Below are 144,179 nucleotides of genomic sequence, written 5' to 3'. Positions count from 1 at the left end.
TAGGCAAACGTACAAAATCAAATACTTTTTTCCCTCACTGTAGATGTTGAATTGACATCTGTGCCCAGTGGGAAGGCACATTTGACCAGGAAAAGCTCCTTTAGTTGGATTTAGAGGCCTGAAACCATGATAGAAATCATATTGAACCCAATCCAGGGCATGAGTTCGTACACGACATGGGACAAGAAGTATTACAGGGTAACACTTGATAAATTCTGCCCTGGATAGTGTAAATGAAATCTGACTTTATTCTGGGTCTGTTTATCAAAACAGAGATGATACAATAATCTGGATCATAAAAATCTGTGGATTACAGAAGTAATCATCACGTTGGACGAGATTACAATTTCTCAGACCGGTAAGTCAGGTCTGTTGTAATGTAGCTACCATATAAAGCTGATGGCGGCAGGTAGCTTAGTGGTTAAGAGCGTTGTGCCAGTAACCGAAAGGTCGCTGGTTCTAATCCCCGAGCCGACTAGGTGAAAAATCTGTCGATGTGACCTTGAGCAAGGCACTTAACCCTAATTGCTCCTGTAAGTCGCTCTGGATAAGAGCGTCTGCTAAATGACTAAAATGTAAATGTAAATGTCAACGATGATCCTGTGATTGTGAGTGCAGTCAGATAATGAAATCTACTGTAACACTCCACTGTTAGAATTCAGTTTGACCCCTTACCTCATCGCTCCACTGGACTCTCTTTGATCTATCATTTACTAGGCATTATTCTTGGTCAGATTTTATAACAGTATGAAAATGAAAAACGCTACAAAAGCGCAATCATATTACAAAGACATCTTAGGGTTTGATTCTCGTTTGATGAGTATTTCTAGCATTTGCAATCAAGTTTCAGAATCATCCAAATAAATTTAGCTCATAAAACGCAGATTAATCTCACAGCATGATGAACACATCGGAATATAATCTATTCACTGGAATCTTTGATTGGAAATAGCTTCAACAGAATCCTTCTATGGCCGAATGTCCCCTGCAGCTAAAACCGAGGAATAGGGTCTACCAGATGATTGAATGTCCACTCAGTGGGGGGGTCCTTTTGTCTTCCCAAACCCCGATCATATCATCTCTATTTCATTTTATCTTCAATACAACATACTGTATGCTAGAGTTAAACCATTGGAGTGGAAATTACATAATTTCAGTTCAATTATACTGTCATTCCTGTATTATTATTGCATATTCAGGCAATCAATGTTTCCATGGTGACTTTACAGCAAAGGAACGCTGCACAGCAGGTATATCCTGAACAATTTAAGATTTTGTATTTATTTTAAGATGTGATTCATTTTCACTATGTGTTGCAATAGTAAAAATCTTGAGGTGCATTATAAACAGCAGCATGTTCCGAATATTACAGCAAAATGCCAGTGTGATATCAGGAATAGTTGATAGTTCTTTAATACTAGAAAGGCTGATAGCGTCATATTGACTCAAAACAAATTTAAATGTCCAATTATGCTAACATTTTCAAAGTCATGTCCCCCGTCCTTGACTTTTCCTAAATAAGAAAAAAAGCTTTTACTGTGTTCCAACACACAAGCTTTTGTTTCGTAGTTGTAACAAAGGCCCCATGAATAACATTTATTTTACACTTGACATTTTGTGTTTTTAGTGGTTTTTCATTTTTACATCTAGCCTACAGTAACATAAACTAATAAAAATGTTATTATGTTCTTTCAAATAAAAATGTTTTTGTATTCTAATGTTACCTAATACCTTCATAAACACAACCAACTGATAATTTTTCCAATTGCATATATTCTATCTATTTATTAGACTGTTAGAATGCTGACTTCGAAAATATGTGTCATTGGCACGTAGGGGGGTCCAATGAGGCCAGGCTTTTCTAGTGTTAATGGTACTATAAACTCCCTGTGGTCCGTGACCGCTATATACAACCACAGTAACGTTGATTCTCTCTGAGGAAGAAAGATGCAACACATGCCTCAAATATACTTACTAATACTTACTGTACAGTTTTGCCTATTCTACTGAGGTCGTTTAGCCAGACTTGTTGTTCAGAATGCATGCTGAAAAAACTATAAAACCCTATCACTGGATACATCTGCATGCTGCTGAAATGTTTTATGCTTGGTGCTTCAAGCCTATGGTGCTCATTCTCAAAGAAAGCCCACATGCCATCTCTTCTAGCTCGTCAAATCAACACAGCCCAAACTATTTGATTGTTAACTCTGTCAATCCATTATGTCTGAAAAAAAACAGCATATCATGGTCCTTCACCCCAAACAGACAATCAGATTGCATCAACAGTGTTCCAGGAATTGTTTGCGCTCCATGTGAATTCCTGATTGGATCAAACAGTCCTCCTGCGATAGATTGGAGCCACCAAACCTTATTTTACAAACAAATCAGAATTATGATAGCTTCAGTTTGGAAAGAAAGCATGATCGTCAAATGTACATTTTACATCCTTAGCAGCACAGTATTGATTAATATTAATCAGTATAGCTTCAATTTGGAAGGAAAGCATGATCGTCAAATGTATATTTTACATCCTTAGCAGCACAGTATTGATTAATATTAAAGTATGAATATATATTTGTATTTAATGTCCAGGTAAATTGTTCGGTTTGGGTAACACTGTATTTGAAGAGCTAGCCAAGAAGCTACGTGTCCCAATTAAAGCCGAAGAAGGTCGTTAAAAAGTTGTAAGGATAAGGATAACAGTAAGCTCGCTTCAGTTTAATACGCCTACAATCCTAAGACCAAAAGTGCATATTTGTTCATTTCTTCTACCAGCTAATTGATCATTTTGCTTTCTTTTCTCTCCATGTTTTTATTCTGATCTTCCCCGAGCCATGCAGAGACTCGTGTCGCGTCCCAAATGGAACCCTATTACCTATATAGTGCACTATTGTTTTTACCAGAGCCCTATGGGCATTAGTGCACTAAAAGGGAATAGGGTGCCATTTGGAATGCATACCCTGTGTGGTGTGGTGCTACGATAGCTGGCATTAGTTAATCTCTCTCTCCGAGGTGATGTCTTCGACGGCGAGAGGCTCAGCCGGAAGGAGGTCCAAGATAACAGACACGCAAAACAGGAAACACTACACAGAATGAACCAACGCAGAGAGAGAGAGAGAGAGATGGACATGAGAGATTGAGAGAAGGAAAGGAGAGAAAGAAAGAAAGAAAGAAAGAAAGAAAGAAAGAAAGAAAGAAAGAAAGAAAGAAAGAAAGAAAGAAAGAAAGAAAGAAAGAAAGAAAGAAAGAAAGAAAGAAAGAAAGAAAGAAAGAAAGAAAGAAAGAGATGGAGAGGGATCACTCTGTGATAGGTTCTCAGCAGGATAAACATTAATCAAGCAGTTCTGCCCTGAAACTAAACATTTTGATTTGAGGAGAGAGTGGGGGTTTGGTAAGGAGAGAGAAGAGGGGACTGATGAGGGGGGAGAGAGAAAGGGATGTGGAGAGGGAGAGAGAGGGAAGGGGTAAAGAGATGGAGAGACAGACATTAGAAGAAAAAAAATATATATATATATAGAGAGAGAGAGAGACAGTAAGAGAGATACTGTATACAGAAAAAATAATGAAAGAGAGGGTAACGAATAGCAGAGTGAGAGAGGAAAAGAGAGTGGAATAGAGCGAGAGAGAGTGGCGTCCTGCTGATGGAGTGTTCCCCTGGCCGTTTGGAGCGAGCCCAGATAAACAGAGCAGCCCAGGGCATGCTGGGTAGTAGTGGAGAGAGAGAGAGAGAGAGAGAGAGAGAGAGAGAGAGTGAGAGAGACAGAGAGAGAGAGAGAGAGAGAGAGAGAGAGAGAGAGAGAGAGAGAGAGAGAGAGAGAGAGAGAGAGAGAGAGAGAGAGAGAGAGAGAGAGAGAGAGAGAGAGAGAGAGAGAGAGAGAGAGAGAGACAGAGACAGAGACAGAGACAGAGACAGAGACAGAGACAGAGAGAGAGAAAGAGAGAAAAAGAGAGAGAAAAAGAGAGAGAGGCTGTGTTATAGTAGAACATCTCCTCCTGTCCTCAAGTGGGGCTTACCATATTTGCATCTTAGTCGCATTCGCTTTGAAGATTCAAAGGTTCCTCTCCCTCTCCTCTCTTTGCATAGCCTGCCCTGGACATTTTGGGGCTGTTGCTGTTGCGTTCTCCACCCTTAAGGCACTCTGAGAGAGTCTGTTCACTATAGTATGGTGTAGGTGTGTGCATGCGTGCATGTAAGGGTTAATGTGTGTCTATTGGTGAATGTGTACACGTATCCATACAAACACGTCTTTACATGTTTGTGTATGCGTTTGTGTATGCTGAGCAATAAATCACCATCATCAATGACTGGAAACACAACACATGAACGATACTTCAGCAGAAAATCAATTTTCAATGGTTCCCTCTGCAGGTTACACCTGCAAAAAACATTTACTGCACATTGTAGCCATATTTATGTTGGCTATGTTGGTTTATTTACCATATACAGACATTGATGATGACACAGATTTAGATGAATCAAAGATAAGTATTTGACGTCTCATCCTGTCAATACAATGCCAAATCTCTAGAGTAAACTTGAGTAAAAAGCGAAAAAATTATAAAACTACTTTTTTTTCAATAAGGTCAAATCAAAGCAGTAAAATGAGGAATGGTTGCCCCCATGCAGAAAATGTGCACATTTTATGTGCACAAGTTAATTATGCCACTTCAGAGAAAGCTTGTGAAAGGATAAGGAAAACTGCATAAATTTAGCTGTAATCCAGGCTGGCAGAACTCATTTGCAAGGATAGTCTTATCTGAGCACTGCAGCTTTCTCACAAAATTAACCTTGGATATTTGGGCCCAATTCAGCCAGCGTTTGATTCTCTCTCTCTCTCTCTCTCTCTCTCTCTCTCTCTCTCTCTCTCTCTCTCTCTCTCTCTCTCTCTCTCTCTCGCTCTCGCTCTCGCTCTCTTTCTCTCTATCGCGCGCGCATGCTTGCTCTCTCTCACCCTTGCTCTCTCGCTCTCTCTCACCCTTGCTCTCTCTCGTGCTTGCTCTCTCTCTCTCTCTCTCTCGCTCTCTTTCTCTCTCTCTTGTGCGCGCTTGCTCTCTCTGTCTCTCTCAGAGGCTCTATATATTACACAGTGAATAAAGCAGGCTGTAGAAAGTTTATCACTGCAATGTTTGACTAAATAAATAAACAAGCAAAAGCACAGCTCTTCTTGAAACATGTATGTGTCAGAACTACTCCCTATGTTCCTCCCAGGGAACAGTTAGGCAGGGGAGCAGGCCCATTGTCTTGCTGTTCATTAGGTTTAATCTGTTTACTGTCTGTGTGGCACACTAATCTTGAGAACTCTGCTGCTTTGGATCCAACATTAAACGACAGAGCCAATTCACACTGCTTTATTTCTATACTAGGAAGGACAGACAGAACATGCATGCCTATATGGACCAAATATGGGTCCACCTTGGGGTACACTTTGAGGATTCTTGTCAGGAAAGTCTTTAAGATGCTTTGATGGATCTCTGTATGTCTTCAAGTTCCTATAGTATGTGAATACTGTGCCAAAACTCTCTGAACTGATGGTTATCAGTCAGTTCCATGGTAGAATGTTTACTTAAAATATGGCAGCCTCTTCAGAACTGCATCTGCCAATCAGCTATCCTTAGAATGCTCTATCATGTCTGTCCTTTTGATAGGATACTGAAGGGGAAGACAGGAAGAAGTGACCTTTGACGTATATCACTTTTTTAAAACCTTGATGTGTCCATGCGTCATTACAGTTTTTCTTGATTACTTGAGCACATTTGTCCAAACAGAATTCACTTTTTCAAAACAATTAACACACAGCCCCAAACTGAAACACGTTGGCCAAAATGACACATTTCATTTGCAAAATGCATTAAGACTCTCAAAACATTAAATACATGACACGAAATCAACTACCTCCTTAAAAACAGACAACTTGTTATCTAATTAAACGTTATTTCAATCAATCGTTACACAATGGCCCAATAAAGACTAACTACATCTATCAATATACCCTAACATGGTTAACCCTCTTTTATATGTCTGTGCCATTTGTTGATACTATAATTATAGTATGCACCACCATAAAAGGTAAGTAAACATATTATCACAGCATAAGCCGTGCAGAAAGAATGTCACTCAAGAGCATGAATATCCAAAAACAAAACGGGTTATTTGACCTTTTTCCATTTTAACTGAGAGCTGAACTATCTTCCTCTATGGGCCCCTCTACCTCTCCTTTGTCCTTGCCCTTGGCCTCTTTTTTTTCTTTTTTCTTTTCTTTTTTTTTTTCTTACTTTTTTTGGGGGGGATGGATCAGCTTAATATTGCAGATAGATTGTATCTTCTATCAATGTAATTGTCTGCATCACTTCCAATCCCCCATGTTTTTTATATATATACTCCCCTTTATTACTTTTCAACCCCGCCATCCTTTCCCTACTTGGAGTAAATTAGTGAACAACAATGCCCAGGCCTCTACATCCGGTCTATACTTACTATCTACACCTTATGGACACAGTTAATTTTACAATAATTATATTATATATATATATATATATATATATATATATATATATATATATATATATATATATATATATATATATATATATATACTGTATATTGCTCCTGAACTTCTTCTACTCTCAACCTCTCCGATCATTTTCATGATGTCCATCCGGTTTGCTTCTATATGCCATATCTTTCTAACTGTGCTCTTTCCCAAAAGCTCCCAACATACAACCTATATACTTATTATGGACACAGTATGCTTACATTATTAGCTATCTTTGTTATTATTTGTTGTTATTTGTTATTAGTCCCATCCTTCAACTCTATTCAATACCTCCCATCTATCTCTTAACACCTTCCATATAGGATTTCTATTTGCCATATACAGTGGGGGAAAAAAGTATTTAGTCAGCCACCAATTGTGCAAGTTCTCCCACTTAAAAAGATGAGAGAGGCTTGTAATTTTCATCATAGGTACACATCAACTATGACAGATAAATTGAGAAACAAAAATCCAGAAAATCACATTGTAGGATTTTTTATGAATTTATTTGCAAATTATGGTGGAAAATAAGTATTTGGTCACCTACAAACAAGCAAGATTTCTGGCTCTCACAGACCTGTAACTTCTTCTTTAAGAGGCTCCTCTGTCCTCCACTCGTTACCTCCCGAGTGGCGCAGTGGTCTAAGGCACTGCATCGCAGTGCTAGCTGTGCCACTAGAGATCCTGGTTTGAATCCAGGCTCTGTCGTAGCCGGCCGCGACCAGGAGACCCATGGGGCGGCGCACAATTGGCCCAGTGTCGTCCAGGGTAGGGGAGGGAATGGCCGGCAGGGATGTAGCTCAGTTGATAGTTTGCAACGCCAGGGTTGTGGGTTCGATTCCCATGAGGGGCCAGTATGAAGAATTAAAAAAATTATGTATGCACTCACTAACTGTAAGTCGCTCTGGATAAGAGTGTCTGCTAAATGACTAAAATGTAAAATGTTACCTGTATTAATGGCACATGTTTGAACTTGTTATCAGTATAAAAGACACCTGTCCACAACCTCAAACAGTCACACTCCAAACTCCACTATGGCCAAGACCAAAGAGCTGTCAAAGGACACCAGAAACAAAATTGTAGACCTGCACCAGGCTGGGAAGACTGAATCTGCAATAGGTAAGCAGCTTGGTTTGAAGAAATCAACTGTGGGAGCAATTATTAGGAAATGGAAGACATACAAGACCACTGATAATCTCCCTCGATCTGGGGCTCCACGCAAGATCTCACCCCGTGGGGTCAAAATGATCACAAGAACGGTGAGCAAAAATCCCAAAACCACACGGGGGGGACCTAGTGAATGACCTGCAGAGAGCTGGGACCAAAGTAACAAAGCCTACCATCAGTAACACACTACGCCACCAGGGACTCAAATCCTGCAGTGCCAGACGTGTCCCCCTGCTTAAGCCAGGCCCGTCTGAAGTTTGCTAGAGTGCATTTGGATGATCCAGAAGAGGATTGGGAGAATGTCATATGGTCAGATGAAACCAAAATATAACTTTTTGGTAAAAACTCAACTCGTCGTGTTTGGAGGACAAAGAATGCTGAGTTGCATCCAAAGAACACCATACCTACTGTGAAGCAAGTGGGTGGAAACATCATGCTTTGGGGCTGTTTTTCTGCAAAGAGACCAGGACGACTGATCCGTGTAAAGGAAAGAATGAATGGGGCCATGTATCGTGAGATTTTGAGTGAAAACCTCCTTCCATCAGCAAGGGCATTGAAGATGAAACGTGGCTGGGTCTTTCAGCATGACAATGATCCCAAACACACCGCCCGGGCAACGAAGGAGTGGCTTCGTAAGAAGCATTTCAAGGTCCTGGAGTGGCCTAGCCAGTCTCCAGATCTCAACCCCATAGAAAATCTTTGGAGGGAGTTGAAAGTCTGTGTTGCCCAGCGACAGCCCAGCGACAGCCCCAAAACATCACTGCTCTAGAGGAGATCTGCATGGAGGAATGGGCCAAAATACCAGCAACAGAGTGTGAAAACCTTGTGAAGACTTACAGAAAACGTTTGACCTGTGTCATTGCCAACAAAGGGTATATAACAAAGTATTGAGAAACTTTTGTTATTGACCAAATACTTATTTTCCACCATAATTTGCAAATAAATTCATAAAAAATCCTACAATGTGATTTTCTGTATATTTTTTCTCATTTTGTCTGTCATTGTTGACGTGTACCTATGATGAAAATTACAGGCCTCTCTCATCTTTTTAAGTGGGAGAACTTGCACAATTGGTGGCTGACTAAATACTTTTTTTCCCCACTGTATATATTGTCAAAGAATTGTGGATCATCATTATTTGGTCCGTGAAGGTTAATGAGCCATATCTGTTAATGGTCCAATAACATATTTAAAATAATCCATCTACCTTGCGTATCTATTTGGACAATTTGCACATTCGGATCGAAATTACTATTAATTAATATCATCACCCCTTTTGAATTTCTTTGCCCATGGGAGAAGTATATTTCCCCCCCCCCCCATTCTTTTTTCCACGCTACTTCAACTCAAATTGTTGAATGAGTTTCCTGTATACAATAGATATTATATTCCTTCTCTTTGTGCCATGCAAATATTGTTCTTCTTTTGTTATTATCAGCTAAGCCATTACAATTATAACTGGCTATACTTATTTCACCATACACCATAATGAGATACAAGTTTCAAGTCTATTTATCATTATATATGTTTGTAAATTTACCAATAAAAAATACAGTAATGATTGAGTGTCCATATAGCTGTACCGTGATATTTGCATTGCTACGGAGTAACCCTTCAATTGTTCTCCACTAATTCCCCCGCTAAAGCCCCTCCCCATCCCAAGTTGAGCCGTCATCCCAGTGATCAGCATCCCACCCACGTCCCTCTGGATCCCTAAGGCCCCGAGAGGCCAGGTCCCATCCATCGAAAACAGCACACAGTGCCACCCACAAAACAGAAGCAGATTAACTGCCAAAAGCATTTCCAATGCTTTCACCTCTATATATATATATATATATATATAACTATTTTAAAAAAAATATGCATATCCTATTTTCCATCATTATCAATTAATATGCGTAATAATGTCGGCATTTTACGCGTAGGATTCTAACATATAACCCGGATTGCCATTGTATTACATTTAATTCATTGACAAGCAATTATTATCCTAGCAAATAATTCCCGTGGTCCATCCCATACCCCCCTCCCCCCAACATCCCCCCACAACCAATGCCAGACAAGCACACACGCACATACTCACATACTCCAACACACTCAACCCCCCTCCTCCACAATCCACCATAAAATCAGATACTCAACGGCTGTTATATCCCAGAGCCCAACTCGAGAAATAACCTGTTTTACGAGTGCACATACAGTTAAAGCTGATTGAGAAAGCATGCAGATTGAGCAGAAATTGATAACAATGTGAGATTTGATTAATCTACTTAATCTATGTCAAGTCCTAGGTGATGGAGATCAGATCCACCCTCTTCACCTGAGACACAAACACTCTGATCACCTGTTGTAACCATTTTCCCAAGCATCTCCGTGCGGTCAGACCTTTGATTATTTTGTGCCACCTGGGCCACAATGATAAACCCCCTCTCTGATTGTCCGAGTGTGACCCCCTCCCCATGGGTTACTGCAGCCAGTGTTGCCAGCACTGCCACTACCTGGGTGGGCGTACCTCACCGGAATCCCCACCGGCTAGGTAAAAGGTCGTCAAGGTTCTCATTAGCAGCTTTGAGAATTTCCTTGTATATTATGCTCTCCCATCAGGGGGCTCTGGCTTTGTAGGACCAACCCTGCCAGGCAGGCTCAGAATTTTGAGGGGGCGGTGCTGCTCAAGTAGGTCTCTGACCGCATTTATTTCTCTGTTTAGGCTGCATACTCACAGCAGGTCCATAAAAGAGATGGGAACTTCTCTTTGGTGTATGGGTTGCTCAGGTGGGTGTCCAGGTTATAGGGTTAGGGATCTTTCCATCATGATAGGACAATGAAAAATTAGATTAGATGTATACTATATTAAAAAATTTATATCCCTCATCTACACAAAATTGAAAGCTCTCTCTCACTACCCCTGCTCATAGACCCCCGGTCGGCTCTGGGATATGCAACCATTTCCCATCTCACTCACTTAACGCCGCACCTTTTCAAACACAAAAATGCACACCACATGGTTGACTGCGGAAGAAATGGGTCGAGCGTGCAAACGCACCCGCATCCACATCTGCCGCAAGGGGGAAAGGACGCCAGAGAGAACACAGGACCAACCACAACAACCATCCGCCAAAACAACAACCTCCCGCCAAAAAAGCCATGTTCTAATTATTTGTATTTAAAGATGTATTATTCTGCTTGTTATGTCGTTTTATCCTTTTATAAAATACTATACTTACTATAAATGTTATTTAATATTACAATCCCTATCATTGCTAGTATCAGGTGCTCCAATATTCGACTCCTCTATTACAACTTTTAGAATAGCCATGGAGTAGTCTTTGTGTCTCTGAACATTTGGTTGTCAATATATAGTTTATCCACCACGAGTGCAACACATTTCCCTTTTAATCTGTTTTCCTTGAAGATTGGATACAGAACTTTGCGCCTTTCTACAATCTCCCTCGGGAACTGATCATTCATGCCTATTTTTGTGCCAGCAAGTCTTTTTCCTAGGCTTTTCACCATAGCTTTATCTTTAAAAAAAGCAAATTTGGCAACGATTGGGCGCTCATATATCTGTCCTCTTTTTCCGAAACGGTGTACACGTTCGAGTTGGATTTTATCGACAGCCTCGAGTGGGATTTGTAGCGCTGTATGCAGGAAGTCCTTCATAATATTCTCTGTTATTTCTCCCTCCTTTTCCTGAATACCCATAAGTACTAGATTTTCCCTCATCGATCTAGTTTGGATGTCTAGTAAGGCTTCTCTCTGAAGGTTGTTCTCCTTTTTTAGTTCCCTAACGTCCGTTTCCATTTTAGAGACTGTCACTTTTAATTTTTTGGTTTCTTTCTCCATTACCAAAGCTTTTTCGTCACTCGTTTGAAGACTCGCTTTCAACTCTTTTACGTCTTTACTGACCCATTATAGTATGCCCAATTTGTCATTTATCGACTTCAACAGGTCGCTTTCCACACTTACCATACCCAGTGGTGAAAAGCATATATCATCTGTATCAGTCGATGAGTCGCGTTTCCTTTTGGGGATCGGCTCTCCACGCTTATCTTCAGTCATGTTTGGGTGTTGCGTGTTGTTGTAATATTTGTTGATATATTTCTCTAGCCTTATGATCTGTTTTGTGTTATTATCCAGATTGAATTATATTAACTGCGAATATATGAAATACTAATATTTAGTCTAACTTACTGATTTGGAATATTATGTTTTTATCTTGAGGTGTTTTGTACCGCTTTCTATTCAATACGTCATCTTGTCATTAGGTAATGTTGCAAAGGACCCTGGGAGAACCCATTCATTCCTTTAGCTCAGTGCAAGGGACCCTGGGAGAACCCAGCTCTACCCTTTAGCTCAGTGCGGATGTTGCCTGTAATCCATGGCTTCTGGTTGGGGTATGTACATACGGTCACTGTGGGGACAATGTCGTCGATGCACTTATTGATGAAGCCAGTGACTGATGTGGTCACTGGTGCTACCTGCTTTAGTTTTTGCTTGTAAGCAGGAATCAGGAGGATAGAATTATGGTCAGATTTGCCAAATGGAGGGCGAGGGAGAGCTTTGTACGTGTCTCTGTGTGTGGAGTTAAGGTGGTCTAGAGTTTTTTTTCCCTCTGGTTGCACATTTAACATGCTGGTAGAAATGAGGTAAAACGGATGTAAGTTTCCCTGCATTAAAGTCCCCTGCCACTAGGAGCGCCGCCTCTGGATGAGTGTTTTCCTGTTTGCTTATGGCATTATACAGCTCATTGAGTGCGGACTTAGTGCCAGCATCGGTTTGTGGTGGTAAATAGACAGCTACGAAAAATATAGATGAAAACTCTCTTGGTAAATAGTGTGGTCTACAACTTGTCATGAGATACTCTACCTCAGCTGAGCAAAACCTTGAGACTTCCTTAATATTAGATTTCGTGCACCAGCTGTTGTTTACAAATATACACAGACCGCCACACCCTTGTCTTACCGGAGGTAGCTGTTCTATTTTGCCGATGCAGCGTATATCCCGCCAGCTGTACGTTATCCATGTCGTCGTTCAGCCACGACTCGGTGAAACATAAGATATTACAGTGGTATGATATTCTTGATCGGAGCTCATCCATTTTATTATCCAATGATTGTACATTGGCTAATAGGACTGATGGTAGAGGTAGATTACCCACTCGCCGTCTGATCCTTACAAGGCACCCCGACCTACGTCCCAGATATCACTGTCTCTTCTTCATGCAAATGACAGGGATTTTGGGCCTTGTCAGATGTCTGAAGTAAATCCTTTGCGTCCGACTCGTTAAATAAAAAAATATTCGTCCAGTATGAGGTGAGTAATCGCTGTACTGATATCCAGAATCTCCTTTGGCGCCATTCTCATCGACGGGGCTGTAGTGGAGCAGGTTGAGAGCTTCAAGTTCCTTCGTGTCCACATCACCAACAAACGATCATGTTCCAAACACACCAATTCAGTTGTGAAGTGGGCACGACAAAGCCTATTCCCACTCAGGAGACTGAAAAGATTTGGCAGGGGTCCCCAGATCCTCAAAAAGTTATACAGCTGCACCATCGAGGGCATCCTGACTGGTTGCATCACCGCCTGGTATGGCAACTGCTCAGCCTCCGACTGGAAGGCACTACAGAGGGTAGTGCGTATGGCCCAGTACATCACTGGGGCCAAGCTTCCTGCCATCCAGGACCTCTATACCAGGCTGTGTCAGAGGAAGGCCCTAAAAATTACCAAAGACTCCAGCCACCCTAGTCATGAACTGTTATCTCTGCTACCGCACGGCAAGCAGTACCGGAGCGCCAAGTCTAGGTCCAAAAGGCTTATTAACAGCTTCTACCCCCAAGCCATAAGACTCCTGAACAGCTAATGAAATGGCTAACCGGACTATTTGCATTGCCCCCCTCTTTTTACGCTGCTGCTACTCTCTGTTTATTATCTATGCATAGTCACTTTACCTCTACCCACATGTAAATTTTACCTCAATTACCTCGACTAACCTGTGCCCCCGCACATTGACTCTGTACCAGTACCCCCTGTATATAGCCTCGCTACTGTTATTTTACTGGCGCTTTTTAATTATTTGTTACTTTTCTATCTTTCTTCTTTTTTAATTTTTACTTATATATTTTTTTACTTAACACTTATTCTTTTTAAAACTGCATTGTTGGCTAAGGGCTTGTAAACAAGCATTTCACTGAATACCTGTTGTATTCGGCACATGTGACAAATACAATTTGATTTCATTTGATTTAAAGTTTGATTTGATTTAGTCCTATTCTTTAACTTTGGAGAAGAGAATCCAACATATCAATTATTAATTTGTAGACAAACCGGAATTAAAGTCAGACTAAGTCAGTGGCACAATATCTCCTTCAAATGTTGTTATTTGGTTGCGTTGACAACCAAACACAATTCAATATCACTTTTGCAATACAATAAATAGCCTATTAAGTTGTCGACAAGTTAAAGTAAAGTTAACAAATTATATGTTGGATTCACGTCTCCAACTAAACCAAAAATAAAACTTAAAGAATAGGATTAAGCCAGTGGCTCAGATGAAACTGTCCAAGCATTAGATACATTTCCTTTAAATTTTGATATTTGGTTGCATTGTCAACATAACACAATGCAATATGACTTTTGTAATACATTAAATAGCCTAAAGTTAAGGCTATCTTACAAACTCCTGTAATAGTTTTTATTCAACCTTAAAATGAGTAACTCATCCATGGCCACATTTTGAGGTTACTGTATCTATAAAAGTCCTATTATGTAATCATAGAAAGTGTGAATTTTCAAGATAGCATGCAAAGGTCGCAGGTCTGTGGAGATCTTCACAATATAAATATCTGTGCAAAATCTTGAACAGCATTGATCACTTGCACTATGTACTTTTAATGTAATCTCCACTACAATCCAGGTCATTTGGTTGTGCTATTAGATGAAGCACAGTGATAACACATTAAGTTGTCGTATAAATACAAAATATATGACATTGTATTCCCATTTGAACTTTGCTATGCTTTTAAATGGTTGAAAGTATAGTGATAACACATTGGGAATTCAACAAACTTCTGGCTGTCTTTTTGTGTGGGTGAATAAAGGTTGAAATCTCATTGATCAACGTCTCAACCAAAAATTACCCACATTGCCACTTTGAAATTATGTGTTGTGCCAGTGGGAACATACTGCTAGTTATTTTGCCATTAATTTACAGTTTGTACGATTAACTGTCATGATTAATTTCTGTCACTATACATGTATGTCCCCTATGACACTTAACAAGAGAATACTACTCCAGATGATCTGGGAGCAAGTCACAAGTCACCGAGCAAGAGAAGCTCATTTCTAACCCCGACTCCCCCAGTTCCATCATCACGCATGAATGCAAGCACACACACACACACACCTCCATCCTCCTCTGATATCACTCAGCAACTCTGCATCTCTGTCATCACCTAGAAACTGATCGCCGTGACAACCTCACCTGTCCCCATCTGTAACTCTAATGTTCCAGTCAGGTGATGGGATGGCGGCCATTAATCAGAACCTTCTGCCAGGCCGCTAATGGGACCCATCCCATAATGTATGTTTATAATGTATGCATATCCCTCTCTGATGAATTCAGGACGGCTGGAAACATATGCTAATCATTTCCCTGTCCGTGAGGCATGAGTCTTCAAAGTCGCTACTCGCTAGTCCCCCCAAATCTAAAATTAAGATGTTATTTTTCTTCTTATTTTTTTATTTTATTTTAAGAGGAGGGATTGAGGCATTGGAGCTGCTAAAGTGGCTCATGATCTGAAAACCTAAACTTTCCTTTGAAGTCTTCTTAGTCGTGTATGCTTGTGTGAGTGTGTGTGTGTATGTCTGTGTGTGTGCGTATCACTCTTAATATCATCATACTTTTATATTCTTTATAGACGTTTGTTTTTTTAACTATTGTGTGTGCTAACTATAGAACTGTGGATGGATTCTACTACCTTACAAATGATATGGGTACAGTGCGCACATAAGAATGGATTTGTTGTATAATAACATAAATATCTTATCACCCACACAAATTTTGCAACTCACCCACCCAACCCAACCATATCAGTCCATGCTCACATCCCACCTGTACCAGTAACCTACGGCTTACTGGAGTGCCTGGAATTCCTTTAATTCAAATTCCCTCTTTTCTCGCCTCTGTGTTACAGTCATCCAAACAGTCTGCTTGATGGATCGAAGTTAATTAGTTTAAACTGCTCACAAAAATATCACCCATCCATCCCAATGCTATTACACAGAAATACTACCCAACCACCTCAATAATATTACACAGAAACGCCACCCAACCACCCAATACTATTACACAGAAACACCACCCAACCACCCCTACATTGGTACACAGAAATACTACCCAACCACCCCTGCATTGGTACACAGAAACACCACCCAACCACCCCTACATTGGTACACAGAAACACCTCCCAACCACCTCAATACCATTACACAGAAATACCACCCAACCACCCAATGCTATTACACAGAAATACTACCCAACACCTCAACACTATTACACAGAAACACCACCCAACCACCCCTACATTGGTACACAGAAATACTACACAACCACCCCTACATTGGTACACAGAAATACCACCCAAGCACCCCAACACTATTACACAGAAATACCACCAAACCACCCCAACACTGGAGCTGAAACCACTGAATGGTTCCTCTAGTGAAGTTGATGGACGTCAACGGAGGACATGTCATTATCTCCAAGCATTGTGTTATTAGCCACCCAATGAGCTGTTCATATGAACAATATGAAGCTGCTGAATGTCATGCCTAAAAGTGCAATAGACTTAGCAATTAAAGCAGTAGTTCATGTATCGTATGTGATTTTTCTGACAAGACAATAGACTATACAGTCATTTCAGTTACATTTCGCTATATAATGCAAAGGCAGAAAATATGACAAAAACAAAATGTACAAAAACGACTTCTGTCTCAGGCATTATCACAAATCGTCTTGTGACACAAGAAAGCTAACTCCACAAACGATCACACCTATCTTTTCTCTATCTTCTATTGTGCATACTAACGACATGCATACTAACGACATGACAGCGAGACTGGGAGGTAGACGACAGTTCCTTGCAATTTCTTTCTACTTGGACTGAAATGAGGTGGAAGGGAACTGCAAGACAATTAACTGGTGTGTTTTATCAGGCCTGGTGCAGTCTGGAAGAGGTAGGGAGGCTCAGTCCTGGTAGGGAGGCTCAGTCCTGGTCAGGCCTGGTGCAGTCTGGAAGAGGTAGGGAGGCTCAGTCCTGGTCAGGCCTGGTGCAGTCTGGAAGAGGTAGGGAGGCTCAGTCCTGGTCAGGCCTGGTGCAGTCTGGAAGAGGTAGGGAGGCTCAGTCCTGGTCAGGCCTGGTGCAGTCTGGAAGAAGTGTGGGAGGCTCAGTCCTGGTCAGGCCTGGTGCAGTCTGCAAGAGGTAGGGAGGCTCAGTCCTGGTCAGGCCTGGTGCAGTCTGGAAGAGGTAGGGAGGCTCAGTCCTGGTCAGGCCTGGTGCAGTCTGGAAGAGGTAGGCTCAGTCCTGGTAGGGAGGCTCAGTCCTGGTCAGGCCTGGTGCAGTCTGGAAGAGGTAGGCTCAGTCCTGGTAGGGAGGCTCAGTCCTGGTAGGGAGGCTCAGTCCTGGTCAGGCCTGGTGCAGTCTGGAAGAGGTAGGCTCAGTCCTGGTAGGGAGGCTCAGTCCTGGTAGGGAGGCTCAGTCCTGGTAGGGAGGCTCAGTCCTGGTCAGGCCTGGTGCAGTCTGGAAGAGGTAGGCTCAGTCCTGGTAGGGAGGCTCAGCCACTGTGTGCATGTTTGCTCCAAAAAACAAGGGTGTGCCTCTCTCTGTCTTGTGCCCCCCCCCCCCTCTCTTCCTCCTCATTCCCTCATCTCTGTCGTGGTGTGCTGTCATCCCTGGAAGCTGGGCTTCACAGAGCTCGGCAGGACTTTTCCAGGCGAAAGGCTGTATGTGTCTCAGATTAAAAGAGTGGAAGTATGTGGCAAGCAGAGAGAGCTTTGTAGATATTGTAATTAGGTGACAACTTATTCTTCTCCTGCCTCCATGCCTTCCCTTCAGCAGAGTAAATTAGAGAGCGGGGAGTGGGAAGAGAGAGGGAGGAGTAGGAAGAGAGAGGGAGGAGTAGGAAGAGAGAGGGAGGAGTAGGAAGAGAGAGGGAGGAGTAGGAAGAGAGAGGGAGGAGCAGGAAGAGAGAGGGAGGAGTAGGAAGAGAGAGGGAGGAGTAGGAAGAGAGAGGGAGGAGTAGGAAGAGAGCGGGAGGAGTAGGAAGAGAGAGGGAGGAGTAGGAAGAGAGAGGGAGGAGCAGGAAGAGAGAGGGAGGAGTAGGAAGAGAGAGGGAGGAGCAGGAAGAGAGAGGGAGGAGTAGGAAGAGAGAGGGAGGAGCAGGAAGAGAGAGGGAGGAGTAGGAAGAGAGAGGGAGGAGTAGGAAGAGAGAGGGAGGAGTAGGAAGAGAAAGGGAGGAGTAGGAAGAGAGAGGGAGGAGTAGGAAGAGAGAGGGAGGAGTAGGAAGAGAGCGGGAGGAGTAGGAAGAGAGAGGGAGGAGTAGGAAGAGAGAGGGAGGAGTAGGAAGAGAGAGGGAGGAGTAGGAAGAGAGCCGGAGGAGTAGGAAGAGAGAGGGAGGAGTAGGAAGAGAGAGGGAGGAGTAGGAAGAGAGCGGGAGGAGTAGGAAGAGAGAGGGAGGAGTAGGAAGAGAGAGGGAGGAGCAGGAAGAGAGAGGGAGGAGTAGGAAGAGAGAGGGAGGAGCAGGAAGAGAGAGGGAGGAGTAGGAAGAGAGAGGGAGGAGCAGGAAGAGAGAGGGAGGAGTAGGAAGAGAGAGGGAGGAGTAGGAAGAGAGAGGGAGGAGTAGGAAGAGAAAGGGAGGAGTAGGAAGAGAGCGGGAGGAGTAGGAAGAGAGAGGGAGGAGTAGGAAGAGAGAGGGATGAGTAGGAAGAGAAAGGGAGGAGTAGGAAGAGAGAGGGAGGAGCAGGAAGAGAGAGGGATGAGTAGGAAGAGAGAGGGAGGAGCAGGAAGAGAGAGGGAGGAGCAGGAAGAGAGAGGGAGAAGTAGGAAGAGAGCGGGAGGAGTAGGAAGAGAGAGGGAGGAGCAGGAAGAGAGAGGGAGGAGTAGGAAGAGAGAGGGAGGAGTAGGAAGAGAGAGGGAGGAGTGGGAAGAGAGAAAGGAGTAGGAAGAGAGAGGGAGGAGTAGGAAGAGAGAGGGAGGAGTGGGAAGAGAGAAAGGAGTAGGAAGGGGTGGTCAGGGTGAGAAGCATGGTCCTTACTAGTTAACACAGTCATAATTATGTCTAAACACCTGCCTATTTCTACAATTTCTCTGACCCTAACCTTAACCCTAACCTTAACAACACTGCTAACCTTATGTCTAACCCTAACCTTAAATTAAGACCAACATTTTTTGTTTTCTTGAATTTTTACAATATAGCCCATTTTGACTTTGTGGCTGTGTTAACTAGTGACAACCGAGAAGCATGGCTGGAATTATGTCCATTTTAATCAACAGGAATACTGAGCAAGTGTTTAAATGTCCTCTAAATTCTTGACCTTAATCCTCCCTCCCAAAAAAAAAATGGCCTTACCTGACAGCTCTAGATGTATTGGGATTCTAAACAATAAAGACCAATACCATTTTACCCTCACAGAAAATGAAACCAGAATTGACTGTCTGTTTTCACACCTGATCAATTTGTCAATACACTGAATTCAATCAGGTTTATTGATTTTCTATATAAGTGAACTTTAAAGTGAGAAAAAGGCTGACAATCAACTCTTGCCATGACTCATGACCCCAAAACCACAGGTTAATTTAAATATGTCACACCTCCCCACCTCCACATACAACAGACAACACATTAATTCTAATGAACAATATGATGACATTAGCGCTTGTGCTAATGCACTTAAAAGCCATGACTATACAATGATTTTAATTTTGAATGCAAGTCCCATACAGAATCTGTGTGTTTGTGCGTGTGCACGCCTGCGTTTGTGCGTGTGAATGTGGTCAGATTAATTCCAAAATGAAGCTGAACCCCCAAGACACAAAGACTCCCCTAATTAATCACTACTAACGAGGTAGGAGGCTCTGGAAATACCAAGTGAATCAAAATGGATTAATTGCGGAAAGTAATTTTGAAAGGATTTTTAGCTCCCTTGGTCACAACAGGCGCCATTCCCTTCTGCAATCAAATCAAAGGCCAGTTTGGAAAATCAAACCCAACGAATGTTTGGGAATTATCGTTGCTTTTGACAAGACAGTGATGAATTGAATCCATTACTGGTTGATTAAAGAAATTTACATAGTTTGCCCAAAGAAGGACCTCCTCTTTTCCTCCTGCCTCTGGGGAAGTGTTGCTGTTGTTTATCAGTACTGCATGCATTTCTACACCACACACACACACACACACCAAATACACACATACACACACAGACCGTTATGGATGATCCAGGTACAATGCAGCAAAGGTGCTCCCACCCCAAGAAGCTTATTTCAGCAGAAAGCCTTGTGGGGAGAGTTTAACAGAATGAGCACAGAGCATGGTGGATAATTGTGTGTGTGTGTGTGTGTGTGTGCGTGCGTGTGTGTGTGTGTGTGTGTGTGTGTGTGTGCGTGCGTGTGTGTGTGTGTGTGTGTGTGCGCGCGCGTGCGTGTGTGTGTGTGTTTAGCAGCATAAGCACAAGGCAGCATGGTGAATATGATGTCAACCCGGGGCTTCTGATAGATCAATCTGACCATCCTAGATAAATCTGGTCCCTTATAATCTCCAACAGGAGAAGAGCAGTGGTCCGGCCGGCTCACACTCAGCCAGTCTGGAGTACTGTATATGGTGACTGACAGTATTCCATCCAGAGCCTAAAATATTCAAGTGCATATATATTGTTTATAAATGAGTCACATAATAGATTTGTATAGATTTGTTCAATCATAATATTAATTCCAGTTTTACTGTCTCATTAATTGCAATATTTAAGCAATAACGCTCAAGTGTTATATGGCCAATATACCACGGCTAAGGGCTGTTCTTATGCACGAGTGCCTGGACACAGCCCTTAGCCGTGGTATATTTGACATATACCACAAACCCCTGAGGTGCCTTATTGCTATTATAAACTGGTTACCAACGTAATTAGAAGAGTAAAAATAAATGTTTTGTCATACCCGTGTGTCACGCCCTAACACTGGGGACTCTTATTTGTTGAGTCAGGGTGTGATTTTCTATGTTGTATTTTCTATGTTTAGATCTATTATGTGTATTTCTATGTTGGCCGGGGTGGTTCCCAATCAGAGGCAGCTGTAGCTCGTTGTCTCTGATTGGAGACCATACTTAGGCAGCCTATTGGCACTAGTGGGTTGTGGGATCTTGTTCCGTGTTAGGTATGTTGTTTGTGTACCTTGGACTTCACGTTTCGTTTGTTGTTTTGTCGTTGGTTATTCTGTTCAAATAAACATGTATGCATATCACGCTGCGCCTTGGTCTGACCCGTTCATCAACAAACGTGACACTGTGGTATACGGTCTGATATACCACGGCTTTCAGCCAATCAGCATTCAGGTTTCGAACCACCCAGTTTATAATACATAACATGCAATAGGATGATTGTCTTCCTGCCGACTTTATTGTCCCATTACTTTGCCCATTTGGTTCTAACAGTTGAGCATACAACAAAATCACTGGAGACGATATTACTACTACAATGACCCTGGTCAAGGTGACTGGTGACATCACAGGGGTGCCTGTAGTTTTGTCCGGCTTATCTCCTTAGTGGTCACTTCTCTGTAGAAGAAGCTATTTGAGCCCATGCAGCCCCCACAGGGAGAAGTCTTCCTTTCCACAGCATGGCACACACACACACAAACACACACACACACACACACACACACTGTGCCACACATGGCACGGTACTGACTGATTCCTTTCATGCTGGCGGGCACAACCAGGGGGAGAAACAGCAGCATGCAGAGAAACTCTGATTACCCTAGCTACCACTCTGCCATAATCCCTTTTCTCTGATCTCCACTGATTTTGGTTAAAACATTTTTTTTTTTTACTTTCTAGAGGAAGGGAGGAATTATTCAAATCCAAACTGCTCAGTGAAAGTCTGTTCTCCACCTGCAGGCATGTTGGGGAGAGGGGGGAGAAGAGGGAGGGAGATAAATTGAACGAAAGTGTTGAAATAGCCTCTCTTTGTTTCTCTCCCCTGATATTTAGTCAGTTTTCCCCACTTCTCCTCTTCTACCAGTGGACAACATAGCCGCTTGAGGTCACATCTTCTCTAACCCAGCTCAGTAATTTACTCTGGGGCGCACAGTGTTCGCTGATCTCCTAAATCGGGGCACTAGAGCTGAGACCTGTGGCCACCCAAGCCTCAAGCCCTCCCTGGGTCTGGTCTGAGTAATAGCTGATATCCCCCAGATAGGCGGTGTGGTTTGCATTTCATTTCTAGCAGGATCATAACTCAACCGGGGCATAGGAACTAGCTATGTCATCTGAGATAAGGGCTGAGCAGAGGAGAGTGGCTGCTAAACATGCAGGTAATATGCCTTTCTGTGAGGCAGGAGGAGGAAGGAGGAGGAAGGATGAGGGATATCTCTCTTTTTCTGTTTAGTAGAAGCATTAAAAACCATAAGGAAATTCTCCTCTCTCCTCTCTCCTTCTTAAAACAAGATATTAAGATGAAACAAATATATATAATGATGGGATAATATTAGCCTTAAGAAACACATCCACACACACCTGCACACGCACACACACACACACACACACACACACACACACACACACACACACACACACACACACACACACACACACACACACACACACACACACACATAAACACAATACCACATCAGTCCTTCCCTCATTTAATCTCACCAAAAGTAGGTGAACCTGGTGTCAGTAATCTAGACTGGGCTGGGAGCGATGGGCGGCATGGTATTGTGGTTGAGTGACTGTGGTAGTCAGCAGTTAGATTGGGCAGTGCTGCTGGAGAGATCAGGGCGCAACATGGCTCGCAGGGCTTTCATCCCGGGCTGACTTTGTGCCCTGTGCAAGCCTGAGGAATCACACACACACACACACACAAACACACACACGACTGCCAGCCTGAGGAATCATGGAATCATGGACTGGGAACAGATCAGTCAACAAGAAAAAACACCACAACGAGAAAAAAAAGAGGAAAAAACAACCACGTCCGTCCCCTTTGTTAATGTGCAGCTTTTTGGACACTGCCAATTAACTGGGGCAGGAAGCAAGCCGGGACCAGAGCCAGAGGGAACTGACCAGAACAGAGACTTATATATACACTGCTCAAAAAAATTAAGGGAACACTAAAATAACACATCCTAGATCTGAATGAATGAAATAATCTTATGAAAATCTTTTTTCTTTACATAGTTGAATGTGCTGACAACAAAATCACACAAAAATTATCAATGGAAATCAAATTTATCAACCCATGGAGGTCTGTTATTTGGAGTCACCCTCAAAATTAAAGTGGAAAACCACACTACAGGCTGATCCAACTTTGATGTAATGTCCTTAAAACAAGTCAAAATGAGGCTCAGTAGTGTGTGTGGCCTCCACGTGCCTGTATGACCTCCCTACAATGCCTGGGCATGCTCCTGATGAGGTGGCGGATGGTCTCCTGAGGGATCTCCTCCCAGACCTGGACTAAAGCATCCGCCAACTCCTGGACAGTCTGTGGTGCAATGTGGCGTTCGTGGATGGAGCGAGACATGATGTCCCAGATGTGCTCAATTGGATTCAGGTCTGGGGAACGGGCGGGCCAGTCCATAGCATCAATGCCTTCCTCTTACAGGAACTGCTGACACACTCCAGCCACATGAGGTCTAGCATTGTCTTGCATTAGGAGGAACCCAGGGCCAACCGCACCAGCATATGGTCTCACAAGGGGTCTGAGGATCTCATCTCGGTACCTAATGGCAGTCAGGCTACCTCTGGCGAGCACATGGAGGGCTGTGCGGCCCCCCAAAGAAATGCCACCCCACACCATGACTGACCCACCGCCAAACCGGTCATGCTGGAGGATGTTGCAGGCAGCAGAACGTTCTCCACGGCGTCTCCAGACTCTGTCACGTCTGTCACATGTGCTCAGTGTGAATCTGCTTTAATCTGTGAAGAGCACAGGGCGCCAGTGGCGAATTTGCCAATCTTGGTGTTCTCTGGCAAATGCCAAACGTCCTGCACAGTGTTGGGCTGTAAGCACAACCCCCACCTGTGGATGTCGGGCCCTCATACCACCCTCATGGAGTCTGTTTCTGACCGTTTGAGCAGACACATGCACATTTGTGGCCTGCTGGAGGTCATTTTGCAGGGCTCTGGCAGTGCTCCTCCTGCTCCTCCTTGCACAAAGGCGGAGGTAGCAGTCCTGCTGCTGGGTTGTTGCCCTCCTACGGCCTCCTCCACGTCTCCTGATGTACTGGCCTGTCTCCTGGTAGCGCCTCCATGCTCTGGACACTACGCTGACAGACACAGCAAACCTTCTAACCACAGCTCGCATTGATGTGCTATCCTGGATGAGCTGCACTACCTGAGCCACTTGTGTGGGTTGTAGACTCTGTCTCATGCTACCACTAGAGTGAAAGCACCGCCAGCATTCAAAAGTGACCAAAACATCAGCCAGGAAGCATAGGAACTGAGAAGTGGTCTGTGGTCACCACCTGCAAAACCAGTCCTTTATTGGAGGTGTCTTGCTAATTGCCAATAATTTCCACCTGTTGTCTATTCCATTTGCACAACAGCATGTGAAATGTATTGTCAATCAGTGTTGCTTCCTAAGTGGACAGTTTGATTTCACAGAAGTGTGATTGACTTGGAGTTACATTGTGTTGTTTAAGTGTTCCCTTTATTTTTTTGAGCAGTGTATATGGCTTCGGTCCAGATGTATTATAGGAGAAAATGCCTTGAACTGAAACAGTGATTGCCAATAGCCTAGATAAGAATGTATTTGACTATTAAAAAGTGTTTCTTTCTAATATTGAATTGTATTCATATAATTGCAGTTGCATTACATTTCAAGGGTCCTTCAGAGAACTATACGGTGAGAGATGAGTAAATACTGACATTTATTTCCCATGATATGTGCCCATAGAAACATATTGAACTCTTTCAAAAGAATTGAAAGTAGTAAGTGTTACAGTTCTGTGTTCTTGTGAGGTTTATCTATCTGTTGTTGTTAAGAGTTGGTTTGCTCTGCTATGGCGCGCTGATGTGAGCCCCTCTGCTGTTGGTGTTGTCTCATCACTGCCCTCTGCAGGAAAGCAGGGAGTGGTGCCTTCACCTCCATGGATCTCAGGAGTAACAGACTCACACGCGCTCATGCAAGCACACACAAACACACATGCACACGCATCAGGTGCCCGCACACACACACACACACATTTACCCTTCTAGCTGACAGAGTTAGATGCATGTCCTCTACAGGGTGTTTGCGTGTGGATGAGTGGACAGCAGCTCATATACACTAATTAAATCACCTGCATTAGCATCCTATCAGCTGACTGGCCTGGCAGAGATGAATAAAGCAATCAACACACACTGAACTCAACCGACCCACCTGACTACACACACACACACGGATGAATGTTCACACAGACACACACACACACTCCCCTCTTTGAAACTCTCCCTCCTTCGAGGGACGGCAATTAATCAACCCAACACACCCCAGTTTGCTGTTCCCCGTCTCTCTAAATGTGGTAAATAACCCAGTCGCTCCGCTCTCTCCACAACGCAGGGAGACATTTCGTCAAACAAATATGATCAAAACAAAGCTAATGACGTGTAGATTGTTGATGATGTATTCTGTAGCGAGCGGTCGCAGTGTGCTGTCTGTCTGAGGGTAATCACTGACATGGGTAAGACATAATGAAGAGGAAATTCATATGAACGTTAGGCGCATTGAACATTACGCAGAGCAACTTTGACGTTCAGAGAGTGATTGGTCTGGATGTGGAAGGTGTCATAATGTAAATGTTTTATTTTTATGGTACAGCATGCTCCCTGACTGTCTGAATAGCATGTCTGCAAATCAGTCTAGTTTCTTGATGTTTATGACAAATCTAAAGTGAGGAACGTCAATGTCTTTGAATGAATAGTCTATGAATAGCAAAGATATAATACGTCTATGACATCGCTCTTCTGACCCACAAAGACCAAATACAATAGAGTCAAATAGCAGAGCTACTGTAAGAAAAGTGGAGGGGGTGGTGGAGGTCATGGTAGGGTGAAGCTTGGCCAGCCTCCCCACAGTAGGCTCACCTCTTTGGGGCTTGTCTCCCTCTGCTAGAGCCCCTCCACCCTGGTCCCTAGCTCAGCAGTGGGTGGTGCAGAGCACCAGACAGCTTCTTTGTATAGAGCGCTAGGCTAGTCCAGAGCTAAAACCCCTGCTATTCTGAGTAGCGTAGCGCGCTAGCTAGGCTAGTCCACATACAGCTAGAGCTCTGGTAGAGCCCTGCCAAGCCAGCGCATTACCAGCCCTAATCCCACAAACTGAAGCAGAGGATCTTACATCTGAGAACAATGGCTCTCCTTCCCAAATCTGACAGAGGCACAGGCACAGCAGACACAGATTTGTGGAGACAGCATAGGGGTTGGCAGGGAGTGAGGGTTTGTGGGGAGGATTGGAGGGGTAAGGGATGGAGGGGAGGGAGAGGGAGCTAGCTACTGATAGACACAAACTGTGTTACGAGAGTTGGGAAAATCCACGGTGAACAACTGAACAACTACAGTAGCAGATGTCTCTATGTTATTACAAGGGAAGAACCCGTGTAGCTCAGTTGCTAGAGCATGGCGCTTGCAACGCCAGGGTTGTGGGTTCGATTTCCACGGGGGGCCAGTATGAAAAATGTATGCACTAACTAACTGTAAGTCACTCTGGATAAGAGCGTCTGCTAAATGACGTAAATGTAAGAGGTTCTTTGTCTAGTCAAATACAATGGGCCCAGTTGACTGATGATACAACACTATTAGAACACCTGAATCCATGAGACATACTCCAACGGAGTGCTTGAACAGCCTAATGAAATGACTAGACATATAAACCAGACATAGTGTGGAGTGGACTAATGCTTGATAATTTTTGTATCTGTTTTGGCATAGTCTATTGTAACATACTTAGCAAAACCTAGTAGCTGGCCAGGAAGCATGTGAGATTTTGTTCTGGGTGCCGAGATTAGTCTTAATAAGATGAACTAGCTACCAGCTATTTTGAAGATTGGCGATAGATACCTGTATTCAAGGAGTACAAAAATGTGATGTTCAGACTAAAGCCCAAGCATGCAGATTTCCTTTTTTCAAACGTGTGTATCATATCCTCCCTCTCTCTTATTTCACAGAACATGTGGAACAGAAATGTATGATGTGTGGCGTGCCAGGGACCTAATTTGCCGTGGTACAGATATCTGGCAGAAGCTATACTTGTTTTGATATTGTTTGAGGGGTTGGAGGAAACATGCGTTTTATGCACGCACGCACACACACACACACACACACTCCACACATTCTCTGCAGTGCGCGCAACAGTTGGATTTTCCCCTCCAGGAGCTGACTGAACAAAAAGAACATTCAATATGTAATTACCTTCCTTCTCTCCATACACACGGCAGCCAGTCACGCTGTTGTAGAGAATTCAATATGCACCCATGACACTTCCTAGTGTAATGCCATGGAAATAAATGTTTGTTTTGCTACTGTGTGTGTGGAGGAGGGGAGGAGTGGAGGAGGGAGAAAACCACCTGCATTGTTAATCATGAGACGTGGGTCGTCCGTTGAACGCTAGCCAAACGCGAGACTGCATGGCTGGCTGGTTGGTGCGGGGAGATGTGATGTCGCCTCTTGTAGAGAGCCGCCGCCGAGAAGTTGGAGTTTCTTTAATACCAAACTTTTCCCTGCAGACGTTTCAATGCAGTATTTTTTAATGGTTGCATGAGCGAACTTCACTCACAATATTTTGTATTCTTATTAACTGCTTGGGTGCAATTTATTGTCCTCTGAGGCGATGGAGGTGGTTGGGAGAGGGGGACTCTGGTCGGAGCTGATAAGCCGCTGCTCACAAGCAGGCCCGCTGGAGGGACCAGATTTTCCAGGAAGACAATGTCCACTTGGTCAGACACACACACACAGGCGAGTGTGAGCGCGAGCACATACACACACACACACACACACACACACACACACACACACACACCAAATTGTTCAGACAAATACACACACATACACACACATCATATAGGCACTAGACTGACGACTCACACTAAATTCTTCCGGTGCTCTGTCGTTCGTCACACACTTTAGTCTGAGACTGGCATCATTGAAGTTGTTTGTGGTGAAGAGGGTCTCTAACCAATCAGCATATCAAAGCCAATGACACATTTTCAAACTGCAGATGTACCCGCGTGTGTTCTGGCTCTGGCCCAACCCATCGGTTTCTGGACCAATCAGACGGCCCCGTATGTATTGGCATTCGGTGAAGGGCCGGGGAGGTACTCAGATCCAGACTCATTGCGGAGAAGAAACGAACGTCCGTGGGCGTGGCTTCTGGGTAGCCAGGCAACATAGGCACTGCATAGCACTACACACACAAACACACACACACTCATGGCTCTACCCAACACACAGACAGACTCCCATTTCCAGCCTCACACACTACATCCACACATGATAACACACATACCTATGTACTGTAATTCCCCTCTATGACTAACTGAGTAATGATGATTATTCTACACTGCACGTGAACAACATCACAACGAAAGTTGGAAACAATAAAAAGTAATGATATTCCCTTCCTTCTAGTTGCTGTGTGTTGGTGTTTATGTCTGGGAGACTGGGGAAGGAAACGGCAGTGTAGCGATAAGGGGAGAAAAACGATGGTGGTGCAGCGATGAGCTGGGCTGGGTTCCACAGTGCAGACAGAAGCACAGCAGAGACGTGCGTCTATAAAGTAAAAGAAGCACCTTTCTGTGGGGAAATGACAGCCAATCCATCAGGGGAAATGGAGCCTCTGTCTCTGGCACCAAGGAGAGCAGCCCCCAAGCTTTATAAATAGTTGCGCATTTTTAAAGGAAATTGGAAGTTGTCAGACATATGCCATCCGCTTAGCTTTTTTTTTAGGATCTCTCCTTCTAGGCTTGTTGACGTGCGGCTCGGGGGAACATGATTGAAACATCACAGAATACCAAGTAGCAGGGGTTTGAAAGGCTAACCTGCAAGGTGCTGAATCTCCTTATAGCAGGAAGATGAGTGTATTCATGGTCCAATGCCACCATGTCAAGGAGCAAGTGGCACTCGAGTCGGGCTGGAAAATAGAGTTTACTGCATTGTCGTGTCTCCCTTTTCAGAACTTTATCTTCTTTGCATTATGGTGAAGTGTGTGTGTGTGTGTGTGTGTGTGTGTGTGTGTGTGTGTGTGTGTGTGTGTGTGTGTGTGCGCCTGCTACGTACATGTGTGTGTCTGTCACAATGTGCTACAACATGTGCTACAACTACATGCAGTGATTAATTAGTCTAAAAACGCATTCCATTCTGAATTCCATCTTGCCTTTAGGTTACTGAAAACCAATGGTCAATGAGAACGTAAATTCGGGAAGGACTCCCAATGTTGAACTTCAAAGAGGCAGTGTCTAATTCAGATGATAGTGTCGGTCGGAGAGGTTGATTAAAGTTGACTATCGCTGCACATGGAAATGGCAGGTGGTCTGTATGAGTATGAGGCCTTCATGCTGAGAGAGGAGATGAGAGGGGAGGGGAGGTATAGCCAGAGGGCTCATACAGAATGTCCTGTATCCTCCCTCCCTTCCTTCCCTTTCATCTTTCATGTAGTGGAACAAGCCACAGACACAGAGACATGGAACATCCTACAGACAGAAAGTAATTTACATTCAGAATCATAGTAGAACAACCTATTGTACACTCTCTGGGTATTCAGTGTCTCATTGGCCCATGTGGACTGGGCATCTGCAAGACACAAAAACCACAAATAAATAATTGTAAATCATACTATGAATGTAAATTGCATTGAATCATCTGTGAGAGTGAGATCACCATTATCATTATACTTTTTTTTTTATTAGATTCCATTTTTATTTCATCACATTCACAGGGTCACAGATGTAGTTGCAGTGTACAGTGAAATACTTAAGTTTCGAGCTCCAACACTGCAGGTGTGAATGAAACAATGATGTCCAAAGGGGGAGCAGCAGGAAGACAGGGGGAGCAGGTAGCTGACTAGTGGTGGTGGAGTTGCCATTCCAGGCTGTGATGCAGCCCGACAGTTTGCTCTTGATGGTGCTCCTGTAGTACACTGTGAGGGCCTTCGGGGACAGGCCAAATTTCTTCAGCCTCCTGAGGTTAAAGCGTTGCTGTCGTGCATTTCTCACCACGGTGTCCGTGTGGTTTGACCATTTCAGCTCTTCGGAGATGTGTACGCTGAGGAACTTGACGTTTTTTACTGTCTCCGGGGCGGACCGTTGATGAGGATGGGGGCGTGCCCAGCCTGGTTCCTTCTGAAGTCCACAATCAGCTCCTTTGTTTTGCTGACATTGAGGGAAAGGTTGTTTACCTGGCACCACACCGTCAGAGTGCCTACCTCTTCCCTGTAGGCTGTCTCGTTGTTGTTGGTAATCAGCCCTACTACTATCGTGTCGTCAGCGAACTTGATGATAGAGTTGGAACTGTTTGACTTTTCTACTTACAAACTTACAATAATTGCAAAAAGCCAGAGAGACCCCATATAATTGAGCCAGTGCGCATCAATCGCATCAATAGCTTAGATTTGCTCCTGCCCAAGGTGAAAATAACCTGTAATAATACTTGAAATGACAATTAATCTGTCTCGGTCCGCAGTGTGGAGAGGAACATTAAGATAACGCTTGATAACATCTCCTGTCGCCTCTCACATTGAGTCACTGTGTTGGTATTATTATTATTTTTATTTTTTTTACATTTCTTTACAGTTCTAAGCTACGGAGGTGGGGAGAGAGAGAGAGAGAGAGAGAGAGAGAGAGAGAGAGAGAGAGAGAGAGAGAGAGAGAGAGAGAGAGAGAGAGAGAGAGAGAGAGAGAGAGAAGCGAAAAGGCAAAGAGAGTCTCAAGGAGGAAAGATAAATGGTACACACCATGTTGTCGCATGATCTGCAAAGTATGAATGGATAAATATTTCAATTTAAATGCAAAACGTTGAGGTGGTAGTGGGGGGGTTATCAACTGCTGCATTTCAGTTACAGTGGGGAGAACAAGTATTTGATACACTGCCGATTTTGCAGGTTTTCCAGCTTACAAAGCATGTAGAGGTCTGTAATTTTTATCATAGGTACACTTCAACTGTGAGAGACGGAATCTAAAACAAAAATCCAGAAAATCACATTGTATGATTTTTAAGTAATTAATCTGCATTTTATTGCATGACATAAGTATTTGATCACCTACCAACCAGTAAGAATTCCGGCTCTCACAGACCTGTTAGTTTTTCTTTAAGAAGCCCTCCTGTTCTCCACTCATTACCTGTATTAACTGCACCTGTTTGAACTCGTTATCTGTATAAAAGACAACTGTCCACACACTCAATCAAACAGACTCCAACCTCTCCACAATGGCCAAGACCAGAGAGCTGTGTAAGGACATCAGGGATAAAATTGTAGACCTGCACAAGGCTGGGATGGGCTACAGGACAATAGGCAAGCAGCTTGGTGAGAAGGCAACAACTGTTGGCGCAATTATTAGAAAATTGAAGAAGTTCAAGATGACAGTCAATCACCCTTGGTCTGGGGCTCCATGCAAGATCTCACCTCGTGGGGCATCAATGATCATGAGGAAGGTGAGGGATCAGCCCAGAACTACACGGCAGGACCTGGTCAATGACCTGAAGAGAGCTGGGACCACAGTCTCAAAGAAAACCATTAGTAACACACTACACCGTCATGGATTAAAATCCTGCAGCGCACGCAAGGTCCCCCTGCTCAAGCCAGCGCATGTCCAGGCCCGTCTGAAGTTTGCCAATGACCATCTGGATGATCCAGAGGAGGAATGGGAGAAGGTCATGTGGTCTGATGAGACAAAAATAGAGCTTTTTGGTCTAAACTCCACTCGCCGTGTTTGGAGGAAGAAGAAGGATGAGTACAACCCCAAGAACACCATCCCAACCGTGAAGCATGGAGGTGGAAACATCATTCTTTGGGGATGCTTTTCTGCAAAGGGGACAGGACGACTGCACCGTATTGAGGGGAGGATGGATGAGGCCATGTATCGCGAGATCTTGGCCAACAACCTCCTTCCCTCAGTAAGAGCATTGAAGATGGGTCGTGGCTGGGTCTTCCAGCATGACAACGACCCGAAACACACAGCCAGGGCAACTAAGGAGTGGCTCCGTAAGAAGCATCTCAAGGTCCTGGAGTGGCCTAGCCAGTCTCCAGACCTGAACCCAATTGAAGCTCAATTGAGTTTCCTCATTGGGTTAGCAAGAGAGTCTTTTGACTGTCGACTGGTTTGTAAACTAGCTAGCTAGTAAATAAACTATCATAACATAAACTGGCTAACAAGCTAGCTAGATAGCGAAAATGGGTGCAACAAGATAACGTTAGCAGGTTAGCTAACGATAGCAGCAGGCCACTGTTGTTTGATATGCACTACAATAAAATCAAATGACAGACATCATAACGACACAAAATATAATTAACTACATACTATTTATTCAACGGTGAAATTAAATTACTATTGTCCGTCTTACCAGAATACGAGTTATGTTTTTCCTTGCAATCGTTTTAGGTTATACAGGTCTTGTTTATCATCAAACAAACTGACATGCGCAGTGCGTTTCAGTTGATGACGTAACTGTCTTCTTCTCAGATGAGGTTTAACGGCGGTTGGCATCCAATAAATGTTGCATTACCGCCACCTACTAGACTGGAGTATTTTTGTTTTGTTTGTTTATTTCACCTTTATTTAACCAGGTAAGCCAGTTGAGAACAAGTTCTCATTTACAACTGCGACCTGGCCAAGATAAAGCAAAGCAGTGCGATAAAAACAACAACACAGAGTTACATATGGGGTAAAAAAAACATAAGGTCATAAAATACAACAGAAAATATATATACAGTGTGTGCAAATGTAGCAAGTAATGGAGGTAAGGCAATAACAGGCTATAGTGCAAAATAATTACATTTTTAATTTTTTAAGAGAACTGGAATTTTTTTATTTTATAACTCCCTTATACTTTGAAAAAACCCTACCATCTAACACTAAACTAACTATTTGTCACACCCTGGCTCTGGGACTCATTATGTTGAGCCAGGGTGTGTTCATTCTATGTGTGTATTTCTATGTTGGTAATTCTGTTGTGTTGATTTCTATGTTTTGCCTGAGTGACTCCCAATCAGAGGCAACGAGTGTCAGCTGTTGGCTGGTTGTCTCTGATTGGGAACCATATTTAAACTGTATGTTTTTCCCTTTGGGTTTGTGGGTTTTTGTTCCGTGTTCGGTCATTGATACCGTTGGACGTCACGAGTCGTTTCTTGTTTTGTATTGAGTTTAAACTTTAACTAATTAAAGTATGTTTGTTCATCACGCTGCGCCTTGGTCTACTCCTTACCTCGATCGTGACACTATTAAATTTTTTTTATATAAAACCACCCTACTCCACTATTTAAATGTATTTAGTCCTACTTCAGGCCAACAGCCTGAAAGGATGGGACACCACCACTTAACACACCTTGTAACTCTTCTGATGTCAAGTCTCGCACACCCAAATACCTCTCTGCAGCTGCCACCACAACCTCAATGTTCTGTGACTTACGTGCCATCCCTGCAGTACAGTTGATAACCATTGCTATAAATGCTAAAAATCCAATCTTACTGAAACATATATCACTTGTTGGCTTATCCCTCTGTACGGGTACAGATCTACCACTCCTCTCAGGATCCCTCCCCCTTGACCCATCTTCCTCTACTTTCTTCACTGCCTCAGCATATGACAACTTCTGCACTACTCTAACCCTGGAAACCTCAACCTGCCTCTCTCGCACCGGACATTTCTGATCCCCAGCCCCATGTGCACCCCTACAATTAACACATATCAATACTTTCCCCCAATGCTACATATTCCTTTGTCTCATGCCCTTCTGCACACTTCTCACATTTAGGAACATCCCTCCCACATTTTACATTTTACATTTTAGTCATTTAGCAGACGCTCTTATCCAGAGCGACTTACAGTTAGTGAGTGCATACATTATTTTTTTATACTGGCCCCCCGTGGGTATCGAACCCACAACCCTGGCGTTGCAAACGCCATGATCTACTAACTGAGCTGCATCCCTGCCGGCCATTCCCTCCCCTACCCTGGACGACGCTGGGCCAATTGTGCGCCTACACACTGCTGCCACATGCCCATAAACCTGCTTTTCTGATGTATCAAATACTTATGTCATGCAATAAAATGCAAATGAATTACTTAAAAATCATACAATGTGATTTTCTGGAATTTTGTTTTAGATTCAGTCTCTCACAGTTGAAGTGTTCCTATGATAAAAATTACAGACCTCTACATGCTTTGTAAGTAGGAAAACCTGCAAAATCGGTAGTGTATCAAATTCTTGTTTTCCCCACTGTACATGCTACTGGAGGATTCATAAATAACAATTCACTGTAATTATTCCTCTTCAAATTAGGTTTTAAACCTTCTGTGGCATGCAGCGTCTTTATAGTAATGTTTTTATTTCCTAAACCCTGTGTTATTCTTGTTCTTAATGTAATTGATTCTGTCCTTTGGCTCATCGAGTTGACAGATATCTGGAGCGGGACACTTTCTCAAGATCCCAGCAGGAACACACTCAGATGTAAGGGGCCTGTGTGTGTGTGTGTGTTTCCTTCTAGAGGCCTGTGGACCCCTCTCCTCCACTCCTAAATCACCCTCTACACTCTGCCCAACACCTCATCTTCCAACCTGGTTTATCAACATCAACCACCTCTAGCCTCCACCATTTCTGCTTTCTGATGGGGTATGTGATGTTTATGCAGTTTGTCCTTTCTAAGAGAGAGAGAGCGAGATGTAGCCTACAGAGTGCTGACTTGGTGAGAATCCTTGTAATGGTAAAGTATTTTATTATAGTTTGACTGACTTATGAGGGAGGTACTGCGGAATGGCTTGCTGCATGGGGTCACAGTCAGGATTCAATAAGACATGCTTTACGACTCCTCTCCATAGCCGTAAATATATGTTCAAATATAACATGCTAGCCTTTGTCAGAGCCATTTATCTCTATATGGCTCAGACCTTTGTATTTCCTTCTCTAGGCCTACATATAGTGCCTACAATTCCAGTTACCTCTCCTCATCCAAAAGTCAACGCTTCCATATGATTCCTTTCTAGGACTGAATATAGAGCCTACAATTCAACTTACACTCATCCGTTTAAACAAAGCTTCCAGAACATCAGTGCTTCCATATGATTCCTTCTCTAGGCCTACATACACTGAATGTATAAAACATTAGGAACATCTTCCTAATATTGAGTTGCCCCCCCTTCTTTAACCTGTCTCCTCCCCTTCATCTACACTGATTGAAGATGATTTAACAAGTGACATCAATAAGGGATCATAGCTTTCACCTGGTCAGTCTATGTCATGGAAATAATTTTATGACATTTAATCCATAGAAGGTCCTTTGGAGGAAGGATTGTTGACATTTATTTGACATTTCTATCTTAAAGCATAATTGAGAAATAATTGATTGAAGTTGGAACATTTGGGAAATATTGGCCTTCCTCAGGCCTCCTTTAAGACTCCATAATGTTTCATCTGTAATATGAAGCTTTACCGCTTGCTCCGTAATAGGAGTATTTTTATTTTTATTTTTTACTTTGACTAGTTTAGTGTGAATCCTTTTCACTTCTTTCTCAGTCAACAAATGCACATATGATGTATGAGTGAAACAAAACAGTGTGGAAATAAGGAGAAAGGTGACGATGTTGATGACAATGATGATGACGCTGATGGTTATGATGATATCCCAGAAGTGTTTTGATGCCAGGCAATAGATACAAATCTAGGGCTTTAGAGGCACGATACAGTGCCATTTGTCATCGGCGGGCAAGGACAGTCATAATCATCCTATCCGCTCACCTCCCCCATCAGTCTTCCCCTCGCCCTGTATCAGGATCAATCTAGGCTCATTTATTTTAATCATTTCCTGTTTGCTAAACTGCCAAAGTCAAAGGAGGACAATAGAAACAAACATGTCTGCAAACAAGCCAAAACAGGCTTTTTTTAGCCTGTGTTTGCTATTCAGACGACAACCTTTTCGAGAATATAGCTTAGGTTGAACTAAGACATGAATTAATGTAATGTTGTTGCTATTGGCATTTCTGACATAGAGTTAAATGATATGGGATTTTAAATTAATGTAACTATTACAGTGTGTGTGGTTGTGATAACTTGTCAAAAATGTCATGTTTAAATAGAAATGATATAACCAATGTTTTTTTTTTTATTAAACAGCTCGCCACCCGCAGAAAGGAAATACCTTTTTAATGTAATGTATATTTGATATTAATCACTCAACTCAACATGCATAACATCATTATCTTTCAACATAGACCTAGGCAGCATCACAAATGGCACCCTGTTCCCGATGTACTGCATTACTTTTGACCAGGGCCCACAGCGTTTTGGTCAAAAGTAGTGCAGTATAGGGAATAGGCTGCCATTTGGGAAAGCAGACCTAGCCTACCGGTAGTCTGTGAAATTATGTGATAGCCTATATTCCAGTCTGTCTGTGAAATTATGCGATAGGCCTGTATCTCAAGTGATTTATTCTTCAACATCCCTCATCAGTTGACAGTAAGAGAGACACTCAAGTGGAGCGAATGAGAGCGTGAGAGATAAGGCAATCACCAGCTGACCCTATTGACTCCCACATCTCCCTGTGGTGGCGACAGGTGGTGCAAACACAGAAGGCCAGTAATAATGGCATGCCAGGACCTGCTCTTTAAGTAGATTGCCAAAAGCAATTAAAGTGAAGATCAAATCCAAAGTACACTCAACAAAAATATAAAGGCAACATGTAAAGTGTTGGTCCCATGTTTCATGAGCTGAAATAAAAGATCCCAGAAATGTTCCATACTCATAAATAGCGTATTTCTCTAAAATGTTGTGCACAAATTTGTTTACATCCCTGTTAGTGAACATTTCTCCTTTGCCAAGATAATCCATCCACGTGACAGGTGTGGCATATCAAGAAGCTGATTAAACAGCATGATCATTACACAGGTGCACCTTGTGCTGGAGACAATAAAAGGCCACTCTAAACTGTGCAGTTTTGTCACACAACACAATGCCACAGATGTCTCAAGTTTTGAAGAACTGCAACATTTACCTGGAGCTAACTCTGCAAATAGCACTGCTGGGTGATTTAAAAAGTCATAGTCAATCAATTAATAATATAATAACACTCTTAGCAAAATAAAATCATATTTAATATGTAGATTCTATGAGAATAGAAAGGTTCAGAACTTTTGTGAAACATCACAGTGCAGTTGAAAAATATATGGCAAATAGAAATCAAAACTGGATGGTGTTCAGAGATAGATGGGAAGGGTTGAGCGGAGCTGAAGGATGGGACTAAAAACAAACAAAATATTATTATTGTAAACTATACTGTGTCCGTAAAATGTACAGTTGAAGTCGGAAGTTTACATACACCTTAGCCAAATACATTTAAACTCAGTTTTTCACAATTCCTGACATTTCATCCTAGTAAAAATTCCCTGTCTTAGGTCAGTTAGGATCACCACTTTATTTTAAGAATGTGAAATGTCAGAATAATAGTAGAGAGAATGATTTATTCCAGCTTTTATTTATTTCATCACATTCCCAGTAGGTCAGAAGTTGACATACACTCAATTAGTATTTGGTAGCATTGCTGTCACGGATTCAGCCGAGGCTGCCCCTCCTCCTTGCTCGGGCAGGCTTCGGCGTTCGTCGTCACCGGAGTACTAGCTGCTACCGATCCATGTATCTATGTTCGACTTGTTTTGTCTTTATTGGTCACACCTGTTTCCCATTATGTAGTTATGTCTTCCCTATTTAACCCTCTGTCTCACACTGTGTGTTGTGCGTGTTTGTTCATGTTTCGGTTGTCGTTAGTGTGCGGGTTTGTTCCCTCCCTGCGTGGAGGTTGTTGTTCATTATTTTACCTTCGAGTAAAGTACGCCTTTTGATTAGCTCTGTGTCCTGCGCCTGACTTCGCCTACCGCATTACACTGACGCCTTGACAATTGCCTTTAAATTGTTTAACATGGGTCAAACGTTTCGGGTAGCCTTCCACAAGCTTCCCACAATAAGTTGGGTGAATTTTGGCCCATTCCTCCTGACAGAGCTGGTGTAACTGAGTCAGGTTTTTAGGCCTCCTTGCTCGCACATGCTTTTTTAGTTCTTCCCACACATTTTCTATAGGATTGAGGTCAGGGCTTTGTGATGGCCACTCCAATACCTTTACATTTACGTCATTTAGCAGACGCTCTTATCCAGAGCGACTTACAAATTGGTGCATTCACCTTATAGCCAGTGGGATAACCACTTTACAATGTTTTTTTTTTTTTTTTTTTTTTTGGGGGGTAGGGGGATAGAAGGATTACTTTATCCTATCCCAGGTATTCCTTAAAGAGGTGGGGTTTCAAGTGTCTCCGGAAGATGGTGAGTGACTCCGCTGTCCTGGCGTCGTGAGGGAGCTTGTTCCACCATTGGGGGTGCCAGAGCAGCGACCAGTTTTGACTAGGCTGGGCGGGAACTGTGCTTCCGCAGAGGTAGGGGGCCAGCAGGCCAGAGGTGGATGAACGCAATGCCCTCGTTTGGGTGTAGGGACTGATCAGAGCCTGAAGGTGCGGAGGTGCCGTTCCCCTCACAGCTCCGTAGGCAAGCACCATGGTCTTGTAGCAGATGCGAGCTTCAAGTGGAAGCCAGTGGAGTGTGCGGAGGAGCGGGGTGACGTGAGAGAACTTGGGGAAGGTTGAACACCAGACGGGCTGCGGCATTCTGGATGAGTTGTAGGGGTTTAATGGCACAGGCAGGAGCCCAGCCAACAGCGAGTTGCAGTAATCCAGACGGGGAGATGACAAGTGCCTGGATTAGGACCTGTGCCGCTTCCTGTGAAGGCAGGGTCGTACTCTCCGAATGTTGTAGAGCATGAACCTACAGGATCGGGTCACCGCCTTGATGTTAGCGGAGAAGCGACAGGGTGTTGTCCAGGGTCACGCCAAGGCTCTTCGCACTCGGGAAGGGGGGACACAATGGAGTTGTCAACCGTGATGGCGAGATCATGGAGCGGGCAGTCCTTCCCCGGGAGGAAGAGCAGCTCCGTCTTGCCGAGGATTCAGCTTGAGGTGGTGATCCGTCATCCACACTGATATGTCTGCCAGACAGGCAGAGATGCGATTCGCCACCTGGTTATCAGAAGGGGGAAAGGAGAAGATTAGTTGTGTGTCGTCTGCGTAGCAATGATAGGAGAGGCCATGTGAGGATATGACAGAGCCAAGTGACTTGGTGTATAGCGAGAATAGGAGAAGGCCTAGAACTGAGCCCTGGGGGACACCAGTGGTGAGAGCACGTGGTGTGGAGACAGATTCTCGCCACGCCACTTGCTAGGAGCGACCTGTCAGGTAGGACGCAATCCAAGAGTGAGCTGTGCCGGAGATGCCCAACTCGGAGAGGGTGGAGAGGAGGATCTGATGGTTCACAGTTACAAAAGCAGCAGACAGGTCTAGAAGGACAAGAGCAGAGGAGAGAGAGTTAGCTTTAGCAGTGTGTTGAGCCTCCGTGACACAGAGAAGAGCAGTCTCAGTTGAATGACCAGTCTTGAAATACCTTGACTTTGTTGTCCTTAAGCCATTTTACCACAACTTTGGAAGTATGCTTGGGGTCATTGTCCATTTGGAAGACCCATTTGCGACCAAGCTTTAACTTCCTGACTGATGTCTTGAGATGTTGCTTCAATATATCCACATAATTTTCCTTCCTCATGATGCCATCTATTTTGTGAAGTGCACCAGTCCCTCCTGCAGCAAAGCACCCCCAAAGCATGATGCTGCTACCTCCGTGCTTCACGGTTGGGATGGTGTTTTTCGCCTTGCAAGCAACACCCTTTTTCCTCCAAACATAACAATGGTCATTATGGCCAAACAGTTCTATTTTTGTTTCAACAGACCAGAGGACATTTCTCCAAAAAGTACGATCTTTGTCCCCATGTGCAGTTGCAAACCGTAGGATGGGTTTTTTATGGCGGTTTTGGAGCAGTGGCTTCTTCCTTGCTGAGCGGCCTTTGAGGTTATGTCGATATAGGACTCGTTTTGCTGTGGATATAGATACTTTTGTACTTGTTTCCTCCAGCATCTTCACAAGTTCCTTTGCTGTTGTTCTGGGATTTATTTGCACTTTTTGCACCAAAGTACGTTCATCTCTAGGAGACAGAACGCGTCTCCTTCCTAAGTGGTATGACGGCTGCGTGGTCCCATGGTGTTTATACTTGCATACTATTGTTTGTACAGATGAACGTGGAACCTTCAGGCGTTTGGAAATTGCTCCCAAGGATGAACCAGACTTGTGGAGGTCTACAATTTATTTTCTGAGGTCTTGGCTGATTTATTTTGATTTTCCCATGATGTCAAGCAAAGAGGCACTGAGTTTGAAGGTAGGCCTTGAAATACATCCACAGGTACACCTCCAATTGACTCAAATGATGTCAATTAGCCTATCAGAAGCTTCTAAAGCCATGACATAATTTTCTGGAATTTTCCAAGCTGTTTAAAGGCACAGTCAACTTAGTGTATGTAAACTTCTGACCAACTGGAATTGTGATACAGTGAATTATAAGTGAAATAATCTGTCTGTAAACAATTGTTGGAAAAATGACATGTGTCATGCACAAAGTAGATGTCCTAACCGACTTGCCAAAACTATAGTTTGTTAACAAGAAATTTGTGGAGTGGTTGAAAAACGAGTTTTAATGACTCCAACCTAAGTGTATGTAAACTTCCGACTTCAACTGTAGTATGTATAAAGCTGGAAGTAAAAGCCTAAGAGTTTTTGTCCATTAGTTTATTCCATATAGGGGAGGGATGGTAGGGTTAGGGGAAAATAATAAAGGAAAATATATAAAAAATATATATACAGTATTTGGCAGTACGTCCAACCGGCCTCACAACCGAAGACCACGTGTATGCCGTCGTGTGGGCGAGCGGTTTGTTGATGTCAACATTGTGAACAAAGTGCCCCATAGTGGCAGTGGGGTTATGGTAAGAGCAGGTATAAGCTACGGACAACGAACACAATTGGATTTGATCAATGGCAATTTGAATGCACAGAGATACCATGACGAGATCCTGAGGCCCATTGTTGTGCCATTCATCCGCCGCCATCACCTCATGTTTCAGCATGATAATGCATGGCCTCATGTCGCAAGGATCTGTACACAATTCCTGCAAGCTGAAAATATCCCAGTTCTTCCATGGCCTGCGTACTCACCCGTTGAGCATGTTTGGGATGCTGTGGATAGATGTGTCGACAGCGTGTTCCAGTTCCTGCCAATATCCAGCAACTTCTCACAGCCATTGAAGAGGAGCGGGGCAACATTCCACAGGCAACAATCAACAGCCTAATCAATTCTATACGAGGAGATGTGTCGCGCTGCATGTGGCAAATGGTGGTTACACCAGGTACTGACTGGTTTTCTAATCCACGCCCATACTTTTCTTTTAAGGGATCTGTGACCAGCAGATGCATATCTCTATTCCCAGTCATGTGAAATCCATAGATTAGGGCCTAATAAATTGATTTCAATTAACTGATTTCCTTATATGAACTGTAACTCAGTAAAATCTTTGAAATTGTGGCATGTTGTGTTTATATTTTTGTTCAGTATAATATGCATCTAACTCACCAGCACAGTCATATAGGGTCAATAATAAAAAAAAGAAAAGCATCTGGTACCTTCAGGAAGACTTGCTCAGAGAGGTGTTTCTCTACCTACTCACCATCAACTCAGAAATAATAATTCAGAAGTGAACATGTATGTCAGTTAATAAGGATAATGAAGATGAAGGGACATTTACATTTACATTTACGTCATTTAGCAGACGCTCTTATCCAGAGCGACTTACAAATTGGTGCATTCACCTTATAGCCAGTGGGATAACCACTTTACAACGTTTTATTATAATTTTTTATTATAATTTTTTTTTTTTTTTTTGGGGGGTGTTGTAGGGGGTAGAAGGATTACTTTATCCTATCCCAGGTATTCCTTAAAGAGGTGGGGTTTCACGTGTCTCCGCTGTCCTGGCGTCGTGAGGGAGCTTGTTCCACCATTGGGGTGCTAGAGCAGCGACCAGTTTTGACTGGGCTGAGCGGGAACTGTGCTTCCGCAGAGGTAGGGGGGCCAGCAGGCCAGAGGTGGATGAACGCAATGCCCTCGTTTGGGTGTAGGGACTGATCAGAGCCTGAAGGTACGGAGGTGCCGTTCCCCTCACAGCTCCGTAGGCAAGCACCATGGTCTTGTAGCAGATGCAAGCTTCAACTGGAAGCCAGTGGAGTGTGCGGAGGAGCGGGGTGACGTGAGAGAACTTGGGAAGGTTGAACACCAGACGGGCTGCGGCATTCTGGATGAGTTGTAGGGGTTTAATGGCACAGGCAGGGAGCCCAGCCAACAGCGAGTTGCAGTAATCCAGACGGGAGATGACAAGTGCCTGGATTAGGACCTGTGCCGCTTCCTGTGTAAGGCAGGGTCGTACTCTCCGAATGTTGTAGAGCATGAACCTACAGGATCGGGTCACCGCCTTGATGTTAGCGGAGAACGACAGAGTATTGTCCAGGGTCACGCCAAGGCTCTTTGCACTCTGGGAGGAGGACACAACGGAGTTGTCAACCGTGATGGCGAGATCATGGAACGGGCAGTCCTTCCCCGGGAGGAAGAGCAGCTCCGTCTTGCCGAGGTTCAGCTTGAGGTGGTGATCCGTCATCCACACTGATATGTCTGCCAGACATGCAGAGATGTGATTTGCCACCTGGTTATCAGAAGGGGAAAGGAGAAGATTTAGTTGTGTGTCGTCTGCGTAGCAATGATAGGAGAGGCCATGTGAGGATATGACAGAGCCAAGTGACTTGGTGTATAGCGAGAATAGGAGAGGGCCTAGAACTGAGCCCTGGGGGACACCAGTGGTGAGAGCACGTTCTCAGTGGTGGAGACAGATTCTCACCACGCCACTTGGTAGGAGCGACCTGTCAGGTAGGACGCAATCCAAGAGTGAGCCGCACCGGAGATGCCCAACTCGGAGAGGGTGGAGAGGAGGATCTGATGGTTCACAGTATCAAAAGCAGCAGACAGGTCTAGAAGGACAAGAGCAGAGGAGAGAGAGTTAGCTTTAGCAGTGCGGAGAGCCTCCGTGACACAGAGAAGAGCAGTCTCAGTTGAATGACCAGTCTTGAAACCTGACTGGTTTGGACATAATAATAATAATAATATGCCATTTAGCAGACGTTTTTATCCAAAGCGACTTACAGTCATGCGTGCATACATTTTTGTGTATGGGTGGTCCTGGGGATCAAACCCACTACCTTGGCGTTACAAGCGCCGTGCTCTACCAGCTGAGCTACAGAGGACCACATGAGAGTTGTAGTATTGTTTCCCCACAATATTCTGCTCAACCCAGATAAAGATGTGTTGGTATTTTTGTTCTATCAGATCTGGTTTTGACAGACAGAATTCTGGTGTCAATGTGAAATATGGACAGGACTCAGCACTTTGGCTTACAGGAACATCATTTGATCCTATCAAAGAAAATACTGCCTACAATGTTGAACATATTTTTTCATGACTATTGAGGGTCATGGGCTTATGTCATGTCGTTATCTGCGTGAAATACCATTTATTTGTGTTGTCTCATCATACTCCATCCTCGAGAATTTACACAAGCCTTCTTCGTCATCGGAGACACCGTTCGACGGTTACCATGGTTACAACATCACTTTGTGCTCAATGTCACCACTTCTTGAGACAAACGTTGTGCGCGTAACATGTTTTGAGGAGGCGTTCTTTGTGCCATTGTTCAATGAAGTAAAAACGAGAAAACGGATAAAGTGAGTGATATTTTCAATATAATGCATAATTGACAAAAGAAAGTAGCTTGCTTTTATGCAGAGAAGCCAAAAAAAACAAACATTTTATTTTCCGAAGATAATGGAATGAGTACTACTAGCGGGTCGAATCATGGCTAGCCGGCCAGCTAGTCTGACGGTTTACTGCTGTTTAGCTAGCTAGCTAGCCTATTCGTAAACAATAGAGTTATCTACTGAGCTAGCTAATGTTAGCTACATTGTTACTGGACGTGTAATTCCGCTATTGTTACAGTTGTAGGTAATAGCTATGTATTTGCATTATCTGTCAAAACGTGTGTTCTGTAAGCTAGCTAACGTTAGCTAGCTAGCATTGTCCCCATAATAATTGAATGGATAATGCTAGCCAGCTAGCTAGCTAGTTTAGCTAGCCATATCCCTGCAGGTCAAGCTGTGATGCCTGCATAGCAACATGTACTTTACTCTTGTCTCAACCACCACAGACACTATCATTGTGACTAGTTAGTTATGTGTATTGCTATGATTACCAACACCACAACACCTGCTTGCATAGGCTAGCCTATATTCATATTGTATTTCTGATACTGAGAATTGGCAATTATTGCAATATGGATTTTGATCAGTCGAAAATAACAAAGCAAGGCAATGGTAGCTGAAAATTTGCAGCAGAATAAAATTCATTGTTGATTTGATTTGTTGTGAGTTATTTGTAATCATGATTTATATGTGCAATGTTCAGTACATTAAATGGCGACCCAGGCCTGGCTTTAATGGTAATGGTGGTGGTACTTCTCTTCCATGGCACTGAATCTCCTCTGCTCCTCTCCTCTCCCCAGTGGACCGTGGGTCGAAGCGCAGGCAGGTGAAGCCTCTGGCTGCCTCTCTGCTGGATGCCTTAGATTATGACAGCTCAGATGACAGTGATTTCGAAGTGGGAGACGCAGATGCCTCAGGTAACCAACAGCAGTGGGGGTCCTCTTCCATCCACTCCCTGGAAATGTAAATTACACCCTTTCTTCCCCCACACACTCAGTTCATTCCTGTTATGTTGTGATGCACATCTTCTTCTGTCAGTTCAGATAGAACTGGAGAGGAGGAAGATGGAGCTCAGAATTAATTATTCAAACCAATCGTCATCCACCCTATCTGAAACACACACACTGAGGCCAGCAGCTGATAATGAGATTCTACAGTACTGTGAATCTCCTGGGCTCTGTGGTGTTGGAGTGTTGGACGCTGGACCTGTCAACTGAGACCTTGAAATCCAACAGCTCTTGTTAATCTTATTATTAATCTGCATTGCAGATTAGACTACATTACATAACGTTAGAGAGCTGAATTCAACTTTGTTATCACATATCAACATGATTTGTTCATAACAGTCCTTCAGGTCATGTTAATCTTTATTTAAAGTGTCTCAATACAAACAAATAACATCAAAAGAGAGCGAGATTAAGACAGCAGACATGCTTTCATTCATACTCCATGTTGAACACGCCTTCTGTCCTCTTCCCCCCTGTTCTAGGGTCAGAGGGTAGTGCCATTGGGAGTGATGAGGAGGAGGGGTCCAAGGAGGAGAGCGCTGCTGAGGACTCTGACAACGACAGCGACTCGGACAACATCGGCTCTGCAACGGACGGCATCAATGAGGAACAGACCAAGGAGCTGACAGGTGACGACACCCCCACCGAGGAGAAGGAGAAGACCAAGGAACAGCAGCCGTCCTCTGACACTGGCACCACTACCACTAAAGACCCTGCTCCATCAGGGGTGCCCAGGGGCCAACGGAGGAGAGAAGAGAAGGCTTCGGACACAGAGGCTGGGAGTGGAGGAAGCGGGAGTGGCACAGGTAGGCTATGTTTTCAAATGTTATTTTTTTATATTCATGTTTTGAAATGATAATAAACGTGAAAAATTAAAACCCTTGATCCAGGTAGTGGTAATGCGGAGGACGGCGGCTCAACAACGGCCGCCACACAGGAGCCCAAGAAGTGGAATCTGCGTCGTAACCGCCCCATGCTGGACTTCACCACCATGGAAGAGCTCAACGAGATGGACGACTACGACAGCGAAGATGACAACGACTGGAGGCCCGCCGCCGGCAAGAAGAAAGCCAAGACGGCGGCTGCCCAGAAAGGAGGAAGCGAGGGAGAGGAGGATGAGGAAGATGACGACAGAGGGAGCGGTAGTGATGAGGATGACAATGGTGGTGATGATGATGAAGCTGAGAACGAAGAAGGGTGCAGTAGCGACAGTGATAAAGAGGTGAAGAAACCCAAGAGGAAAGTGAAGAGCAGCAGTGTGTTTGACGAGGAGCTGACCAATGACAGCATGTCACAGGGAAAGAGCAACGAGGTAAACACAACTTGATGTCCTTGTCCTCTTTATCACTTTAATACTTTGTTGTTTGCAAACTGCCTCACGCCCTCAGCATGTAGGCGTATCATGTAGTCGTGAAAGTTGTTAGAGAAGTTTGTATAACTCTCTGATCCCTTCATTGGATCCAGTGTGGTAGCCAGCCCAGCACTATGTTACTATGTGCCACAGAGTTATCTTATAATCCAATGAGGAGATTGGATGGTATCAAGAGTGAGAGAACCACAGAGACTGTTAAGCTAATCGACTTAGCTTGGAGTCCATCAGTGTGAATGAGATTTAGCCTACTGCTGTCTATCAATTACGATCTGTGGCCAGATGAGAGGGGAGATTGTGAGAAGCTTTAGATTTAGGACTTGGAGGAACTTTGTTTGAAGAGGCCGGGGAACTTTATTTTTTGCGGTCCGGTTGCGTACAAACATATTAGAATCACACGTAACAGTGTATTACATTCAAACACGGAGATGAAGACATTTTAGAGACCTATACATTTCACCTAGTTAAAAACAGAACACGTGTACAACAGCCACAATATAGTGTATAAGAGTACATTGATATTGGTTTTACTGAAACTTTACTGTGTCTCCCACTTCCTGTCTACCCAGGAAGCCCTGCTGGAGCGTGCCCAGACGTGGAGCGCGGCGGCCCAGAGGATGGAACACATCCTGATCTGCTGTGTGTGTCTGGGAGACAACAGCGAGGACGCTGACGAGATCATCCAGTGTGACAACTGTGGTGTGACCGTACATGAAGGTAAGCACCACCAAGAGATATGTAGCTTATATAATAGTAGCCTTTTCTTATTCTAGTTCTATGGTAAGCACAGGTCAGAAACACAGCTGTTCAGAAGGGCTAGGACTACCTTGGTAGCTGTTCAGGTTTTTTTTGTCAAGGCAAAGATTTAAGGATGAGCAGGTGTTTAGGTGCCAGGCTGGGTTTTGGTAGCAAGTTCCATATACCCACAACCAGAATCAAACACAAAATAATCACCACTTCACCGTCCACCCCACACCTAAACATAAGCAGGGAAACCAGCAATACAAAAGGGCATTCTCCCCATATAGCCCTGGCCTGGGGAATCAACAGACTAACCCTCTTCCTCTTCATCTAAATTATGGGCTCATTGAGTCTCCCTCTGACAGGTTGGAAACAAATCAACGCTGGCCATGGACACCACTGGATCAATGTGACAGCGCTAATTTTCAATTACAGATGTTTTACTGATTTAAAGCACCTAGAAACGGAATGTATGCAGGCACACATGCAGGCACGCACACACACACACCATGGCCATTGGCAGCACTAAATCAGAGGGTAACCTTGAAACAGCCAGGGTCTTTCAAGTGCCCCCCCTCTCTCACTCACTCATTCACTCACACACACACTTATCTCTCCCTCCCTGTGTTAATATTGTGTTCCTCTGAGACATGTCTAATCTCCATGAGAAGATGGGACCATGATGAGTGGTGTGGTCAGGGACTGGAGAGACCAGGGCAGAACAGAGGGGACCATGCTGAGTGGTGTGGTCAGGGACTGGAGAGACCAGGGCAGAACAGAGGGGACCATGCTGAGTGGTGTGGTCAGGGACTGGAGAGACCAGGGCAGAACAGAGGGGACCATGCTGAGTGGTGTGGTCAGGGACTGGAGAGACCAGGGCAGAACAGAGGGGACCATGCTGAGTGGTGTGGTCAGGGACTGGAGAGACCAGAGCAGAACAGAGGGGACCATGCTGAGTGGTGTGGTCAGGGACTGGAGAGACCAGGGCAGAACAGAGGGGACCATGATGAGTGGTGTGGTCAGGGACTGGAGAGACCAGGGCAGAACAGAGGGGACCATGCTGAGTGGTGTGGTCAGGGACTGGAGAGACCAGGGCAGAACAGAGGGGACCATGATGAGTGGTGTGGTCAGGGACTGGAGAGACCAGGGCAGAACAGAGGGGACCATGCTGAGTGGTGTGGTCAGGGACTGGAGAGACCAGGGCAGAACAGAGGGGACCATGCTGAGTGGTGTGGTCAGGGACTGGAGAGACCAGGGCAGAACAGAGGGGACCATGCTGAGTGGTGTGGTCAGGGACTGGAGAGACCAGGGCAGAACAGGCAGAAGGAGCACTTTGAGGCCAGTTCTAATCTTTCTCTGCTCTCTGAAGAGGTTGGTTTGTCTTTTTACCAGGTAGAATAAGTTACCTTTCTCAGGCTATCTGGTCTTGTAAAACTTTTCAGGTAATTTACTGTGCCGGCTACTTCATAGGTTTAAAATAATTGTTGATATTTTTGATCAACAGCTGGAGTATTAATGTTCGTACCTATTATCTGTATTGTAGTAATGTATTAAAGGTGCCTGGTTAAACAATGCATATTCCTGTTCTACTATTCTACAGCGCCACAGAACAAGTTGTGCGCCATAAGAAAATGCAAAAACTACAAATGTTTTTGCTCGTACTAACATGCAGCATCTAATTATTTGGGTCCTCCTGTATTTATTTTGTCCATTTATTCCTAATGTCAATTACAGTTGGGAAAGAATGCATTACATTTACCAACCAGACTTTCTCCGGTTATTATTAAATTAATTTAATCGGAATGGCATGTACCAGGCCAGCGGCTTTCATTTTCTTTCTATTGCAATGTAAGATGAAGAGGATGCAAGTGTTGTAAGAGAGGGGAGAGAGAGAAAGGGGGTGGAAAGAGGGAGTGGGAGGACTGTAGAAAATGCACAATAAGACATGCATAGAAGTTGGAGGACTGTAGAAGAGCAAGAAAGCGACAAGTAGGAACTCTCTTTCTCCTTCATTTGCCTCGCCGTGGCATTTTCCCCTCCCGTGGTGGAGAGGGCCAGGCAGGTAGGAGTGTCGTGGCCACCCCCTCACTGAACAGACAGCTGTTCCATACTGAACACTGCCCCTCCCTCGCAAGCCATTTCTTAGACACACAGATACACACACAGCCCCTCCTCGTGAGCCAGATGCACCACAGTGCCAGGCGCCCTGAGGGAGAGGGGGGTTGATTGGTTCAGGAGAGGGTTGGCCCACATGGTTGCCTCCATGTCACAACTGCTCACCTGCAGCTCTGCGCAGCAGCTTGGAAACACACACACACACACACACACACACACACACACGTCAAGGCAGAACCTGTCAAATGCATGGGATGATGCTGGCATGAAATGGGAAACAGAGGAACAGCCAAGGCCTTTCTACAGATTCTGTGCCCAGTGCCCCACCCTGAGGAGAGGATATTGAGCTGCCGTTTTGGCAACTCAGGAGTTTCAACTGTAGTGGGAGGTGTAGAGGATGCTGGATGCTAAAGCTATGCATTGTTCTGTTAGCCTTTTTGGCTCCAACTAGCTCACGTATAGCTCATGGTTTTGGGGTCAAAAGGTGCTGGGTTATCCTCCATCCTCCTTTCTCTGGGCTGTAGAGGCACAGTGCTCTTTATGATGTCCCTGACTCACTATTCTGAGAAAATAAGAGAGTGAGGGTGGAGGGAGAACAAGGGATGGTAACAGGAAAGAGAGAGAGAAAACGAGGGAGGGATCGTGAGGAAGAGATGAGAGATGAGCTGTCATTATCTGCAGCTTGGTTGAGTCGTCCGACCGCCTCGTCTCTCTGCTTGACTCTAGAACTCTTTGTTCTCCTTTCCGGAGCACTGCACATTCCCTCGTTCAGACAGACACTCCTCCTTGGACCAGAGGGAAGGAACGATGGATGAAAGATGAAAGGAGAAGATGCAGGAAGTAAAGTGCAGAGAGAGAGAGAGAGAGAGATCAAAAGCCTTGGTGAGCACAGCAGAGGCTCAGAGAGCCAGTTGTCCATACAGACAGAGCCTGTATCTGTCACAGCCCTGGAACCTGCAGACTAGCTGCTTTTGATTAGCATGGGCTAGTGTGTGTTTGTGTGTGTGTGTGTGTGTGTTGAATGATCACAGACATCATTAACTGCATCGCCATTAAAGAAGCTCTGATGCTCTCTCTCCTCTCTCTCTCCTCTCTCTCTCTCTCTCTCTCTCTCTCTCTCTCTCTCTCTCTCTCTCTCTCTCTCTCTCTCTCTCTCTCTCTCTCTCTCTCTCTCTCTCTCTCTCTCTCTCTCTCTCTCTCTCTCTCTCTCTCTCTCTCTCTCTCTCTCTCTCTCTCTCTCTCTCTCTCTCTCTCTCTCTCTCTCTCTCTCTCTCTCTCTCTCGATCTGCTTCATGTCTTCTGGACTGAAGCCTAAATGCTCATTCTAGCCTTTCAGTAGTGAAGACAGTCACTTGTTGATTATTTTTATGTCCCTTCTTTACAATTTATTTTATTTTTCGTCTTGCAGTTTTACTGTTTCAGCAGTGTAATGGTATCCAGTGTCATTTTAAAGCAGTATGGCTGTTAAAATGCTCTCCCCTAATATAAGAACATTACATTGTCATTAATAGGCCTAGGCTGCGTCCCAAATGGCACCCTATTCCATACACAGGGCTCTGGTCAAAAGTAGTGCACTAATAAGGAATAGGGTGCCATTTGGGACACATCATTCTACCACCAATTAAATCCCTGTGCTATTGATTTCACTCGGCTCCCTAACGAGTTCTGGACCGTAAAGTTAATGATTTTCTCAAATGTGCTTAATTCATTTAGGCACCACTGTTTGGGCTTATTTGTTTAAATGCATATTCAGTAGAAAACAATATGTTTGGGAGGGACGCTTTAGTTGTTGCTGCAATGGATATCACATTTAGCAGTTGAAATTAATTGTTTTTTTTTCTCATTTAAAACACAAGCTTTTATTGCGTTTTACATCCTTGGGCTAACCACTGGCGGGTGGCGTGTACTGAGCCCTAGAAATCACAGCTAGAGTTTTTAAGAGTCCCTACAATGCCCATTTGTGACTAACTGGTCTGGCGTGTGACATACTGTAGTAGCAGCAGAAAGACAGTTGACTGACGCCCCAGTAGATGACAAAGGTTCACTCTGACAGTGTCCTTGGGGCCTTGTACTGTAAAACAGATACAGGACAAGGCACAAATCATATACTGTTTCCTTCTATCCCCCTTTACTGTAAGGGTGCTAGTGTAATGCTGCGTATTAAATGGCACCTAATTCCCTATACAGGGCCTTCGAAAACTATTCAGACCCCTTGACTTTTTCCACATTTTGTTACGTTACAGCCTTATTCTAAAATGGATTAAATAAAACAATTTGATCAGCAATCTACACACAATACCCCATAATGACAAAGCAAAAACAGGTTGTTAGACATTTTTGCAAATGTATTAAATACAAAAAACAGAAATACCTTATTTACGTAAGTATTCAGACCCTTTGCTATGAGACTCAAAGTTGAGCTCAGGTGCATCCTGTTTTCATTGATTATCCTTGAGATGTTTCTACAACTTGATTGGAGTCCACCTGTGGTAAATTAAATTGATTGGACATGATTTGGAAAGGCACACACCTGTCTATATAAGGTCCCACAGTTGACAGTGCATGTCAGAGCAAAAACCAAGCCATGAGGTCGAAGGAATTGTCCGTAGAGCTCCGAGACAGGATTGTGTCGAGGCGCAGATCTGGGGAAGGGTACGAAAACATTTCTGCAGCATTGAAGGTCCCGAAGAACACAGTGGCCTCCATAATTCTTAAATAGAAGAAGTTTGGAACCACCAAGACTCTTCCTAGAGCTGGCCGCCCAGACAAACTGAGCAATCGGGGGAGAAGGGCCTTGGTCAGGGAGGTGACCAAGAACCCGATGGTCACTCTGACAGAGCTCTAGAGTTCCTCTGTGGAGATGGGAAAACCTTTCGGAAGGACAACCATCTCTGCAGCACTCCACCAATCAGGCCTTTATGGTAGAGTTGCCAGACGGAAGCCTCTCCTCAGTAAAAGGCACATGACAGCCCACTTGGAGTTTGCCAAAAAGCACCTAAAGGACTCTGACTATGAGAAACAAGATTATTTTGTATGATGAAACCAAGATTGAACTCTTTCAAGGCTGACGTTTGGCAACTCAAACCTTCAGCTCTCTCCACAGATTTTCTATGGGATTAAGGTCTGGAGACTGGCTAGGCCACTCCAGGACCTTAATGTGCTTCTTCCTGAGCCACTCCTTTGTTGCCTTGGCCGTGTGTTTTGGGTCATTGTCATGCTGGAATACCCATCCACGACCCATTTTCAATGCCCTGGCTGAGGAAAGGAGGTTCTCACCCAAGATTTGACGGTACATGGCCCCATCCATCGTCCCTTTGATGCGGTGAAGTTGTCCTGTCCCCTTAGCAGAAAAACACCCCCAAAACATAATGTTTCCACCTCCATGTTTGACGGTGGGGATGGTGTTCTTGGGGTCATAGGCAGCATTCCTCCTCCTCCAAACACGGCGAGTTGAGTTGATGCCAAAGAGCTCGATTTTGGTCTCATCTGACCACAACACTTTCACCCAGTTCTCCTCTGAATCATTCAGATGTTCATTAGCAAACTTCAGACGGGCCTGTATATGTGCTTTCTTGAGCAGGGGGACCTTGCGGGCGCTGCAGGATTTCAGTCCTTCACGGCGTAGTGTGTTACCAATTGTTTTCTTGGTGACTATGGTCCCAGCTGCCTTGAGATCATTGACAATATCCTCCTGTGTAGTTCTGGGCTGATTCCTCACCGTTCTCATGATCATTGCAACTCCACGAGGTGAGATCTTGCATGGAGCCCCAGGCCGAGGGAGATTGACAGTTCTTTTGTGTTTCTTCCATTTGCGAATAATCGCACCAACTGTTGTCACCTTCTCACCAAGCTGCTTGGCGATGGTCTTGTAGCCCATTCCAGCCTTGTGTAGGGTCTACAATCTTGTCCCTGACATCCTTGGAGAGCTCTTTGGTCATGGCCATGGTGGAGAGTTTGGATTCTGATTGATTGATTGCTTCTGTGGACAGGTGTCTTTTATACAGGTAACAAGCTGAGATTAGGAGCACTCCCTTTAAGAGTGTGCTCCTAATCTCAGCTCGTTACCTGTATAAAAGACACCTGGGAGCCAGAAATCTTTCTGATTGAGAGGGGGTCAAATACTTATTTCCCTCATTAAAATGCAAATCAATTTATAACATTTTTGACATGCATTTTTCTGGATTTTTTTGTTGTTATTCTGTCTCTCACTTTTCAAATAAACCTACCATTAAAATTATAGACTGATAATTTCTTTGTCAGTGGGCAAACGTACAAAATCAGCAGGGGATCAAATATTTTTTTCCCTCACTGTAGTTTAGTCTGTTGCAGAACGGTAAAGAACCTACCCTTCGTACTGTTTGAAGTATAAGCCTAGTAGCCTAATCATAGTCATTTGTCAATACCTGCTCTTGTTGTTCCTCTGTCACACAGTCCTCTTAGTAGTGCCATTTGAAGGCAGCCTTGGTAAGGCGTTAGCAGTTTTAGATGAGGTTCATAAAATGCTTAGTGCTTAGCAGAAATATGGCCTCATCCATGGCAGTGAGGTGTCTTCTGTACATCCTCCGTATTATCATGTTATACACCAGGGTAATTATCACATCAATGTGGGTTAATGTGTTTTCCCTCATGCTGTTTCAACTAACTGCAAAAACCTTATTGCCACAAGGGCAGCTCCCGAAGCCCCTGAAATGCATTCAAAGCCCGCACCTTAATAAAAAGAATACAAAACGCCAGCCCCGCCACTTGATTTTCTATAATGAGGCTGGAGAAATGTGGCCTATCCACTCTCAAATTCCTAGTAAATATCACAGAGTGGGCCTTTAAGTGATCCACAACATATTAAGCTGGTATTGTGTTATATCCAGTGATTTCAGATGAATTAATGAATTAATGGGATCCATAGAGGAAAACAATGCATTGTGAAGCTGCTTATTGACAGTTCGTTTTCATTTTAGAAATAGCGTTGTAATCCATTGTCAGGCCTTTGTCAGACGAGAACATTGAATTATACCTATTATTGAATTACTCCACTCTTTCTCTCTCTCTTTCGCTCTCCCTCTCTCTCTGTCTTCCTTTCAAAACAGGTTTAGAAAATCGAATTGAAATGAAAATGAAAAAGCTATCAAGCCGTAGTAGCCTTGTGGTTTTTCTCCCCTTTATAAGAAGGAAATATTTATTCTATGGTATACTGGCCATGGGAATGATTGCATTGTTTTTAAAAAGGAGCAGACTAAAGTAATGTTTTGAGAGATTGTTCTCCATCTTATTATGGAGTTTTAATTTAGTGCCGCTGATTTAAAGGAAGACAGCTGGCAGTTGTTTTCTGCTCATTCCATCTGAAAACACACACACATCTGTCATGAAAAACGTCAATTACATAATGTGTAATTGGTGTTATTCAGTGAGATCTTTGTATTTGTATTTATTAGGGATCCCCATTAGATGCTGCCAAGGCAGCAGCTACTCTTCCTGGGGTCCAAACATAATAAAGCACTTACATTACATATAAAACGGTACATCATACAACATTATTACACCACTACATACAATTGAAGTCGGAAGTTTACATTCACCTTAGACAATGTCACGCCCTGACCAGGAGAGACTGTTATTCTCTAGGTAGTTTGGTCAGGGTGTGAAACTCTATGTTTTGTATTTCTATGTTTGGCCGGGTGTGGTTCCCAATCAGAGGCAGCTGTCGCTCGTTGTCTCTGATTGGGGATCATACTTAGGCAGCCAGTTTTCCTGCCTGGGTTGTGGGATTTTGTTTGTGTTTCAGTGTGTTTGGCTGGTTTGTATATAGCCTTCCGAAGTCACCTTTTGTTGTTTTGTCAGTGTTTATTGTTTTAATAAACATGTATGCATTCCACGCTGCGCCTTGGTCTAATCCGTCTCTCAACGATCGTAACAGCCAAATACATTAAAACTCAGTTTTTCACAATTCCTGACATTTAATCCTAGTAAAAAATCCCTGTTTTAGGTCAGTTAGGATCACCACTTTATTTTAAGAATGTGAAATGTCAGAATAATAGTAGAGAGAATGATTTATTTCAGCTTTTATTTCTTTCATCACATTCCCAGTGGGTCAGAAGTTTACATACACTCAATTAGTATTTGGTAGCATTGCCTTTAAATTGTTTAACTTGTGTCAAATGTTTCGGGTAGCCTTCCACAAGCTTCCCACAATAAGTTGGGTGAATTTTGGCCCATTCCTCCTGACAGAGCTGGTGTAACTGAGTCAGGTTTGTAGGCCTCCTTGCTCGCACACGCTTTTTCAGTTCTGTCCACAAAGTTTCTATAGGATTGAGGTCAGGGCTTTGTGATGGCCACTCCAATACCTTGACTTTGTTGTCCTTAAGCCATTTTGCCACAACTTTGGAAGTATGCTTGGGGTCATTGTCCATTTGGAAGACCCATTTGCGACCAAGATTTAACTTCCTGACTGATGTCTTGAGATGTTGCTTCAATATATCCACTTAATTTTCCTTCCTCATGATGCCATCTATTTTGTGAAGTGCACCAGTCCCTCCTGCAGCAAAGCACCCTCACAGCATGATGCTGCCACCCCCGTGCTTCACGGTTGGGATGGTGATCTTCGGCTTGCACCTCCCCCCTTTTTCCTCCAAACATAACGATGGTCATTATGGCCAAACAGTTCTATTTTTGTTTCATCAGACCAGAGGACATTTCTCCAAAAAGTACGATCTTTGTCCCCATGGTGCTTTTTTATGGTGGTTTTGGAGCAGTGGTTTCTTCCTTGCTGAGCGGCCTTTCAGGTTATGTCGATATAGGACTCGTTTTGCTGTGGATATAGATACTTTTGTACCTGTTTCCTCCAGCATCTTCATAAGGTCCTTTGCTGTTGTTCTGGGATTGATTTGCACTTTTCGTACCAAAGTACATTAATCTCTAGGAGACAGAATGCGTCTCCTTCCTGAGCGGTATGACGGCTGCGTGGTCCCATGGTGTTTATACTTGTACTATTGTTTGTACAGATGAACGTGGTACCTTCAGGTGTTTGGAAATTGCTCCCAAGGATGAACCAGACTTGTGGAGGTCTACAATTATTTTTCAGAGGTCTTGGCTGATCTCTTTTGATTTACCCATGATGTCAAGCAAAGAGGCACTGAGTTTGAAGGTAGGCCTTGACACACAGGTACACCTCCAATTGACTCAAATGATGTCAATTAGCCTATCAGAAGCTTCTAAAGCCATGACTGTTTAAAGGCACAGTCAACTTAGTGTATGTAAACTTCTGACCCACTGGAATTGTGATACAATGAATTATAAGTGAAATAATCTGTCTGTAAACAATTGTTGGAAAAATTACTTGTGTCATGCACAAAGTAGATGTCCTAACCGACTTGCCAAAACTATAGTTTGTTAACAAGAAATTTGTGGAGTGGTTGAAAAGCGAGTTTTAATGACTCCAACCTAAGTGTATGTAAACTTCCGACTTCAACTGTATCTACAATACAAAATGCTTAATACCACCATACAACAATATCACAATGTGTGCGTATGCATGTGTCTGTACCTTTTTGTGTGTGTCTCTTCACAGTCCCTGTTGTTTCATAAGGTGTTTTTTTACCTGTTTTTTTAATCTGATTCTACTTGCATCAGTTACCTGATGTGGAATAGAGTTCCATGTAGTCATGGCTCTATGTAGTCCCTCTTTGTGACACCTGACCAGACTACTGAACAGTAGTCTAGGTGCGACAAAACTGGGGCCTGTAGGACCTGCCTTGTTGAGTGTTGTTAAGAAGGCATTTCAGCGCTTTATTATGGACGGACTTCTCCCCATTTTAGCTACTGTTCAATATGTTTTGACCATAATAGTTTACAATCCAGGGTTACTCCAAGCAGTTTAGTCACCTCAACTTGCTCAATTTCCACATTTTTCATTATGAGATGTAGTTAAGGTTTAGGGTTTAGTGAATGATTTGTCCCAAATAAAATGCTTTTAGTTTTGGAAATATTTAGGACTAACTTATTCCTTGCTACCCATTCTGAAACTAACTGCAGCTCTTTGTTAAGTGTTGCAGTTATTTCAGTTGCTGGTGTAGCTGACATGTATAATGTTGAGTCATCCGCATACATAGATACACTGGCTTTACTCAAAGCCAGTGGCATGTCGTTAGTAAAGATGGAAAAAAGTCAAGGGCCTAAACAGCTACCCTGGGGAATTCCTGATTCTACCTGGATTATGTTTGAGAGGCTTCCATTAAAGAACACCCTCTGTGTTCTGTTAGACAAGTAACTCTTTATCCACATCATAGCAGGGGGTGTAAAGCCATAACACATACGTTTTTCCAGCAGCAGACTATGATCGATAATGTCAAAAGCTGCACTGAAGTCTAACAAGACAGCCTCCACAATCATTTTATAATCCATTTCTCTCAGCCAATCAGTCATTTGTGTAAGTGCTGTGCTTGTTGAGTGTCCTTCCCTATAAGTGTTCTAAAAGTCTGTTGTCAGTTTGTTTACTGTGAAATAGCATTGTATCTGGTCAAAAACCATTTTTTCCAGAAGTTTACTAAGAGTTGGTCGGCTATTTGAGCCAGTAAAGGGGGCTTTACTATTTTTGGGTAGCGGAATGACTTTATCTTCCCTCCAGGCCTGAGGGCACACACTTTCTAGTAGGCTTAAATTGAAAGATGTGGCAATATCGTCCGCTAATATCCTCAGTAGTTTTCCATCCAGATTGTCAGACCCCGGTGGCTTGTCATTGTTGATAGACAACAATAAACTGACTTTACGGAATTCAAAAGTACAATTCTTGTCTTTCATAATTTGGTCAGATATAATTGGATGTGTAGCGTCAGCATTTGTTGCTGGCATGTCATACCTAAGTTTGCTTATCTTGCCAATGAAGAAGTCATTAAAGTAGTTGGCAATATCAGTGGGTTTGATGATGAATGAGCCATCTGATTCAATGAATGATGGAGCCAAGTTTGCCTTTTTTCATTTAAGGTGCTCCAAAGCTTTTTACTATCATTCTTTATATCATTTATTTTTGTTTCATAGTATAGTTTCATTTGATTTAGTTTAGTCACATTTCTTAATTTGCAGTACGTTTGCCAATCAGTATGGCTGCCAAACTTATTTGCCATACCTTTTGCCTCATCCCTCTTAACCATACAATTTTTCAATTCCTCATCAATCCAAGGGGATTTAACAGTTTTTACAGTCATTTTCTTAATGGGTGCATGCTTATTAGTAACTGAAATAAGCAATTTCATAAATGTGTCAAGTGCAGCATCTGGTTGCTCTCATTACACACCACAGACAAGCAAATATTCTTTACATCATCAACATATGAATCACTACAAAACGTATTGTATGACCTCTTATACACTATATTAGGCCCAGCCTTTTGAACTTTGTTTTCCTAGATATGGCTACTATATTGTGAGCTCTGTGTGTGTGGGTGTTGTCTCTGTGATGCCCGATTTTGCACACCGGCTCTGCTTATATGAGTGCTTTTGAATAGGTCCACTTAATCTTGGAATCAAAAGTGTTACCATTCATGGAGAAATTGAATTGAACTAATCTAAGAGCATCCATCTTGAACACGCTGGATACTGGAGTTTTTATTTCTGGGGGGAAGAAAAATAAATATTTTGACAGGTAGCCACATAGTAAAGAGATTCAACTGGAGATGGAGATTAGAATATAGTAAATTTGAGTAAAACCTTATGAGTTCAATCACAAAAAGCTTATATTTTCAGACCTTTTTACATAGCCTATTGGTGTATTGAATTGATTAAACAATTATTGAACTGCATGTATGAAGAGATACAGCTGCTATGTACATTTCTCAAAATATTCAAACAATATTGATGTGTTCGACTTCCATCTGAAATAATTTGTGTCTGAAATCTAAATGGGATGTAATGATGGAACAGGTAACACTGAAGCAGCATCGATATCAATGAACTGAATTACCCTTTAATGGCGTAGCTCTGACAGGTGTCTGTGTGTGTGTGTACTCTCGCTACCTCACTCTCAGGAGGATGCAGAGATGGACGTTATGTTGGGTGTGTTGAGAACCGTAGAGAGATGATTAGTGTGACATCGCTGCCAACATGAAAATGGGAACCCATCTATGCACTGTCAAAATAACTGATTGCTCGATTGCCAATATGAGGTGTGCCCATTACTTTTCCTTTGATCCTGGGAAGAAGAACACAACACTTCCTCCCTCATCATCTTCATATTAGAACAGATGGAGATTCTGAACGACACACTTATATTCACACTTAAAGTACCAGTCGAAGGTTTGGACACACCTACTCATTCAAGGGTTTTTCTTTATTTTAGCTATTTTCTACACATTGTAGAATAATAGTGAAGACATCAAAACTATGAAATAACACATATGGAATCATGTAGTAACCAAACAAGTGTTAAACAAATCAAAATATATTGCTTATATCGAGAATGTACTGCTTTTCCTTCACTCTGCGGTCCGACTCATTCCAAACCATCTCAATTGGGTTGAGGTCCGGTGATTGTGGATGCCAGATCATCTGATGCATCACTCTCCTTCTTGGTCAAGTAGCCCTTACTCAGCCTAGAGATTTGTTGGGTCATTGTCCTGTTGAAAAACAAATGATAGTCCTACTTAGCGCAAACCAGATGGGATGGCGTATCGCTGCAGAATGCTGTGGTAGCCATGCTGGTTAAGTGTGCCTTGAATTCTAAATAAATCACTGACAGTGTCACCAGCGAAGCACCCCCACAACATCACACCTCCTCCTCAATGCTTCACGGTGGGAACTACACATGCGGAGATCATCCGTTCACCTACTCTGCGCCTCACAAAGACACGGCGGTTGGAACCAAAAATCTCAAATTTGGACTCCAGACCAAAGGACAGATTTCCACCGGTCTAATGTCCATTGCTCGTGTTTCTTGGCCCAAGCAAGTCTCTTCTTCTTATTGGTGTCCTTTTAGTAGTAGTTTCTTTGCAGCAATTCGACCATGAAGGCCTGATTCACGCAGTGTCCTCTGAACAGTTGATGTTGAGATGTGTCTGTTACTTGAACTCTGTGAAGCATTTATTTGGGCTGCAATTTCTGAGGTTGGTAACTCTAATGAACTTATCCTCTGCAGCAGAGGTAACTCTGGGTCTTCCTTTCCTGTGGCGGTCCTCATGAGAGCCAGTTTCATCATAGCGCTTGATGGTTTTTGCGACAGCACTTGAAGAAACTTTCAAAGTTCTTGAAATGTTCCGTATTGACTGACCTTTATGTCTTAAAGTAATGATGGACTGTCGTTTCTCTTTGCTTATTGGAGCTGTTCTTGCCATAATATGGACTTGGTATTTTACCAAATAGGGCTATCTTCTGTATACCACAGCTACCTTGTCACAACACAACTGATTGGCTCAAACGCATTAAGACGGAAAGGAATTCCACAAATTAACTTTTAACAAGGCACACCTGTTAATTTAAATGCATTCCAGGTGACTACCTCATGAAGCTGGTTGAGAGAATGCCAAGAGTGTGCAAAGCTGTCATCAAGGCAAAGGGTGGCTATTTGAAGAATCCCAAATATAAAATATATTTTGATTTGTTTAACACTTTTTTGTTTACTACATGATTTCATATGTGTTATTTCATAGTTTTAATGTCTTCACTATTCATCTACAATGTAGAAAATAGTAAAAATAAAGAAAAACCCTTGAATGGGTAGGTGTGTCCAAACGTTTGACTGGTACTGTATATGTTAACACCTAATGTCTTCTAAGCACTACTGCATCCTTCCTTCTCAGCAGCACCATATACCCAGTGAGACCTTTCTTTCACTATAAAATCTTAATACAGTTAATACAGTTCTTGATTTAGTCAACACTATACCCTACCCCCTATAACCTCTTTAACTGCCAAGCTCGTCATTTGTGACAAGGATCATCTTCACTTGGAGGATTATGAAGCTACCCTGTAGTCATCACTTTTGGTCAGCTTAGCTCACATTAGCCAGCACCCCATGGCTTAGTGCTTCCAGCTTTGTATCTCGGTTCAAAAGGAACATCGGAGATTTGCGGCGACGGTTGAGCCGTAAGTCGGTAAAACCAGCGTGGTGATCGTTCACAGCTCCAAGTTCCCTTGGTTCAAAGCACCAATCACTATTAAGCGCCCAACTGTTGCCAGCAGTATTTTCAGTAATATATTTTCTTTAAAAAATAAACCTTGAGCTATATTGGAGCACCTGGGGACTTAGCCTGTTGCCCTTGCCTACATACTGCGGGGGGAATAATTGAGAAAGAAGGAAGGAAGGACATTTTTTGTAGTTAAATGTGAGGCAGAGATTGTGGTTTGGAGGTCAGGATGAAGCTCCAGCTGTGTACTAATTGCCGTATTGAAATAATCTGTGCTTGATTGATGTAATCCTGACTTGATTGATGTAATCCTGACTTGATTGATGTAATTCTGACTTGGACTTCCTCTCATATTGAGGCCAAAGACCTGGTCATAAATAAACCTGCTGGATACAGCAGTACCCTATATAACCCCCCTATTTTCTACACTGACGAACATCGTTTTCAAGCCACTCTAACCTATCTTTTCACTGTGATGCGAAGCAAATGGGCAAAATCAGAGAGCACATATGGAGGACATGTATGCACTGAGAGAAAAAACAACATACAATTGAATAAAGATTGCCGTCTGGAATGGCTTCTCAATGTTTGCCGTTGGTGGGTCGTCAGACTCGACTGATTCGCCAGTGTGGTCCAGAGTGACGAGCATACAGAGCATGTAGAACATTGAGCATTTGATTTGTGAGTCTCTCCCATAGCTCAGAGAGCCTGGAGGCTGGTTGACTGAATTAGGAGCCAGTGTGTTATCTCTCCAATGGAAGGCAGAGAGGCTGATTGCTGCCCTCATTGGTAGCACGGAGCACGTTTGGCCAGTGTAATAGCAGCCATAGAAACCGCATCAACGAAAGTAATTGTTTTGGCAACCCTGGAAAATTAAGAATACAACATTAACATGCTTTGCGTGTGGCTTCTCTCTCTTTAGTCTGAGGCCTTGACAATATGATAAAATGTTCCGGCTTAGAACGCTGAAGCAAAAGGTTTTAGAGTAGATTGAAAGCTCTCTGGAGGTTTGAGGGGAAACAAGTAAACAGAAAGTTGACACGTTGTTTGCTTGTCAGGGCACTGTTCTCTGGTCTTCTCTGTCCTAGGTGTGACACAGCCTTCACACCTTTTAAGAGGATCCACCAACTTGTTGTTAGACAATGTAATGGATTCAGCAACCCTTACTCTGATGGAGCTATTGCATGATAGAACAAATACAAATCTGTAACGTTTCTAACTGTTATCTACTAGTTAAAGTCACTGAATGTTCGCAGCAAACGTAAAAGCTAATGGAATTTGTTAGCTGTTATTAGCTACCGATCGCTACCGATCAGCATTGTTGAATGCACCTCTGACGATGCGACTGACAGACGTTCTACATGTGTTCCAGGTTGCTATGGAGTGGACGGGGAGAGTGATTCCATCATGAGTTCCGCCTCGGAGAACTCCACGGAACCGTGGTTCTGTGATGCCTGCAAGAACGGAGTCATGCCCAGCTGTGAGCTCTGCCCCAATCAGGACGGGATCTTCAAAGAGACTGACGCTGGGAGGTGGGCCATGATTCTACACACTGATTTTATGATTTTTCACATTATTTAATTTGTTCATTTGGGAGAATTACATTGGATCAATCACACACACTCTAGGAATTGTTATCAACACACTAGGAATTGCCTTCAACTACTTTAACAAAAGTAGTTGGCCATTAATGTCAATTTACTGTAGGCAACCTAAAGCCTCTGTCCATTTAAATCGTGCATACATTCAGCTTTGGAGAAAGTGTAGCAGGTGGAGATAGGGAACGAGAAGAGATGGAAGACCGGGAGAGAGAAAGAGAGGGGAAGAAAAAGATAGGAGAGAAGGGTAGGGAATGAGAGAGGGGAAAGAAGGCAAGTGAGGGAAGGAGAGAAAGATTGGGAAAGAAGGCAAGTGAGGGAAGGAGAGAAAGATGGGGAAAGAAGGCAAGTGAGGGAAGGAGAGAAAGATGGGGGAAGAAAAAGAGAGGAGAGGACAGTGAGGGATAGAAAGAGAGAAAGTGTGTCATGTGAAGCGTGGAGACTCCAGCCACGCTATCGCTGATAGTGCTCCTCAGCCAGCCTGCACCCGAATTTACTACTTCACTAGAGCATGAAAAACACAGCAAATTAAACTGTGGAGCGCTCGCTTGCTTGCTGGAGATGGATATCTTTATATTGGACTTCGGATTCTCTTCCCCAAAGTCCGCATTTGAAATTGTGTCACACCAAACGGATGCTCAGTCAGAGAGTGTGGCTTGGGCTGCTGAAGTCAACTACTGAAGATTTAAAAGCTTTTTAAGCGTTTAAGTGATTAATTTCTGTTAATTATCTGAGTGAAGTTTTCAAATTTTGCAATGTTTACTTTTTCCGCTTTTGCAGTACCTAATTTGATAGAGCTTTGTCAGCACACATTTACTTGTATAACTTAAAGATGCGTTATAATGGTTTTGTATAATTTCAGCCAGTAGTTTTGAAAGTAGTGCTCACAAGCCAAAACAGGTCCACGAAAATGTTGCACAATTGTGTACAACGTCATCCATTTCATATTATATGTTACATCCTGCTAAAAATTAAAATTAAAATTGCAATTCGTATATATTACGAATTCCAATTCGTACAATATGTTACAAATGTGAAAGTGCTTAATATTCTGTTGAATCTCTTTAATTGTGACAATTAGAAAGCTTGGGTTTAATTCACATGTCAACTACTCAATCTCTATCTAGTATACAGGCCTCCTGTAGCTCAGTTGGTAGAGCATGGCGCTTGCAACGCCAGGGTTGTGGGTTCGATTCCCACGGGGGGCCAGTATGCAAAATGCATGCACTCACTAACTGTAAGTTGCTCTGGATAAGAGCATCTGCTAAATGTATACTCTGCTTTTATTGGTTAAGTAGGCACATGCTTCATAGCCCCTTTGCTAATGTATCTTTGTTTCTTTTCATGTGTATTCTCTAGATGGGTCCATGTGGTTTGTGCGCTCTACGTCCCTGGAGTAGCATTTGGGGACATTGATAAACTACGACCAGTGACTCTCACAGAGATGAATTACTCCAAGTATGGGGCCAAGGCAAGTACAAATGAAATGTTTTTATATGTTTCAAAGAATAAAGATGATGATGTAAATCGTGTGAAACAAAATCAATCCATATTACTTCAAACATGCTTTATCACAGTAGAAGACTGAGGAATGTCTTTTAGATTTTTGGACTCCCTGTTTTTGTGAACACAGTCAATAGATTTCCATTTTCTGTTGATGAATTAGTCTGGTTTATGAGAAGCAGCACATTAAGACAGTCATAAAGTGACTCTTGTGTGGTTGGTTACTGTCTAAAACTTTACATCCAACTAAACACAGTGATCCATCAGTGGAGTCACTCTGACATTCATTCTAGCTGAAACCCTTTTGAAGGTCACTAAGCCAATAGAATACACTTTTATTGAGGAGAATGACTTTTAGAAGCACTTGAAAATGCTTCCTGCTGTGATTTAGGGCCTTTTCAAACTAAAATAAATTGCTGCTGGAAGACGGGTATTATATTTGAGAGGAGAATAATTAAAGCATTTGCAAGTTTCTCCATGTGGTCACCTTGTTCGTTTGGCAGAACTGAGCGTTTCTGAACCTTTATGTACTCCTTTGTCCCTGAGTGCGGTTTCTGAGCTCTCCATTTTTCTTTACCTTAGGTCAGAAACCCCACTTATGAACAATGTTTTTGCTTCCTCTTTGTCCAGGAGTGCAGTTTCTGCGAGGACGCCCGGTTCGCCCGGACAGGCGTGTGTATCAGCTGTGATGCTGGCATGTGCCGATCCTATTTCCATGTGACCTGTGCTCAGAGGGACGGGCTTCTCTCCGAGGCAGCTGCGGAGGAGGTAAGAGAAGAAGACAGGACATGAATCATGTGACCCTGTGTTTTTTGTTTTCTTTCTGTGAAATTCCTCACATATGGTGTCAGAAGTGGGATTTTATTAAATCTCAGTCTGTTTTTAAAGCCTTTTGAAGTTATTGAGTGTCAGATAGCTCTTTCACAGTCCCTGTAATGCATTTGAACAACATAGCGGGGTGGGTGTGTTCTTAGTGCAGGATATCCATCAGATCCCAGTTTCCTGACCTCCCAACAATAGCCTTAATTAAAATGATCAATTGACTTCATTACCTGGGATCAGTTTGTCAATAAGACAGTAACATATTAATTTACTGTAAGATCCTCTGGTCCCAAACGAGTAGTCCTTTAAAACAGTCTCTAAAACCGGCCCTGGCTCCTACACCAACCTCCTGCTTATATCGAGAATATACTAACAACTCTAAGGCTGTATAATATTGACACTTTAAGGCTTTGGTAATAGTTAGTATTCAGGATCCGTCTGCAATGCAGCTCATATATGCGCCTCGCGTCACTTATTTCTGCGGCATAAAGGTGGCCGGCGCACCGATAAACCCAGCCCAGAAAGTGCCTACTCACCGCTATCCACTTAATCCAGTGAGCTGTGGCAAAGGGCCCCTATCAACAGGTGAAGCCTCTGATAAAATCCGCTGAAACACGTTAAGCCTAAACGATTCTAGGGGAGCCAGGGGCCTGCCTGGGAAATGGCTGTTGGGTTTTGTAGTGGGTTTTTCTCCATATGACTGAGGAGGAAGACGGAAAGAGGGAGATACATGTCTTAGGACCTTGTAGGTGAGATGTATGGTTGTTGTGGATATGGAATATAATTAAGAAATCGAGGCTTTCATTGTAATTCACCGTTTTCTATTTATTATATTAAAAAAATGTATTATTGTGTGTTAAAAAATTTTTTAGGGGGTAGATCAGCTTTAATATTGCAGATAGATTGTAACTTCCATCAATGTAATTGTCTGCATCACTTCCAATCCCCCATATATATTTTTTCACTAATATATATACACTACCAGTCAAGAGTTTAGACACACCTACTCATTCAAGGGTTTTTCTTATTTTTACTATTTTTTACATTGTAGAATAATAGTTAAGACATCAAAACTATGAAATAACACATATGGAACCATGTTGTAAACAAAAAAGTGTTAAACAAATCAAAATATATTTTATATTTGAGATTCTTCAAATAGCCACCATTTGCCTTGATGACAGCTTTGCACACTTTTGGCATTCTCTCAACCAGCTTCACCTGGAATGCTTTTCCAACAGTCTTGAAGGAGTTCCCACATATGCTGAGCACTTGTTGGCTGCTTTTCCTTCACTCTGCGGTGTGTGTGTCCCACCTTGCCACAACACAACTGATTGGCTCAAACGCATTAAAAAGGAAAGGAATTCAACAAATTAACTTTTAAGAAGGCACACCTGTTAATTGAAATGCATTCAAGGTGACTACCTCATGAAGCTGGTTGAGAGAATGCCAAGAGTGTGCAAAGCTGTCATCAAGGCAAAGGGTGGCTATTTGAAGAATCTCAAATATATAATATATTTTGATTTGTTTAACACTTTCTTGGTTAGTACATGATTCCATATGCATTATTTCATAGTTTTGATGTCTTCACTATTATTCTACAATGTAGAAAATAGTAAAAATAAAGAAAAATCATTGAATGAGTAGGTGTTCTAAAACTTTTGACCGGTAGTGTACATATATATACACATCCTTTAAAAAAATATAATTTCCTTTAGTATTTTCCAACCCCACCACCCCTCCCCTAATTGGAGTAAACTAGTGAACAACAACGCTTAGGCCTCTACTTCCAGCTTATACATACTATATACATTTTATGGACACAGTCAATTTTACAATAGTTCTATTTTGTTTGTTTTTACTCCTGAACTTCCTCTACCCTCAACCTCTCCGATCATTTTCATGATGTCCATCCGGTTTGCTTCTATATGCCATATCTTTCAAACTGTGCTCTTTCACAAAAGTTCTTAACCTATAACCTATATACTTTTTACATTTTAGTCATTTAGCAGACGCTCTTATCCAGAGCAACTTACAGTTAGTGAGTGCATAAATTTTTCATACTGGCCCCCGTGGGAATCGAACGCACAACCCTGGCGTTGCAAGCGCCATGCTCTACCAACTGAGCTACAGGAGGCCTATTGTGGACACAGTATGTTTTACATTAGTTATCTTGTTGTTATTAGTCCCAACCTTCAGCCCCATTCAACCCCTCCCATCTATCGCTTAACACCATCCATATTGGATTTCTATTTGCCATATATTTTTGAACTGTACTGTGATGTTTCACAATAGTTCTGAACCCTTCTATTCTCATTGTTTCTACAGATTGTAAATTGAAAATAAACATTTTTGCTAAAAGTATTATTATATTATTGATCGATTGACTATGACTTTTCAGATCACCCAGTAGTGCTATCTGCAGGGTTAGCTCCAGGTAAATATTGCAATCCTTCAGCCATTCCTGGACCTGTGACCAAAAACAAGCTACAAATGGACAGTACCAAAACAAATGATCTAATGATTCTGTCTCTTCGCAGCAGAATCTGCGGAGCTGCGACGATTGTATCCCCCATATAAATAACATTATATTGGTAGCAAGAATTTTGTATAATAATTGAAATTGAAAAATTCTAAGTTTTGAATCCAGCGTTGTTTTGCATATCAGTTCATAAACTGTGGTCCTCTGTAGCTCAGCTGGTAGAGCACAGCGCTTGTAACGCCAGGGTAGTGGGTTCGATCCCCGGGACCACCCATACACAAAAGAAAAATTATGCACACATGACTGTAAGTCGCTTTGGATAAAAGCGTCTGCTAAATGGCATATTATTTATATTATTATAAACCATTTGCCATGGAATCGGTACGGCAAATCTCTTCCCAGCTATTTTGCAATCTATATGGGAAGGCTGTCAATCCTTTGGTCCTTAAATGAAACTGGTATACTTTTTTATTTATCACAATTTTCTATAACCAATTATGGTCTTTAATGCAGGGCCATACTTTTTCCACTTTCCACTTTCCTCTTCTATTTTTGCAGTAATGCTGCAGTTATTTGGTTGTCATTTTGGGTAGAGCAGACATTTTCATATGTTTTTGTTAGCTGCATGTGCAACATAACTCCACCAGTCCTACCTATGATATAATTTACGAAGATTATATATATTTTTTTATTATTAAAAAAACATTGTTTTTTTTATTATCAATTAGTATATTTGAGTTCAACCACATTATTTGGGAGATGATTTCCTTTTAAAATAACTGAAAGTGAGAGGTTGTAATCTGAATAAAGGGAAAAAGGCCATTCTTGAACATGGGATGAGACAATCTTACTAATTTGCTAGAGAACAAGTTCAGATTTAAGTATAATTTATGTATGACTGAAGCTTTTAGTGATAGGTCTAATGCTTTAATATTTAATAATTTCTGTCTTCCGAATTCATATTCATTGTATAAATAGGCCCGTTTAATTTTGTCTGGCTTGCCGTTCCAAATAAAATGGAATATTTTTTTCTCATATAATTTAAAAAACGTTTCGCTAGGCGTAGGCAAGACCATAAGCAAATAGGTAAACTGGGATAATACTAAAGAGTTAATCAGGGTGATTTTTCCACAAATAGACAGGTATTTACCTTTCCATGGTAGCAAGATCTTATCTATTTTTGCTACCTTTCTATTAAAATGTATTGGAGTGAGATCATTTTCACAGTTTTCTTACCTGGAATTTGGAAGACCATTTCTGAGAAAAATCACCATCGCCATACTCAGTTCTAGGAATAAGATGCACTCTTCTTCACCAGTGAGCACAGTTCATCACTCTATGGTAGCACTAAATTGATGTTATTTTGATCTCGTATAACAATGAATCCATTACTATTAATTTGAATGATGTAAGTGACTTTATTTTACACAGGAAAATGTATCTCTTGACTTAAGAGTGCTGAAAGGCATGCATACACAGTACATAAGGAACAATGTTCACCTGTGGTTGATCGTGTTTTGAACACGTGTGTGTGTGTTTCCCCAGGACATAGCCGATCCCTTCTTTGCGTACTGTAAGCAGCATGCGGACCGCTATGACAGGAAGTGGAAGAGGAAGAACTACCTGGCGCTCCAGTCCTACTGCAAGGCGTCTCTACAGGACAAAGAGAAGCAGCTAGCCCCCGAGGCACAGGTGAGAGGTCAAGACTGGCTCAGACTCACACTGGCTCTCTGCTGTTAGGACTGCAGAATGTTGACTTTAGTCATAAATAGAAATGCTTGTCAGTGTTTGCGTCATAGTTCATTGTTCTATGTACAAGATTCAGTCTTCGACAGTAAGTTATCCATGATTGACTTATTTACATTTTAATCATTAAACAGATGGTCTTACCCAGAGCGACTTACAGTAGTGAGTGCATACATTTTGGTACTTTTTCATACTGGTCCCTCGTGGGATTTGAACCCACAACCCTGGCGTTGCAAGCGCCATGCTCTACCAACAGAGCCACGCAGGAGTGAGTTGAAGAAGAAGGCAGCTGGAACAACCTGGGGAGGTTTTAAGTTGTAATGGCTGCGTCCCAAATGGCATCCTATTCCCTATATAATGCACTACTTTTGACCAGGGGCCATTTAGGGAATACGGTGCCATTTGGGACACAGCCAAACTGTAATAAGATAATGAAGTGTGTGTTTCTTTGTGTTGTGTTGAACCCCTGGCAGGCCCGTATCACCACCCGGCTGCAGCAGTACCGGGCCAGGGCAGAGCTGTCCCGTAACACCCGGCCCCAGGCCTGGGTCCCCCGGGAGAAGCTGCCGCGACCCCTGACCTCCAGCGCCTCCGCCATCAGGAAGCTCATGAGGAAGGCTGAGCTCATGGGCATCAGGTAGGAGTTAATGTCTGTGGGAAAAGACCGTGTTGAGATCGACCAAGAGTTGTAGAATTCACTAGGGTTGTGCCAACATGGCAGTACTCATATTCGTAATCGTATCCGTAAATTGACAGTTGATAGTCGGATCGGATGATACTCGTGATCGGAAAAAATGTGTTTTATTATGCCTAAATAGATGTTGGCAAAATACCTCCCTGCAAGTTCTCACTGCAAAAAAGCTGCAGATTAGGAGCAGCTTGCGGAGGGGTGGGTGTGTCTGTGTGTCTGTGTACTCAACTTGCAGCGGGCAGCCAAGTTTGCTGTCACCCAGTCAGAATGCGCATCAGTGATTCATCTTTTTTCCCTACCCTTGCCCTGCTTGTTAGATATTATGCACATTGATAGCAATCGTCCTCGCCATGTGTTTTATCATAGTAGCAGGCAGCAGCAATCTAAATGATCAGACCGAAAACATGCAAGGTAAAGTGATCGGGTGAAATTATGAAGTGGACGGAGAAATACGGCTTCACTCTATCCAATCAGAGCAGCAGGATCAACGTACAGCCCTTCTCTTTACAGACAGGCAAACAAGCTAGTTTAGTGATTTAGACTACGCACATGACTGACTCAAAGACAGTACAGTATGGTTTAGAAACGATGTGTCTGACTGACATGAGAAAGATGCTTACAAAAATTACTCGGATCATAATCGCGTCCATAAAATCCGTTACGATACTCATTTTGTCAGACTATTCGGCACACCCCTAGAATTCACATTCCATATTTTTTTTCATACAATTCTATATAAAGATTTGTTTGAACTGGAAGCGCGAGAGCTGCACCTTTTTCCCCTCATCAGGGAGGGGCTTAGAGCTTAGAGAGGTGGACCAGCAACCAGAGGGTTGATGGTTCAAATCCCGGGTCTGTCCTCTGTTTTTCTTCTTCAGCACGGACATCTTCCCCGTAGATACGTCAGACATCAGCGCCAGTGTGGACGGACGCAGGAAACACAAGCAGCCCGCCCTCACTGCCGACTTTGTCAACTATTACCTGGGTGAGTAGGGAAACATTACCAACCTAATATACCATTATAGTTAATGTTGTTACTACATGTAAACTGTCTTTGAGAGTCTGTGCCAGAGTTCTATAGGCTCTCAGCATGCAGCCTTGGATAAAGACATTTCCTTTCCTAAATGAATGAATGATGATGTGTGTGTTTGCGCGTGTGCGGGAATGTGTGCGCTCGCACGTGTTTGTGTGATGACCCAGCGTGCCAGTAACCTTGAACAACATCCCCCACCCCCAGCTATCTCCAATCACATCAGTACACCCTGTTTCTTATGTGCCTTTTCCTGTATATAGATGTAGATAGATTGTGATCGGTCCTATTGATGTGTGTGTATAGATTGTGATGGTGGTTTATTGATTGGTGTCCTTATTGCTATGCAGAGAGGAACATGAGGATGATCCAAATCCAGGACAATATCTCTGAACAGAAGAACCTGAAAGACAATCTGGAGAGTGAGCAGGAGAAGCTGCATGTCGACTACAACAAGGTTAGTGGTGGTGGAAATCACGCACACACACACACACACACACACACACTGTTAGAAGAACATGAAGAAGCTGCTTGTTGACTTCAACAAAGTTAGTAGTGGTACAAAACAATGCTTGCTTGACTGCTGTGTGGTAGTAGACACAGCCAGGAAGACGGTGAACAAAATGTTAATCCCCTCTTACGCTGTTATCAACCACTCACTAGGGGTTTACCAGTGATTCTCCAGTAGCATTGCTTGCTCTGAATCCTCACACTAAAGTTGTGCTATCTCTTTGTACTGCATGGCCTCTAGTCTTCAGAAACACACACAGTGCGTCATTCATAAACAGCATCGCTTTGCACTACAACGTCACATTAACCACTGTTTTACTACGTACCGTGAAAAATACAATTTTGAGAGCCTTGTTGTTCCTCCTCCATCTAGCTCTCTCCATCTCTCATTGTTCTGTCTCTCTCTCTCTCTCTATCTCTCTCTATCCCTCGTTCTCCCTCAATCTCTCTGTGTCCCTTGCCGTTTCTCTCTTTCGCTGTCTCTCCGTCTCTCTCTCCATCTATCTCCTTTCATCTGTCCTCCCCATGTGACCTGGGTGTGGTGACGCAGGGCAGCTTCGCTCCATCAGGCCCGAATGAAGAAGGGAATAAAACAGCGGAGTAAAAGTCAGGAGTTAATGTTGCGCTCAGTCTTTCTGCCACACGTATTAAGCGTTATTAATGGAGTGTGTGTTGCTAATTGCACCGCTCGACTTGCTTTTACACAGAGATAGAGAGATGGAAAGAGAAAAACAGAGAAGGAGAGAGAGAGCGATGAAGAGAGAAGCGGCCCTGGCCTTGGAGAGAGTGGGAGAGATGGAGAAAGACCGAGAGGGAAAGAGAGAGAAGGATCGTTAAGATTTGAAGTCTAGCTACTGATACAGCTATAAAGCCCCTGACAAGGTGTTTCCGTGTGTGTGTGGAGGAGGAGGAGGAGGTAGACTCAGTAATCTCTGGGAGATAATATGAAGTGTTAGTGAATGTTTCCCTTTCACCTCGTCCTCTGGCAGAGCTGATTAAGTAAAGTCCAGAGAGAGATGGCGAAAGAGAGGGGGAGGAAGAGAGAGAAGGAGACAGAGAGAGAGTTAGAGAGAGATGGCGTTCAGTACTTGAGATTCACATCCAGTGAATAATTCTCACCTCTTTTCCTCCCCTCTCATCTCTCTTTGAGGAGCTTCACATCTTATCTAGTGTCTGGCTTCAAATATAGAAATGACAGGTGTTTTTACTTGTGTGTGTGTGTGATGTTTCTCTCTGTATGAGTATGTAAGGAGGAGAACAAGGGTATGTGTGTGCGTGTGTGTACATCTATCCATACATTAAAGAGTGTCCTTGTCTCGTGATCTCCCCTGGGTGATGCTTTATCTCTACCTCGCTCTCTCCCCCTCTGTCTCTCTCTCTCTCTCTCTCTCTCTCTCTCTCTACATGACCTACCTCTGTCTCTCTCTCTCTCTCCCTACATGACCTACCTCTGTCTCTCTCTCTCTCTCTCTCACTCTCTCTACATGACCTGTCTCTGTATATCTCTCTTTCTCTCTCTATCTGTCTACCTATACCTCCCTCCCTAGATGACCTCTCTCTCTCTCCCTCTCTCCCTCTCTCTCTCTCTCTCTCTCCCTACATGACCTGTCTGTCTGTCTGTCTGTCTGTCTGTCTCTCTCTCTCTCTCTCTCCCTACATGACCTGTCTGTCTGTCTCTCTCTCTCTCTCTCTCTACCTACATGACCTGTCTGTCTGTCTGTCTGTCTCTCTCTCTCTCTCTCTCTCTACCTCCCTCCCTACATGACCTCTCCCTCTCTCCTTATCTCCCCCTCCCTACATGACCTGTCTGTCTGTCTCTCTCTCTGTAGCTGTGTGAGTCTCTGGAGGACCTGCAGAATGTCAACGGTGTTCTGAGGAGTGAGGGCCAGGTCATATGGACCATGCTGGGAGGAATCCTAGGACAGGTATGTTAATATCTCACCACGTTCTCCTCCTGTCTTATCCTCCTTCCCTCTTCCTCACCCCCTTTTTAAAAATCTTCCTTTCCTCCTCTCTGTCGACGTTCTCATCCTCCTTTCCTCCTCATCCATTCTCCTCCTCCTATCTTTCTTTCTTTTTTATATTTAGCCCTGAGTTGGCAACACTTCCACTAAACCAAGCTCCAGCATCGGTCCTTCGTTTGTTATTTCATAACACCTACGCAGAACAGAAACAGAACAGAAAAGTTGGTTAGAAAGTCAGAGGATAAAACCCAACCTGACAGGTCTCCCTGCTACATGCCCAGGACCTGGTGATGATGAGGGATTGAGAGGAATCTAGATTGGCCATAGCAACCCGCCGTAGCAACCCACAAAGTTACCATGGGGTAATTCTGCAGCCTATAATAGGCTCCTGTAAAAAAAATACAAAAACTTGAATTTGCACTAACGGATTGACCTGTCATTTGCTATAAAGGCAGACTAGACCTGCCTCTGCTTCACTCTAAATGAAGTTAGAAGCTGTGCGCTTGCTTTCTACCACGTTCCCACGTGCCATGGCAACCAAATCGCCAAGGTGCGTCGCCACGGGTGATGGGTCATTTAACGAGTGCGAAATGCGGCTCTGCAGAAATTGCTCTGTGAGACCTTTTTAAATTGCTCTGTGAGACCTTTTTACTTTTTCACTGTTTGGAAGTGCCATTAAAAAATATTTTACTCAGAAATTCTGTCCAAGGCAACAACCAGTGAAACATATTCACAGGTAGTGTGTGAAATTATTAACTGAATCCAAGATGATCGAAATTGAAACGGTGCATGTTAGGTGATAATTTGAATTTAAACGTACAGATATAAACTGTGACAGAATTAGCTTGAGAGATGATGTTGATAATGTGTGTAAAGATTGATAATGTGTGTAAATCATCTCTAATTTAGATATCTTGGTAGAGCAGTGACACTGAAGAGATTATTAACCAGACAGGCTCTGTGCTGTGAGAGGGGAGGCAGCCAGGGTAACACACTGACGCAGTCTCAGACAGCCTCTCCCACATGAAGCTATGGAAACGACAAGGTGTGTGTGTTTGTGTGAGGTGTGTGCGAGGTGTTTGTGGAAGGTGTGTGTGTTTGTGCGAGGTGTGTGTGTGTGCGAGGTTTGTGTGTTGTGCTGTGTTGAGAATGAGAACTCAGGTGGAGAGCTGGAGCTCTGACAGGATGCTATAGCAAGACATGTACACACACACACAACACACAAAACCACTCTCACACACACACGCACACCTCGCAAGGTTAGGGGGTAGGCCTAGATAATACAACATACAGTTGCCGTGGACTGCAAATGTAATCAGCCCTTTAAAAATCCATCTACGTAAACGACTAACTGAATGCAAAAGTATGGCTGGCGATTGGGGCTGTCTTCAGATAAATGGATGGCGCGATATAGCTAGAGGATGGGAAGAAAGAAAGACTGGAAGGAAAGAACGACTGAACGAACGACATGAATCTGCAACGACCTCCATAAATCACATAATTAGAAATGTAGAAAGGTTTAAGTAGCTACATCAGTCACGTCCCCGCGTTGCTTTGTCATCTATCTGATACCTTTTCATTTCCTATTTGTCCTCCTTCCACCCGTCCCGTCCCATCCCTTACATTACCAGAAATTACTGATGTCCCCAACCGCAGCCCCATCCCTCATCCCAGACACTGACTCTGTGTTGTCGTTGTGGGGGACGCCTCAGGGAGAGATAGAGGTACTCTCTAAAAGTGAAGAGGGGACATTTTGTTTTTAAGACAGTCACAGCTTTTTTACCCATGAGATACTTCATTAACGTTACCTGGCAGTGTTCCGTTTAGCACTGAGGTAAAGCATCTAATTTGAAATGCTGTGCACGTGTGTGTCACACACCGAGACTCTTCCTTGAAGGTGTGCCGATCAGCTGACCCTTCCCAGGGTGCCGTGTGTGTGCTCTGTGTGTGTGCTCGCCGCTCGGTCCCCCAGTGCCTCATAGCCTGTCTGGCTCCCACTATGAACCAGACAGATGGCCTGAGGCTGGGCTGGTCCTCACTGCCTGTCTCCAATTCTTATTTTAGCAGATACCTTCACACATACACACACACACACACACACACATCTCTTTGATATTAGTTCTAACTGACAGGGGACTTCTCTCTATCAGTAGTGGAGGGATTCTTTACTCACTGAGCTATTGCACCAGGGAACTGTGGTCCACAATTAGTAGATAACACACCCCAGACAAACACACACACATCCTGGGGTCCTGTGGCCCTGGCCCCTCTCTCTTAGGTCCCCCCATAGGACCGGTCCCTGGGAGCCGTGGGCGATGGCGTACTGAGCGTACTCAGATTAGAGCTGCCCCAGGGAGAAGCCTGTCTGTTTAGTGGCCCACCAGCTCCCCAGTTGCTCCCTGGCAGATACGTTTTCTAATTAACCTGCGACAGACAGTAGCCACCATGCAGCCAACGAGATGCTGGGGAGAAATAGACCCACATCCGCCTCTGTCTGTCTGTCTATTTGTCTACAGACCAACAATAGGTTCCCTCTCTCTCTCTCCCCGTCTCTCCGTCCCTCTCCCTCCACTCTGTGGACACCTCTGACCTGTCTGTCCTTCACTGCTTCTCTCTGAAGTCTCTACTACACCTATGAGTTGATTGTGTGACGTGTCTCTCTCCGTGACAGAAACTGAACTCCCCGTCGGTCCTGAAAGCCCCTAAAGAGAGGAAGCCCAGCAAGAAGGAGGGAGGAGCTCCTGGGAAGTCCTCCAACCTACCAGCTGTCCTCTACAGGTAAACTAACTAACTAACACACAAACATTAAAACAACAGGCATTACAAACTAGCAAAAAGCCCCATATGGAGTGGCTGGGCAAACAGAGAGGTGCCAGTATTCAACCCTGGGGCACTCCAACACTCTACGACCATCACTATTCCTAAGGAGTATGTATTATCATGCCTTTATTCTTAATATGTACTTTATATCTAGCTTCTCATCTGAGAACTAACTTATTTTGATGTATTTCCTGTGTGTGTGTGTTCCTGTTTAGCTGTGGGATCTGTAAGAAGAACCAGGACCAGCATCTCCTGCTCCTGTGTGACACCTGCAAGCTCTACTACCATCTGGGCTGTCTGGAGCCTCCGCTGACACGCATGCCCAAGAAGACCAAGAACAGCTACTGGTGAGGGAGGGAGAGTGAGAGAGACTCGGGGAGGTAGATGGGGAAGAAAGGGAGAGGAACTGGGGGTGGTAAATGGGGAAGAAAGAGACGGAGAGCGAGAGGGTCTGAGGGAGGTAGATGGGGAAGAAAGAGAGAGTGAATGAGAGATAATAAGTGAATGGGTGCTAGAGGACTCGGTGGTACAAGAGTTACAAAAGCATAAGTTGGACCAAGTGCTGTCCATAGCACATACACATGCACAAACACACAACCCATCGCAATGACATACTGTACTGTAAATCTGCTATGACATTGTTATACCATTGTTGTATAAAAACATGTCATTCAAGCAATAAGGCATGAGAACACAGGGATTATGGTGTGATAACTCCCGATTTAGGTCTGTTCTTAGGCCCGAGGTGAAGCCAAGAGCCGAGAACAGCCCTTAGGAGGGAGTTATCACACAATAATCTCTGGGTGCAAGGACCTTATTGCTTTTATAAAACGGTGCCAACATATTTATAAAATATTAATGAAATGTTTTCATTAAAAACATTATTTAAACAAGTAAATTTGTTTTTGCATTCTGAAGTTGCTACCCAAGCGGCTGGTCGTTAGTTATTTTCTCATGTTTTGACCCAGTCATTAGTTCTAATCATTCTATTCATCCGATATTGCTGTGCTAAACAAATCATTGGCATGTAGCTAGCTAGCAGAGATTCAATGATGATGAGAGACAAGAACTTCAATATATCAAATAGGCCTACATAGGCCGCACTGCGTTGGTTAATGAATGAATGGAATTCTGAGTGTTTACGGTTTCCATGGTGGATTTTTAGTTTCCCCAACTGTTGCAAACCAAATAATAGCATGGGGAAGTAATGTGTAGATGCTTTTTTCCCCAAGGGAGATGAAGTTTAGGAATTTCCTGCCTGGGCTGCGGGACAGTGGAATTATGAGATTAGCACGTCATGGTATTTTGCAAAAGTTGTTGTCCCACATATCAGGATCCAAACAACCCGTTTTATAATAACTTGTAGTAGGAGATACATTAGTGTCCACAATTTATTTATTTATATAAAGTGTGACATTTCAGCTTACTCAGTGGCAGTAGATTTATCAGATGGAGAATGCAGAGATGGTGGAAATGTTCCACTTCACATAGAGCTAGATGTCCTTATCTGGATAGATAGATAGAGGAACTCTTTTGTGTATCTGTCTCAATAGTTTATATAGTATTCCATCTCTGTCGCTTAGTGAGCTACTTCCACAGTAAGTTATCTCCATAGAGAAGCTAGTCTAACCTTTTTGACTTCTTATTCTAACTAAAGGACGATGGGGGATTGTAGTGTGTATACACGTGTGTGTGCACATCTGAGATGTGTGTGTATTGTTTGTTTTTGTGGCACCTCAACTTGCACGTTCCTTGTGCCTGTGATTGGGAGTAATTCATTTAACCCATGAATAAGAGAGCGTGGTGGTGTTCTGCTCCGGCGGGCGGAAATTAGAAAGCATTTGGATGGATAACATTGTGTGGAGCCAAGGCCAAGTCATAGCCTACCTTATTATCAGGATCTGCACTCCAGGAATTTGACAGAGGCAGAAAGGATCCACAAGTTCACTTTATCTTAACTTATAATACTGATATTAACCTTTAAGACAAGTATTAACTTAGTCTAACTTATAATACTGATAGAAACCCATGTCACAGTCTTATGCTTTGCCTGGATCAGCAGAAACACCTTTCCTCAAATCCAGTGTCGGACCTCCAGGCTCAGATTTCAGTACTATGGGAAACCAGTATTTTTCTAACAAAACATATTATTTTCATAGATTTCAACACAGACATTACAGACCAAAGCCTTAGTGTCAGTGTTTTGTTTGTTTTATCTCCAACATAATTAGCATCATCCTGTTGTTCAGACATTGATAGTAATCAGAGAGAAAGCCTTCCGAAACCTGTTTTCCATGCTTAAGATGTTCACAGATAGTAAAATCAATACCCCTGCATAGAGGAGAGAACAATTTCTGGACCCTGAAACTTTCTTTCTTTCTTTCTTTCTTTCTTTCTTTCTTTCTTTCTTTCTTTCTTTCTTTCTTTCTTTCTTTCTTTCTTTCTTTCTTTCTTTCTTTCTTTCTTTCTTTCTTTCTTTCTTTCTTTCTTTCTTTCTTTCTTTCTTTCTTTCTTTCTTTCTTTCTTCTTTCTTTCTTTCTTTCTTTCTTTCTTTCTTTCTTTCTTTCTTTCTTTCTTTCTTTCTTTCTTTCTTTCTTTCTTTCTTTCTTTCTTTCTTTCTTTCTTTCTTTCTTTCTTTCTTTCTTTCTTTCTTTCTTTCTTTCTTTCTTTCTTTCTTTCTTTCTTTCTTTCTTCTTTTTTCTTTCTTTCTCTCTCTCTCTCTCCTCTCTCTCTCTCTCTCTCTCTCTCTCTCTCTCTCTCTCTCTCTCTCTCTCTCTCTCTCTCTCTCTCTCTCTCTCTCTCTCTCTCTCTCTCTCTCTCTCTCTCTCTCTCTCTCTCTCTCTCTCTCTCTCTCTCTCTCTCTCTCTCTCTCTCTCTCTCTACCTCCCTCCCTCCCTCCTCCTATCTGTCTCTCTCTACTTTCCTACTCCTGTCTGTCTCTCTCTACCTCCCTCCATCTCCTCAGGCAATGTTCAGAATGTGACCAGGCCAGTAGCGACGATGCCGACATCGCCATGGAGACACTGCCCGACGGCACCAAGAGGTCTCGGAGACAGATTAAAGGACCAATCAAATTCATCCCTCAGGAGATGTCCCCGGAGGCCAAGAAACGAGATGTGAGGGGCACGGTGTGTAATAACACACCGTTTTTTATTATTATTTACTGTGCCTTCAGAAAGTATTCACACCCCTTCACTTTTTACACATTTTGTTGTTACAAAGTGTGATTAAAATTGATTTAATTGTCAATTTTTGTCAACGATCTACACAAAATACTCTAATGTCAAAGTGGAAGAAAAATTCGGATTTCTTATTTTTATTAATGGAAAATAAAACACTAATATAGTTTGATTAGATAAGTATTCAACCACCTGAGTCAATACTTGTTAGAATCACCTTTGGCAGTGATTGTAGCTGTGAGTCTTTCTGGGTAAGTCTCTAAGAGCTTTGCAAACATGGATTGTAGAATATTTGCCCAATATTCTTTTAAAAATTCTTCAAGCTCTGTCAAGTTGGTTGTTGATCATTGCTAGACAGCCATTTAAGTCAAAACTGTAACTAAGCCACTCAGAAACATTCAATGTCGTCTTGGTAAGTAACTCCAATGTATATTTGGCCTTGCGTTTTAGGTTATTGTCCTGCTGAAAGGTGGATTTGTCTCCCAGTGTCTATTGGAAAGCAGACTCAACCAGGTATTCAATGTCTGCTTTTCCCCCCTTTTTTTTAACCAATATTCTTTGTGAGGCATTGTAAAACCTCCCTGGTCTTTGTCGTTGAATCGGTGCTTGAAATTCACTGCTCAACTGAAGGACCTTACAGATAAGTGGTATGTATAGGGTACAGAGATGGGGTAGTCATTAAGTAATCATGTTAAACACCGTTGTTGCACACAGTGTTACCCCATGCATTATTATGCGACTTGTTAAGCAAATTATTACTACTGAAGTTCATTATGCTTGCCATAACAAAGGGGTTGAATACTTATTTACTCAAGACATTTCAGCTTTTATTTTTTTGTTAATTTGTCAAAACAGCAACAAAAAAAAGGGTATTGTGTGTAGATTAGTGACACAAAATCAAAATGTAATCCCTTTTAAATTCAGGCTATAACACTACAAAATGTGGACAAAGTCAAGGGGTGTGAATACTTTCTGAAGGCACTGTATTTATTATAAATAATGTATTTAATATGATTTATTTATTTTGTTTATTATACAAGCCCGTATAATTGCAAAAGGCATGCTAGTAGATACCCATAGACTTTCAGTCATTGTGATAACGCTAGTTAGCATTTGTTTGTGAAACTACCTTTAACTTCCTTCATACTGGACACAGAGACATAAAAAGTGTATCCACGAGTTCATCTGACTCTGGGGAAGTAGAAAAGGGCATAACTGCAAAAATCCCGAAGTATCCCTTTAAGTGGTGGTCTGTCAAAATGGGTTTTGAAAGCCTCCCCTTTGCTAGTTTTGGGGTTGATTGGGTTGATATTTCTGGGGTAGCCTTTTTAATTTTCCTGCCATCTACTGTATAATCCAGAATGTATCTCCCAGGTTTGGAGAAACAGACAGTAATCCGTCAACCTATACCTGGGGTTAAAAGTACTCCATCATAGGTACTGTATACCAGGCCAGATTAACAGAGCCCAACAGAAATACCAGGTCAGACTAACAGAGCCCAACAGATAGCCCAAGCCAGACTAATAGAGTCCAACAGATAGCCCAGGCCAGACTAATAGAGTCCAACAGATAGCCCAGGCCAGAGTAGTAGAGCCCAACAGATATACCTGGCTGTCAGAGCCCAACAGATATAGGACATAACAGGCCAGACTCACGGGACTAATGGCTTGCCATTCAGCACACACAGGTCACGCTGCTGTACTAAACAGGATTGCTAGTGGACATGCCAGGAAACTAGAGGGGGTGGATCCAAACACACACTTCCTCTGGTGTTACATTTTTACATTTTACATTTTAGTCATTTAGCAGACGCTCTTATCCAGAGCGACTTACAGTTAGTGAGTGCATACATTTTCATACTGGCCCCCACTGGCCCCCCGTGGAAATTGAACCCACAACCCTGGCGTTGCAAGCGCCATGCTCTACCAACTGAGCTACATGGGGCCGTGTTCAGCCCCAAACACCCCCCGCCGGCTCGTTGGTTCAGGTCCGCCATCAGATTAAAACTGATCCAAATGGACTGAACTACTTCCAATCTACAATCATGTAAGAGGAAGATGGAATATTAACAAAGGGGGGAATCAAACATATCCTTGTTGTTCTTGACACGAGCAAGTGAGTGATGGAGCCGGGTTGTATGTTTTTTTTAAAGGAGGAAGAAAAATTGACAACATATTTAAACAGATTGTGAAAACGCTTATCATTATAAATGATAACTGCTAAACGCTAGAACCACAGTTACTTGGCTCCTTCACTTCAGCCCTCCCTCCTTCCCTAGCTCCATCCCTCCCTCTCTTCCTTCCTCGCTCCCTTCTAAGCCACTTCTCCCACCACCTCACAAAGGGCCCAGAATATGAGTTTATTTAACTGTTTGGTTTCTATAGTGGTTGACTCCATTAAGGTAATCTATGAAAGGCCAGGGAAATATCAACACATCCAATGCAGAGTTCAGTGCAATGTAGACTAAGGTTAAAAATAAATAAATAAGATATAATAAGGTAAAATGTGTACACCCACACACTCTCTCAGACCCACACACACGTACACACACACAGCATACCTAATCAGGGTCTCTGCTCAGGTGAGGAAATTAAAACTGGGGGCAGTTTGTACAACTCTGAGCTAAATCAATCTTTTAATTAAGTACATCATTGCATCTTTAACAGCCATGAATCATTTCACAGCACTATGCAGGATTAGAGAAGTTAACGGAGCGGAGGACCCAGCAGTAACTAGATGTAGTAACTTAATTCTCACTAGACTAATGGCATATTGTTCCTGTATAATCATGGAGGGGTGTTGCAGCAGGGCCACGTTTAATCACCACCCCAATACACACACTGTCACACAGAAGATTCTAGAAGAAGAAGCAATGATAAACAAGCCTCCTTGAAAATGCAGGATGGTTTTGGTCTGCAATTATTCATTTTGGAGATAATAATTAGAGATATTGTCAGTAGATTTTACTAGAAGAAGCAAAGACCAAGCTTTCTTGAAAATGAGGTACAGTTTGGGTCCGGAACTGATGGCTCTGAGATGTAATGATTCAATGAGTGTTGAAAGTATATGGCCAAATAAGTAGTGATGCGTTATGGAGTATAGCTGTCAGGCTGTGTGTAGGATGTCTAACAGATACAGTGGGGGGAAAAAAGTATTTAGTCAGCCACCAATTGTGCAAGTTCTCCCACTTAAAAAGATGAGAGAGGCCTGTCATTTTCATCATAGGTACACGTCAACTATGACAGACAAATTGAGGGAAAAAAATCCAGAAAATCACATTGTAGGATTTTTAATGAATTTATTTGCAAATTATGGTGGAAAATAAGTATTTGGTCACCTACAAACAAGCAAGATTTCTGGCTCTCAATGACCTGTAACTTCTTCTTTAAGAGGCTCCTCTGTCCTCCACTCGTTACCTGTATTAATGGCACCTGTTTGAACTTGTTATCAGTATAAAAGACACCTGTCCACAACCTCAAACAGTCACACTCCAAACTCCACTATGGCCAAGACCAAAGAGCTGTCAAAGGACACCAGAAACAAAATTGTAGACCTGCACCAGGCTGGGAAGACTGAATCTGCAATAGGTAAGCAGCTTGGTTTGAAGAAATCAACTGTGGGAGCAATTATTAGGAAATGGAAGACATACAAGACCACTGATAATCTCCCTCGATCTGGGGCTCTACGCAAGATCTCACCCCGTGGGGTCAAAATGATCACAAGAACGGTGAGCAAAAATCCCAGAACCACACGGGGGGACCTAGTGAATGACCTGCAAAGAGCTGGGACCAAAGTAACAAAGCCTACCATCAGTAACACACTACGCCGCCAGGGACTCAAATCCTGCAGTGCCAGACGTGTCCCCCTGCTTAAGCCAGTACATGTCCAGGCCCGTCTGAAGTTTGCTAGAGTGCATTTGGATGATCCAGAAGAGGATTGGGAGAATGTCATATGGTCAGATGAAACCAAAATAGAACTTTTTGGTAAAAACTCAACTCGTCGTGTTTGGAGGACAAAGAATGCTGAGTTGCATCCAAAGAACACCATACCTACTGTGAAGCATGGGGGTGGAAACATCATGCTTTGGTCATGGGTGCACTTCAGCCACGCTCAAGGTCCTAAATGATATTATAACCGCGATCGATAATAGACAGTACTGTGCAGCCGTCTTCATCGACCTGGCCAAGGCTTTCGACTCTGTCAACCACCGCATTCTTATTGGCAGACTAAATAGCCTTGGTTTCTCAAATGACTGCCTCGCCTGGTTCACCAACTACTTCTCAGATAGAGTTCAATGTGTGAAATCGGAGGGCCTGTTGTCTGGACCTATGGCAGTCTCTATGGGGGTGCCACAGGGTTCAATTCTTGGGCCGACTCTTTTCTCCGTGTATATCAATGATGTCGCTCTTGCTGCTGGTGACTCTCAGATCCACCTCTACGCAGACGACACCATTTTGTATACATCTGGCTCTTCATTGGACACTGTGTTAACAAACCTCCAAACGCGCTTCAATGCCATACAACACTCCTTCAGTAGCCTCCAACTGCTCTTAAACACTAGTAAAACTAAATGCATGCTCTTCAATCGAACGCTGCTGGTACCCGCCCACCCGACTAGAATCACCACTCTCGACGGGTCTGACCTAGAGTATGTGGACAACTACAAATACCTAGGTGTCTGGTTAGACTGTAAACTCTCCTTCCAGACTCACATTAAGAATCTCCAATCCAAAGTTAAATCTTGAATCGGCTTCCTATTTCGCAACAAAGCCTCCTTCACTCATGCTGCCAAACATGCCCTCGTAAAACTGACTATCCTACCGATCCTTGACTTCGGCGATGTCATTTACAAAATAGCCACCAACACTCTACTCAGCAAATTGGATGTAGTCTATCACAGTGCCATCCGTTTTGTCTCCAAAGCCCCATACACTACCCACCACTGTGACCTGTACGCTCTTGTTGGCTGGTCCTCACTACATGTTCTTCGTCAAACCCACTGGCTCCAGGCCATCTATAAATCACTGCTAGGCATATCCCCGCCTTATCTTAGCTCATTGGTCACCATAGCAGCACCCACCCGTAGTCTGCGCTCCAGCAGGTATATCTCACTGGTCATTCCCAAAGCCAACACCTCCTTTGGCCGCCATTCCTTCCAGTTCTCTGCTGCCAATGACTGGAACGAACTGCAAAAATCTCTGAAGCTGGAGACTCTTATCTCCCTCACTAACTTTAAGCACCAGTTGTCAGAGCACCTTACCGATCACTGCACATGTACACAGCCCATCTGAAATTAGCCCATCCAACTACCTCATCCCTATATTGTTATTTGTTTTGCTCTTTTGCACCCCAGTATCTCTATTTGCACATAATCTCTTGCACATCTAGCATTCCAGTGTTAATACTAATTGTAATTATTTTGCACTATAGCCTATTTATTGCCTTACCTCCATAACTTGCTACATTTGCACACAGTGTATATATTTTTTCTGTTGTATTTTATGACCTTATGTTTTTTTTACCCCATATGTAACTCTGTGTTGTTGTTTTTATCGCACTGCTTTGCTTTATCTTGGCCAGGTCGCAGTTGTAAATGAGAACTTGTTCTCAACTGGCTTACCTGGTTAAATAAAGGTGAAATAAAAATAAAATAAAATGCTTTGGGGCTGTTTTTCTGCAAAGGGACCAGGACGACTGATCCGTGTAAAGGAAAGAATGAATGGGGCCATGTATCGTGAGATTTTGAGTGAAAACCTCCTTCCATCAGCAAGGCCATTGAAGATGAAACGTGGCTGGGTCTTTCAGCATGACAATGATCCCAAACACACCGCCCGGGCAACGAAGGAGTGGCTTCGTAAGAAGCATTTCAAGGTCCTGGAGTGGCCTAGCCAGTCTCCAGATCTCAACCCCATAGAACATCTTTGGAGGGAGTTGAAAGTCCGTGTTGCCCAGCGACAGCCCCAAAACATCACTGCTCTAGAGGAGATTTGCATGAAGGAATGGGCCAAAATACCAGCAACAGAGTGTGAAAACCTTGTGAAGACTTACAGAAAACGTTTGACCTGTGTCATTGCCAACAAAGGGTATATAACAAAGTATTGAGAAACTTTTGTTATTGACCAAATACTTATTTTCCACCATAATTTGCAAATAAATTCATTAATAATCCTACAATGTGATTTTCTGGAGAAAAAAATGCTAATTTTGTCTGTCATAGTTGACGTGCACCTATGATGAAAATTACAGGCCTCTCTCATCTTTTTAAGTGGGAGAACTTGGTGGCTGACTAAATACTTTTTTCCCCCACTGTATACCTTGAGGGCGCATGTTGATTTAGAAGAGGGCACTGCCCTGCAGTAGGCAGTGTACTCAGTCAGCAGCCCCTGAACAAGGGCCAGAGGAGGCTAAGCTGCACCACAGAGTGGCAGTGGGCCACCTTACCCCTGTGGCCCCGCACACACACACATAAGCACCGTACACACACACACTCCAACACTCGTCCCCATGCAGGGGCCAGCGGGAGGTTGATTAGTCAGCCCTGATCAATTGAAAAAGGGCTTTAGAGCAGTGCCAGCGCCAGGGTGCCCTGGTAAAAGAATAAATGCAAAGCAGGGCCTTTTCAGCAGCTGCCATCGCATGCCTTGCATTTGAAGATAAATGCAGCATTGAAGCTCCTCGACTGGAGCGGACGCGGCGAGAGGAAATCAGAAAAAGACGGCTTAATCCCTGAGTACTTCCAGCAGCAGGGTCCTCAGCCCAGCGTACTCTGGGCACTTTGCTTTAGATGCGCTAACAGAAAAACACATTAACCCAGACCCACCGCCACAGCACTCTACACGACCTCCTTCTCTCCATCCTCCATCCTCCACCTTCCCACTCCCCTCTATCCCTCCTCCCTCTCTCCCTCCCTCTCTGAAAGAACATACAGAAAGAGCAAACCTCCAGAAGGAGTTCTTAAAAAAAATAAAAAAAATAAGGAACAGCAGGGTGTGTTTGTGTTATCTAAGAGGGCGACAGCCAGACAGCCAGCCAACCAGACAGACAGACAGACACTGGGCTATTCTCTGGCTCTTGCTAGGCAGCCAGGCAGTGAGTGGCCTCAGAGAATGAGTGTTCCTCAGGCTCTCTCCTTCCAGGTGTGGAGGGGGTTGGTTATTGACAGTCTAAAAACAAAAGACGGGGGAAATAAAATGGAAGAGGACTGGAGTGTGTTTTTCTCCCCTCCTCTCTCTGATGACTATCTGTTGTGTTCCTTCTGGGAGCTGGGATTGGGAGGGAGGATGGATGGGGAGGCGGGGGGGAAGCGGGCTGGGGTGGAATATCGGAGGAGGATCAGGGTATGGTGGCTGTAGATAAGTGAGATCCATGAAGAGGTGTAGGGAGAAAGGCAGGGAGGGAGCAGCCATATCTCCACAGCTCTTTCTCTCCTTTCTCTTTCTCTCTCCCGCTCCCTCTATCTCTGTCGAACCCGCCCCTCTCTTTCTCTCGCTTTCTCACTCTCTCTCTCGTGCAGCTGAATAGGACCTAGTCCACAGACAGCACTGTGTGGCTCTCTTGTCTTGTATGGCCAGAGGTAAAACAAAACACCAGCCTCACTGGGCAGTAGAGGATTAAATACAGGACAAACAAATGTATTTGGAAAACAGTTTATGCTTTCTGTTGTATTGTTGCAAAAGGCAGAGACCACAGTGGGTTTTCTTTGTTTGACAATCTGATTAAACAGCTGAGGGAGCAGACAGCGTCATAAACATACTTTCACTGGCTCCAGAATCTTTTGGAGAACAGGAAAGCAATAAATAGTTAGATTTTTCTGATGCTGCCAATACCTTGTGAAGCATATCTCTAATTAAGTCAAATTATTATTTTGACAGATTCTCACAGACAAAATTCCAAGAACGAAAGATTTGCCTGACCACTCAACAACTCAAAGTAGACATATATTATGACCTTGTTGTGACCTTGTGCCTTGCATGGCTAGCTGATAACCTTTCACAAGGCTTATGAGACTGACCAGAGCTCAGGTCAATTATCTCTCATCATTTCACACAGATCAATCAATTAGCACATGAATTACCACAGAATTCGAGCTTAGTTAAAACGGACCGCAATGAACCTAACATGGTGTTCTGTATTTCACAGAGAACCAGAGGGCAGAAGAGGAAGAGGGTGTCCATCTGTGAAGAAGAGAAGTTTGAGGTGCAGGTATGTCATTGGTCTAAATTTGTTACTAAACATTCCTAAAGCTCCTAACCTCCCTATCATACACACAACTACAGTGAGGGGGAAAAGTATTTGATCCCCTGCTGATTTTGTACGTTTGCCCACTGACAAAGACATGATCAGTCTATAATTTTAATGGTAGGTTTATTTGAACAGTGAGAGACAGAATAACAACAACAAAAATCCAGAAAAACGCATGTCAAAAATGTTATAAGTTGATTTGCATTTTAATGAGGGAAATAAGTATTTGACCCCTCTCAATCAGAAAGATTTCTGGCTCCCATGTGTCTTTTATACAGGTAACGAGCTGAGATTAGGAGCACACTCTTAAAGGGAGTGCTCCTAATCTCAGTTTGTTACCTGTATAAAAGACACCTGTCCACAGAAGCAATCAATCAATCAGATTCCAAACCATGGCCAAGACCAAAGAGCTCTCCAAGGATGTCAGGGACAAGATTGTAGACCTACACAAGGCTGGAATGGGCTACAAGACCATCGCCAAGCAGCTTGGTGATGTCACGAGTGTCCGTGTAATGCGGTGGATTGAGGTCAGGCGCAGGACACAGAACTCAATGAAACGTACTTTACTGAATAAGTAAAGAATCCAAATACAAAACACCTCCACACAGGGAGGAACAAACCCGCTCACCAACGACACACGAAACGAAAAAACAAACACGCACAAAACACATTGGGAGCCACCGGGTTAAATTGGGAAGGAGTAATCACGTAATGGGCAACAGGTGTGTAACAATCAGACAACAGATGCAACATAGAAACATAGAACATAGATCGGCAGCAGCTAGTATTCCGGTGACGACGAACGCCGAAGCCTGCCCGAGCAAGGAGGAGGGGCAGCCTCGGCAGAATCCGTGACAGGTGAGAAGGTGACAACAGTTGGTGCGATTATTCGCAAATGGAAGAAACACAAAATAACTGTCAATCTCCCTCGGCCTGGGGCTCCATGCAAGATCTCACCTTGTGGAGTTGCAATGATCATGAGAACGGTGAGGAATCAGCCCAGAACTACACGGGAGGATCTTGTCAATGATCTCAAGGCAGCTGGAACCATAGTCACCAAGAAAACAATTGGTAACACACTACGCCATGAAGGACTGAAATCCTGCAGCGCCCGCAAGGTCCCCCTGCTCAAGAAAGCACATATACAGGCCTGTCTGAAGTTTGCCAATGAACATTTGAATGATTCAGAGGAGAATTGGGTGAAAGTGTTGTGGTCAGATGAGACCAAAATGGAGCTCTTTGGCATCAACTCAACTCGCCGTGTTTGGAGGAGGAGGAATGCTGCCTATGACCCCAAGAACACCATCCCCACCGTCAAACATTGAGGTGGAAACATTATGCTTTGGGGGTGTTTTTCTGCTAAGGGGACAGGACAACTTCACCGCATCAAAGGGACGATGGATGGGGCCATGTACCGTCAAATCTTGGGTGAGAACCTCCTTCCCTCAGCCAGGGCATTGAAAATGGGTCGTGGTTGGGTATTCCAGCATGACAATGACCCAAAACACACGGCCAAGGCAACAAAGGAGTGGCTCAGGAAGAAGCACATTAAGGTCCTGGAGTGGCCTAGCCAGTCTCCAGACCTTAATCCCATAGAAAATCTGTGGAGGGAGCTGAAGGTTCGAGTTGCCAAACGTCTGCCTCGAAACCTTAATGACTTGGAGAAGATCTGCAAAGAGGAGTGGGACAAAATTCCTCCTGAGATGTGTGCAAACCTGGTGGCCAACTACAAGAAACGTCTGACCTCTGTGATTGCCAACAAGGGTTTTGCCACCAAGTACTAAGTCATGTTTTGCAGAGGGGTCAAATACTTATTTCCCTCATTAAAATGCAAATCAATTTATAACATTTTTGACATGCGTTTTTCAGGATTTTTTTGTTATTCTGTCTCTCACTGTTCAAATAAACCTACCATTCAAATTATAGACTTATCATGTCTTTGTCAGTGGGCAAACGTACAAAATCAGCAGGGGATCAAATACTTTTTTCCCTATACTGTAATACATACACATCACATGTTACTTACTCTATTCACTCTATTAGCCTGCATATTATCGTTCTTCTACACCATTACCACACACACACATGGCAGTGTCGGGTCTAATCAGCCTGTGTGTTTCCATAGGAACCGTCTCTACGGGAGCGGCGTCAGCGTCAGTCTGCGATGCAGAAGAAGACACCTAAAGCAGATGACACCAGGACCAACTGTACCTCCTGCAAAGGACCCGGGGACAACGAGAACCTCGTCAGGTGGGTCACAGTGTGTATGTGTGTGTATGTGAAAAGGTAGGTGGTGGGATAATGTGGGTGTGGCCATGGAAAGGGAGGTTGGAAGGGTGCATGAATGTGTGTGTAACACACAAGCCCATGCTTGTGAATGTGTGTTCACACCTGTTTGTTTGTGTGTGTGTGTTTGAGGAGCCATATCCTCCTGATGATTAATGTTCAGTCTTCATTAGTAGGCCTTGGCTGGTGAGGGAGGCTGGGTGAGGGGGGCTGGGTGAGGGGGGCTGGGTGAGGGGGGCTGGTGAGGGAGGCTGAGGCTGTATTGAACAGCCACCTACTTTTACACACTTCATCAAGATGTAATGAACAGTCTGATCTGCCCTGGTCTCCCATCAGAGCTTCAGCTGTCTCACGCTGCTTAAACAGGACCGTGACTTTACTAGATCCATCGGTAGTGTGTGAATTACAGCAGTCGGCATTAACACACTGTAGACTGACTGATTTATCAAGACTGTATTTATTTATGAGGTAGACCACTGTATATTTGCTTTCTATATGGCCTACAAACTGGGACTGTCATTGGCTCATTTCAAAGCAACTGTATGCTTTTTTCACTTTATAACTTGTTATACTTGACTTAATTTATCCAGGTAACGTAGGGTTCTTTCTGTGAGCTGTATTTGGTGTTATCAGTGTATGTAAGGTTGAGCTAATAATGTGTGGTTCTGTCAGTGTTTTCTAGGTTAAGGAGGTCGGGGGCTGTGAGGTGTGCTGCCTGCCCTGACTCTTTCTATCTTTGCATTGCACAGGTTGTGAGAGCCGGGGCAGACACCTCTCCTCACCTCCCCACACCTAGACACAGCTGGACAGATGAGAGAGAGAGAGAAGCAGACCTTTGGCTTAGAGACAGAGAGGGACTTAATTACGCAGAAGAATGACAGCGGCGGTGTGGGATCAGATGGCCATCTTTAAACTTCCGACCACGGGCTTCTTCGTGACCCAAATTGGACCTCCTACTGGCCGTCCAATTAAAATTGAGGGAGAGAGGCAGAAATGGACATGAACTTTGAGGAATTCTAAAATACTTGTTGAAATTAGCAAATGAAGTTTTGGGGAGGTTCAGTATTACTGAACTAGTCATTCTTGTAAGAAAGGACATGTTGGTATTACTGGACAGGCCTTTTGTGATCATCATTGCCATCTCTAAGGGCTCATCTATAAGGACTATGGCCTATCTGGACTAAGGAGTGATTCTGAAACTCAACAATATTACTAGAAGCATCTCATTGCTTTCCTGTCTGTCTCCTCTCTATTCCTCTGCTTTCTCTCTTCCCCTTGTTCCCTTTTCTGTTTCTCTCCCCGTCTCTTCACTCTCTCCTCAGCCCCCTTCTCTCTCTCTCTCTCTCTCTCTCTCTCTCTCTCTCTCTCTCTCTCTCTCTCTCTCTCTCTCTCTCTCTCTCTCTCTCTCTCTCTCTCTCTCTCTCTCTCTCTCTCTCTCTCTCTCTCTCTCTCTCTCTCTCTCTCTCTCTCTCTCTCTCTCATCCATTCTATGATGGCACTTCACTCCTTTGACCTCCCTAAGCATCTTATTACCACATCCAATCAGTTGTATTGACTCCAGTCATTTGTGGTCCAATCACATGGTGTTTTCCTCAGTAAAGGCCTTTAATTGGAGATGCACTTGAACTTAAGCTCTCATCATCTTCTTCTAGTGTTGTGTTGTCGTCGGGTAGAACTTTCTAGAGTAGAGGAAAAGTAGTGATTTTTTGTAGAATGATTTCCCTTTCTGGTGTTTGAGAAGTAAGTAGCTGCTTAGATAGGCCCTACAGTGGCCTAAGGTTTAACATATTGATAATAGCAACATTTATAGTAATGGTTATTGTAACTTCTAATGTGAGTGTGTGTGTGTGTACCGTAGGTGTTTAGGCATTCTAAAGTCTCCCTTCCTTCCTCTTGAATATTTTAAAGTGACACTTCTTTAAATGCAGCCCAGCTCTCTCTCTCTATCTCTCTCTCTCTCTCTCTCTCTCTGTGTGTGTGTGTGTGTGTGTGTGTGTGTGTGTGTGTGTGTGTGTGTGCGCCTCCCCAGTGCCCCATAGTGAGTGCTGTCAACTGAGCAGCTGCCATGTGGTCCGTCTGTCTGTCAGGGTCCTTGACAGAAGTGTCACAGTTTGCCCTCACATGTCACTCCTCCTCTCTTCCTCCCATCTGTCTGGGGATCCTATATGCATGGCTCTGGGAGCTGCCAAACCTCACAATGTGTAGGTCCACTGGAAAATCTGCGGAGAAAATAAAGATGGTGGTTTTCCTGTGGAGATTAGAGATCCCTGTACAGGATGACCTGGTCACTCACCAAGTCATGTCACCCCCATGAGCCCTCCTCCTCATCCTCTTCTGCCTCCTCCGCCGCAACAAATTTAGAGGACTGTCCATGAGCTACAGCCTCCAGCTAACCCTACTCCAGCTAACCAGCTAACGCTACTCCAGCTAACCCTACTCCAGCTAACCTTACTCCAGCTAACCCGCTAACACTACTCCAGCTAGCCCTACTCCAGCTAACCCTACTACACCTAACCAGCTAACCCTACTACATCTAACCAGCTAACCCTACTCCAGCTCCCTACTACATCTAACCAGCTAACCCTACTCCAGCTAACCCTATTACAGCTAACCAGCTAACCCTACTCCAGCTAACCCTATTCCAGCTAACCCTATTCCAGCTAACCCTACTCCAGCTAACCCTACTCCAGCTAACCCTATTCCAGCTAACCCTACTCCAGCTAACCCTACTCCAGCTAACCCTACTCCAGCTAACCCTATTCCAGCTACCCAGCTAACCCTACTCCAGCTAACCCTACTCCAGCTGACCAGCTAAGCCTACTCCAGCTAAGCCTACTACGACTAACCCTACTCCAGCTAACCGTGCATGGCTTTGTATGTAACCATTAGGGATAGGGCTAGGCTATGACCAACTGTGTATCTGACTGAGCAATTAGCGCTACTGTAGCCTACAGTAAATGTACTTTTAACATGAGTATATGTGGTGTGTTCCAACAGTTTAGATTGTGTGAATGAACACCTGGTAGCTGTGTTGTGTGTACAGTATTTATTGATAAGGCCAAGCTTTTTAGTGTCTTTTATTTGTGCCTTCATACTTGATTTTATATCATAATACGCCTTTTGTTATTACTGTATTGTGAAGAAATTGAGTTTAGCTGACTTTTGAGTAGGAACCTCAAAGGACTCCTTGCTAAACGTATTCATTGTTTATATACAGTGGGGAGAACAAGTATTTGATACACTGCCGATTTTGCAGGTTTTCCTACTTACAAAGCATGTAGAGGTCTGTAATTTTTATCATAGGTACACTTCAACTGTGAGAGACGGAATCTAAAACAAAAATCCAGAAAATCACATTGTATGATTTTTAAGTAATTAATTTGCATTTTATTGCATGACATAATTATTTGATCACCTACCAACCAGTAAGAATTCCAGGTCTCACAGACCTGTTAGTTTTTCTTTAAGAAGCCCTCCTGTTCTCCACTCATTACCTGTATTAACTGCACCTGTTTGAACTCGTTACCTGTATAAAAGACACATGTCCACACACTCAATCAAACAGACTCCAACCTCTCCACAATGGCCAAGACCAGAGAGCTGTGTAAGGACATCAGGGATAAAATTGTAGACCTGCACAAGGCTGGGATGGGCTACAGGACAATAGGCAAGCAGCTTGGTGAGAAGGCAATAACTGTTGGCGCAATTATTAGAAAATGGAAGAAGTTCAAGATGACGGTCAATCACCCTCGGTCTGGGGCTCCATGCAAGATTTCACCTCGTGGGGCATCAATGATCATGAGGAAGGTGAGGGATCAGCCCAGAACTACACGGCAGGACCTGGTCAATGACCTGAAGAGAGCTGGGACCACAGTCTCAAAGAAAACCATTAGTAACACACAACGCCGTCATGGATTAAAATCCTGCAGTGCACGCAAGGTCCCCCTGCTCAAGCCAGCGCATGTCCAGGCTCGTCTGAAGTTTGCCAATGACCATCTGGATGATCCAGAGGAGGAATGGGAGAAGGTCATGTGGTCTGATGAGACAAAAATAGAGCTTTTTGGTCTAAACTCCACTCGCCGTGTTTGGAGGAAGAAGAAGGATGAGTACAACCCCAAGAACACCATCCCAACCGTGAAGCATGGAGGTGGAAACATCATTCTTTGGGGATGCTTTTCTGCAAAGGGGACAGGACGACTGCACCGTATTGAGGGGAGGATGGATGGGGCCATGTATTGCGAGATCTTGGCCATCAACCTCCTTCCCTCAGTAAGAGCATTGAAGATGGGTCGTGGCTGGGTCTTCCAGCATGACAACGACCCGAAACACACAGCCAGGGCAACTAAGGAGTGGCTCCGTAAGAAGCATCTCAAGGTCCTGGAGTGGCCTAGCCAGTCTCCAGACCTGAACCCAATAGAAAATATTTTGAGGGAGCTGAAAGTCTGTATTTCCCAGCGACAGCCCCGAAGCATGAAGGATCTGGAGAAGGTCTGTATGGAGGAGTGGGCCAAAATCCCTGCTGCAGTGTGTGCAAACCTGGTCAAGACCTACAGGAAACATATGATCTCTGTAATTGCAAACAAAGGTTTCTGTACCAAATATTAAGTTCTGCTTTTCTGATGTATCAAATACTTATGTCATGCAATAAAATGCAAATTAATTACTTAAAAATCATACAATGTGATTTTCTGGATTTTTGTTTTAGATTCCGTCTCTCACAGTTGAAGTGTACCTATGATATACATTACAGACCTCTACATGCTTTGTAAGTAGGAAAACCTGCAAAATCGGCAGTGTATCAAATACTTGTTCTCCCCACTGTATTTGTTTACAATACATGCCTCTATGCTACTATTTGTTTACACACATGCCTATATGTGATTAGTATTATTTGTATACATACATTTCTATATGTGATTATTTCTAACATGTTGTGGTATTACCACGTTTGGTAGAAGTTCATACAGTACCTGTGATATATGGAGGAAGAATGTTGCTGCTTTCATGATATGTGTGTATGTGAAGTATCCCGGCCTCCCGGCCCCTATAGCTCTCAGCATTACAGCAGAGCTTTAATAAACTCTTGACTTTTTCACCTTATTGCCATAGTGATAAATGAGAGTTAGACAGCTAATTAATTGTTGTAAAGGTGTGTCGGCGGCCGTGTCGATGGCGGGCAGCGGTCCGTTTGTGTGTCTACGCCCTCTGCCATCTCTGATTTATCACGGGGGAAGTGCCCTCTCGACTGCTGCCGGCCGCTGACCGTTAACAGGCCAGTAGAGCTGGTGAGAAGAGGAGAGTAGAGGGTGGTCTCTCTCTTTGCCTCTCTGTCCCTCTCTTTCCCTTTCTGTCTCTCTATTTCTCTCTTTTCTTCGCAACAAAGTTGATCTGTTTATTTCAGCTAAGCGCCGATTCTGTGGCCTCTCCTGCTCCTGCACCTATTCACCGCTCTCTCTTCTCGCTTTCTCCCTCTCAGCCAGATAGAGAGGGAGAATAAAGGCTTTCGTGGACAATCTGGTTAACAAAAGCCTCCAATGTGTCTGGCACCAGACGGATAGGCAGCAACAACAGGAAATACAGTCAGAGAGACACTCTCCATGCTGGGCCCAGACCTGGATTCAATTGAGCTGGGTTTGATTGAGCTTGCCTGGCTTAATGGACCAATAGAATAGTAGCAAAAGTGCAAACTCCGCCCATCTGGCACTCTAGGAAGGCTAGAGCAAACGCTGAAAGTATTTGAAAGATTTCAAATCGTATTTGAACCCAGGACTGGAGGAGAAGTACTCTGTGTTGGGCCCAGTAGAAAGATAGCCTGGCAGACAGACAGGCAGCAGTCTCACGTTGAGGTTGAGACTCAGAGAGATGGAATCAGCACAGCGTGGAGAACTGTAACTGCCCCAATCCCTCATTCCTGCATCCTTCTCTCAGCCCCGGGTCCACAGAGACACAGGGAGATCAGGCCTGGGTGGAGGGATTGAGTGAGGGATGCTACAGCTGTGTTACGACTATGGGGATGAGTGAGTCTGAGACAGGGACTGGGTGAGGGACGGAGAGAGGCGAAGGATGGAGAGAAAGGAGGGAGGTTCTGGAAGAGCAGTAACCTTTGGGATGATGAGTGCATTTCCCATTACCGTCCTGACACAGGATCCACCGAGATGATTTAATGGCGGCATTTTGTTTTTGCTGACTTCACTCCTTTTTTTCTCTCCACCACCATTAAAAGAGAAGAGAAAAGGCATGTCAGGCTGGGCTGGGCTGGGCTGGGCTGGGCTGTGGGTAGAGTAGCCAAGCAGCTCCAGTCTATTACTCCCCTGCCAGCCAGCCAGCTAGCTTCTTCTTTCCCTTCTCTCATCCCACTGATTCCACCGCCGCAGTGTCTGTGTGTCCGCTCCACTCACTTCCTGATTGCACTTTCTTCCTCCTCTTATCCTTCTCTCCTTTTTTATTCCCTTATTTTTCCTCCGCTCTGCAGTTGTACCCCCACGGCCCCTCCCACCTCCCCACCTATGTCTCAGTGACTACACACTAAGATGAATCACCTAACCCCCAGAGGTGCCTTATATCCTAATTAGTGTGGGTTTTGCCCCAGCACACAGACAGATGTACACTGTTAAGGAATGTGTGTGTGTGTGTGTGTGTGTGTGTGTCTGTGTCATAGACTGTATCTTCCCTTCCTGTAACAGAACATAAGACCAGGGGGTGACAGCACATGGAGAGGCCCTCAGTGAGCAGGCTGGGGCCTTAGTTAGGTCAGTCAGGGGCTAGAGGGGTCAGGCTCTACCTGGTGCTAGTGCTCAAATCCACACACACACACACACACACACACTGCCAGTCTCTGTCGGTCTGAGCTCGGTCCACTGGGGCCCCCTGCTGGTGGACTAGGGGAACAGCTCCAGACCTGTGTTCAAAACTATTTGAAGTCTCCCAGTTACTTTCAGCATTTGCTTTAGTATGCCTAGAGTGCCAGCTGGGCGGGATTTGCACTTTTGTGTCTATTCTATTGGTTATATTGCTCCAGGCAAAGTATTTGAACTAGGGCTGACCCCATTTAGTTGACTGGTCGATTGTTTGGTCGATAGGCTGTTGGTCAACCGAGATTTATTTAGTTAGCTTAAACAATAAATAGGGCCAAACCGTTCCATTTCGGAAATTGCATTCACAAATGAATGTGACTGTTTTTAGTCTTTGCTGTAATAAAGGCTTTACAAAAAAAACGTTACAACAGACTCTCCGGTACGCTTATAATTTATTTAGTGTTGTTTACATTGTTCCAAATGGTCAGAAGAATTCTATTGTAATGAAACAGCACCTATTTGGCACACATAGTCCTAATATTCACGCAGCGCTTGCTCCATTTAAATATTTTTTGTCACGTCCTCTGCATCCATTTGCTGTCACGTGTTACAGTGTTCAGAGTTTGTTATAACCAATTTATTGATGTGATTATGATATGCTGTAGGTCAGGCCCTAATGGTCACGTGCATGCAAAGCACACATGTGTCACGTAGAGAGCAAGGGTTGAGGGAATAGGCAATGTTTTTCCTAAACAAATTAGGGATTTCGGTGACATAACTTTTCAGTCAGAAATGGCTGTAATTAGGTTGCAGCTTCAGCAGCATGGACAGCACTATACACACTGTTCTGTGGTGGTCGCTGCTGCAGGGAGAAGAGAGAGTCAACGGCTGCTAGTAACACAGCGCATCAAGTCTGAGCCAGGCGGTACAATCAAATCAATTGCGGTCGGACTCCCTCTAGTCATTTGTGCGTCTTAATTATTTCATCAAACAGTTTGCTTAAAGCATTAAACAAGCTCAGTGCATATAGTTGATTTGATTAAAACACATAGGATGTCTCTATATATGGAAAAATACACAGTTAAACATTTTAACCGATCGGTTGAAAGAACCGACGACTCTTTTTTTTTGTCGGGGACAGCCCTAATTTGAACCAAGGTGTAGGCAGCTATGCTCTGTAGGATCCTATCTTCTTGTACTATGCTATAGTATCCTGTCTCCTTGTAGTGAGTTGTGTCCTAACGAGCTTGTAAATGCCTTGCAATGGTCTCTCTCTGTGTCTCGCCCCATTCATTACTGCCCACCTTGTAAAACAATGCCTCTTTAATGTCTCAGTACCGATCCACCGCCGACACTAAATCAAAAAGTGGGAGGCTATAATCCCATAATCCGCTCCCTCCGTTTCTATAGAGAAAATTCACAATAACTACTTTGTCACGGGCGGGACGCGGGAGTTGATAGCTGAGCGCTTTGTGGCGTATTGATCTCCCGTCACGTGAACACCCTCCACGTAATTGCGCTGCCCTCGTGTGATAAATTCACCGCTGTTGTTTCGGACACTGCGGGCTTCGGCGCCGCGCGGCACGGCCTGTGCTGGCCAGGGAAGAAGAGAGAGTTGGGAGGCCTGGGCCACACAAACCTTAACTGTTCGATACATGGAGGAAGAAAATAAGTTAGGTTGGGAGGCCACAAGCCTCGACTGTTCCATACATGGACGAATCTTTCTCTTTGCATGTGGTGCAACAAAGACGTTGTAAAGAAATCCCATATCAAAGGATCACCGTCCCGGATTCGATGTGTTCATTAGGTTATTTGTTGCCTGTTTGACATTCTTTTAACCAAAGGATGACTTTGTCAATGTGTTTGACAATAGTGATGGTTGTGATGATGACCATGTTGAAGTTGTTGCTGTTGTCGTTGATGATGAAGACAATGATGACGATGATCTTCATCTTGGAGTGTGTTATTCAAGGCCAACTGACGCCATGGTGTTTTCCATTTAGTTAATCTACAAAGAGGCTAATCAAAGTACTGCATGTGGATTAATCCCCAAACAAGTAAACAACATTTAATTACCACTAACAAACATGTAGAAAATTCAGATTTTCTTGACTTGACACATTGAAGTGTTTTTCCATCTATCTGATTTACACTACAGCACATGTTATGTTGCACTTTGGTTGTCCAGCAGCTGTACCATAACCACTAGTATCAAATCAAAGCACTAGTATTACTCTCCCCAGAGTAGAACCCCTGCATGGATTTACTGTAAGTCTATTATTTTTTCTCAAATCTTCTTATGACCATGTACCTGTGTGCACATTTACGTATACTGTAGATTAAGTACTTACATTTTGGATCCCAGCTCCAACCTAGTTGTCTAACCCAATGGTCTTACCTCCGTTGAGTTTGCAGATGCTTTAAACAGTAGTACTTATGAAAAGTTGCCTTCAGTTTCATGCTAATCTGATTGTGATTAAACGACTCTAATTGCTCTGATTCCTTTTAATATCCAATTATAACTCACTTGGCTTAAGTACCTTGGGAATCAATTGGATCTGACTCCCTCCCAATGTGTCTATGGTAAAAAACTGAGATGATTAAATTAAATGAACATTGATCTAGGCTACATCTTCACGCTAGCCCATGTACTGCCTTCTGGTTTAAACACATCCTTTTAACTTGAAACCCTGTGAATCCCTTTTCTTACTTTGTGTCATATCCGTATAATCTCTGAAATGCCCTTTGATTTCATTGAATCGTGTCTGTGTGTGAGGCATCGGCCGTGATTGCCTGTGGGTGAGGAGGAACAAGGGAACATGTCTAGGAGGACCCCTGTAGAGGCCACACACTCTAGAGCACACCCTTTGAAGATGGGAAATGTAATGTGAAGTTGTGAGACCTGGGATGAGAGCAGATCAAACCACGGCTAAGCCACCTGTTTGTCATCCCACTGAGAGGGAGACGGAAGGAGAGGGGGGAGAGAGGGGAATGGGGAAAGTACAAGAGAGAGGGTACAGGGGAGGATGTGGCAGAGAGGAGGGCCACTAACAACTCCTGTCAAGAGATTAAACAGCAGATGAAAGGGGATATTAGTCGCCCGCCGAGAGCAACATGTGTAGCAGACAAAACCAATCAATCGCCCACCTCACGCCCAATAAGATTACATCAATCAATAACCACACTTTTGAGTGATTAGATTCTGTCTCCTTCCAGAGGAGAGTTGAGAAGGGAGGGATGGAGAAGGGGGGACGAGCGAGCGGCTACATTTTCCCAATGATTAAAGCGGAGACAAATTGGTTTGATAACATCAAGGGCCTTGCTATGCAGGGGTCAATAAGGGCAGTGTTCAGAGCTGATAGAGGTTGAGTGACCACGTACGACGGACACAGTAAGTGAAGAGGAAGGTGGGATGGTGGGGCTACTGCATCACCTAACTCTCAGACCAGCTAGCCAAGGACTGCAGCACTGATCATTTATTTAAGCTCAGTGAGGAAGAAGTGGAAAACAAGTGGTAGCATATACAATGAAGGAGTAGTGGGCCTAAAACTGATCCTTGAGGGCCCCATAGATAACTATTGTCATACCTGTTGTCATTGTCTTCAGAAAGTATTCACACCCCTTGACTTTTTCCACATTTTGTTGTTACAGTCTGAATTTAAAATGGATGAAATTGAGATTTTGTGTCACTGATCTACACACAATACCTCATAATGTCGAAGTAGAATTATGTTTTTAGAAATGTTTACTAATTAATAAAAAATATAATGCTGAAAAGTCTTGTCAATAAGTATTCAGCCCTTTTGTTATGGCAATCCTAAATAAATTCAGGAGTAAAAATGTGCTTAACAAGTCACATTATAAGTTGCATGGACTCTGTGTGCAATAATAGTGTTAACATTATTTTTAAATGACTACCCCATCTTTGTACCCCGTAAATACAATTATCTGTAAGGTCTTTCAGTCAAGCAGTTAAATTCAAGCACAGATTCAACCACAAAGGCCAGGGAGGTTTTCCAATGCCTCGCAAAGATGGGCACCTATTGGTAGATGGGTAAAAAATAAATAAAAAATGACATTGAATATACCTTTGAGCATGGTGATGTTATTAATTACACTTTGGATGGTGAATCAATACACCCAGTCACTACAAAGATACAGGCGTCCTTCCTAACTCAGTTGCCGGAGAGCAAGGAAAACACTCAGGATTTCACCATGAGGCCAATGGTGACTTTAAAACAGTTACAGAGTTGCCTCCTGAGTGGCGCAGCGGTCACTACCGTCACAGCCGGCCGTGACCAGGAGTCCCATAGGGCGGCACACAATTGTCCCAGCGTCGTCCGGGTTAAGGGAGGGTTTGACTGGGGAGGCTTTCCTTGGCTCATCGCACTCTAGTGACTCCTTGTGGTGGGCCGGGCGCCTGCAAGTTGACTTCAGTCGTCAGTTGGACAGTGTTTCCGCCGACACATTAGTGCGGCTGGCTTCCGGGTTAAGTGAGCAGGTGTTAAGAAGCAGCACGGCTTGGTGGGTCATGTTTGGGAGGACGCATGACTCGACATTCGCCTCTCCCGAGCCCGTTAGAGAGTTGCAGAGATGAGACAAGATCATAACTAGCAATTGGATATCACGAAATTGGGGAGAAAAAGGGGGTAAAATTCCCCCAAAATAAATAAACTGTTACAGAGTTTAACTGCTGTGATAGGAGAAAACTGAGGATGAATCAACAACATTGTAGTTACTCCACAATACTAACATAAATGACAGAGTGAAAAGAAGGAAGCCTGTAAAGAATACAAATATTGCAAAGCATGTTTGCAATAAGGCACTGAAGTAATACTGCAAATACGGCAAATCCAACACAACACTTCACTGAGTACTACTCTTCATATTTTCAAGCATGGTGGTGGCTGCATCGTGTTATGGGTATGCTTGTCATCGACAAGGACTAGGGAGTTTTTTAGGATATAAATTAAAGGAATAGAGCTAAGCACAGGCAAAATCCTAGAGGAAACTTGGTTCAGTCTGCTTTCCAGAAGACACTAGGAGCAGTGGCGGCTCCTGAAAAAATTCTCAGGGGGGGCAATTTTTCTGATGATTTAGGTGACCTACACACATTTTTAAAAAGATATGTCCAGCAACAACATGAAGACAGGGGCAGCATATAAGTCAATGCCAGAAGCATTTATTGACTGATCTCAAAAGTGTTGGCTTACAAAAGCAAAATAAGTTATCACAGTAAAAATAATCAAGGGTGTTCTTTCACATTCCTCAACACTGCATAAACAATATGCATTTCCATAAACAAATGAAATATCAGCTGAAAATACAGCATCTTGGTATTTGTTCAGATTGCAGGATCAACAAGAGCTTTTACCACATTTTTTGCCTCATGGTTGAATTGGAAATATGTGCACCTGAGCATAATTCACAACAAGCAAGCAGGAGCTTTTGATAGAGGCTACTGAAAACATTGATGCAAGTTATTGGTAATAATAAATTTTTATAGACTTCCATATTCTGCCCTCTTGTATAGATTTGTGAAAATGAACAGTGATAGACATTTTGCCTGAAAACAGAATTTGAAAATAATTTCTAGAAAAGGTAAACACAGCTATCTGTATGGCTTTGTAAAAATGAACAACCATATTCTGGCCAATTGTATAGATTTGTAAATATGAACAACCATATTCTGGCCAATTGTATAGATTTGTAAAAATGAACATGAACAGATTATTATTTTTTTTAAACTTTTTTTTAAATGAAAAATAACTATTTTAAACAACATCAACTGTGAACTGATTTGGGCGTGTGTGTGTTAAAGAGACAGACAGGGAGGGACAAAGAGAGAGAGAGGCTACATTACTTGTACTGAAACTGTTCTCTTCTCTCTTTCAATGCAGCAAAGCGGTCAATGACTTTCTCATTGAAATCAGGCATGCTGAGGACTAGTTCACTCTCCATGGAAAGCATGGCCAGTGCATTCAGACGTTCCTGGCCCATTGAATTTCGCAGGGAATGTCTTAACTCGTGTCAAAGTTGAGAAACATCTCTCAGCTTCAGCTGTTGTCATGGGAGTAGTTATGAGGATGTTCAACAGAGTCACAGTCTCAGAGAACGTCTCCTGGAGGTTGTAGCTCATGAGAACCTGGTACAGTGCCAGTGCACCACAGTTTGACTTTCTCGTCGTCGGCAAAAAGACTGTTCAGTCTCTCCAAAAGCACACTGGCGATTGAGACTGAGGTTGATTCCGAGATGGGAAGGAACTCAAAAAGCGCTCCCTGCACTTTGTGGTTGCTATCTATGTACCTCAGCACAAGCACCAGCTGTGTCTGTGTAGAAACGTCCGTGGTCTCGTCAGCTTGGATAGCTACGAAGTTCGCCGACTTCACCTCCTCCACAATATGTTCCCTCATGACCGATAGCATACACTCCAGTAGCTCGTTTTGAATGGTCTTTGATGTGAACTTCTTTCAAAGAGACAATCGAGTTGCACTGAAGGCTAGCCATCTTGATAGTAGTACGTGAATTGATTGACGCTGCTACCCGCTCTTTTCTTAGTTACGTTCATGGTTATGTTACGTATGACGAAAGCGCGTAAGTGCAAGCCCTCAGAAACCCATAGAGATTGTATTGAAAGCTCTGATATTTGAAAAAAAAAGATTTTACATGACAGGCTATGAGAGACTTCTGGGCGATTTTCAACCTGACTGAAATCGCCCCAAAAGGGGCAGGGCCATTTGAAGCACGACTTTAGCCTGATTGGACATTTAGTGGCAGATCAGACGTCTAGATTAGAACACTGATAACTACTGTTGCCGTGATATAATTGATTAGAAAAAAAATCCCTTCCTTTTCCCGTTTGGCAGTGCGTCGCCCATATCACCCTAATGAACACACCGCCCCTGACTAGGAGACAAATTCACTTTTCAGAAGGACAGTTACCTAAAAGACAGCCAAAAATACACTGGAGTTGCTTACCAGACAAAATTGAATGTTCCTGAGTGGCCTAGTTAGTTCTGACTTAAATCGGCTTGAAAATCTATGGTAAGACTTGAAAATATCTGTCTAGCAATGATCAACAACCAACTTGACAGAGCTTAAAGAATTTTTAAAAGAATAATGGGCAAATATTGTACAATCTAGGTGTGCAAATCTCTTAGAGATTTGCCCAGAAAGACTGTAATAACATGTATTGACTCAGGGGGTTGAATACTTATCTAATCAATATATATTACTGTTTTATTTTCCATTAATAAAAAATAAAAAATCATTTTTTTCTTCCACTTTGACATTACAGAGTATTTTGTGTAGGTCGTTGACAAAAAAAAGGACAATTCAATCCACTTTAATCCCACTTTGTAACACAACAAAATGTGGAAGAAGTTAAGGTGTGTGAATACTTTCTGAAGGCACTGTATAATGTATGAATTGTGAAAAGAACATAGAATGTTTGTGTGTTGTACAATGTTAAAGAAATACTCCTAAATATAAATGCATTTGATAAAAGATTCTGATTCAAATTGAAAGAAGTGGAAAATAGAAAGTGATGAAGAAGAACAGAAAGGAAACGTTACTTTCCTTTTGAACTTACTGCAAAATGCAGGTCTCGTCATTTTGAATTCCAGTGAACTTCTCCTCATCAACCAGCAGCCAGCTGGCTGGGTCAGCATCATGAGCAGTGTTTTAATTCAAAGATGCTCAGCGAGATACACAACAAACAGCACAATAGGTTCATTAAAGTAAAGTAATTAAAATAAGTAAACGGGGCGAAGTGTCGTGCGCACACACATGCATATACACACACACACACACATATACACACACACACACATACATATACACACACACACATACATATACACACACATACATATACACACTCGCCTAATGAAAGTTTTGGGAGGTGTTTCAAGTGTGCTGTTTGTGCGTGCGTGTCTCAGGCAGGGGAGTCTACCTCCTCTCCTCTCTCTTGGCCCTGTAGAGGAGGGAGATTCATGGTCAATCAATTGGTGATTGTGTGCAACAAAAGGAGGATAGCTCATTAGCGCCGAAGACACACCTGTGGTCATTTGTCTTCTTTTCACTGATGAGGCCAGAGGGTGCTTTAATTTCCCTCTTGTTTCCTAGAAAAATATGCCTGCTCAGCCCATCTAGTGTGGGTGTGGTGTGGTGTGTGTCTGTGTGTGTGTGTGTGCGTGTGTGTGTGTGTGGACCACCTGCCTCTGCAGGTTCCCTGCTGATGTGCACCAGCTGTTCGTCTCTGCTTCTACAACTTAGTATAGTTTTTCCCAACCCTGGTCCTCCAGTACCCCCAACAGTACACATTTTTATTGTAACCCTGGACACGCACACCTGATTCATCTTGTCAACTAGTCATCAAGCCCTCAATGAGCTGAATGAGGTGTGTTTGTCCAGGGCTACAATAAAAATGTGCACTGTTGGGGTTACTGGAGGACCAGGATTGGGAAACACTGTCTTAGTAAGATACCAAATATCTATCAATGAAACTGTTACTCTGGTTTTAGTCAATCTAATAGGTTTAGGGCTGACACAGAATAAGCTTGGTTCTGGACTAAAAACATGCAATAAGTCCAGGAAACCAGCTCTTGATGTGCAAATAGAAGACATGTCATCCACACCCCATTCCCATCCCTAACACCTACCCTACTGCATATTCCCCATACCCTATCACCAGTCACACTCTCTCTGTGTTAATGCATATGATGTTAATGTACTTAATTCCAGACCCTAAACTAAATGATTTACACTTCATTAGTTAAAGAGGATGATGAACTGAACAGACTTTAACACCCATTAGCTATTCCACTACCGATTTAATAGGTTTAATAGGATGTGAGCAAAGCAGTGGTTACCTGTTTCCTCTGATGTTTTCTCCTTTAACTTCAGATCATGTAAGAGAGGCTGTCCTGAGCTGACAGTCTGCTGCTGACGGCAACATGTTTCTACATTGCCCTGTCACAGTGAATATATGGAGGAGATATGGACAGAGGAGAGAGAGAATAGACGTATACAGAGACAGCTAGTATGGAAAATATGTGCCTGCTGTGGAATTAATTGGCAATCACATTGATATATGGACACGGTTGTTTAATGTTTAATACCTCAGAGTTATGAAAGATAGATAACCTATTTTACATGAGCCATAGTAGCAAAAATATGTCCTCTGGCTACGTTTTCCGGGAAGCAATGTTTGAGTTGGATGTTTTACATTTTATCTTCCAGTCGTAATGTATTTTTTAATTTACAGTCTGTATCAGTGAAGGCACAGGGAATTTAGATGCATTACTTTTTAGTTATCAGCCTTCACGGTATGGCTGCTGCACTAGTATCTTATTACTTGTGCTACTGACTTCCCACAAAGGGCAGTTGGTAGACTTTATTGATCAATACTTGCTTTTTGCACACTACAGCATGCAGTCTTTCAACAGACTTTGCTTCTTTGCGTAATTAGCAGTAGCTTTTTTTGTCAGACTGTGTACATACAGTGGGGGAAAAAAGTATTTAGTCAGCCACCAATTGTGCAAGTTCTCCCACTTAAAAAGATGAGAGAGGCCTGTAATGTCCATAATAGGAACACGTCAACTATGACAGACAAATTGAGATTTTTTTTCTCCAGAAAATCACATTGTAGGATTTTTAATGAATTTATTTGCAAATTATGGTGGAAAATAAGTATTTGGTCACCTACAAACAAGCAGGATTTCTGGCTCTCAAAGACCTGTAACTTCTTCTTTAAGAGGCTCCTCTGTCCTCCACTCGTTACCTGTATTAATGGCACCTGTTTGAACTTGTTATCAGTATAAAAGACACCTGTCCACAACCTCAAACAGTCACACTCCAAACTCCACTATGGCCAAGACCAAAGAGCTGTCAAAGGACACCAGAAACAAAATTGTAGACCTGCACCAGGCTGGGAAGACTGAATCTGCAATAGGTAAGCAGCTTGGTTTGAAGAAATCAACTGTGGGAGCAATTATTAGGAAATGGAAGACATACAAGACCACTGATAATCTCCCTCGATCTGGGGCACCACGCAAGATCTCACCCCGTGGGGTCAAAATGATCACAAGAACGGTGAGCAAAAATCCCAGAACCACACGGGGGGACCTAGTGAATGACCTGCAGAGAGCTGGGACCAAAGTAACACACTACGCCGCCAGGGACTCAAATCCTGCAGTGCGAGACGTGTCCCCCTGCTTAAGCCAGTACATGTCCAGGCCCGTCTGAAGTTTGCTAGAGTGCATTTGGATGATCCAGAAGAGGATTGGGAGAATGTCATATGGTCAGATGAAACAAAAATAGAACTTTTTGGTAAAAACTCAACTCGTCGTGTTTGGAGGACAAAGAATGCTGAGTTGCATCCAAAGAACACCATACCTACTGTGAAGCATGGGGGTGGAAACATCATGCTTTGGGGCTGTTTTTCTGCAAAGGGACCAGGACGCCTGATCCGTGTAAAGGAAAGAATGAATGGGGCCATGTATCGTGAGATTTTGAATGAAAACCTCCATCCATCAGCAAGGCCATTGAAGATGAAACGTGGCTGGGTCTTTCAGCATGACAATGATCCCAAACACACCGCCCGGGCAACGAAGGAGTGGCTTCGTAAGAAGCATTTCAAGGTCCTGGAGTGGCCTAGCCAGTCTCCAGATCTCAACCCCATAGAAAATCTTTGGAAGGAGTTGAAAGTCCGTGTTGCCCAGCGACAGCCCCAAAACATCACTGCTCTAGAGGAGATCTGCATGGAGGAATGGGCCAAAATACCAGCAACAGTGTGTGAAAACCTTGTGAAGACTTACAGAAAACGTTTGACCTGTGTCATTGCCAACAAAGGGTATATAACAAAGTATTGAGAAACTTTTGTTATTGACCAAATACTTATTTTCCACCATAATTTGCAAATAAATTCATAAAAAATCCTACAATGTGATTTTCTGGATTTTTTTTCTCGTTTTGTCTGTCATAGTTGACGTGTACCTATGATGAAAATTACAGGCCTCTCTCATCTTTTTAAGTGGGAGAACTTGCACAATTGATGGCTGACTAAATACTTTTTTCCCCCACTGTATGTACATCTATATTCATATTCAGATATTCACATCAAAGTGGGAAGGTTTCCTTCTCTATTTCCTTCTGGTCCGACTACATGAAGCAGAATTAATTTGTAGGAGCGGTGATTGAACACCCATGGATTTCACAATAAACTATTGACAGAGAGGTGGAACGGATAGATTATGTTTGGAGGCTTAGATTAGAACGATCCCCAGTGGTGGTTGATCCTGTGGGAATAGTGGGAATGGAAATAGCCTTGCCTGTCTGGAAGAGCTAGGCTACTGTATGTGATCTAGAAACACAGTGGCTCTGCTGTGGCGATATGTTTTGCGACAACACGTACAACAGTCACCTACAGTCCTCTGCGACAGGGTCAAGGGGCGATGTCCATATGATGGGGTTACTTCCTCATTAGGCTGTGATGTAGACTAGGGCCTTTATTTATAATAGGTTCTTTAATTAGAATAGGGGTTTCTGGTAGTTGTTGCTGTGAAAAGGGCTCCTCTGACAGGAGGTGCTGGTTTCAACCCTCCACAACTTCACCAGTCATCATCACAACTTCACTGGGACTTAAATACAAGTCTGGCTATGTTTCTATATGTTGTTGTGTTACAGGCTCTCTATCCTAGACAAATACAGTCATGTCTATTGGACTTTCACGTAGCCAAAATCATGCATAGATATCCATGAGACCTTTGCACAGAAATTTGAGCCACAGGCATCGATCTTGATCTTCATCCTGTGTGGTTCACCTTCCCCAAGTCCCTCTCCCCCCTCCCCTCCCGTAATAGAGATGAATAGAGCGAATTAACAGATTGACCTCCCTGGGCTGGTAACTGGTTGATCAGATTTCCATTCAAAAATCTGAATCGCACACATTGATTAGGACATAATTAATTGATCATGGACTGGAAGGAGAGGAGCGAGGGAGGGAGAGAGGGATGGATGGACTGAAGGGCATTCAGGCTCAACCAATGGAATCTCATGAATGCTAAATTTAGTTTTAGTAGTCTCATTCTGTTTTCAACACAGAAAAACTCCCTCAGGTACACAACACACACACGCGCACGCACGCTCCTGCACACACCACACACACACACAGTCAACCTACTTTACAATGTTTTTTGTATTTATTCTATTCAGAATATTGATATGATGACTGATCAATTTCTTCCCACAACAGTACTGTGAGATATGGACTACTGACCAAAACCATTATCTGAAAACCAAGCTATACAAAAAGCTATGCTCATAGTATGACACCTGTGTAAGGTCAAGGGAAGGCGGAGTAACAGTGTGGTTTGATTTCATAAGCCTTTATTCCCTGACAACTACCTGCCCTGTCATCATCTGTCATTCTTAGTGTGTGTGTGTGTTTAGTTTATTAGGATCCCCATTAGCTACTGCACATGCAGCAGCTACTCTTCCTGGGGTCCATTAGCTACTGCACATGTAGCAGCTACTCTTCCTGGGGTCCATTAGCTACTGCACATGCAGCAGCTACTCTTCCTGGGGTCCATTAGCTACTGCACATGTAGCAGCTACTCTTCCTGGGGTCCATTAGCTACTGCACATGCAGCAGCTACTCTTCCTGGGGTCCATTAGCTACTGCACATGTAGCAGCTACTCTTCCTGGGGTCCATTAGCTACTGCACATGCAGCAGCTACTCTTCCTGGGGTCCATTAGCTACTGCACATGCAGAAGCTACTCTTCCTGGGGTCCATTAGCTACTGCACATGCAGCAGCTACTCTTCCTGGGGTCCATTAGCTACTGCACATGCAGCAGCTACTCTTCCTGGGGTCCATTAGCTACTGCACATGCAGCAGCTACTCTTCCTGGGGTCCATTAGCTACTGCACATGCAGCAGCTACTCTTCCTGGGGTCCACACAAAACATACAAATACATGTTATAGATAAGAACAACATATGATATTACATTAAATTCCAAATAAAAAATTAAATAAGAGTTATATATTGGAAAGACACCAAGAGTCAACAAAAATACTATTTACACACTATTCATATCGACATATTAATATTCTTATATACAGTACAGTTAAATTAGATCTTTAGAAAGAGGAGAGGCACTATTTTTGTATCTGTTTTTTAAAGCTAAACTTGCTTTTTGCCTGAGTAACCTTTGGTGGCAGAGCATTCCATGATGACATGGCTCTATACATAACTGAGCGACGCATTAAATCTGTTTTTGGTTTGGTACCGTGAAGAAACCGATAGTGGCATGTCTGGTTGGGTATGTATGTCTGTTTGAAGTGTATGGAAATGGTTTATACAAGTGGTTAGGCAACCATGAAAGACTATCATGCATGTTGTTGATGTTAGTTCTGTGTGTGCGGTTAAAGGCATGCTGCTCTGTTTTGAGCCAGCTGCAGCTTTGCTAGGTCTTTCTTTGCTGCACCTGACCATATTACCTGACAGTAATCAAGATGGGACAAGACCAGATGCTGAACATCTAGTACAGTTGATTTTTGTGTCAAAAACAAAACAGACATGCCCCTCCCCATCTTCACAACAACTTTGTCAATATGACTTGACCATGATAACTGACCATCCAATGTTACTTCTAGGAGTTCAACTTCTTCAACTTGTTCAATGATCACACCCTTTACGCACAACTCCAGTTGAGGTTTAGGTCTACGAGAATGCTTTGAACCAAATACAATGCTTTTGGTTTTAGATGTATTTAAGATCAGTTTATTGTTAATTACCCATTCTGACACTGACCGTAACTCCTTGCTAAGAGTCTCAGTGAGCTCACTGGCTGTAGGTGCTGATGTGTAGAGTGTGCAATCAACAGCATACATAGTCATTTTAGCTTCTTGTAAGACAAGTGGCAAATCATTTGTCAAAATAGAGAAGAGTAGCGGCCCAAGGCAACTTCCCTGACGGACACCTGTCATGGAAATGTTAGTACTGAGAGACTTAGACAATTATTCAAGCAATCATCTTTATTTAACATCGATTAATTATTGCAATAATGAAATCGTCGACCGCACACTCTGAAGTGTGTGTTGCCGAGAGCTTAACTAATAATGAAAAAACAGAGATCTTATACAGTGGGGAGAACAAGTATTTGATACACTGCCGATTTTGCAGGTTTTCCTACTTACAAAGCATGTAGAGGTCTGTAATTTTTATCATAGGTACACTTCAACTGTGAGAGACGGAATCTAAAACAAAAATCCAGAAAATCACATTGTATGATTTTTAAGTAATTAATTTGCATTTTATTGCATGACATAAGTATTTGATCACCTACCAACCAGTAAGAATTCCAGGTCTCACAGACCTGTTAGTTTTTCTTTAAGAAGCCCTCCTGTTCTCCACTCATTCTCCAGATCCTTCAGGTTTCGGGGCTGTCGCTGGGCAATACGGACTATCGGCTCCCTCCAAAGATTTTCTATTGGGTTCAGGTCTGGAGACTGGCTAGGCCACTCCAGGACCTTGAGATGCTTCTTACGGAGCCACTCCTTAGTTGCCCTGGCTGTGTGTTTCAGGTCGTTGTCATGCTGGAAGACCCAGCCACGACCCATCTTCAATGCTCTTACTGAGGGAAGGAGGTTGTTGGCCAAGATCTCGCGATACATGGCCCCATCCATCCTCCCCTCAATACGGTGCAGTCGTCCTGTCCCCTTTGCAGAAAAGCATCCCCAAAGAATGATGTTTCCACCTCCATGCTTCACGGTTGGGATTGTGTTCTTGGGGAGTTTAGACCAAAAAGTTTAGACCAAAAGTTTAGACCAAAAAGTGGAGTTTAGACCAAAAAGCTCTATTTTTGTCTCATCAGACCACCTTCTCCCATTCCTCCTCTGGATCATGCAGATGGTCATTGGCAAACATCAGACGGGCCTGGACATGCGCTGGCTTGTGCAGGGGGACCTTGCGTGCGCTGCAGGATTTTAATCCATGACGGCGTAGTGTGTTACTAATGGTTTTCTTTGAGACTGTGGTCCCAGCTCTCTTCAGGTCATTGACCAGGTCCTGCCGTGTAGTTCTGGGCTGATCCTTCACCTTCCTCATGATCATTGATGCCCCACGAGGTGAGATCTTGCATGGAGCCCCAGACCGAGGGTGATTGACCATCATCTTGAACTTCTTCTATTTTCTAATAATTGCACCAACAGTTGTTGCCTTCTCACCAAGCTGCTTGCCTATTGTCCTGTAGCCCATCCCAGCCTTGTGCAGGTCTACAATTTTATCCCTGATGTCCTTACACAGCTCTCTGGTCTTGGCCATTGTGGAGAGGTTGGAGTCTGTTTGATTGAGTGTGTGGACAGGTGTCTTTTATACAGGTAACGAGTTCAAACAGGTGCAGTTAATACAGGTAATGAGTGGAGAACAGGAGGGCTTCTTAAAGAAAAACTAACAGGTCTGTGAGAGCTGGAATTCTTACTGGTTGGTAGGTGATCAAATACTTATGTCATGCAATAAAATGCAAATGAATTACTTAAAAATCATACAATGTGATTTTCTGGATTTTTGTTTTAGATTGTCTCTCACAGTTGAAGTGTACCTATGATAAATATTACAGACCTCTACATGCTTTGTAAGTAGGAAAACCTGCAAAATCGGCAGTGTATCAAATACTTGTTCTCCCCACTGTATAGGAGACCTAAAAATGCTTAGTCATGGCTGGTTCCACCCCTTCCATGCAGATTGGGGGCACCATAAGCCACTTTGGGTTCATCTCCTGGTCATCTGCCTCTGGTGTTATTTTTAACCCCACCTAGTCTTAGTTTCCCAGATGCCAGGATAATTAGGAATACTGAGGGCTTTGTTCTGTTCCTCCAGGCTCTCGCTATCTGGTTAAACATACACCACATCTTGTCTATGGAATGCAGGCTGTAAGTCAGCTCAAGCTATCTCTAGTGACCATACGCCCAGATTAGCTGCAGGGAGTTAGAGTGGAGACCATGAAACACAGCATTAGTAGAACAGAAATGTCTTACTAAGGTAGCTTAGTGGTTATGAGCGTTGTGCCAGTAACCGAAAGGTCGCTGGTTCTAATCCCCGAGCCGACTAGGTGAAAAATCTGTCGATGTGCCCTTGAGCAAGGCACTTAACCATAATTGCTCCTGTAAATCGCTCTGGATAAGAGCGTCTGCTAAATGACTAATTATTATTATTGTAATTATTATTACTGTTTGTTAAGTAAATCATTGTTAAATATCCAACAAATGTCACACACCGCACTGCACATATCTGATGTTAAACAAGTTTCCATTGAAGAATATTCTCTGAGTTCTATTGGAACTGTGTGTGTGTGTGTGTGTGTGTGTGTGTGTGTGTGTGTGTGTGTGTGTGTGTGTGTGTGCGCGCGCGCTCCTGTGTGTGTGTTCCACTGTATGTAACACCTGCCCCACCTCTCCTCTCTCCTGTAGGTGTGATGAGTGTTGTCTGTGCTACCACTTTGGCTGTCTGGACCCTCCCCTGAAGAAGTCTCCCAAGCAGACAGGATACGGCTGGATTTGCCAGGAGTGTGACACTTCCTCCTCCAAGGTGTGTGTGTGTGTGTGTGTGTGTGTGTGTGTGGACGTGTTTAACTATACTTGTGGGGACCAGAAGTCCCCACAAGAATAGTAAACCAAGAGAAACTTGACCAATTGGGGATATTTTGTTGGTCCCCACAAGGTCAAATGCTATTTCTAGGGGGTTGAGGGTTAAGGTTAGGGTTAGAAGATAGTGTTAGGTTTTTGGGTTAGGGTAAGGGTACGGGTTAGGATACAGGTTAGGTTTAAAGTTAGGGAAAATAGGATTTTGAATGGGACTGCATTGTATGTCCCCACAAGGTTAGCTGCGCAAGACTGTGTGTGTGTGTGTGTGTGTGTGTGTGTGTGTGTGTGTGTGTGTGTGTATGTGTTTGTGTAGGCACACAGGGTGATGGTGATGACGTATTCTTTCGGCTTATTCTGACTCCATCACATTATTGAAGCAACAGTTAAACAGCTAAATATTAACCTACAACAAATCTTACAAGGAAATGTATAGTTATATGGATATTAAGGATCAAAGGGAGAGAAGCACGTGTTTGAAGTGGTAAGAGACAAGCATTGACAACAGCCATGGCTTCGCTTAAATTCTCCGATCTGCTTCCCGGGCTGTGTGTCTTTTGACCTTGTAACCGAACCTGACAGGAAGCCAAAATGGCCGCTACCATCACCAGTGTCCTCATAGTTACGCCATTGTCATCCATTTTCATTTGAAATGTCCCTAACTGAAAATGGCAAGTCCTACCAGAAGCACTTTTTATTATTTTCCTCCGTTTGCATTTTAAATAATGTTTTTCTTATTGAATTACCGTGTAATCAAGGGTAGCGTGCGGCAGCTTGTGAACCTAATTAAGTTGATAAATGTAAAGCGCATTTCAATTTCTCCGGGAAAGGTCAGTCTGTCCTATTGGCTCTATGTACGTGGAAAATGGGGGTTAATTGATGTTGCAGTAGGAGGATGAGAAAATAAAAGCCTGAGCCATACTGAAAACGCTGCATGCTGGGAATGATACGTTAAATTACAGGCAAAATGTAAAGGTTAAAGCACAGTTAAAATGTTAGATAGCAGAGTTAGTGGCGGGTTAAAATGTTAGATAGCTGACTGGAGACTTGTAGTTATTCTAAAGCGTGTTGTTATAGCGCTGTTGGGAAGGAGGCATGAAGATGCATCGGTGTAAATGATCAACAACTATCCTAGGATTTCTGCAACAACAGATTGGACTGTTGTTGTTTCTGCCCAACATTACAGTCCTCCTGTATGTTTGCATATTTATATTGTTCTCATAGCTGTGTAGTTCAACCAGAGTGCCATGCTGGTTCACAAAGAGATAATACACATTAATATAACCTTAATTGTTTTTACAAAGCATAGATGGAGATTAAGTTTATAACCATACATAGAGCTGAACTCTGATAATAAAGAGCCATGTTGAGAGCATTACCGACTATAATATGCTGCCTGTGTCTACTGCTCTGGTGTAAATAGTATTAGTCAAAGGGGAGAGGAAAGACTCAGAACACTATCCTGCTGTTAGTGTGTGTTGATCTGAACAGACTGTCGGAGGACACACACTCACTGGAAGAAGCACACAAACACACACACAAACACACAATGGAAAGGAGCTTTTCAGGGTTGGAAGGTGGGAAAGAAGGGAATGGAAAGGGATGGGGGGGCACAGGGATTAAACAAGTCTCTTTTTAGAAGTGCTGCTGTTGGCGGCAGTTAGCTTAGTGGTTAAGAGCGTTGTGCCAGTAACCAAAAGGTCGCTGGTTCTAATCCCCGAGCCGACTAGGTGAAAAATCTGTCGATGTGCCCTTGAGCAAGGCACTTAACCCTAATTGCTCCTGTAAGTCGCTCTGGATAAGAGCGTCTGCTAAATGACTAAAATGTAAATCTAAACATGTAAATCTAAAACCAAAGTATATCGACTATAGCTGAAGTGTCAAACTTTTAGCAATTTTCATTTATTTAATTGAGTATTAATGAGCATCCAAGTCTAAGCAACAGTGTATGATACAAGTGTTTGTCAAAACATCTCACAATCATTACGTACATTCATCTTGTTTGTACAAATGCCACAATTTCCTATTTGTGGTAAACATAACACAAACGGTTCAAAAACCTTCTAATGTGTTTTAAGGTATTAAGTCAGTAATAGGTGGAAGTGAGTGTTGGAGATAATTGCCTCGACTTTGCGCTCTGGGAGATGAGAGCAGTATTTAAGGAAAGTTCTTCTATAATATGCAGCTTGTAAATGCCAAGCCACTGCTGCGTGCTGCGAAATCGCTTGTGCCTTTGGGATAGCAATGTTGCTTTAAATGCCAACTTTAAGTGCAGCTGAATTGCACCTGACCGAACGTCTCAACGGTGATTTACCTGTGAGAGGAGAGGGAAGGAGGAGAGGAGACAGTGGGGATGGGTGGGTGGGTGGGTCACACAGAGCTGTGTCAGCCTGTTGGTCTGACAGTGGGGGAGGAAGATGGAGCTCTAGCTAGATGATCAGAACGTGCTGCAAAGTGGAAGGTGATTTGTTATCCGTCCCAGCCCTGGCTGACTAGTAGCTGAGTGGAAGGAACTTAATTAAGGAAGAAAGAATGGAACTGAAGGAGAGATAGTAGTTAGGTTGGTTGGGAGTGGAGACACAGGAGCCAGCCAGTGAGTCAAAGTAAATTGGATGTAATTTGAGGTAACACAATATTAAGCTTGATTAAGCTTGAAATAGTCAATGCAACTTTTTATTTTTTAATTTTTTTAACAAATATTTGTTTTACAGTGCAGTGCGCCCTGTTCATGTCTTCACTGTCTTTTGAATAAAGCACACATATATGCCTGTGAACCGTTAGTCTGATCCAAACATTGGGTTGAAGTAGTAGCAAGATTTCACTTGATATTGTGGACCCCACAAGTAGTCATCCACTCTAACTTCCATCCATCTATCCTCTCTCTGTGTATCAGAGTGTTTCTCTCTCTCTAAAGGTCACAGTAAATAAGATTCTGCCTCGGAGCTCTTGATTAATACTGAAATCTCTCTCCAAGGATGATTTTTCTGTTTCTGTTATTACATGGTTTGTATTATGAATCGTCTTTCCCAGCATCGCCGTCGGTTTACGGTTGTATGTAGAAATGCGCTCGTTGGTGTCAGCAGTCGCACACATTTCTGTTTGTGCCTGTGTGTGTGTGTGTGTGTGTGTGTGTGTGTGTGTGTGTGTGTGTGTGTGTGTGTGTGTGTGCGCGCGCGGCTAGGCCAGGGTAATAAAAGTCTTTATTAGACAGCAGTTCATTACAGAGGCTCTGTTTCTCCCTGCCTGCCTGGCTTAGATAAACCTGTGGCCTGACCAAGGCCACATCCCTCCCGCCATCCCTGCCTCTCACTGTCACCCCAGGTCCTGGCCCAATAGATCCCAGTAATAAACTGACAGTCTTACCGTAATATATAGTTGGCCTTTAATTCCAGAGCCCGTTACTCGGCCGCTGCGGTGCCGAGAGGGGCTTGTTTAAAGCTTTATTTCAAATCAAATCAAGTTTTATTTGTCACATGCGCTGAATACAACAGGTGTAGACCATACAGTGAAATGCTTACTTACATGCCCTTAACCAACAATGCAGTTTTAAGAAAAATAAGTGTTAAGTAAACAATAGATAGCCTTTTGGACCGAGACATGGCGCTCCGGTACCACTTGCCGTGCCTTCCTCTGACACCGCCTGGTATAGAGGTCCTGGATGGCAGGAAACTTGGCCCCAGTGATGTACTGGGCCGTACGCACTACCATCTTCTTTTTGTTGTTGTTGAAACAACAAATATTTGTTTACAGTGCAGTGCGCCCTGTTCATGTCTTCACTGTCTTTTAAATAAAGCACACAGATATGCCTGTGAACCGTTAGTCTGATCCAAACATTGGGCTGAAGTAGTTGCAAGATTTACTGCGCCGTACGCACTATTTACACCCTGCATCGTGTCTACCCGCCTGCCTGCCTGCTCTCTATCTAGACGCCTCTGTAATGTATTGGGCCTGGTCGTGTGGAGAGGAGAGGGGGTTGAGTGCTTTGAAATGCCAGCAGCTTCAAGTTGCCCAGGCAGCAGTTAAAGCATTTGAAACGCTCTGTAGCGGATGGACAGAGGGTTAGTGTGTGGGCAGAGCTTCTTTAGATACACTTGGGACTTTTCATGTCATCAAAAGTATTCTAACTGTCCGTGAAAGAGGGATGATTTGTCTTTTTTTGCCAAGAAATGACCAAGTTCAAAATGGCATAATTTGTTTGTAGCGTGACCTTGAAGTTGAACACTACTTGTGTGTTTAAAGTAATCAAAGTTGGTGTTTTCGTGTGCGTGCGTTACTGTGTTTGTATTTCATTTGATGATATGAGCAGTTACGTGATCGGACCTAGTCTAGTGTTTTGCCGTTGTTTACTGGGGTTGCAGTTAATGTGCTTTTTGATGCAGTTTATATGTCATTTGAAATGGCACCCTATTCTTTAAAATATTGAACTATAGGGAACAGGGTACCGTTTGGGACGTACCCTAAGTGTTTTGTAATTGTTTACAGGGTTGCAGTTAATGTGCGTTTGCATGTTGTTTTGATGTTCTACCCGATTCGGAGGACGATTACCTTTTACACGCAGAGCCATCAATCAGGAGGCTTTGCACTTGACCTGTGAAAGTAGCTAATTAAGTTAGCCTAATTAAGTTAATGACTTGTCACACTCCGCTGGCTTTACTAGAGGAGAGGAAAGTAGAAGTCAAATAGGATCATTACTCATGGGATGGAATGACATTTATAACATCTGATATGAGAGATGAGAGGAGATTGGGGGACAGTGTTTCACCAACTAACATCAGATCAGGTTTTATCTCAGAAAAATCAAAAAACATTTCAGTTAGTATTGTATTGATTTTTCTATTGATAATCCTTTCCCACTCAGTTTGAATTTCAATCTATTAGTTTGGTCCAGCACAGTTGAAGACAAGAAGCCCCTATACTAGTGCATGATCCCCACACTATTCTATATTCCCTCCATAAGGACACCTGCATGCCTTAAAGACTGACCAGATAAATAACAAGCGACTCGTTCTCAATCCAGCCAAAGCATAATAAACTCATAAATGGAGGTGGTATTTCACATATGGCCCATGTTTAACCACAGTTTAGTGTGATTTAAAGGCTAGAGGGGACGGCTAAACTCGACAGTGGGGACTGCAGTAGCAGCGGTCTGCGGTCCAGGGTTGCCGGGTAGGCTGGGAGAGAGGCTGAACTGAAGACGGAGGGAAAATCAATGACCAGAAGTCACCTCCATCACTTTAACTAAGCCCCCACGGGCCCCCGGCCACCCCTCTCAGGGGCCAATTTGCAGAAAGTTAACAGCATTGTGTGATCTGTGATTGCTGTTCTGCTGGGGTCCCCCGTGACCACCGCTATAGGAGCATTACTCAGGAGCCAAGTTTAATAACCCTGCTACATGGTGGCCACTTCACTACTGGGAGCCCTACAGGACAATACCTGCTGTATGGCCATGAAGTAATAGACTCTCAGACTGGAGCAGACCATGAAGATGTGATGAAAATGGGACTACGCCACCACTCCCTGAAATGTGCTGTGACAGCATAATAACCCTGTTACATGGTGGCAACTCAGCTCCCAGGACCACCTCCACTACATACTGGATGTATACTCTATGTAATGAAGACTGTGGGAGCAGCAGACACAAAGACACAGAAGATTGCACATGCCACCACTCTCTGAGACCTGCTGATACATCTTATAACCTCTTTGCGACGCCGCAACAACCACTCTGTTGTTAGTGAAAGTAAAGCAATGGTCTTAGAGCATTAGGGGAGTTTAGCTAATCTTTTGATAATGGCCTTTTTCAAATTTGGCCAGATTTATATGCAAGTGAAAATCAAACAGAACAATTTTGTGTCTACAACATTTATGACAAGGTAAAGTAGGAACAAACACCAGTGTATGGGCTGAGCATCCTGCTTGTGCGGCCGAGCAAATATAGGCCTATACAATACATTAAAAAGGCAAAGTGTGGAGGAATTGGTTTGGAGTAAAAGATATGTCAACCCTCCAGATGACAGGAAGCATGCAGGGGAATAGCTAGAGCCTCTCCCTACTTCTCTCCCTCCCTTCCTCCCAGCATCTCTCTATCTCGGTCTCTCTCTGTCTCTCCCTCTCTCTCCCAAGCATCTCTCTCTGTCTCTGTCTCTCTCTCCCCCCTCTCTCTCGCTCTCTCCCTCCCTCCCTCCCTCCCTCTCCAGCATCTGTACCTTCCCAGACAGACAATGCATTATTAATAGAGCTACCTTATCAGCAACCCAAAGGTAACATTGAGTATGGATGGAGTTTTCTCCCTATACACACACATGGCTCCAGCTAATTGAGATGTTGGTGCAACTAAGGTCCTTTGGCCAGGGCTAACTGGGCCTCTTGTGTATTTCATTGAATTTCTTGAAATTACTTTGAGTTTGATGGCTGTTTGTCCAACATAGTTTAGATTGGATGGTTTTAGGGGCACACACACCATTTAACAAATGCTTGGGTGGAGGAGTGTGTCTCATCGATGCCATAAATCACACTAATGAGTATCAGGGGAGAGAGAGAGGGCCTCCTGTAGACTGTATCTTCCTCTTTATAATAGTCTATAATAGAGAGAGAGACTGAGACACAGAGAGAGTATACTCTCCTGTCCATAATATAATAGTCTAGAGAGAGAGAGAGACTGTACTCTCTTGTCCATAATATAATAGTCTCCGTGTTGGGGAAGCTACTCTGAAAGTAGAGTTTACCAATTACTTCACACTGGAAGAAGTTAAGGTACCTTTAAGAAAAGTATACTTGAAAAAGTAGTTCACTACATCCAAACTACTTTGTGGTAAATTATCATAATTATATCTGAAATGTCATAGTCAGATGTTAATAGAATGTGCAATTTAGCCTATTAAACACAAAGACTATGTTTCAAGTGAGAATTAGTCAGGTCTGATGCTGAAAAATAATGGAAAGTCTTGCCTATTTCACCCATATTTTCCTTTGCTTTTTGCAAAGATAGTTGTGTGTGTGTAGTTCCAGTAGTTAGCTACACGGCTACATGTCAAAAAAGTAATTAAGTACTGAAAATACTACCAAGATTTTAATTTAGTCCAACTACCATCAAGCAACTGCAAAATGTAGTTAAATTACTAGTTGAACTACATGGAGTTCATTACTCCCCAACACAGAATAGTTTTCATAGAGAGCGAGAAAGACTGTACTCTCCTGTCCATTATATAATGGTCTTCATAGAGAGTGAGAGTTCATAGACTTCCTGAAGTCTCCATTCCTCTGGAACCTTGATGAGCACCTGTCTTGCACCACACGAGGGGAACCATTATGATGACCACCTGTCTCTCACTATGTGGGGAAGCATTTATGATTAGCACCGAGAGGTAGCCTACAGTGAGGGGAAAAAAGTATTTGATCCCCTGCTGATTTTGTACGTTTGCACACTGACAAAGAAATAATCAGTCTATAATTTTAATGGTAGGTTTATTTGAACAGTGAGAGACAGAATAACAACAACAAAATCCAGAAAAACGCATGTCAAAAATGTTATTAATTGATTTGCATTTTAATTAGGGAAATAAGTATTTGACACCTCTGCAAAACCCTTGTTGGCAAGCACAGAGGTCAGACGTTTCTTGTAGTTGGCCACCAGGTTTGCACACATCTCAGGAGGGATTTTGTCCCAGTCCTCTTTGCAGATCTTCTCCAAGTCATTAAGGTTTCGAGGCTGACGTTTGGCAACTCGAACCTTCAGCTCCCTCCACAGATTTTCTATGGGATTAAGGTCTGGAGACTGGCTAGGCCACTCCAGGACCTTAATGTGCTTCTTCTTGAGCCACTCCTTTGTTGCCTTGGCTGTGTATTTTGGGTCATTGTCATGCTGGAATACCCATCCACGACCCATTTTCAATGCCCTGGCTGAGGGAAGGAGGTTCTCACCCAAGATTTGACGGTACATGGCTCTGTCCATCGTCCCTTTGATGCGGTGAAGTTGTCCTGTCCCCTTAGCAGAAAAACACCCCCAAAGCATAATGTTTCCACCTCCATGTTTGACGGTGGGGATGGTGTTCTTGGGGTCATAGGCAGCATTCCTCCTCCTCCAAACACGGCGAGTTGAGTTGATGCCAAAGAGCTCGATTTTGGTCTCATCTGACCACAACACTTTCACCCAGTTCTCCTCTGAATCATTCAGATGTTCATTGGCAAACTTCAGACGGCCCTGTATATATGCTTTCTTGAGCAGGGGGACCTTGCGGGCACTGCAGGATTTCAGTCCTTCACGACGTAGTGTGTTACCAATTGTTTTCTTGGTGACTATGGTCCCAGCTGCCTTGAGATCCTTGACAAGATCCTCCCGTGTAGTTCTGGGCTGATTCCTCACCGTTCTCATGATCATTGCAACTCCACAAGGTGAGATCTTGCATGGAGCCCCATGCCAAGGGAGATTGACAGTTCTTTTGTGTTTCTTCCATTTGCGAATAATCGCACCAACTGTTGTCATCTTCTCACCAAGCTGCTTGGCGATGGTCTTGTAGCCCATTCCAGCCTTGTGTAGGTCTAAAATCTTGTCCCTGACATCCTTGGAGAGCTCTTTGGTCTTGGCCATGGTGGAGTGTTTGGAATCTGATTGATTGATTGCTTCTGTGGACAGGTGTCTTTTATACAGGTAACATGCTGAGATTAGGAGCACTCCCTTTAAGAGTGTGGTCCTAATATCAGCTCGTTACCTGTATAAAAGACACCTGGGAGCCAGACATCTTTCTGATTGAGAGGGGGTCAAATACTTATTTCCCTCATTAAATGCAAATCAATTTATATCATTTTTGACGTGCGTTTTTCTGGATTTTGTTGTTGTTATTCTGTCTCTCACTGTTCAAATAAACCTACCATTAAAATTATAGACTGATCATTTCTTTGTCAGTGGGCAAACGTACAAAATCAGCAGAGGATCAAATACTTTTTTCCCTCACTGTATAAGGAAGTGGCACCCCAGCTAGACCAGCAGGGCTCGCTTCAATTTGGCGGCAATTACTCATTACTGTATCTTCCTGTAGTTAGATGACCAGTCAGCAGTACAGTACCTCTCTAGTGTCCTGTAGTTAGATGACCAGTCAGCAGTACAGTACCTCTCTAGTGTAGTTAGATGACCAGTCAGCAGTACAGTACCTCTCTAGTGTAGTGTCCTGTAGTTAGATGACCAGTCAGCAGTACAGTACCTCTCTAGTGTCCTGTAGTTAGATGACCAGTCAGCAGTACAGTACCTCTCTAGTGTAGTTAGATGACCAGTCAGCAGTACAGTACCTCTCTAGTATAGTGTCCTGTAGTTAGATGACCAGTCAACAGTACAGTACCTCTCTAGTGTAGTTTCCTGTAGTTAGATGACCAGTCAGCAGTACAGTACTTCTCTAGTGTAGTGTAGTTAGATGACCAGTCAGCAGTACCTCTCTAGTGTAGTGTAGTTAGATGACCAGTCAACAGTACAGTACCTCTCTAGTATAGTGTCCTGTAGTTAGATGACCAGTCAGCAGTACAGTACCTCTCTAGTGTAGTTTCCTGTAGTTAGATGACCAGTCAGCAGTACAGTACCTCTATAGTGTAGTGTAGTTAGATGACCAGTCAGCAGTACCTCTCTAGTGTAGTGTAGTGTAGTTAGATGACCAGTCAACAGTACAGTACCTCTCTAGTGTAGTGTAGTTAGATGACCAGTCAACAGTACAGTACCTCTCTAGTATAGTGTCCTGTAGTTAGATGACCAGTCAACAGTACAGTACCTCTCTAGTGTAGTGTAGTTAGATGACCAGTCAACAGTACAGTACCTCTCTAGTATAGTGTCCTGTAGTTAGATAACCAGTCAGCAGTACAGTACCTCTCTAGTATAGTGTCCTGTAGTTAGATGACCAGTCAACAGTACAGTACCTCTCTAGTGTATTTTCCTGTAGTTAGATAACCAGTCAGCAGTACAGTACCTCTCTAGTGTAGTGTAGTTAGATGACCAGTCAGCAGTACAGTACCTCTCTAGTGTAGTTAGATGACCAGTCAGCAGTACAGTACCTCTCTAGTATAGTGTCCTGTAGTTAGATGACCAGTCAGCAGTACAGTACCTCTCTAGTGTAGTGTAGTTAGATGACCAGTCAACAGTACAGTACCTCTCTAGTATAGTGTCCTGTAGTTAGATGACCAGTCAACAGTACAGTACCTCTCTAGTGTAGTGTCCTGTAGTTAGATGACCAGTCAGCAGTACAGTACCTCTCTAGTGTCCTGTAGTTAGATGACCAGTCAGCAGCACAGTACCTCTCTAGTGTAGTGTAGTTAGATTACCAGTCAGCACCTCTCTAGTGTAGTTAGATGACCAGTCAGCAGTACAGTACCTCTCTAGTGTAGTTAGATGACCAGTTAGCAGTACAGTACCTCTCTAGTGTAGTGTAGTTAGATGACCAGTCAGCAGTACAGTACCTCTCTAGTGTAGTGTAGTTAGATTACCAGTCAGCAGTACAGTACGTCTCTAGTGTAGTTAGATGACCAGTCAGCAGTACAGTACCTCTCTAGTGTAGTGTAGTTAGATGACCAGTCAGCAGTAAAGTACCTCTCGAGTGTAGTGTAGTGTGGTCCTCTGTAGCTCAGCTGGTAGAGCACGGCGCTTGTAACGCCAAGGTAGTGGGTTCGATCCCCGGGACCACCCATACACAAAAAAAAAAAAATGTATGCACGCATGACTGTAAGTCGCTTTGGATAAAAGCGTCTGCTAAATGGCATATTATATTATATATATTATATTATATTATATATTATATATTATATTATTATATTATATATTATATATATATATTATATATTATATATATTATATAGTGTAGTTAGATGACCAGTCAGCAGTAAAGTACTTCTCTAGTGTAGTTAGATAACCAGTCAACAGTACAGTACCTCTCTAGTGTAGTGTCCTGTAGTTAGATAACCAGTCAACAGTACAGTACCTCTCTAGTGTCCTGTAGTTAGATAACCAGTCAACAGTACAGTACTTCTCTAGTGTAGTGTCCTGTAGTTAGATGACCAGTCAACAGTACAGTACCTCTCTAGTGTAGTGTCCTGTAGTTAGAAGTACAGTACTTCTCTGTGGCTTTGACCAGTCAACAGTACAGTACCTCTCTAGTGTAGTGTCCTGTAGTTAGATGACCAGTCAACAGTACAGTACTTCTCTAGTGTAGTGTCCTGTAGTTAGATAACCAGTCAACAGTACATTTTACATTTACATTTTAGTCATTTAGCAGACGCTCTTATCCAGAGCGACTTACAGTTAGTGAACACGTTTTTTTTTTTTATACTGGCCCCCCGTGGGAAACGAACCCACAACCCTGGCGTTGCAAACGCCATGCTCTATCAACTGAGCTACATCCCTGCCGGCCATTCTCTCCCCTACCCTGGACGACGCTGGGCCAATTGTGCGCCGCCCCATGGGTCTCCCGGTCGCGGCCGGCTGCGACAGAGCCTGGATTCGAACCAGGATCTCTAGTGGCACAGTTTGCACTGCGATGCAGTGCCTTAGACCACTGCGCCACTCAGGAGTTACCTCTCTAGTGTAGTTAGATAACCAGTCAACAGTACAGTACCTCTCTAGTGTAGTGTCCTGTAGTTAGATAACCAGTCAACAGTACAGTACCTCTCCAGTGTCCTGTAGTTAGATGACCAGTCAACAGTACAGTACTTCTCTAGTGTAGTGTCCTGTAGTTAGATGACCAGTCAACAGTACAGTACCTCTCTAGTGTAGTGTCCTGTAGTTAGATGACCAGTCAACAGTACAGTACTTCTCTAGTGTAGTGTCCTGTAGTTAGATAACCAGTCAACAGTACAGTACCTCTCTAGTGATCCTGTAGTTTAATCACCCTATAGTACCTCTCTAGGGGTATGTCCCAATAATTAATTATTCCTCGTGAAGTGTGCACTCGTTCACTACTTGCACCAGTTATTTCCTGTCAAATCCATGGAGGGAAGTGAACAAGTGCACACTTCGGGAGAAAGAACAGATGATTGGAATGCAATTTTGTGCTCCTTCCAGTCCTCCATAGCCACATTCAGCAGTCAGGAATCCCTCAACCTGCCAGGCTTCTCATTGACTTGTCCTCTGGTTCCTCATGTTCAGCTTCTCTGACGTTTCTGTTGTTTTTATTTGTTCTTGATTTGTTTCTCATCTCCACTACTCAGTGATAATGGAGGAGGCACTTGGGCCACTTTGACCTGCAGATTCCTACCAAGCACTTTAGCCGCTATTTATGATTTCGTGCCACATTTTAAATGGTTCAAATTGGAAACAGAGAGAAATGACTTCTCTTCTCCCCCTCCCCTCACACACACACACACACACACACACACACACACACACACCGCCGCCACCATATATTTTCCCTGTGAGCATCAGCGCTTATCAAACAGAGGATAAAAAACCTCCCGCTTGTGCATTTTACCTCTGATTAAATTAGGCCTGGCCTGGTAGGCTCACCTCAGTATCTGTCACGGCTCACTAAAATGGAATTCCGCTTCTCGGAAAAGAAGGGAGATTAATGAATGCCCTTTGTAATAAATGAAATGGGAATCACAAATATGCCCAGTCATGAAATGTAATTGTGCTGCGTTCTGGTGACTGGTTTGGCTGGGCGGTGGGGTGTAGGGAGCAACGAAGGGGAAGACATGAGGAGAGGGGGGAAAAAGAGAGGGAGAGGAGATGGGTAGAAGACAGGGAGAAGAGGACCGGAGAAGAGAAGAGCGAGGTAGAGGAGGGGAGAGAGGAGAAGAGGCAGCGTGTGTGAGTGAGAGGTGGTTAAATGTAGCGCTTAACGCAGTCTGAACAAGCTAATGAAGCGACTGTTTATGACCCAACCAACGCTATTGTGTCCTCACCTGAATGGCAACAGAGGCTTTAAATCAGTGCACACATGCATACACACACACTCACATTCACACTCATAAACTCCCACTCTCATACACACACTTATACACATTTTCACACACATTCATGCTCAAACACTGACACACATACACACACACTCAAATACATCCAGTCTTTCTTTCTTTCTTTCTCAGTCACTCACACACACAGACACCCGACTCGTCATTGGCTTAATCAATTTGTTTTGTGCCATTAGAATTGAATCTATCCCTTTCAAAATGACTAAACGTCTTTGTGAATAGAGAGTGTTTGACTATGAATACAGACAGGGCTTCTCACCAGTGTCTATCTGTGTACGCTCTCTTTTGGACATTAGTTTGGGTCACGAGGTGTTTTAATTGTTAGTTATTTGTATGCTTTAATGTTGTTCACACTGTGGGTGTTTTCATGTGGCTCTAGGAGCGTCAATACCTTGCTGGGATGCTGTAAACCCCTCAGAACCACCCAGCAGCACCTATCAAAGAAACCCAGTACCATAGCACTGCTTCCTCCACCACACGCACACAGTGCACCGCAGACAACCACACTACTAAATACAATAAAAGCAGAAAACACGATAAAGAAAATAAGTCATACTAATTAGCTGCTAATTCTTTTGAGGACTGCACCGGCTTGATAAAGGACCGGTGCTAAAGCTCATTAAAGAATGAGACATGCAGCGTTGGACATTTACATTTTCTTTTACAGCATTATTTTTAATCCCGCTTTATGAAGTTGCCTGCATGGCGTGTGTGGGCGGGAGGGATGGAGGGATGGAGGGATGGAGGGATGAGGGATGGAGGGATGGAGGGAGGAGGGATGAGGGATGGAGGGATGGAGGGATGGAGGGATGAGGGATGGAGGGATGGAGGGATGGAGGGATGGAGGGAGGAGGGAGGAGGGATGGAGGGAGGAGGGATGGAGGGATGGAGGGAGGAGGGATGGAGGGATGGAGGGAGGAGGGATGGTCTTTTAGAGCGATGGTGTTCTTCCTACCAGGCAGCGGAGGTCTCAGCTTCAAGCACATTAGCAGCTCCATGGGCCTTTGTTGCCACCTAGGGTTCTCTTCACTCTCCTCCTCGTCCCCCCTCCTCCTTGCCCTCCTTCTCCTGTGTGGGGGAAGTAGTCTCCCTGTTTCTCTCTCTCTCACTCCCCTGTTCCCCTCTCCTCTCTCTCTCCTTTCTCCCCTCCTTCTTTCCTCTCCTCTCTCCACCCCTCTCCTCCTCCTCCACCCCTCCCTTCCTTCCAGACTCACATGTTGAGAGCAGCAGTAGCAGCAGCAGGTGAGAAAGCAGGAGAGCGGTAGACGACAGGCTCTGCAGGCCCTTTAAGAACACCAAACTCAATTAGAATAAAGAGTATGACATTTCATTATCATACATGTATACGCTGCTGGTGCCACAGGGCTGGGGACCATTGGAGAGTGATGGAGATATGCCAGAGCCTGTCAGTTTCTCCCTCCTATCCCCTCTTCCTCCACCGCTCTCTCTCTTTCTCCAGGCCCTCTGAGGGGAGACATATTTCTGGTGGCTCTCTGCCTCTCCATTCTGCTCCGCTCCTCACAGAGCAAATATAAATTCTGTCTGTCAGGGACCCTGACACAAGGCTGGTCCCACTATCTCACTCTCCTGTTTCTGTTGCGGAACAGGCCCAGGGTTTCTCCTAGCCTGGTGCCAGATCTGTTTGTGCTGTCTTGCTAACTCCCATGGTCGTTGTCATAATGGAAAGAGTACACCACAGAGTTGTGGTTAGTTACTTGTCATTGTTCATATCCTCCAATTCAATGGCTTCTTTAATGAATCCCACAGCAGTGCAGGAATGATCATATCAGCACGTTTCCATGTTTTTATTGGCCTCCGTCTCTCTCTTTAGCTCCTTCAGTGTATATTGTGTAGTGCCGTCATACTCCTGGGAGGAGATCAGCAGCAGGGCCCCGCAAATCAGTCCCCAAGAGGCCTGGAGCAGGGGTGTCTCCCCTCCCCTCACCCTTATCTCCAGGGACAGACACTACATCAAGGAAGGAGAGAGGGAGGGAGAGAGAGAGGGGGAGGAAGGGAGATCTGCCTGGGGATGTGATAGTGAATGGTACCACAGGTAATTGGAAAATTGGCAGGCTTGTCAGAGAGATTTGGTGGATGGCACGGGCCGATACGTACGGCGGCCGGGGTTCACGACATGTCATCCCCGGCAACAATAGATTTATATCGGCCCATAAGGGCCGGGCGGAGTAGGGAAGTAGAGAAGTATCCTGAGTTCAGGAAAAAGTAAGTCATTTTTCACCGGGGGGGAGGCTGCATATCAAAAGTGTGTCCAGGGAGGTGCAGTCACAGACAAGGTTTGTGTGAGTTACAGGGTGATATATGAACCAGAACTAAACTCTGGCCCTGGTTGATTTACAACTCCACAGTTAACAAGCCTGGGGGATCCACTCTGCTACGTAGTTAGGCTGCGTTCCAAATGGCACTCTATTCCCAGTGTACTATATAGGGAATAAGGTGCCGTTTGGGACGCATCCTTAGATACTGTATGGGGCGAGAGATACTCTGATATCTGAATACCTGGGGGGTATTATCTGCTGTTGAAGTGCACTTGGGAGGTTTGGGAGATTTGCTCTTGTGTTATAATAAATACCATAGTTAATAGGGCTGGCACAATTACTTTATAACCGTGCAACCGATGGTTATGGATGAAGACTTTCATGAAAATAAAATAACCGTCATAACCATTTTTTTTGTGTGGAACGAACAGATGACTGAAGACTGAACGGCCAGGCATTCGTGAGGTTGAGTCCAAACTTTGTTGCTCCTTGCTGAAACAAGCAAGAAGTTGTAGCAAATGAGTATTTGGTTGCCTAGGCAATGCCCTCCTCCCTGCAGCAGCAGCACATGCAGTCAGGAACCGAGGAGAGAAAATGTGTGTCTAAAAAATAATTATATATATTTATATATATATATATTTATATATATATATATATATATATATATACAGTGCATTTGGAAAGTATTCAGACCCCTTGACTTTTTCCACATTTTGTTACATTACAGCCTTATTTTAAAATTGATTAAATTGTTTTTTCCCCCTAATCAATCTACACACAATACCCCATAATTACAAAGCAAAAAATGTTTTTTATACATTTGTGCAAATGTATTAAATATAAAAAACTGAAATATCACATTTACATAAGTATTCAGACCCTTTACTCAGTACTTTGTTGAAGCACCTTTGGCAGTGATTACAGCCTCAAGTCTTCTTGGGTATGACGCTACAAGCTTGGCATACCTGTATTTGGGAAGTTTCTCCCATTCTACTCTGCAGATCCTCTCAAGCGCTGTCAGGTTGGATGGGGAGCGTTGCTGCACAGCTATTTTCAGGTCTCTCCAGTGATGTTCGATTTGGTTCAAGTCCGGGCTCTGGCTGGGCCACTCAAGGACATTCAGAGACTTGTCCTGAAGCCACTCCTGCGTTGTCTTGGCTGTGTGCTTAGGGTCATTGTCCTGTTGGAAGGTGAACCTTTGCCCCAGTCAAAGGACCTGAGCGCTCTGGAGCAGGTTTTCATCAATGATCTCTCTGTACTTTGCTCCGTTCATCTTTCCCTCGATCCTGACAAGTCTCCCTGCCGCGGAAAGACATCCCCACATCATGATGCTTCCACCACCATGATTCACCGTAGGGATGGTGCCAGGTTTCCTCCAGACGTGATGCTTGGCATTCAGGCCAAAGAGTTCATCAGACCAGAGAATCTTGTTTGTCATGGTCTGAGAGTCCTTTAGGTGCCTTTTGGCAAACTCCAAGTGGGCTGTCATGTGCCTTTTACTGAGGAGTGGCTTCCGTCTGGCAACTCTACCATAAATGCCTGATTGGTGGAGTGCTGCAGAGGGTTGTCCTTCTGGAAGGTTCTCCTATCTCCACAGAGGAACTCTAGAGCTCTGCCAGGGTGACCATCGGGTTCTTGGTCACCTCCCTGATCAAGGCCCTTCTCCCCCGATTGCTCAGTTTCAACGGGCGGCCAGCTCTAGGAAGAGGCTTGGTTGTTCCAAACCACTGTGTTCTTGGGGACCTTCAATGCTGCAGAACCTTTTCGGTACCCTTCCTCAGCTCTGTGCCTCGACACAATCCTGTCCCGGAGCTCTACGGACAATTCCTTCGACCTCATGGCTTGGTTTTTGCTCTGAAGTGCACTGTCAACTGTGGGACCTTATATAAACAGGTGTGTGCCTTTCCAAATCATGTCCAATTAATTGAATTTACCACAGGTGGACTCCAATCAAGTTGTAGAAACATCTCAAGGATGATCAATGGAAACAGGATGCACCTGAGCTCAATTTCGAGTCTCATAGCAAAGGGTTTGAATATTTATGTGAATAAGGTACTGTGAGGGAAAAAAGTATTTGATCCCCTGCTGATTTTGCACGTTTGCCCACTGACAAAGAAATTATAAGTCTATAATTTTAATGGTAGATGTATTTGAACAGTGAGAGACAGAATAACAACAAAAAAATCCAGAAATGTTTATATATTGATTTGCATTTTAATGAGGGAAATAAGTATTTGACCCCCTCTCAATCAGAAAGATTTCTGGCTCCCAGGTGTCTTTTATACAGGTAATGAGCTGAGATTATGAGGTATATGAGGTAATGAGCTGAAAACTTGCAGCGCCCGCAAGGTCCCCCTGCTCAAGAAAGCACATATACAGGGCCGTCTGAAGTTTGCCAATGAACATCTGAATGATTCAGAGGAGAACTGGGTGAAAGTGTTGTGGTCAGATGAGACCAAAATCGAGCTCTTTGGCATCAACTCAACTCGCCGTGTTTGGAGGAGGAGGAATGCTGCCTATGACCCCAAGAACACCATCCCCACCGTCAAACATGGAGGTGGAAACATTATGCTTTGGGGGTGTTTTTCTGCTAAGGGGACAGGACAACTTCACTGCATCAAAGGGACGATGGACAGGGCCATGTACCGTCAAATCTTGGGTGAGAACCTCCTTCCCTCAGCCAGGGCATTGAAAATGGGTCGTGGATGGGTATTCCAGCATGACAATGACCCAAAACACACGGCCAAGGCAACAAAGGAATGGCTCAAGAAGAAGCACATTAAGGTCCTGGAGTGGCCTAGCCAGTCTCCAGACCTTAATCCCATAGAAAATATGTGGAGGGAGCTGAAGGTTCGAGTTGCCAAACGTCAGCCTCGAAACCTTAATGACTTGGAGAAGATCTGCAAAGAGGAGTGGAACAAAATCGCTCCTGAGATGTGTGCAAACCTGGTTGCCAACTACAAGAAACGTCTGACCTCTGTGATTGCCAACAAGGGTTTTGCCATCAAGTACTAAGTCATGTTTTGCAGAGGGATCAAATACTTATTTCCCTCATTAAAATGCAAATCAATTTATAACATTTTTGACATGCGTTTTTCTGGATTTTTTGTTGTTATTCTGTCTCTCACTGTTCAAATAAACCTACCATTAAAATGATAGACTGATCACCGTCATCCATAATTCCATGACCATCACAGCCCTAATGGAGAGTGTTTACGAGCACTGAGGAATGTACCATAGCCACCCTGCTATGTAGTTAGATATAGAGGATACTGTGAGAGGAAATTGAAAACTTTAAGGAGTGTGTGTGTACATGCGCACGTACGTGCAGATAGACAGACCTACATGAGGTGTAGGCCTAGTGTGGATGTAAAGGCCTGCTGATTCTAACATTGTGTATGGTGTGTTGATGTGATTAACCTCTAGAGGAGGAGATAATTGCATCTGTCAGAGTCGTTTAGTCACTGTTGCTGCTGTCGCCTGCCCTCCCTGGGCCCACCCTGACTACAACTCTTTGTTCTAAGAGGAAATGGCTGCTGAGCAATGTCATTAGCAGGGAAGTCACCACTAACACCAGCACAACACTAACCTACCAACACTAACTACTTATCTCTATTGGTATTGTGACAGACCTTTCTAAAAATCAAATTTGTGGTTGTGAGTTAGGATGTGATTTGTCCAACTGTGGTCTAAAGGCATTTGATATGTTTCACCTTCCAGAGACCCATTTTGGGGACCCAGGTGAGGAAAATACTGTGCCTGAATATTCTGTGTTGACCCTATTATATGTTGTTTTATGTTTCAGGAGGAAGAGGAGGAACGTGAGGAGGAACATGAGGAGGACGAAGAGGACGATTCTGTCAAAGAGGAAACGACAGAGCACGAAATCCCAACTGAAATTCCCAACTGAAACAAAAGCAACAGTGTGACCTTATCTTGAGCACAATAATCAAATGTTAGTGGTCAGCAGTCGGTCAGTGTCATCAATTCCACTTCAAAGATCTGTAGGTAACAGGACAGTCTGTAGTGTCTCACAGTTTTACTGACATTACTGCTCATCTCTAGCCTGGTCCCAGATCTGTTTGTGCTGTCTTGCAGCTAATGACTACACAAGCAACAAGACGGCCCGAACAGATCTGGGACCAGGCTAACTAATCTTTTCTCCTCTGTAAGACATGGTACAGAGCACAGAGGTACTATCCACATTAGTTTTGTAGCCAGAGGAACAGTATATTTTAGAGAACAGAATGTATTTGGTCATCTTTTAGAGGGAATAGTATGTATTTTCAAAAGGGACAGGGCTGAACCCTCACACTCGCTAGGGTAACTGGAGATGATGTCACTGACATGTAGGTTTTAAATATACAATCTATATATAAATATACAATCTAGAATCTATTCTAGGTTATATATTCTAAATAGTATTTATATGGTTTGTATATAAGAGCTTCATGAAAAAGTACATCAATGTATTCTGACAGAGAAAGTTTTCATTAAGTGGAGCCCAGTGATAGCTTTATGTTTTCAGGGGTATCCGTCGTGGATTTAATTTGCAGCAGAGATGAAATCAAATAAATATAAAACCCAAGGAAAGTGTCTGGTTGAACCAGACCAGTCAGACTGTTAAAGGATATGTACAGTTGAAGTCGGAAGTTTACATACACTTAGGTTGGAGTCATTAAAACTTGTTTTTCAACCACTCCACACATTTCTTGTTAACAAACTATAGTTTTGGCAAGTCGGTTAGGACATCTACTTTGTGCATGACACAAGTAATTTTTTTCAACAATTGTTTACAGACAGATTATTTCACTTATAATTCACTGTATCACAATTCCAGTGGGTCAGAAGTTTACATACACTAAGTTGACTGTGCCTTTAAACAGCTTGGAAAATTCCAGAAAATTATGTCATGGCTTTAGAAGCTTCTGATAGGCTAATTTACATAATTTGAGTCAATTGGAGGTGTACCTGTGGATGTATTTCAAGGGCTACCTTCAAACTCAGTGCCTCTTTGGTTGACATCATGGGAAAATCAAAAGAAATCAGTCAAGACCTCAGAAAAGAAATTGTAGACCTCCACAAGTCTGGTTCATCCTTGGGAGCAATTTCCAAACGCCTGAAGGTACCACGTTCATCTGTACAAACAATAGTACGCAAGTATAAACACCATGGGACCACGCAGCCGTCATACCGCTCAGGAAGGAGACGCGTTCTGTCTCCTAGGGATGAACGTACTTTGGTGCGAAAAGTGCAAATCAATCCCAGAAAAACAGCAAAGGACCTTGTGAAGATGCTGGAGGAAACAGGTACAAACGTATCTATATCCACAGTAAAACGAGTCCCATATCGACATAACCTGAAAGGCCGCTCAGCAAGGAAGAAGCCACTGCTCCAAAATCGCCATAAAAAAGCCAGACTACGGTTTGCAACTGCACATGGGGACAAAGATCGTACTTTTTGGAGAAATGTCCTCTGGTCTGATGAAACAAAAATAGAACTGTTTGGCCATAATGACCATCGTTATGTTTGGAGGAAAAAGGGAGACAGTTGCAAGCAGAAGAACACCATCCCAACCGTGAATCACGGGGGTGGCAGCATCATGCTGTGGGGATGCTTTGCTGCAGGAGGGACTGGTGCACTTCACAAAATAGATGGCATCATGAGAAAGGAATATTATGTGGATATATTGAAGCAACATCTCAAGACATCAGTCAGGAAGTTAAAGCTTGGTCGCAAATGGGTCTTGCAAATAGACAATGGCCCCAAGCATACTTCCAAAGTTGTGGCAAAATGGCTTAAGGACAACAAAGTCAAGGTATTGGAGTGGCCATCACAAAGCCCTGACCTCAATCCTATAGAAAATGTGTGGGCAGAACTGAAAAAGTGTGTGCGAGCATGGAGGCCAACAAACCTGACTCAGTTACACCAGCTCTGTCAGGAGGAATGGGCCAAAATTCACCCAACTTATTGTGGGAAGCTTTTGGAAGGCTACCCGAAATGTTTGACCCAAGTTAAACAATTGAAAGGCAATGCTACCAAATACTAATTGAGTGTATGTAAACTTCTGACCCACTGGGAATGTGATGAAATAAGTAAAAGGCTGAAAGAAATCATTCTCTCTACTATTATTCTGACATTTCACATTCTTAAAATAAAGTGGTGATTCTAGTCCAGGAATTTTATGAACCTGACCAACCAAACATTTTCCCTCAGATCTATTTTATACACTAATCAGAATACAGTATGGTGTTCACCGTATCCTCAGTACCCTGGTCCCAGATCTGTTTGTGCTGTCACAAATAAGAACCATTAGAGTTGGCTGCACAGCACAAACAGATCTGGGATCATGCTATATCCTCAATGCCATGTTTACATACACGGTATGTTAACTTTTCAGTGGTGTCGAGTATTTCTTATACAATCTCTCATCACCATTGAATTGAAACACTATTTGCTGTACAGGTCTTGTATGATTTTTTTAAATGCGCTATCTGGTCTTCTCTATCGATTGTCATGTCCTCTTTTTAATGAGTTTAGTTTTTCTATTTGTATGCATTTATGTTCATACTGTCTGACATGTCAGTAACCTTATACACATGATGTGGCCTGTTGGTAGCACAAATCCATTTGAAGTCAGCTATCCTCTTTGTTTGTGGCAGCACTACAAGTAAAAGGAAACAAACAACATTTGTTTTTAGTAGGATTTTTTCAGTCTCAAATCTCAAACTCTGGCTTTTAACACAGTCTGTCCAGAAACTACAACCCAAGTCAACACGTTTTGCCTTTGGTTTACCTGTTTAAGTGCTACCAATGTATTATTGTATGTTTTGATTTGACATTAAAGCAACAAGGAAAAGGTCATGTATTTTTTTGGGGTGGGGGATATGCATTTGCTAAGAGTATGTATTTAGATACTTTGTAAATGTTAAAGTGCCAATAAACTTAATTTCCACAAATACATTATGGTTATAATATCGTTTCTGTCTCTATGACATTCATTCAATTTGACATAAAGAATTGTTGTCAACATAAAAAAAGAACCCTCCTTACACAAAGCTTTGGGACAACTGCAGTCTGGGACAACTGCAGTCATAAAAAGGGGAAAGGAAATTGCAACCATTAAACTCTGAATGCTTGATCATTTGACATTAAATATATACAGTTGAAGTCGGAAGTTTACATACATCTTAGCCAAATACGTTTAAACTCAGTATGGTGTTATTTGGCTTGCAAGCACCCCCCTTTTTCCTCCAAACATAACGATGGTCATTATGGCCAAACAGTTCTATTTTTGTTTTATCAGACCAGAGGACATTTCTCCAAAAATTAATTTTTTTTTGTCCCCATGTGCAGTTGCAAACCATAGTCTGGCTTTTTTATGGCGATTTTGGAGCAGTGGCTTCTTCCTTGCTGAGCGGCCTTTCAGGTTATGTTGATATAGGACTCGTTTTACTGTGGCTATAGATACTTTTGTACCTGTTTCCTCCAGCATCTTCACAAGGTCCTTTGCTGTTGTTCTGGGATTGATTTGCACTTTTCGCACCAAAGTACGTTCATCTCTAGGAGACAGAATGCATCTCCTTCCTGAGCGGTGTGACGGCTGCGTGGTCCCATGGTGTTTATATTTGCGTACTATTGTTTGTACAGATGAACGTGGTACCTTCAGGCGTTTGGAAATTGCTCCCAAGGATGAACCAGACTTGTGGAGGTCTACAATTCATTTTCTGAGGTCTTAGCTGATTTATTTTGATTTTCCCATGATGTCAAGCAAAGAGGCACTGAGTTTGAAGGTAGGCCTTGAAATACATCCACTGGTACACCTCCAATTGACTCAAATGATGTCAATAAGCCTATCAGAAGCTTCTAAAGCCATGACATCATTTTCTGGAATTTTCCAAGCTGTTTAAAGGCACAGTCAACTTAGTGTATGTAAACTTCTGACCCACTGAAATTGTGATACAGTGAATTATAAGTGAAATAATCTGTCTGTAAACAATTGTTGGAAAAATTACTTGTCATGCACAAAGTAGATGTCCTAACCGACTTGCCAAAACTATACCTTGTTAACAAGACATTTGTGAAGTGCTTGAAAAACGAGTTTTAATGACTCCAATCTAAGTGTATGTAAACTTCCAACTTCAACTGTATATATATATATATATATATATATATATATATATATATAATCTGTCAAATACTTTAGCGGTATGCGTGATTTAGCTTGCTGGGCGGAATGGAATCAATGCAATCGGACCAAAAGTGCAAACCCAATACGCCAGGGAAGCTTAATCACAAAAACTCTGCCCTGCTTAAAATATGTGTAATGTTGAGATGTTGTTTTTGAATGTCTCGGCGGTTGTGTCCCTGGGCCCTACAGTGGTCCTGCATGTCTACGTCGTCCCAGATGTCCAACATGACGGTGTCCAAGCCCTCCATCACCAGAGTGCCCAGCAGCCATGACATCATTTTCTGGAATTTTCCAAGCTGTTTAAAGGCACAGTCAACTTAGTGTATGTAAACTTCTGACCCACTGGAATTGTGGTACAGTGAATTATAAGTGAAATAATCTGTCTGTAAACAATTGTTGGAAAAATTACTTGTGTCATGCACAAAGTAGATGTCCTAACCGACTTGCCAAAACAATCGTTTGTTAACAAGAAATTGTGGAGTGGTTGAAAAACAAGTTTTAATGACTCCAACCTAAGTGTATGTAAACTTCCGACTTCAACTGTATATGGAATAGAGTGCCATTTGGGATTGATCCCAGATCCAAGCCTACAGTAGTGGAGTGTTGAGTGGAGCCAGAGACAGCAGGGTGACTCAAAATATGTTGCTCTATATTATTTATCCACACAAAGGACTCTAACCCCCATTTAAACTGCAGTCATGTGCCAGCACCAGCAGGGGGCTGTTCTCCACACACTCATGCATGTCTTCACAATCCTCCATTCACTGCTCTATCTCGCTCTCTCTGTCTCACATTTATACACAAACACACACACACTCTTCCTCCCCCCTCTTCCTTCCCTCTCTTTATTTTCTCCCTCTCTCTATCTCTCTCTCTCTCTCTCTCTCTGTTTCTCTCTGTCTCTCTCACACACATTCATATACAAACGGGTTGAAAAATGAAACGCTGTCAGATGCATCTTTATATTTCATCGCCTCACAAACCCCTGTCCCCATCCCCCATGTCAAGGCGGGTAGCAGCATCCAGACATTAATTCATCGAGGGGTGTAATGCCAATTTGTTTCAAAGAGGAACTATTAATTTTCCCATGTCAAGGGAGGCAGGAGGGAACCCCTGTAGAGTCACTGATCCGTGAAAGACATTATCTGGAGGGCCTTTGTCTCTCTCTTTTTTGGGGGGAGGAAAAGAGGAAAGTGAGAGAGAGTGTGTGTGTCCCTCGTTCAGGAAAAGGAAGAGACGCGTTAAAATGCTCTTTGATGGGAGGGGGTGGCTGGTGCCCGCAGGCGATAGAGCCGGGCCTCCCGGTGCCGTTTTCCCAGCATGCCGTCTGAGAGGGATGTCATTAGGCCTGCAATAACAGCGATGGGCACGTTAATGACAGAGTAGACCGCTCCGTCGCCCCTTGCTCCTCCAATCTGTGTGTGTGTGTGCCCCGCCAATCTCCCGTCTACACCCCTATCTACAGCCGCAGCACATTAAACAGGTCTTAATAGTCCTTATACAGATCAACAGCCAGCTGTCTGGAACGAAACAGAAGAAAAGAGAAGAATGAAAAAAGCACTCGTCTTAATGTTTCTTTATGTGTGGCCATACATAGACACCGATTTCAGACATTTGAAAAGGTACTGAGAACGTGATATATGCAGGGGCTTTTTTGTCCCCCCCCCCCAGTTTTATCATTGGAATGTGATACAAAACAAGGCAATGGTGTGCTTTAGGACCATGCGGACGCCTCCGAGCGGTCTGGTAGGCTGATGAAAAATAAAATATAATTATGTCCCCCCCACTTCTAAAACCAAAGTTGCGCCCCTGGATATATGCCTTCCTCGGTGCTCACAAATAATAGAATCAAAGATTGCCCAGAACTGGCCACGAACTCGTGATGCTCAGAGTAAGAGGGCACTGCTTGGACCACTGCACCACCACAGTTCACAATGCTCTAGCAAGCCGTGAGAATACTTGATGATAGTTGATGGAAACAGCACATTGTTTTTAAGCCTTCCTCAAACCATAGCCCTAACCTTAACCACTCGGAATTAATACCTAAACTTAACCCTTTGAGTTGTTTCTGTTTTAACCCTGTAACCATGCAGAATTAACCCTGTAACCAGGCGGAATTAATGCGGCAAAAGTAAACGTTCATCCATAATACGTTGAATTTCGAAGGGAAAACTATGAGATCTTGTTGAGGCCACCATACACAGGGCCAAGGAGATGTGCTCAACAAAACCAGCTGTCTTGTTTCTTTATATATGTCCACTTTATGCACGGATGTTCTCTTGATGTTCTCTTAACTTGAACAGGTTATAGACTACAAGGCTGCTTAAGTTGATGTGCTGCCTTAATTTATGATTATAACAAAATGCTGCAATGTAGAAGTCATATTTCAGGTTTTAGATCCTTTGATATCCTTCTTATTTGCCTGTCATTAATACACTTCTTGCAGAAACAACTGGGTGAAAGGTTTCTTAGCTTAGCAGTAAAAAGTTTAAAAACTGGCTGTGCTACTCCTCTCCAGTTAGGCCAAGCAAGTTTCGATTTATGACATCACAGCTTATTCAGGCAGCTCTATGTTCTGACAGCGTTGGCCTCCTGAGCCTCAAACACATACATACACACATTAGTGGTGCGCGGGTCAGCTGTTTCTTCACCCGCAACCGCCCGCAATTGCTAATAACCCATCAGCAATCGCCCGACTATATGTGATAAAGTGAAAATCTGAGGCCCGCACCCAACCCTAACCCGCAAATATAGAAAATGTGCTATAGGCTACAGTCAAAGACAGCAAAATATTTTTTGAAAGGGGGTGCAGGATTTTTTGTTGTTGCCTGTTTTAGATATGTTTCTGCTTATAATTTCCGAAATGTGGGTAGGCTATTTGTTAGTCAACTTGTCTATAATTAGATACATGCAGCTTCTCTTCTGTCATTACTGCCCTAGAAGACTAAGTAAACCATTGCACAACAAAATCATGTAATAGGTTGATAGAATGAATGCTTCAATCTACTTGATATCGGTAAAGTTTTCTCTGGTATCTTCTTTCACGGAGCAAAGACCTTTAGGGACTGGGGAGAAAATGCAATAATGCAAAAAAACTGGAAAGATTTTCTGTGCAAAATGTCCAAATGACATCAGTTTGACCGGTTGTAAGGATATAGAAAGCTGTGAAAATGACCCAATGTGTTTCTGATTAGATTTCAGTTCGGCTTCAATGCATATTTTGTGGTTGAAATAATATCAGCCTTTATGATCCTGACAGCATCTCAAGATGCAGAAAGAAAGAAATCATATTTCTCCACTCCTGTTCCCAAGTCCAAATTTAGCCTACATTTGTTGTATCATTTTACTGCAATAAATGCTTAATTCTGCAGGAGTTAATATTAAGGCTATGTGAGATGTTATAGAGCTACAGTCAGTGTCCAGATTTCAGTTTCCATTTAACCATCTATCTACACAGTAGGCAACAGTTCCCTTGACAGGCCATAGGCCTATTTGAAGTCCATCTTGTGACTGTGCAATTTATATAGCGACTCACAATCATTACATTACATAGCCAGCACTGCTATCATCCTCTTTTACCACTTCACCAAATATTTTACAAACATTACTTTTCTGGCCCTCCCTTCTCTTTTTCAACTTTCCTTTAGCAGTGTTTGTCTTATTGAATTAAACTTTGACAATATCCTTTTTGCCTCCATGGCTTGATATAAACTTTTTCTGCCCATTCCCAAAAGCATTATTTGGTGATTTGCTGTGTAGGCAGGGTTGCCAGGTCAAGCTAAAATGTCTAGCCCAATGACTACTCAAAGCCCGCACAAAAGGCCTGAAAGAGAGGAGTTAAACCCCTTTTCCATAACGTTATCGAGCCAATTAAGAAAGAATATCATAGTAATTTGTAATGACGTTAGAAGCAAAATTCGGGTGTCCTCAAAATAATAATTATTGCACGCGATGACATGACGTAATAAAGGAATTTGAATATTTGGCAAGAGAAAACATAATTCCCCGTTATTAAACTCTCCAGATCATTTTCCACCAATGGATGTTGATTTAACTCGTTTGACTGCTATGATTAAGTATTAAGGCACAAGGGGGTATGGTATATGGCCAATATACCACGGCTAAGGGCTGTTCTTAAACAGGACGCAACGTGGCCTAGATACAGCCGTTAGCCATGGCCATATACCACAAACCCCCGGGGTGCCTTTTTGCTATTATAAACTGGTTACCAACGTAATTAGAACAGTAAAAAGTAATGTTTTGTTATACCCGTGGTATATGGTCTGATATACCATGGCTTTCAGCCACAACGCATTCCAGGATGTATGCAATAGGCATGCCCCTTTCAAAAAATTATGGATTAAGGGCAGAGAGAACCCTTGGTTTACTGATGAATTTACTAAAATCATAAGGGAACTAAATGCTATGTGGGCTAAAGCAAGAGGGTCTGGTTCGGCGGATGATTGGATGGCTTTTAAACGTCTTCGAAATCTGAGTATGGCTATGACCCGAAAACTGAAAGCAGACTACTACCTTAAATCTACTAAGGATAATTTAAATAATCCCTCCAAATGTTGGCAAGTAGTGAAAGGTTTGGAGTGCAAAAAAGATACACAGCTTCCCAAACAATTGTTGGTAGACACAAACAATTGTTGGTAGACACAAAGATTGTAACTGAGAGAACCTCTATTCTGAAAGCCTTAAATCAGCATTTTCTAGATGCAGGCAGTTTATTTGAAAAGGTTAAATGAGTCTAAATGAGCCCCCTGTGAATTTACCTGACACCCCTGTGCACTCATTTGCCAGGTTCTCCTTCTCATCCTTCTCTGTTTCAGAAGTGCGTAAAGCCCTGAAAGAAATTGATAGAAAGAAATCCCCTGGCCCTGATGATTTAGACCCCCACCTCCTACCCCTAGCTGCAGACATCATTTCTCCCCCTTAACATGTATTTTTAACCTCACGCTTGACGTTAAGGAAATCCCGAAGTTATGGAAATCTGCTTTTGTACTGCCTCTCCTGAAAGGTGGAGATCCTTCGCTACTTGACAACTATCGACCCATATCAAAATTGTCTGTACTGTCTAAGGTACTGGAGTCCTTAGTTAGTAGGCAGCTGAAGGCCTACCTCCAAGAAAACAACATCTTAAATGGAATGCAATCAGGTTTTAGGTCTGGGTACAGCACTGTTTCAACAACATTTAAGGTTTTAAATGACATCCATTGTGCTCTTGACAAGAAGTTACATTGTGTGTCTGTCTTTATTGATTTGTCGAAGGCGTTTGACACCGTGGACCATGCTGTGTTGGTGCAAAGGTTAAAATGTTGTGGAATTACTGGTCATGCTCTAGATTGGTTTATAAATTACCTATCAAATCGTACACAATGTGTAATGGCGGATGGTTGTAAATCTGAGTCCATAGAGTTGTGCTCAGGTGTTCCGCAAAGTTCTATTTTGGGCCCACTGTTGTTCATTTTGTATATCAACAACATTGGGGATCATATTGAAACAGCGGATGTTCATTTTTATGCAGATGATACTGTTCATTATTCAAGTGGTAGTAGTTTATCTTTAGCTTTTGAAAATGCCCAAAGAGCATTTAACATCATACAAAATAATCTGTATGATTTGAAGCTGGTTCTGAATTTGGGTAAAACAAAATGCATGGTATTTTCAAATGCCAGGCATGTTACTAATCATGTCATTTCTACATTGGATGGACATAATATAGAGCAAGTCAAAAAGTGTACAAAATATTTGGGAGTGTGGATGACAAGCTGAGCTTCACTGTTCATGTGGAGAACTTGATAAGGAAGCTCAAGCTGAGAATAGGTTTTTATTACCGGCATAAGGCTTGTTTTTCTCTGGAGGCCAGGAAGGAGCTGGTACGATGTACATTACTGGCGGTTTTAGATTTTAGTGATGTTATATACAGTTGAAGTCTGAGGTTTACATACACCTTAGCCAAATACATTTAAACTCAGTTTTTCACAATTCCTGACATTTAATCCTAGTAAAAATTCCCTGTTTTAGGTCAGTTAGGATCACCACTTTATTTTAAGAATGTGAAATGTCAGAATAATAGTAGAGAGAATTATTTATTTCATCTTTTATTTCTTTCATCACATTCCCAGTGGGTCAGAAGTTTACATACACTCAATTAGTATTTGGTAGCATTGCCTTTAAATTGTTTCACTTGGGTCAAACGTTTCGGGTAGCCTTACATAAGCTTCCCACAATAAATTGGGTGAATTTTGGCCCATTCCTCCTGACAGAGCTGGTGTAACTGAGTCAGGTTTGTAGGCCTCCTTGCTCGCACATGCTTTTTCAGTTCTGCCCACAAATGTTCTATAGGATTTAGGTCAGGGCTTTGTGATGGCCACTCCAATACCTTGACTTTGTTGTCCTTAAGCCATTTTGCCACAACTTTGGAAGTATGCTTGGGGTCATTGTCCATTTGGAAGACCCATTTGCGACCAAGCTTTAACTTCCTGACTGATGTCTTGAGATGTTGCTTCAATATATCCACATCATTTTCCTTCCTCATGATGCCATCTATTTTGTGAAGTGCACCAGTCCCTCCTGCAGCAAAGCACCCCCACAGCATGATGCTGCCACCCCCATGCTTCACAGTTGGGGTGGTGTTCTTCGGCTTCCAAGTCCCCCCTTTTTCCTCCAAACATAACGATGGTCATTATGGGCAAACAGTTCTATTTTTGTTTCATCAGACCAGAGGACATTTCTCCAAAAAGTACGATATTTGTCCCCATGTGCACTTGCAAACCGTAGTCTGGCTTTTTTATGGCGGTTTTGGAGCAGTGACTTCTTCCTTGCTGAGCGGCCTTTCAGGTTATGTCGATATAGGACTCGTTTTTACTGTGGATATAGATACTTTTGTACCTGTTTCCTTCAGCATCTTCACAAGGTCTTGTGCTGTTGTTCTGGGATTGATTTAAACTTTTCACACCAAAGTACGTTCATCTTTAGGAGACAGAATGCGTTTCCTTCCTGAGCGGTATGACAGCTGTGTAGTCCCATGGTGTTTATACTTGCGTTCTATTGTTTGTACAGATGAACGTGGTACCTTCAGGCATTTGGAAATTGCCCCCAAGGATGAACCAGACTTATGGAGGTCTACAAAAAATGTTCTGAGGTCTTGGCTGATTTCTTTTGATTTTCCCATGATGCCAAGCAAAGAGGCACTGAG

General features: G+C 43.3%; 1 protein-coding gene across 7 annotated transcripts; it reads left to right on the top strand.

Annotated features, from left to right (window-relative positions):
- The first annotated feature begins 43,652 nt into the window (after positions 1-43,652).
- Positions 43,653-133,487, top strand: LOC121586572 (PHD finger protein 14-like). 7 transcript variants are annotated; one of them, XM_041903360.2, is made up of 21 exons: positions 43,653-43,887; positions 44,721-44,837; positions 45,410-45,733; positions 45,818-46,239; positions 46,866-47,013; positions 62,631-62,790; positions 64,216-64,327; positions 64,990-65,127; positions 69,209-69,355; positions 69,871-70,046; positions 70,979-71,085; positions 71,481-71,587; positions 73,470-73,565; positions 76,276-76,382; positions 76,640-76,771; positions 79,390-79,552; positions 80,054-80,116; positions 87,743-87,805; positions 89,970-90,094; positions 113,399-113,516; positions 132,590-133,487. In XM_041903360.2, coding segments are annotated over exons 1-21 (2,931 nt in total). In that variant the 5' UTR covers positions 43,653-43,886; the 3' UTR covers positions 132,695-133,487. The 7 variants fall into 7 exon arrangements, with proteins under 7 accessions (XP_041759294.2, XP_041759301.2, XP_041759295.2 ...); XM_041903361.2 differs by having other exon boundaries at positions 43,654-43,887; positions 69,883-70,046; XM_041903362.2 differs by having other exon boundaries at positions 43,654-43,887; positions 79,390-79,540.
- Positions 133,488-144,179: the final 10,692 nt, after the last annotated feature.

Source organism: Coregonus clupeaformis, chromosome 17 (assembly GCF_020615455.1).
Source record: "Coregonus clupeaformis isolate EN_2021a chromosome 17, ASM2061545v1, whole genome shotgun sequence".
Taxonomy (NCBI): Eukaryota; Metazoa; Chordata; class Actinopteri; order Salmoniformes; family Salmonidae; genus Coregonus; species Coregonus clupeaformis.
This window is presented reverse-complemented; position numbering and strand designations above follow the sequence as displayed.

Bases quoted from the DNA above. Each gene is read 5' to 3' on its own strand.
- LOC121586572 (XM_041903360.2), top strand. The intron at 76,772-79,389 runs GTGAGGGAGGGA...CCATCTCCTCAG, and splicing joins AAGACCAAGAACAGCTACTG to GCAATGTTCAGAATGTGACC. The intron at 79,553-80,053 runs GTGTGTAATAAC...CTTGCGTTTTAG, and splicing joins AACGAGATGTGAGGGGCACG to GTTATTGTCCTGCTGAAAGG.